Raw genomic sequence first — 144,179 nt, 5'->3', positions numbered from 1 at the left:
TGCCACTGTACGTAATTTTGATTAATATTCTTAAACTTCATAATCATTCTTAGTATTGACTAAGTATTATTGCTTTTTAGTTTGTGTATTTCTTTATGTAATTTTTATCTGTGAATGTTTAGCTGAAGCTTGTGCAGGGCTGTCATCAACAACAATTTAGTTGAATGTCATTTACTAGTTGTTCCGTTTTACAAATTGGACTGTGCCCTGTGAAATAACTGCTTTATTTTAATTGTGTATACAGCTCCTATTCACCCTTGCATGTTTATATTTGTCATGTTCTTGCATTCTGGTTGCCTGACCATTGACGATAGCACTTGTACAGACTATATGTAAGCATAGTGTCTGGGATAGGAACTGAAACTCACAGTTAAAACCTATGGTGACCAGCTCTAAACTTTACCTTGCAATAATATCTAAAAGCCAAGTCCAGATCAGGGTCAGACTACTGACTATCAATTTTACGAATGAGTAATTGCTTTTGAAATACCACTTCAACATTTGAAGTCCATTTTTTTAATAGGATATGAATAAGTTTTTACATTGCTTAACTCGCGTTCTTCTACTGCCTACAAATCACAATGATGACAAATATCAGAGCTGGGATTGAGAGTCATAAGCTAAAATATCAGATGCACTTCTGCTTGCTCAGTTTTTTCCTTTTTTTGCAGCAATCAATGGAGCTTGCAATTGATTAGCTATGAACAGAGTTTAATTTAAATCGGAAAATCATCTATTCAAAAAATGTGATATTTCTATTTTGTTATTACTAATTGCAGGGTGTTGCTATAACATGTTCCGCACCCACTCTGGTGCTAGACAAGTTATCTAAAGAATTGGCGATTCAAGGTTACAAAAGCTTACATATTTGGGGAGGTTTCTGGTCAGAGGAAAGCGGACAAAGGAACTTAGTGAAGGTAAATTATGGTGTCAAAACACCAAAATATTGAGTGACATAGAATGAACCTTGGTGAAAAACAATATTTTTTTAGATGTATTTTACAAATATTGAGATGAAAAATTTTGTGCTAGTCCGAAAATTTCAATAATATGTATTTGGACGATGTATCTAATAGTCTGCAACAAGCTATAGCTTTTTTTAAAAACTCTGAATGACACTCGTATTGCTTAACTTGCATTTTTGTACCATTTACAATCTCTGTTTGTGAGAAATGTACCTTTTGTTCCAAATCCAGTTCGGCCTGTCATAGCTGTTTTCTGAAGTCATCATTCAATTTTCGGGATTAACGGGGACCAGGGTCTTTTGTGGACAGTGAAAACCCACAAAAATAAAAAGTAATGTTTTTAAGTATATACATAAATGAGCCAAACTTTAAGGCCAAAACACTTGCATTGTTTCATTAGCATAATGTATTTGTTTCCTATGTGAAAAGTAAATTAATGTTCCTTTCATTGACTTTTGGGTCATATTCTAACTTAAATCCAAGTATTTTAACTCAAATTATGAATTTTTTGTACTATGGGCATAGGTCAGATTTTTATCTGGTTGGAATAGCTGTACAGCAAATTTTGCTATAATGTACATGTATACCTATTATAACGCAAATTCCTCTCAATGTAAAGAATTTATGTAAAGCTTTTGTTTGACCAACATAAGTAATGCCATATAGGGTAAAGTGTCAAGTTGGTGAAATATCCCAAATTTATTAACAAAATTTTCAGAGTTGTCCTTAAAAATATCGCTTACATTCTTACCAAACTTGAGCAATGATAAGATGCATAGGGTTCGCTATTATAGATACCAATACATTGTTAAACTAGTTTGTCATTAGAGATTGTCATTTTTGTCAAAAATATGTAAAATGATTCGCCTCGCAAGAAATCAGAAATATTTGAAGGGGGTCTATCAGTGAAAGCTTTGGAGTGTTAATACAGACAGACTCCTACTTACGAACATTCGAGTTACGAACAACGGTACATACGAACAGGTCTGCGCGTATATTCATCGATAATACCGACGGTATTACCGACGTATTAGCGGCAGAAAGAGGCGCTATGTAGAAGCATCACCCAGCATCCACCTTCCTCTGCCCAGTTCGTTGCAGTGCATAAGTGTGTGAACGTATCTCCGATGCGCAAATAACTTTTTTATTTTTCCTGTATGTATTGTAAAGGAGTTTGCCGACCTTTACTTGGCACGATCTAGACTAATAAATAAAAAGAAGAGTGTGTGTAGTTTCATTCAGCTTTTTATTAGCGAAGGAAATTTCACTATTCAAGGAGCGTACATCTATCTGCTCTGCTCAAATAAATGAGAGCGCTCCGTTATATTCAGTAATATCAACCGTTCCGTTCTAACGGCAAACGGTGAGAACACCGGCTAACAAGGTGAATAAATAGGACCGCTAGCGAGTTGGTATGACAACAATAAAAGTGACGATAAATGATAGTGTTATGATGGGATATCAGATATAACAATAGCATAACGAGTGAAACAACGATATAATAAAAGGACAACACATTAAAAGGACAACAACGATAAGTTCCAGCAAACGATTAAAACAATGATATAATAAAAAAGGACAACACATACAATCAATAAGAAATGCAGTGTCATGGCCCGGCGTCCACCACAGTATTCTCTCTATTTTATTAAAAAGTTTTTTCAGTACAAACCAATTTACAGGTTACTTATACAAGCCTTAAACATACTTATATAAACCTTCAATATACTTATGTACATGTAGGCATAAATAATAAATAAATACATTTTGAGCATAAATTATAATACAAAATATAGCACTGAAGCAACTTACGAACAAATTCACTGCACAAACAAATGTTCGGAACGTAACTCGTTCATAGGTTGGGGACCGTCTGTATACCAAGCTGAATGTCATGATATCTAGTCTCATCAAAATCTATCTTGCTCCCAAGCTCTTCCCGACGATGGATAAATGATAAGTCATACAGACACTGATTTTACTTTGTTAGCTAGCCGCAACAAGTAGCAGTCTGTCTCTTGTGGCTTTTATTCACCTCACCTTCTTTTTGATCTCCAAATTCATGTTTACTACCTTCAAAACTGAATGTTTTTTTAATTGCCAAATCAGTTGATATCAGCATCATAATTAAATTTTTAGCTGAGCTAGAATTTATTTTGGTCATCTCAAATAGTCTACGAAGATGAACTGTTATAAACGAGCGCATTTGCACAGACATGCTAATGGCAAAGAGTAGCTTTATTATATAAGCAGAGACTAAATAGTGTAAACAAAAGCTAAAAATATGTTTTAATAGAAACTTCTAAAATATTTAAAGAATTTCAATAGTGTCTATATAATTAATGATTAATGTATAATCCTAAATATTTAGGATTTGTTTGGAGTGCGCGAGAGGACAACTCTGCTTTGCAGAGTAACCTGGCAGTAACCCTATGCTTAATTTGTACATGTATGCATTGCAGTGAAAGGCATATTCATACACACCAACCTTACAGTGTTAAAGGCCAACTGAATGAAAAGGGACTTTTATACAATTTATAGTCAATTTGTGCATGAAAAAAATTGACTGTGTAGACAGTTAGGAATTTTACTCAGCTCAAGATTTTGAATCAACTTGGCTTGTACTAAAAAATACCATGGCAGTGTAGAGTGCTGTAAAAGATTATCAGTTGCAATAATTATGCAGTCAAATATTGCAAATTATTACAAGGTCAATTAGCATAGTTGTAGTGTCAGTCTAGCAAGGTAAATGTTGCAAGTTCAAATCCTGTGGGATGCAAAATTTTTCCATTATCCAACGGTGGCTTTATATGGACAGACACGGTTCTCATCACAGTACAGGCTGAATGTGTAAAATTTTGTAGATTTTGGTGCATTTTGCTTAGAAATAAGAGGAATGGTAACGCTGTAATTATTAGTTTGTAAAGCAAAGCTTTTCTTAACCCAACTATTCATTACATTTTATATTTAAAAGATACCATTCTTACCTAATAGTTTGACAAAAAAGCTTTAGCTTAAAAGAAAGCATTAATGATAATGTTTGTTGTTTTTTACTTTTATTGAGTTAACTTGTGTTAACAACATCGAAACAAGAATGTTTAAGGCTTACTAGGTTAATTTTTTTTTAGGCAAAACATCAACATAGTGAGAACTGCAATCTCTTTAGGGAAAACATAATTATGCAGAGTTTTAGTGGGAAAGCATCTTCTGTGCGACCTAAATTTAGTACAGCCACCGATATAGATTGCTGGAAAAGCCTACTCTTCAAGTTTCTGGCCAATCTCCTAAGCGTTCTAAAACAACATGATGGAGCACACTTTTTAGTCAGTATTGTTTTAAAGCTGGTTTGATATCTTGGGAAAGTCTGTAAAATGAGTAATGTTCAACATTCTCCTAATTTTTAACTATACTAACAGGTTAATAACTGGTTTCTTTGCAGGTAGAGCAGCATATTTACCAGTGGAGGCAAAGTGGTCAAGATTGCCTAACCTTCAAACAACAAGTTGATGTTCAATTTCCAAAAAGGCATCCAGTGACTGAAATGACATCCAACCTTAAAGTTCTTTCTGTAGCTGGGCGTGTCTACAGTCAGCAAAGTTCCCTTGCGAATTGCTTCAAAGATCTCGAGCTAAAATCATATTTTAAACGTTGTGCAGAGCCCTTAGTTACAGCTACCACCACTCCACACATTATACTCGAGGTGCCAGGAAATGGTCACACAATTTGCAAGACAATTATGGAGCTCAGTGTTTTGAAGCTCTAAAGCTTTATTTGACAGAAATAAAATAGTCCACTTTTGTTGATGTTTTATGGTATTCTTGTGAATGCTTTGATTTTTAATCTTTTGGTAATGTAACAGCTGTTTGGCCTGCTTTTGATAGGTTGCTCCATTTGCACTAAAGACTTTTAGATTTATACAAACTCATTGTGTTTTAAGAATATTTTATTTGTCACCGTTGCACTCACTTAAGCAATTTGTTTGACGTACTTATATTGAGCATTCCTTTTCTGTAAACTCAACTCCTTGACGGGGTTGCTTAAAAAGTCAATTTTTTTCCTTATGAGTAAGTTTGGGCTTTTTTTAAAGAAATATGCTGACCAATGTTAATAAATGTGAGTTAGATATACATGCATGCAATCTGCACAGTGTGTTCAATGTTACTGCATGGTTTCATCGAACGCTCTTATCTGAAACCTGTTATAATCCAAAGGGCCCCACATATGCTATATTTCCCAGTTTTGTCTCAGTAGCAATGAATTGACTTAATCAAATTGTATAAGTAATAAATGTGGCCACAGGTATGCAAATATCCCATGATTGACATTTATGTTTTAAAAAATTGGGTGTCTCTGACTCTACCAGGCATATTTGGCAGCATGAATATATGCACTGTTTTAATTAGTATATGTTTTAAAAGTTTTCTATTTGACAACCAGGATGGTTTCAATACTAATTACTTGATGTCAATACCATCATAGTTTTTATTGCAACTTATTACAACTTTTTTAAAATGGACAAAATGCTTGTTTTTGCCATGCATGCCCACTAACAAGCAATTAAGGGAAAGCATAAGTTTTCAATTTTATGAATAATACATATGATAAACTTTAGATCAAAGCACACACAGATGTGCCTGCAAATCAGTTTTCTTAAGATCTGTTGGCAAAATCCCTGAAACCCAAATTAGTTTGCTTTTTTAACCAATTGATAGAAAATTAAATGATGCAATAAAGGTTCATTACAACTAAAAAGAACCGAACTAAATATCATAATTAGCTAAATTTATATAAAAAGAAAAGAATTAGAGCTTGGAACTAGGACTATCTAATTCAAGATATAAAAACATAATAGGAGGCCCTGAAATTAATGAGAAGGTAACTTCTCTTGCAAAAGAGAAGACAACTCAGAATTTTGTATAAAGATTTTCAAATTTTACGCTAATGGGAGGTCCTCCATTTCAAACTACAGAGCCTCCTAACCTGCAAAATTTTCCAAAATGTTGAACTCTCCGGCAAAATTTATGCAAAATACAAAATAGATACGTATGCGATCAGCATGACGAGTAGAGTTGTTTAAGCATGTTTCTAGCGAAGCCTCCTATCAGAAGCCTCCTATTATCAGAAAGCCCTATATCGTGGATATATTTTCCAAAGTGGCCTCCTATTCAATCTAATTTGACTATATATATATCTATATATATATATATATATATATACTGCAAAACATTATTGCAAAACATGGATGGAATCATGTTTTGCAATATAAAACATTATGGTAATTCAATTATGCGATATACGCAGCAGCTATGTGTGACCCCCAGCCTAGGCTTGACTTTACATAATGGCCCCCACTCTAAAAAAAGAATAGACGCCTCTGATCTAAACTATAAGATGATCCCCTACCTATGATTGCTGATATGCATACCGTTTAGGTCATAATATAACCATATAACCTATACTATACTATATATATATATATATATATATAGTATAGGTTATATGGTTATATTATGACCTAAACGGTATGCATATCAGCAATCATAGGTAGGGGATCATCTTATAGTTTAGATCAGAGGCGTCTATTCTTTTTTTAGAGTGGGGGCCATTATGTAAAGTCAAGCCTAGGCTGGGGGTCACACATAGCTGCTGCGTATATCGCATAATTGAATTACCATAATGTTTTATATTGCAAAACATGATTCCATCCATCACGTGTAATGGATGGAATTCTCTGCAGTCAATATACTTATTTTAACTACATGTAATTACAAAATAAACTTAAAGCTTAAAACTCTGATAAGTTATATTATGACCAGTTGACTCCTCCAATCCTATTGTAATAATAGCAGCTTCATGGTTTTAAAAGCTATCTCGTTGCGCTTTCTGAAAGCTTTCTGCTTTTTGTTACAGTAGTCTTTTCATTATACCTTCTCTTTGTTCACAACTGTCAAGATGAACACAGCTTATAAAGTTTCTGTCAATAAACTGAACGTTCAAAGTAACTAAAAACAACAGGTTATGGGCCCAGTCAACCCATTAAATATTATCAAAGAACTATGGATGAGAAAGGCTGGACTATAGATAAGCTGAACACGGATAACTATGCCACATGGAAGTTCAAACTCAAACACCTACTCATAGCTAAGGACTTATTTGGATATGTGGATGGAACCATTACTCTGGAGGATGATGCTAACGCTGCCGCTAAAGCCGAGTACAAAAAGAAGTCAAGCAAAGCTTTTTCCCACATGGTGCTTTCTATGAGTGATAGTCTTATTTATCTCATCAGTGAATGTGAAGACCCAGGAGTTGCGTGGAACAAGCTGAGAGCTCACTTTGAACGTGATACACTGGCGAATAAAATATTTCTCAAGAAACGGTACTTCAGGACTGTTATGAGCGAAGGTTCATCAATTGAAGACCACCTACGTCACATGAAAGCTATCACTGATAAACTTGCAGCTATTAAGGCTAATATTAGCGAGGAAGACCAGGTGGTGACTCTACTTGGAAGCCTCCCGGAAAGCTATTCAACGGTAGTGACTGCACTCGAGGCTTGCGGTGACGATATAACTTTACAGTTCGCCACACAAACACTGCTTAATGAAAAACAAAAAAGGGAACAAAGAGCACTGACTCCAGCCAGCGATTCTGGTGGTGTCAGGTCTAAACCGAACTCTGACACTGCTCTACTGTCAGCAAGTAACCGCTTTAAAAATAGTCAGCAACAATCCAAAGGCTGCTATATCTGTGGGTCTTTACAACATTATCAAAACGGTTGTCCTAAAAACAACTATAATCAGAGCCGTGAATCGTGTCGCGGCCAAGAACGAGGTCATGGATATTACAACAGTAACTCAAATCCACACCAGGCCAAAATATCTACATACGATGATAATAGCAAAGATGATGAATCGGCATTTACTGTATTGGAGACAGATGTTGACTCTAAAAAATGGCTGATCGACAGCGGTGCTACTAGTCACATGGCAAAAAATAAAGCTGTATTTTGTGATTATTTTAAGCTAGATTCACCTGAGTACGTTGTTGTTGCTGATGGGTCTCAAGTTCAAGTAGTCGGAAAAGGTATTGTTCAGCTGCAAATAAAAATTCATGGAAATAAAACTAGACGTGCTACACTTTACAATGTACTACACATACCTGACCTACACGGAAATCTATTTTCTGTAAAAGCGGCTACACAAAAAGGATATATAGTACAGTTTGGACATCCGAGATGCTGGATTAAGAATCAAAGAAAGATGTTGATAGCATCAGGATCTGTAGTAAACAGGCTATATTATCTTGATGTCGAGTTTGCTATTCATACTGCTAATGCTGCCGCGTCCTCCTCCCTACTGTGGCATCAACGTCTCGCTCATGTAAATGTAAGTAGTCTCAAAAACATGAATCATTGGTGTGAAAATGGTTGTAATGTTACCGGCGAAATAGGTGTCTGTGAAGCTTGCGTGAAAGGTAAAATGTCTCGACGTCCATTTCAAACTGACCGTGGCATTAAATCAAGTAGGGTTCTTGAATTGGTACATACGGATGTGTGTGGCCCTATGCAGAATGAATCTTTAGGTGGTAGCAAGTATTTTGTTTCATTTATTGATGATTTTAGTACGCATGTGCAGATATATTTTTTACGTGACAAATCTAGCGTGTTCCAGGCGTTTAGAACTTACGAATCATTAGTGACAAATCAAACTGGTCAGACTATAGGTACACTTAGAAGCAATGGTGGCGGAGAATATATATCTAATGAGTTTGAGAGTTACCTTTCAGCCCAAGGTATACATCACCAAGTCACCACTCGCTATTCTCCACAACAAAACGGCTGTGCTGAGAGATTTAATCGTACTGTTTGTGAGGCCGCTCGCTCGTTAATTTCTTAATCTCACCTTCCAAAGTCATTCTGGGCAGAGGCAATATCGACCACTGTATACATTCGTAATTGCCTCCCCACACGAGCACTTGAATGGAATACAACTCCTTATGAAAAATGGAACAACAGAAAACCTGATCTTGGACACGTGAAAATTTTTGGATGTTTAGCCTATGCTCACATACCCGATCAGCTGAGACGTAAACTCGATGAGAAAGCAGAATCAATGGTGTTTGTGGGGTATAGCCTTAGGTCTAAAGCCTACAGACTATATGATCCGATCACTAGAAAAATAGAGGTAAGACGTGATGTCACCTTTGATGAAACCAAGCTCGGTTTACCAAATCAGTCGTCAAAGCCAAGTGTAGACAACTCTGAAGCGGTGAATATTGACCTATCAGAAAATGAAAAGGCTCCTCCAACACCGACGGTTACACATAGGCGATCACCACGTTCCACTCAACCCATTGTTCGGTTTGGTATTGATGATTTCACAAACCTTGGTCACTCTGCTCACTCAGCAGTCAACATTGTGGAGCCTCTTAGTTTGTCACAAGCACAGGCTAGCACAAATCGTGATGCCTGGATCAAAGCCAGCAATGATGAGTATCAATCACTGATCAACAATGGTACATGGGAACTAGTTGATCTTCCGCCCGAGCGCAAAGCGATTGGCTCTAAGTGGGTTTTCAAGGCTAAACAATCGTCTGATGGGTCTATAAGTAGATTCAAAGCTTGACTTGTGGCATAGGGATATGCACAAAAGACTGGGGTGGATTACGATGAAACATACGCCCCCGTGATTCACAGAACATCTCTGCGAGCACTCTTATCGGATGCTGTTGAGAGAGATATGATGATACACCAAATGGATATACAAATGGCTTTTTTGAATGGAAAACTGTCAGAAGATGTACAGGTGTATATGGAACAGCCAGAGGGTTTTGTTGTGCCAGGTAAAGACAATTTAGTCTGCAAACTTAATCGCTCGCTGTATGGACTTAAACAGTCGCCTAAATGTTGGAACATGGTATTAGATGAATTTCTTAAATCATTAGGTTTCATGCAGTCCTCCGCTGACAACTGTGTGTATATTCGCTGAAAAAATGACCAGAAAGTGATGATTGGTGTCTACGTAGATGACATGTGTATAATGTCAGACACTGGTGCTCAGATGACCGAATTAAAATCGGCTCTCTCGTCTCGTTTCAAAATGACGGATCTCGGACCGCTTCATCATTGTCTGGGATTACTTATTGAGAGAGAAGAAAATTCTTTGCGTCTAAGTCAGAAGCCTTACATTCAACAAATAATTCAAAAGTTCAACATGGAAAACTGTAAGCCTGTCGCAACTTCGGCAGCATATGATGTAAAGCTGAGTCACAAGGATGGAAGCAAATTAGCAGATCCCAATCTCTATCAATCGATGGTAGGAAGTCTACTATATGCTGCTGTATCTACTCGTCCAAATATTGCTGAAGCAGTGGGAGCTTTAGCCAAGTTCAACGCTTGCCCCACCCAGACTCACTTGACTGCAGCCAAATGAGTAATACGCTACCTGAAGGGCACCAAGGATTTATGCCTGAATTTTAGAAAGCAAGGTACACCAATGGTTGGATACACAAGTAGTATGTAGAGAGCAGATCTACACATAAAAGTGACGGATCCAGCGGGGGGATAGAAAAAGGGGGTTGCGAATTAAATTGGCTAGGGGTGTAGATTGAATTGCGTGGAGTTGAATGAGATGTTGGGGTTTGGGGGGAAATTGTGGTGTAGAGTAGGGGGTTGAATTCGAGGGGATATGGATCCGCTCCTGGCGTAATCGGCGGATTATCTGTGGATGAGTCATCCGATTAGTGGGGGGATGAGTCATCCGATTAAACGCGGATTATCGCGGGATTAGTCGGGGGAATCGTCGCGGATTAGTCGGGCGAATCGTCGCCGATTATCGGTGGAATAGTGGGGGTGAATATCTGGGACATCGAGGGCTGGATGGTTTTCCGGAGTGGATCTCGCGGTTTATCGAGGAGAGCGAGAGATTACCTACCGGATGAGTGAGGGGGTTAATATCTGGGACACCGAGGGGTTGATTTTCCGGAGATTGTTATATATTTGGTTGAATGAGAGATAAGTTTTTATTATAAAATATAAACTATAAATGTTACAAAAAATTCAAAATCATTCTGTCATTCGTTTTAAAAAGGAAAGTTTTGAAATACATCTTTCATCAATTTCTGTGTCACATCGAAGAACTAAAATAAGAGTTGATTTTCCCAAAGAATTGAGAAACTGAACAGGAAGTAACAAATCTAATCCTTCATTATTTCCAATATTATCATATATGAAGGTATCTTTAGGTGTAGTAGAATTTGAAATAGGTTGAAGATTACAGATAAAGTCAATATCTTGAAAATTCGATCCTTGAGGACATTGCAACATTGAAAGAGTAGAGTTATATCCACATAATTCTCCTCTGTAGAATAATTTGAAATCAATTAGAATATCGATTGTGGAATTTTGAACTGAATATTCACATTCAGAATATGTTAGAACTTGCTTCGATGAAGCTGACACTATAGGATTAAGGTATAGGTTTTTTCCATCTGTTTCATCTTCATTTAGTAGTTCTTTACACGCAAATCTGTGATTGCCTGGTAATGGATAACCACAATGAAAGTAGTCCAATGGAAATATTCTTCCGCATGTTTCATTATTCTTGTGATATAAAGTAGTTTCTTCGAATGGAAGTAGTAATGAAACTTCAAATTCATTGAGTGTTCTGCTTAAGCAGTTATTCGCATCGGTAACATATTGAATTCTTTGATTTCCATTTATTATTCCCGTAAAGCGTAAAATGAGAAATATTATAATGTGCAAATTCATTATAGTCATAGTGTCTTTTTAAAATACTACTCTCTTGACTGAAGTAGGCAAAGAAAATGCATAAAAAAGTATGTCAATATAATATATATAGTTCATTCTTCAAAATTATCTTGAAATACTATACAAAAAAAGTTATTCAATTCTATTTGATGAGTCAATCCTTCTTGGATATAAAGTGATTAAATATAAAGAATTATGCAAAGTCTAACTGTGATGATTATCAATTCTTCCCATTGATATGTAGGAGTTCACTGAAGTAACGATTTGTAGCATGTTGATCATTGGCTTCTCCTCTCAAATATGGATAAAGTCTTGTTTCGGTTAATATTATGTTTGAAGGTGTGTTCCAATCAAGTGAGGATAATAATGATAGTTGGACTTTGTCACTCCTTGGTCCGATTTGAGCAGATTCCAAACACGTTCCAATATCGAGTTCGGCAAAAGTCTCATGAAGTTCTTGTCGAGTCAATCCTTCATTTCCATATCGTATTTGCATTATTCTAATACAATATTGACATCCTCGAGCTCCCTCGAAGCATCCACACCGACTTTCTAAATATGTTACGAAACGTTTATAGATATAGAATCCGATAACATAGTAAAAAGTTTCTTCAGTAACTCTTCTGATGAATTTTTTGTGTTTTTCTTTACAACCACTCTTGATAATTGTCCATCCTTAAGATGAGCTGGAATAAACTCCTCTAGAAATATAACCGACATTGTTTCTGTTTTCTTCGTTTTTTTTTTTGGTTCCTTCACCAACAGAGCTAAATTGAAGAATGGTGGAGAAATCTAGAGGAGTAGACTTAATATCATTCCGAATCTTTTTTTTTTATTTTCATCCAACAGATTTTTCATCTATAATTACATCATCAATTTCATGCTCGATTTCCTCTTCCACTCTTTCTCCGATTAATGGAAATTGTGCTATATGAATGAGTCTTCTGAAGAGCAGTTGTTTCGTTTCATCACGTTGAGTAGGATGAGTCATGTAGTGCCGAATTCTATTCCAAAACACGGTTTCAAAAATCGTTTCTTCCATCGTTTTAAAATCGGTCGCGATAAATCTGTTAATCCATTCTAAATCAACCTCTTTTCCAATTTTACCTTCTCGAATGGTAGCTTCAAGATCAACCCATTCAAAGGTCATCTTCAAATCTGAGGGTGTTATCGATATTTCTTTTACACATAATGTTGATTCCAAACATTCCCTGCATTCCAACGCACTGCAGACACAGTTGGACTTTAATCTTTTCAATGACACAACTTTTCTAAAAGCAGCTGTTCCTAGAATGTAGTATAAACATTCCTCGGTAAGATGTGTACGAATTTGTTCATTTTTGTCAAGATGAACCAAGATGTTATCCGGGATTATTTCTGCAACCTCGAATGGAACAAAATCTTTAATCAGAATGTTTTGAGTCATGTTACTATGAGAAAGTCTACATTCGAAATGATTTTACATTGGATAGTATATTGAATTTATATGAGCTTAGTTATATATTATTGATATTGTATATACGAAAAGAAGAGCCAATGAAGAAAATAAAATTTTATAGTAATAATACATCGAGGAGCAAAACTCTACTATCATATATACTTAACAACAAATTCACTTCTAAAAATTATGCTAAAATATATTCTGTGCTCACTCCATCGTTACATACTCTTCTTTTTGAATAAAAATATGTTAATCCAGTTCTAAGTTGAGTGTATGAGAACACTCTATTGTCTTTTTTTACAAAACCTTTGTTTACCCCTTCCTTAGGAGATCTTGAATGTAATACTTTTAAAAAAGTGTCTTTTGTAAAACTATTCGTAGTTTTACTTAATCCTTTACTGCTATGCTTTGTAGAATGAGTTTCATCATTCCAGCAAAAGTAAGTCTTAGAATTTAAGGCTACTATTCCATGACCTGAAAATTCTACTTTGAATAAACCAGGAGTCCTTATATCATATTGATATACTTCTTTGCAACAATTTTGTAATTCCCACAACTTTGTAGGAACAGATTTACAGAGTTGGAAATCATCCGCGTGTCGATCGCAATACATCCTAGGAAACCATTTTCCATATTCTTTGTAGTATATATCAGCGATCTCTTTTCTAACGATATTATCCATAGGTGCTGAAAGAGCCATGTAGGCACTATCTGTATCCATCGCCACATACTGGAAGTCCTTTCTGTCGAAGTATCTAAAATAAAAAATTTCAATCCTTAATTCTTGTTATCTTAGTATTATAATACTCCCATTTCAAAAATTATCATTCAAATGTTTACCATTATACATATTTTTTCTAAAAGATACAAATGAGATTACTTACCTATCCATGAAGTCATAGTAGAACTCCAACATCCGAAGTTTAGCCAGTTGTAATATGGAGAATCCGATATGTACAGGTATATCCATTTTCATCTGAATAAATATATATACAGTCCTATTAGATTCCTTTATATATATTAGCTCAAGTAAATTTTTCATTATGATTCAATTATATCAATAAGATAATAAATATATACTACTAACCGAAGACTTGTGTTGAGTCAACTCATAGAAGCTATCATCGATTTCCTCCAAAGATTCAAATCTGTGTGATCGTATTCTCAAGGATGCTTCATAATCTCCTTGAATATACTTGACATTTCGATGTTTTAATTTCTCAGTGATTGTTTTCCCGTACGATGAATTTCCAATGAGTTTATTGGTTGTGGCTATCAACTCTTGGTCAGGATCTTTGTCACCAGCTCTTCTAGCATTTGAGACAGATTCTCCAAATGACTGGAAAACTCTTCTAGGGGTGTATTCTATGACTTGATATATTTTGGTTATAATCAATCCATGATTAAGATACCATTTTGCTAAAGTGGTGAGTAGTAAAATTTTTTCTCCAAACATACTCCCCACCAAAGTTCGTTGTTCTTGAGGTAGCATTCCTTCCTTTTCAGCAAATTCTTTCATACTTTCACTAAGATGATTTCTATTCAAAGATGTATTCTTGAAAATGGGGCTCATTTCTGAAAACTTTTCGTATAAGTTTTCAGGAACAGATATATCGCATTCAATGAATCCATATATCTCCCCTTTTATAATCTGCTGAATAATCTCATCCTCGGTGGCAAAGGAATTGGAAGGATAAAACTCTTCGTTGAAGATGCTAATAAAGTTCTTAATCTCGGTGTTATCCTCAATCATCTTGTCCCATTCACACTCCCAGATTCTTACTAAACGATATCCAAGTTCTTTAACATATTCTTCCTTCTTTATCGTTTCCTCCAGAACTTCACTCATGGGTCGATTCTTATATGGATGTATACTTATTCCTTTGGTCTTGTTACAGTTATGTCCATGCCAGAAACATCCATGAAATTGAAACACTGTATTCGATTCTTCACAATATCCATCAACAGGAAGATTATGTTGTCCAATTCTAAATTCTTTATCGTTGTTTTCATGTAAGATTTGAATATTGTCCTTCCAAGTCAAAAATTGTAACCATCCATGAGCAGCCTTGCTATTTTTTCGAGGATGAGTGTATGCAAATCCATTTTCGAATCGCCTTATTCTAGGGTTTCCAGTAGGCATTTCTTGCATCATACTCCACAAATATAATGCATTTGCATCAACTCCTAGAATAAGTTCACAAAGTTTGGATTCCTTTCCAAACTTTCTTTCTCGAATCAGTGTTTTCTTCGACTCATGAAGTCTGTGAAAAACAATGCTAGGTCCACCTACGATATTGCCCTTGATGGTAAAGTAAATATCTTTATCGTTTTCCTTGATCAGACAGACAGGTTGACAAGCTTTGAAATGATGTGATGAGATTGTCTGATGATGAGAACTCATAGGATGAGGAGGCGAATCTGAAAGTTTCAACATCCATTTTACTGCCAATCCAGGAAGTGAAATGGCGTCTTTCAACATATCGATTCCCATGGTTCTGTAAACTTCTTTTTGTTTTTCTACAGCTTCAACAAATGGTACTACATCGAGATTGTTGTACCATACTAGAAAATCTTTTAACGTTTTCATCTTCTCTTGTTTCCAAATGTTTAAACAGATTTCATAATCAGCATCCGAAATATGTTCATCTCTCAAAGAACTGTAAAAGCATTCTTTAGGTGGTAGAAACGGTTGTTTCAACTTCTCAAGATCATCCATATATTCATAAGGATAGAATCCTTTTTGTTGAGAGCATTTGAAAGCTTTGAGATACTTTGCATAGGAAAATCCTGGAGCAATGAAGTTGGAAATATCCAAGAATTTGAATCTTCTTGATTGAATACAGCTCATCTTGTTTGTTCTTTTCACTACAAAATCAAAATCTTCGTCTTCTGTGTCTTGAAGACATCGAAGTAGAGGTCCTTTCATCACATTCAGGTCGTAGTTTTGTAAATTAAATCCTAGAATCGGAATACATGAGATGAATTTGTCGAAACGTTCAAATAAATGACGAAATCCCTCTCTTGAATGGTATACTCGAGGATTGGAAAATTTGCAGGATTTAAATCTTTCTTCAACTTTTCCTTGCTTTTCAGCTTTTGCCTTCATCAACTGTCTAATGTAGTAAAGTTTTTCTTCAAGGATATCCTGGGCTTCATCAGCAATTTGGGAAATATACTGAACAAAAGAAGATATACAAGAATCAGTATCTCCCTCACTTACAAAACACTTTGGATCCTTAAATCCGGGTACATTTGAACAAACTGATATACTCATCAATTCGTGTCTTGATGTGAATGTAACCGAATTGGAATTTGGTGGAAGGTCGGATTTTGGAAGATAACACTCGATATCATAGGTGATTAAAAAAGGATAATAAGTATCTTCCTCAGCCACGGATATTCCTATCTCTCGTTTCAGTTGTTCGAAAATTGAAGGTGTTGCCTTAAACTTTCCTCCTTTGAAGATGAAGTTTGTTACTGTTTCTTGACTACATTTATGTCTCTTGAAATTTCCTCTTTTTGTAAAGCTCACTTCACAGGAAGGACAACTAAACCCTTTAGTATAAGCATTAACATCCTTGATGAAACTGAAATGAGAGTTCTGCAAATCGAGGAAGAGTTCCTTTCCCTCTTTTTGGGTCGATGTCCAGATGACTGTTGAGGTTTCATCAGCATTCAGAGATAATACGGTTATACGGATGTCAAAACATTTCTCAAGAGAAATTAAGTCTCCTAACTCAATTCCAGGAAAATTCTTCATCAGATCTTTGGAGGATGAGGAAGAAGAAATGTGTTTCGAGTACTTTTGAAATAGCATCTTCACAAGTTGCTGTTTTGGTCTTTGTCTGGTGCAACTACATCGCTTTGAACACTCACACATCTCCTTCAATGCTAAACAACTGAAGAAACAGAGATTGTCTGTGTAAGGAGTGCAGCTATGAGGAATGTTATGCATAGTGATTACATGTCGATTGTTAAGAATGTGAGTCGGAAGATCTGAAGCCACTCCTATTTGCCCCATTCCAATCAATTTATAGAAATAGAATGAAATATTGGTAATTACATTCAATTTCCAAGCTGTATTCGGGCGTTCTCGAATCGCTATAGCAGCAAGATCTTGTCTTGTCAATTCTTCAAAGAAATTCTGTAGTTCCTGTCTTGTTGTAATCAGTTTTGCTTTTTTGAAAATTGTAGCATTATTCGATGAAGCATGAAAATATCTTAATTCTCCTGAAGTTTTATGTTCAAGAATGCATCCCACACTACAATTTAACTTAGCTCTTGTTTGTAACCCATTCCAAGTTGTCAACATCTCGTTCCATATTCTTTCCGAATGGTTTGGAGTTGGAAGTTCTGCTTGAGGAATATTTCCATTCCATAAATTTACGTTTAACGTTTCAACAACTCTTCCTCGTCGTCTTTTTGTTTTCATAGCATTCCAATATCTTCTTATTAACTCATCCCATTCCTCATCATCATTAACAGGAATGATATCCTGATTATCTTGTTCTCTTTCATTTTCGATAGGAACGATGGGCTCGACTCTATCATTAATACCAACTAAATTGTCATCATCAGCGTCCACTTCATTTTCATTTCTTTCGATTTGATTTGTAGGTTGATCAGATAAATAACTATTTTCTTCGATTTCATTTGTATTTTCTTCTTCTGATACATCTGATTCATCGGTTTCATCATCAGCAAGATTACGAGTAATAGGAGTTACTGTTATCTTAGATCGAGTAGGATCTCCTCTTCCAATTTGAGTTGAAGCAGAACGAAATGAAGAATGATGAGAATCATTCTTTACTTTTTTGAAAATGAAAGGGTGATCGGAAACTTGTATAATAATTGAGCTATCATCATCATCATCATATTTGCGATATTGTTCCGAAGAATCATTAGTTGATGATGTAAACGATTCTGAACTTTCATTCGATTGGAGATGAATGTGCTTGACATGTCTTTTGAGGATTGATTTTTTGTTAAATGAAGTCGAACATTCTAAGCAGATATATTTATTAGCTGAAACGGATGATGCACTTCTTTCCCTACTTCTGCTTCTTTCTCTATTATCAATTGAAGTGGAAGGAGTAGAATCTTCCGAAGAAATTAAATTATGCTCTCGTGAAAGCTTGAACATCTTTGAGGAAGAATTCCAACTGTCAAGATTTAAAAAACTCATTTTACTATTCTCTCTACATTTATTCATTCATTAAAAATTTTTTCCACCAATTATTGTAAATCAACTTACCTCATCAGATTTGCTCCAGTCTCGTTCTGAATGGGAAGTTGCCGGATACATTTCCTCGTTTTATTCAAATTTCGGAGTTATATAATCCAGTGAAACAGAGATAATCCAAAGTTCTGAGAGAAGATTATACGTAGATATCCAAAATTGTAGAATTAATCCAAACTTTTGTGAGATATATAATCCAGTTAGTTCGGAGAAATATAATCCAGTGAAACAGAGATAATCCAAAGTTCTGAGAGAAGATTATACATAGATATCCAAATTGTAGAAATAATCCAAACTTTTGTGAGAAATATAATCCAGTTAGTTCGGAGAAATATAATCCAGTGAAACAGAGATAATCCAAAATTCTGAGAGAAGATTATACGTAGATATCCAAATTGTAGAATTAATCCAAACTTTTGTGAGATATATAATCCAGTTAAGTATAGAAATAGTTCGAAAAAAACTCTCGATAATGGTGAGTCCATCAAACTTGGCTGTATTTATACTAGTCAAGTTCAAGGAGGTGGAACCTGCACAAAAGCTATAAATCACTTCTAATCCAACTTGTCTCACTCAACTTTCGCGAAATTGGATTTCGCGAAAGTGAATTTCGCGAAATTGGATTTCGCGAAATTACACATTATATATATTATATAGTCAACTTTCGCGAAATTGAATTTCGTGAAAGTGAATTTCGCGAAATTCCATTTCGCGAAATTACACATTATATATATTATATAGTCAACTTTCGCGAAATTGAATTTCGCGAAAGTGAATTTCGCGAAATTCCATTTCGCGAAATTACACATTATATATATTATATAGTCAACTTTCGCGAAATTGAATTTCGCAAAAGTGAATTTCGCGAAATTCCATTTCGCGAAATTACACATTATATATATTATATAGTCAACTTTCGCGAAATTCCATTTCGCGAAATTACACATTATATATATTATATAGTCAACTTTCGCGAAATTCCATTTCGCGAAATTACACATTATATATATTATATAGTCAACTTTCGCGAAATTGAATTTCGCGAAATTGAATTTCGCGAAATTACACATTATATATATTATATAGTCATCTTTCGCGAAATTGAATTTCGCGAAATTGGATTTCGCGAAATTACACATTATATATATTATATAGTCAACTTTCGCGAAATTGAATCTCGCGATTTTCAATTTCGCGAAAAGTCTTCTGATATTATGGATGATGCAACTAAATTTATCAAAACTCATTAATCATTTGATGAGGAGAATTGTATATAACCAGCAGATTTTTACTAAAACGATATCAGTTGTTCATTCAAACTCGGAGAATTAACACACTACACAACTATGGAGGATAATACTCAATCTGGAGTGATAAAACCTGGATCGAATAGTTCAGTGAAGATGTCGAAAAAGAAAATGTCACCTGTAACTCTTTCTAACACGACTCCTCCTACGAAGAAGAAGAAATCCAACCAAATCGAAACGAATTTGGAGCAAAGGGTAAAAGATGTGGCAGACAAGTTAAGAACATTAAGTAAGGCTACTTTAATGGAAGCAAAATCACTGCAGAGAATGTCAGATCTTTCAATAGGATTGATTATGGAGGTGACAAAAACGGAAGAAGCTCATTCGATCCATTCACTTCAACTATGTGGAAAATGGGATTAGTAAATCTACTGCTGTATTTGCTCCACAACGATTTCTGGATGGATCGCTGTCTTATCCAAGTATTATGGTATATCTTGGATTAAAACCTAAGAGTAATGGACAGGGAAGTTACCATGACTTAAGAAGAGTAACAGAAGGAACCTCAACTCCCTCGGACATGAAACGTACTCTAGCCAATCTGAGATCGAAGAGACTTGAAAAACTTATACAACATTTCGAGATTCGTCATCTCAAGGAGTTCAAAGCACCATCTATTTTCCACTATCACAATGTTGGAGCAAGTGAATACAAAGATGGTGAAGGCAATGTGGATGTGGTACCAACTGTAGCATTTTCAACCAAAGTTGATGGAGAGGAAGTTCAAGGAACTTTAACGATGCCTTCGAGATGTGCCCTTTCGTTGAAAGAAAATTATCCGGGTATCATTATATACAAGGGGCTAGTAACATCTCACAATACTCGCGAATACTACGATGTAGTAGTCATGGGACATGAAGAAGCAAGCAGATTTTACGAGAGTTCGGTACAATGCAAAAAGGATCCTGCTATCTCACTTATTTCCGATGACGATGAGTGATTGATGAACAACTCGATACAAACTTCGTTTTAAAGAATGTACATGAACATTTTCTTATATATATTCAATGTTTCATTTATACTATATTATCTTTATTCTGACTTATCTACTTGTACACTTCGTTTTAAAGAATGTACATGAACATTTTCTTATATATATTCAATGTTTCATTTATACTATATTATCTTTATTGTGACTTATCTACTTGTACATTTCATATATTTCAAGTTAAACATAAACTATTTTATTTTTATTGAAACGAAATGATGATGGAAATAATGAATAATACATATAAATATATCTTTTAAAGTGAATAATTTTGTAATAAAACTGATCTTTCATTCAACATATATAAAAAAAAACCGAAAATAAAAATCCTTAAAATTCTTAACCATTCAAGAGCTTCAACATTACAAAAACATCAAATCTTCAAAAAAATAACTTTGTACATAAACACTTTCTCATATATATTCAACGTTCTCAAATATATATCATTCTCCACTTTGCACATAAACACTTTCTCATATATATTCCATGTTTCAAATATATAACAATCTCCGGAAAATCAACCCCTCGGTGTCCCAGATATTAACCCCCTCACTCATCCGGTAGGTAATCTCTCGCTCTCCTCGATAATCCGCGAGATCCACTCCGGAAAACCATCCAGCCCTCGATGTCCCAGATATTCACCCCCACTATTCCACCGATAATCGGCGACGATTCGCCCGACTAATCCGCGACGATTCCCCCGACTAATCCCGCGATAATCCGCGTTTAATCGGATGACTCATCCCCCCACTAATCGGATGACTCATCCACAGATAATCCGCCGATTACGCCAGGAGCGGATCCATACCCCCTCGAATTCAACCCCCTACTCTACACCACAATTTCCCCCCAAACCCCAACATCTCATTCAACTCCACGCAATTCAATCTACACCCCTAGCCAATTTAATTCGCAACCCCCTTTTTCTATCCCCCCGCTGGATCCATCACTTTTATGTGTAGATCTGCTCTCTACATACTACTTACACAGATGCAGATTATGCGAGCGACGCTGACCGGCACTCGAAATCGGGTGCAGTCTTCATTAATGCTGGTTGTCCAATCAGCTGGTCCAGCAAGCGTCAGTCAGTCGTTGCTCTCTCTACTACGGAATCAGAATATATTGCGTTGTTTGATGGTGTTGTTGAGTGCATGTGGTTACGTCAGCTATTCTCAGATATTGGAACCACGCAACTTAATTCTACAATCATCTTTGTAGATAATCAATCAGCTGCAGCGATCGCAAACAGCCAGAAAACTAGCAAGCGTACAAAACACATAGATGTAAAATACCACTACGTTCAGGAGGCGATTGAAGCTGGTGATGTCTGTACCGAGTTTTGTTCGACAAATGATAATATCGCTGACATTTTCACGAAGCCGCTGCCACGTGATCGATTTGTCAAATTTAGAGACATGTTGGGTTTGAGTTAATTAATTGTCTGACCACTGAACATAAGACTGTTATATTTTTGCTTTTTCGTTGATTACGATCATTGTATTTTTTTTTTGTGTCATGAACTGGCTGTTGGTGCAACCATGTAACTGAGTGGGAGTATTGTAATAATAGAGGCTTCGTGGTTTTAAAAGCTATATCGTTGTGCTTTCTGAAAGCTTTCTGCTTTTTGTTACAATAGCCTTTTCATTATACCTTCTCTTTGTTCACAACTGTCAAGATGAACACAGCTAATAAAGTTTCTGTCAATAAACTAAACGTTCAAAGTAACTAAAAGCAACAAATCCTTCTATTCGGTAGATCTCAGTGAGTCATGTGACCTCAAAACTATCCTGCTGTTTATAGAGTGGCTGTCATCAATGAACTCATTGCATTTCAAAACTAAAGTTCTCAACCTTCTATTTAAACTCTCATGTGAGTTTCTGATTATCTGCTTTTATTTATCAATATAAATGTTCTTATAAAACTGCCTTGTAACTCTGATTAAGCTGTCGCTCTGAAGATATACAGCAAGTGTTTATAAAAGCAGGTTTTTATAAAACATCGCTTTTTGCAGGACTCGAACTCATAACCATCACTTTATTACCTGAGCTAGACAATCACCTTCCAGCAGTCCAGAATAACTTTTACTTTCATTTTCCGTATAAACGCACGAGGATCTAATCGATTAGATAATCAATAACATACCTTTGAATGCATGAAGAAAAACTGCCCTCCATGAATCTGTTCATATAGATTGTTGTCGCAAGATCAATATAGCAATATTCTCTAAAATCCACCCGTATGCTACGTGACATTTGCTTAATAATAAAAGGAATCTCTGGCAACACCAGGTTTAATGCTAGTCATTATCATAAAGTCTACATTGCTACTGAATCCTGGCTCTGGTCTGACTCCTTCTATGAATTTGAGGTTGATTGCAAATGTGTTACAGTAAAAATATTTGGTTTTAAATTACGTGTATCTGGTTCATGAGAACCAACCTCTCAAACACTTATCCTGATTAAAAACTCTCAAAAGCTTTTTTACACGCATTCAGGACACCTGCCCTCAATGAATGCTTTCATGAATTGCTGTGAAATCAGTAAAGCGAGTCTAGACTAATGCTATCTGATTAAAAAATGAAAGAAATACTAAAAAATATCCGGTTTCACTGTTGATTTACTATAATAAGAGCCGTCTGTCTGTCCGTCTGTCTAATGCTTAGAGGTTAGAAAATAACTGCATTGCAGGGGAGTTTAACTCATGCATTCGACTTAACAGTCAGGCACACTACCAACCTCACCACTCCACCACCTTGTGGTACTGTAGAATAATTGCTCACATAGCTATTACATGCGATGATCTCTCACAGCTACAGGACTACCAGTTAAGTATAGACTGCTAGTTGTATATAAAAAGCCAATTAAAAAATTCATATATGTCATTCAATTCATACTAGTGTGAAAAGCTTAATGGCTTACATTACTGCGCGTGAATTTATGGGCAGGTAAAAGCTTTTTAAGGCTGCTTGCAGGCACCTTACGCATATCCTTAAGGGGTTCAGGTAACAGAATTTGGAAAAAAGGTCTATTGTAAAACGAAATACATGATAAGCATCTATTTAACCTTGGACTTAAATTTTTAAACTCGGAGTTATCTTCTACTTACCATTATCAGTGTCATGTGACTGGAAAAGTAATCACTCTCCTCAAAACTAAGAAATGAATCTATGTATAAGCTTATGCACAACTGAATGCATGTGTTATAAGGCAAGGGTACAGCTATCATAGCCTTAAATCATAATATGCTTGTAAAGATCTTAGGCTATGTCCTTTACTGCAGTGTCGTGCATACCTTATTTCATGTCAACTATAACCAAAAAAATATAGAAAAAGTATTGGAAGGACCCCAACAATCTGGAGTCATCTGCTCCACAAATAACGAAACCTGACAACTTCTGCTTTGAGTAGGCTATGCGTATCTGACTCTACATGATATCTATACTTACCGCTGTTCACACTTTCATGGCCATATGTCAAGATTGTCCTCTCAACAATTATTCGTTGGCTAAGTGCACAGTAAACCAATAGCATCATAGAAGCAACGCGGATGTCGGGAAACATTGCAGCTGTCAAACATTCGTGACATGCTGCTGAACACCCACAACAGTCTGTGCAACGTGCACCACTTCGGCGGTAGCGATTGGCTATTGTGGATTGCATGATTTATAGTTTCCCCTCATGATAGTTGCTGAAAAACTAGTGTTTCATTGTTTCAGTGAGTGCATTATATAGTGAGAATTCAATGTTACCGTCAATTCCTGATGCAAACAAAAGGGTTTGTGATAGTCTGAACAATGTTATCATAGATGATCACTGAAGTATTGGAGGGTTAATACCTATATTTCCTGCCCTCTAGTGTGAACCAGCCTTAAGTTGTTGATATAATATTATAACTTTTATACTAAAGAGCCATTCCTTGCGCAAGGATGTGCATATTTAGACTAGAATTGTTACACCATGAACAACTAAGGTTTCACACTTTAATTTTTGAGTAAAATTTGCTGTTTTCATAAATAAAAACATTTTTCTTCATTTCATTTAACAATTCAAGCAAATTTGGCTAAAAGTTTTGTTATAAACTTAACAAGTTTTTCAAATTGTTAAACTTGCAAGCTTTCAGGATAAATTTTTCAACCCATACTTTTATTAAAGACTTTTCTAAAACTTCACTTTCATCTTCTAAACTACACAAAGTGTTAAAATATTATGGTTAGCCAGTTTTTACTCGTAACTAAAATTCATGGTTTCAGTAATCAGTGTTGTTCAACCTTAGATAGGCTGAGAGCTAACTACTGCTTGCAGATAGCTGAAGAGATCAATGGAAAACTAGCTGTGGATTACATAGGTTGTATTTTACATAATAACAATATTAAAATGATATAAAGCACATATATTGTAGCTGCACATCACCGACCCTGTAGGCTTGTGAATTTTGTGTCGTGATGCTCTACAGACCTTTGTACATCATTTAGATCACTTTTTAGATATCATTACGAGCTTTCGATACAGAGAAATTAACTTTTGTAGTTTCATGCAGAATGTTGAGTGGGTGCGTCCTAGTGTTTTTTTAAAAATGTTTCAGTAGGCTACTGTTCTGGAACGAGCTTTAAGTTATTTGGGTAAAAGCAGCAAATTTTATATCTGAAGGTTTTAAGATCGAAGTGAGCTGGCATTCACAATTTTAATAATAGATTTATCTTAAGCCTGGTTTCCATATACGTCGCAAAGCACCGGCGACAGCACCGTAGTCTATTAGCGGTGAAATGGGAACCTACGCGCCGGGTACCGCCGAGGACCGCCGGTAATTGCCGGTGGCAACGCAATAGTTTAGCGCTGTTCAAATTTCACAAAAAGCCACAGGCAAAACCTTCCCGAAATGCACTGTACAGGTGAAGGTCACCATTATAGAAGTGGCATGGCAAGCGAACATTTTATTTGATTACACGATTATGTTTAGCGATGCAGCTTATATGTGAACAGATGCCGCCGAGCCTAACGTCACAAGCGTTTTGCTGCGCAAGTTGCCGCCGGAGTGTCGCAATCGATATGGGAACCAGGCTTTAGAGTGCTTCCACTTATTGCTAGTTATAATAGCATAAAATGTAAAACTACATTTAAGAAGTACATTCTAGGCATACAATTCAACAAATAATTTAGAGTATGCCGAGAAGCGCTTGTCCTCAATTGATAAAAATAGAACAACCCATCTGTTTATTAGCTGAAGGGCATTGTCTTAGAGAGAGAAATGAGGCTAGCTGCTTATAAAAGACAATGTATTACATAATCAGCAAAGCTCGCAATCATGTTGTTGTTTAAACGCAGCTTCACGAAGGTTGACCATCTATCACAGTCCAAACTATAATGTTTGTTCAGACTGATACAGACTGAGCCATATTCAGGAATTGAAAATTGAGGACTGTGCGTTAAACAGCCCAAATTATCTCTCACACATACTCCTAGGCTACAATATATTGCATATACAGTATACATGAGAGAGTAAAATATGATTATACACATAATAGTGAACACTATAATATTAATAACAGTTATAATAACAAACAAAAATAGCAGTACAACACTTTGGTCTGAAACTCCGTGCCACAGAACTCGTTGTCTGTCGCAGGAGCCACCTATCAGTCAGAGTTGTCATTTTGTAGACAGACCCAACTTGCATCAGATAATCGTAAGTTTGGAAAAGTGAAGTCCGAAGAAGCGAGTTCGACTGTAGTTCTTGCAGTGGGAGAAGCGGAGTTCAACTGTAGTTCTTGCAGTGGGAGAAGCGGAGTTCGACTGTAGTTCTTGTAGTGGGAGAAGCGAAGCTCGACTGTAGTTCTTGTATTAGGAGAAGCGGAGTTCAACTGTAGTTCTTGTAGTGGGAGAAGCGGAGTTCGACTGTAGTTCTTGTCGTGGGAGAAGCGAGTTCGACTGTAGTTCTTGTCGTGGAAGAAGCGAGTTCGACTGTAGTTCTTGCAGCGGGAAGCCAGACGAAACAATCAGAATTAAGCAAAGCTTTTTAAAATAAGTTTTAGTGAGTTATTTTAGCAAGCAATAGAGTAACACCTTTAGAATAGCAAAACAACTTATACTAACTAACACGAGGTGTCACAACTCCAAACTGTAGAATCTTTACTAGTCACCATAACTTCACATAAAAGTCTTGATTAAAGCAGAAGAGAAATCTCAGATTCTTCTCATCCTAAAGCAGTTGGTATATCAACAGCAGTTCCTAATAAGGGCATCAGACAGATTTTTACTAATGGTGTTTTTCTTACAATTAATCTCTTAGAATCGATATTGCTGAGCACGATTAATCTCTTAGAATCGATATCGCTGAGCACTTATCACTGCTTAATACTTTTTTTTTCATTAAGATCACAGGCTAGGAACTTCAGTCCATTGTGATTTTATCTAATGAACTCTTTCAATGTCTTACTACGTTGCATTCAGGCCGAGATACTTTAAAAAACTACTAAAACTAGGATGAGAGAAATCACAAAACTTTAGACAGGCAGAGATTATCTATAGCCGGGGGGGGGCACTTTATAAAACAGACAGATCCAAGCTGGAAATATTTTCAATGTTTATTCTAAAATACCCATAGACTAACATGTAGATTATGAATTGCAGACAAGATATCACACCACCTTGAGAGAATGTATGATGACCTCTGTCCTGAGAGCAACTAAACTCACACTAGAAAGAAAGAACACTCAAGCAGAGGTGCATAGATTGAGATTTAAAAAACCCATCAAAAAGAATGCGAAGAAAGTGGGACTGTTACAATTAGGAAGGATGTTAAGGAGCTGGTTTGCAGTCATTGTCACACCAACAGACTGTCAAACTGTCACACCAACAGACTTGTATGATATCAAGTGTGCTAACCACAGAGTGGGATACTCTTAAAGCCCAGACTGACGACTCCGAAACAGGATGAAAAAGTGCTACAAGTTCTTGCTCTGCGTTATCACCAACAGGTAGAGCTTTTGCCTATTCATTTGCAATAAATAGTATGATTTGAAGAATTAAGCAATAAAATTGCATGTTCTTTTTCCAATATATGCAACAGTCATTTACTAGTTGAGAGGATAGGCTGAGAGTCTTAGCTAAACTGTACTCTATGGATAGATTGTAATGCAATAACTATGATTTCCATATTATATGATCACATTATTTCACAGTAAATAAATTTCGAGTTTCTGTATCCAGGTTTTTAATCACTAGAAATAGATGGTGTGAACCACTGCTCAGTCTTGAAAATCACGACTTTCATCTGCACCTGTATCTCTAACAATCTGCTTTAGGCAATAACTACTTTTCAATATCCACTCAACTCACTGTTATTCCAAGATGAACTTGCACACAATTTTAGTAGATTTTATCGGAAAGTTTCCAAATTTTTCTATCATTTGCGTTTGTTTTTGGTGTTTGAGGTGATCTGATTGCCAGGATATTTCAAGATTAAAATCGACAAAACATGTTGAAAAAGGGTCATATCACTCAAATGAAAGTGTGATCATGATGTCTATAGTTGAGACCAACAGAATAGATACGTGTAACGCTGCAACTTGAACGCAATAGCTAATATCATCCATAGCAGCTAGTGACAGCTAGTGACAGCATTCTTCTTTTGAGTATTTCAACTGCAATCAAGTTTTGTAGATTTTCATCTTGAAACATCCTGACAGTCAGATCACCTCAAACACCAAAAAAATCGCAAATGATAGAGAAATACCGATAATTTTTGATAAAATCTACTTAAATTTTGAGCAAGTTTATCTTCACCTCGTTTTGTCAGCAGTTATCTTCTCTTGTCAGCAGCCACCAATTCCTACTGTACTAGAGACCAGATGTCACCAACACTGGTTCATCTTCACTTCGTCTTGTCAGCAGCCATCAATTCCTACTGTACTAGAGACCAGATGTCACCAACACTGGTTTGCAGTTTAGATGACAATGTTATCTAAGCTGCAAACATACATGCTCTATACAGCCTCTTTTCTTTGTTACATAATATACTCTGTTCGCACTTAGCTAACGTGTCATTATGCACAGAGCTTCCAGCAATTATGATAAACCACCTATTTATCCTCTTTGTTTACAGAATGATTGTAATAATTACATGTTTGTTTATCAAATACCCACTAAATCTTCATTCTCATTTAGTTCCATAAAGAGACTTGTCAACGGAGCTTTGCTGAGTTATGCAATTACATAATAGGATTCCAAAGATGATAAAGTCTTCTCTCAGCAACAGAAATCAATAGCTGTTAAAGAGTGCACAACTCCAGCTCTCTAAACAACAGCCTTATCAGGATGCACTCCTCTAGCTAGAGTTGTGTTTGCATCAAATTTTAGTAGATTTGTAACAAATTATGGATATTTTTCTAACATATGATATTTTGCTTGTTGTTTCAGGCGACCTGACTGCCAGGATTTTTGAAGATTCGACAAAACTTTATCGCAGTTAAAACGCTTAGATAAAAAGACGTGCCCAGACTTGCCCAAAATGATGTACAGTCAAACATGGATAACTCAAACTTCACGGGACCGAGCAAAAGTGTTTGAGTTACCAGAGTGTTCAAGTTCGCAGAGCACTGTCACAAGTGCATGCATTTAACAGAAGATACATGTACGCATACAAACTATGTATAAAGCAAAATCATAGATTGCTTGTTACAAGTTATAGGGCCCCTCATGTAAAGTTTCAAAAGTATTTATCAGGAAGTAAAGATGTTTTTCTATTACTTGAGATTTTTTTTTTGTTTTAGGTGATGTACTGCCATGAGGTTTTCAGATTAAAATTGGCAAAACTTGATCGTCGTCGAAACACTCAGAAAAAAAATCCATCTTTTTCTTCTGAGCGTTTTAACAGGAATCATTTTTGCCAATTTTAATCTTAAAACATCTTGGCGGTCACATTACTTAAAACTACAAACAAATCTTAGCTGACAGAAAAATATCTAAATTTTCGGATAATTTTTCAAACTTCACACGAGTAAACATTTACGACCAATCCAAAAATGCGTGCTTCACATCTGAATAGTTGTTTCATATAAAAAACCTATCGAGTGTAGTCAGTGAAAAGGTGTGTTATCCTTATATATCCACATATAATCACTCTTACAATATGCATTTTGCATGTTGTGTCAATCTTTATTAAATTTTTATCGCTAATACTTTTTAACGTTTTTAGTTTGGCCGTAACTTTGCCGACGTGTTAGCAACCCCATTAATCAGGTTTTATATGGTCTCCTTATCGGTTCCATTATACGGTACAGAGGAAATATACGTACACTATATACCTATAGGGAGCACTTTACTCGGTAGGAAGGCAGAGTAGTCGTAGCTCCGCGATTAATGTAAATTCCTTCGAATTAAAACAAACCAAAGTTTGTTTTAAGTTTGTTCCTTCGACAAAAAACTTTTTGAGTTAACCGTGTTAAGTTTGAGTTATCTAAAGCAATTTATCATTGCGTAGGAACGGACCAAAGGGTCCGTTCGAGTTAACAATGTGTTCGAAATATCCGTGGCCGAGTTATCCATGTGTGACTGACTGTATATGTAGATAATTGTGAGGCAGCCTGTCTCTCCGGCATACACATCAGTTATTGCGTTTGATTGTTGATTGTTGAAAATGGAATTGCAAAGTCATCTACAGATACATTGCTAGAGGAGTCTCCTATGTCTTAAGTAAAGCCCGGGTCTCACCTCACCATAATGAGCAGTAGTGCGACCCGTGATTGCCGGCGGTTGCTGAAAACCAGCATGCTGACACATTTTTCTGTCGACAGTGGCTGCCAGCAAAGCTCAGCGAGCTGAACTTTTCTAACGTACCCGGCGAAGGTTGCAGGATGTGGCTGGTAGTGAAAACCATGCACTGGCAGCCGGCGCACTCAGAATACATCATGCATACGGTTTCCATGAGAGGTTAGCCCATAGATATATAAACATAGGTTTATATATCTATAGATTAGCCCAAAAGTTTAGCAATGCATCGACTACCACTCACCTTCACAAAGGTACCTACAATTTTTTTTGGCTTTAATACAACCTTGACCCGGAGACATATGTTATATCTTAATTTCAAATGGAAAAGATATCATTGTTTAGGAGCAGACAATTCTTTCATATTGTGATCACCGCTGGTACCGTAGGCACTGGAAACATACAGCCTCTTCGGGTATCAAAGATGACTGCCGGAACACCGCCGGCTATTCGCAGTTTTATTGTTCTTACAAAGTTTAGTCTCCTCCTGCTGGTTTCAGTAGGGTGCATTTTAGGAAGCGTTGGGTTCAGTGCACTCCGTTGATTAATATCATTTAACGTTGATAGTGTCTCTGGGAGCTCAACTGTATGTGAAGAGAAACTGAGGAGCCAATAGGAGCTCAGCATCAGCTTCTACTCTAAGCAACTCCTTCCAATCGGTGACCAGAAAGGTAATTGTTTTAGTGCGAAGTGCTCAGCAGCCACTCGCTCCAAATGATCCTATTGGTTGACAACAAGGTCAAGTCTCTATATAAGAAAAGGAATTCAGCACCAGTCTCTATTCGAAATTGCCGGAGAGTTTATTAGAATGGAGAAGCAAGCCTACGAAGAAACTGAATCTCTAACGATCTGGCGATACAAGCTAGCATTGCATACAACCATCTTTACACTGCTAACCGTCTCTCTGGTCTCAGCCTGGTTGATACTAGGCATTGGAAGGTGCTCTTTTCATCAGGTATGTATGTTTATTATTACATTTATTTTCAAATCACCTTAAAATTTTCTGCAAAACACCCTCCACGGAGGTAAAAATTACATCGGAACTCATTTGATTCTAAATATCTATGGGATCTCGGTACACAGTTCTCATACAGTGTGAGGCCAGAAAGAGTATTTAACCTGGTCAGTTTTAATAAAGGTAATAGTAATAGCCAAAACTAAAGGGAAATGGCTTAGCCTGCTCTGGCAAACTACTATCTCTAACTCCTACAGCTATGTAGGAGTTATCATCCCCCAGAATTTTACTAAAACTTTTATGATGAACATTACTCTCTGTTCCGATCGAAATGCAGCTGTCTGCATCTTTCTCTGTTGTGTACGACAGCGTTTCTGAAGACACAGCATTTAGCTGTAATAAATTTGTTAATCTTGATTGGTGGATACCGCTATCTGACAACTACAATTCTAACTATGAACTTCTCTAACTGGTGGTTCCATGCATAATCTCAGACATCTGAATAAACTTTGTATGAACTGATTAATACACTTAAGTAAAAGAGCCTTATATACTATATGAAGGTGAACTTAATTGGCATAGAAGAGAATTTGAATTTGGCAAAAATAGAATCGCTGTTTGCTTTGCTCTTTCGATGTTTACTGTATCACTCTGTATAATCTCTGCAAGTTACCAGCCAGCTGACTTGCATGCCAAATTTTTCACAGTTTATTGCGCTGCCTAAGTAAGTCAGCATCAGACAGTAGAAATGTATAGTAGAGAAATGTATAACTAGAAATTAGTTATTTACCTGTAAATACCTCTCAGTGTCTGTAAATGCTTCAAGCATTGATTCAAAAACTTCTTCTCAAAGCTCACTTGAAAAAAGTAAAACAATTTTCTTTTTTGGTGAACGCATCAACTTTACGCATCCATTTTACCTCGCACACATGTGCACTTATAGTCTTTATAATAAAACACCTGCTGGCAGTCTATTTTTCAGCCTACCCTTTTTTTAGAAAACATCTTCTTATATTTCAGGGATGCAGACAAACAGAATTGCCAAAGAATCCTATTCCCAACTCTGATGAGAAAGCCAACTTTTCCGACGCTCTTGAAGTTTGTGAAATCTAATTTATAAAACTGTAAAAATGGTTAAAGCTTTGTTAACCTTTTAACTTCGAACATTTTAGAAACAGCTGGTTTTGAACTGTTGGTTATAGATTATTTTTTGGGCTCCTTTGCGTATAAGTCTATTTACTACAATTTTAGCTCGTATTCTACAACACAAGTAATACATCTTCGATAAGTTAGAATTTAGAAATTAGAAAAAATTTAAAAGTTGATCACTAGGAATGAGACTTAGTTGATATTTGCCGTCTTATTTGATGAGATAGAAATGTGATACCAACATTTTCCGATTATACACATTTATACACATGTATGTAACTGCAGTACATCTATGCTAACGGCATCCCCTTGTAGTAATGAAAGCATGAATGGAGCAATATAGAGAGTGAATGTGGAATGATTTAATAAGATCTAGGATTACAATAGAGACTTAATTGTATAAATTTATGTTCTTGGGAACTTGCGAAGTTGCATTAGATTAAACTTTCAAGTAGTTAAGAGAAAAATGTATATACCGTAAGTGTTCTTTTAAAGCATTTTACATATTTATGCAAACGGCGTAAAACTTTTCGGGAAAGTTGAATTTTATTGGTTACATTTCTTTGTTCAAAATTTTTTATCAAGTGACACCGCGAAACATACTTGTCATGAAGAGAAATTTGACTTTCTAAATAGTTAGTGTAAAGTTATTTTGTAGCTTTGGATTTTATTGTTCTGTTTTCGTTTAGTCATAGAATTACTTTTGAGCTTATAGGATAGACAACTAATTATACTTGTGTGTAGGCAGGTAGAGCAGACAACTCCCTTGTTAAATAGAGTATCTTGATTTTATAATGTTCTACTTCGGATTTCGCAGTTTCATGCGCTACTCTGGTCATAATATGTTGTATTTCTTTACAGCAATGGCAAGCTAGTTGCGTGCTGAAAGCGGACAACTCCGAACGACCCAGACGACACATTAGTGATAACTGTCGATTAATACGAAGCCTCATCTGTCCAGAAGAAACCAGACGACGTCGTCGTCGAGAGTTGCCTGCCTTTGAAGCACTGAGATGCACACCGACCACCCCAAACGTGGCTGCTTCTCCTCTCACAAATGCCTGTCGAACCGTTCCAGTGCTAATATGTGACGACCTACCATAGGAGCTACAGTCTCCGCTGCCTAAATATTAATTTAAGACGCAGAATCGGTTGACAGCAAACAAACTTGGCCTGTAATAAGCTGGATATTGTTCGCTGGTCGATAATTACTTTGTTAAAACCCAGACTGTTTTCCGATATTTATATGGTGACTATCTGGTGACTCCCTGGTAAATGTAGAATATAAAGCTTCTTGTACCTTTTGTTCTTGTTTGTCTCGAGATGCTATAAGTGCATCTCTTGTATTATTATGTGTAATAAATAATATTATATAATGTTGTTAGCTTTAAGTTAACAAAGGTTGCATCTATTTCTGCGTACCCTTATTATCACACGGGCAACTCTTGCAAGTAATCACTTGCCTAGAATGCATAACCAGTTACTATCCATTTAGTGCCAGTCCTTTGCACTGTGAGAGATCTATACATATTATGTTGATGCTAAAGCATACTAAACATATTATCACAAATACTAAAACACATCATTAATTAATTATACATAAATTAGTGAAACACAAAGCTTAACAAGAGCCATCAGTGAGCAAGCTTATAAAATGACAAAAGTTGTAAAAACTCTTCATTTCAGTGTTCATGTTTTCACTCAAAATGGTAGAACAAAACTCGTATGTGTCCATTAAAAAAGACAGCATCCTGCAAAATTGAACTTCAACTTTACACATTTAGTTAAAGTGAAAATGGAGTTAGCTGTTAATGAAAAGTGATTTAGAATTGTCTCCTCATAAATAGCTAAATAGTGGTAATAGGCCTGTACTTACAGTAGGTCTACTATAGAAAGTGTTACCTACAACATAGTACATACTATCTCTCTGAAGGTTGTCCATTCATGGCTGTTAGTTATGACTCAAATGATAAAAATGCTTTCACCACACTAACTAGCTTAGTAAAGAATATTTTATAGCAAAAGGGTGAGACAATGTTTTACTTAAATTTAACAAGTTTATAAGATCTTTAAAATTTAGTAATTAAAATACACGCCATGAAGCTTTTTGAAGCATATATGTGGGTGTGGAATAATGTAAGAATAATATGTAATGCTAACTAGAATCTTGTCCTTGTGATGCTCACATTATCTGTACAAAATGAGCTCTCAGATACACTCCATTGACATCAAAGAGTGAAATTGTTATGGCAATTTTGCAAACTTTCAGGAAAATTTTTAAATCATGCTTTTATCAAAGAACTTTTCCAAAACTTCACTTTCATCTTCTAAATTATACAAAGTCCTAAAATATTATGATTAGCCAGTTTTTACTCGTAACTAAAATTCATGGTTTCAGTAATCAGTGTTGTTCAACCTTTAGAAGGGCTGAGAGCTAACTAGTGTTTGCAGATAGCTGAAGAGATCAATGGAAAACTAGATGTGGATTACATAGTCTGTATTTTACATAATAACAATATTAAAACAATACAAAACATAAATTGTAGCTGCGTGTCACTGACCCTGCAAGCTTGTAAATTTTGTGTAGCGATGGTCTACACACTTTTGTAAATCGAGAAATTAGCTATTTTTAGCTTCATGCAGTATATTGAGTGAGTGCGTCTTAGTGTTTTTTAAATGTTTCAGAACTGTTCAGAAACATGCTTCAGGTTATTTGGTCAAAGGAGGCTTTGAGCCTTTTATTAGCCTTTTAATTTGCATGAGAACATCGCATAACAAAACAAAAACCAAATATAATGACTACGTCAGAAAAATAAACTGATTCCGATCTACGGCGGGTTCGTGATGGCGGCGATTAACTGTTCGTTTTTGAGCTTTTAAGAGCTTGTAATCACATTTCCACATATTTTGCACCTACAATACAGCAGAGTAAAACATGGTAAATCTTTTGATACCAAATAACTGTAATGTGAATTTTGTTGCAAATCAACCAGGATTGTCTTAGAGACAAAAATGAGGCTAGCTGTCAATAAGCCGCTTTTCTTTTTGAAGGGTTGAGACTGAAATGACCTTGCATTCATAATTTTAATAACAAATCTATCTTAGGGCAGTTCTATGTATTGCCAGTTATAATAACCTAAAATGTAAAACTACATTTTCGAGGTACTTTCTCGGCATATAATTCAACAAATAATTTGGAGTCTGCAGAGAAGCACTTGTACTCAAAGGCTAAAAATAGAACAACACATCTGTTTATTAGCTTAAGAGCATTGTCTTAAGCCTGGTTTCCATATGACAGCGCAAAGTGCGCAACAAGGCGCACGACGTCGTGCGTAGGCCAGCTGTGATATGGAAACGTCAACGCACGACGATCGCGCGACGTGCCTACGCTGATCTCAAGGATCCAACAGAATGGATCCTTGCGATGGGTGCGTGCGATAATGTATCCCACAATACACCGCTTGACCTTTTTAACCTATCCCACAATTCAAACGGAAGGCTGCTTTCTGAAGAAATCGGTCACCCGTACGAAAGAGTAAGCCTGGTTTCCATATGACAGCGCAAGGTTGCAACGGAGGGCTGTTTTTCGAAGAAATCTGTCTCCAGTACGAAAGAGTAAGGAAATTACCCACCCTGTCCAATGCAAGCATGGCGCCTACACGCGCTATGGAAACACTGCATCGCAGCCCAAGCAATGCATTGCGCACGATCACTGGGCCGCGCACAATCATTGCGCTGTCATATGGAAACCAGGCTTTAGAGAGAGAAATGAGGCTAGCTGTTTATAAAACACAACATATTACATAATCAGCAAAGCTCTCAATCATGTTGTTGTTTAAACGCAGTGCCATGAGGGCTGACCATCTATTACAGTACAGTGCACCCTCGGGATCCGATTTTGATCCATTTTAGGGTTGGCATCGTAAAGTAAAAAATCGTATGTAGGGATATAGAAACCATAGTAATTATATCATACAAACATCCCCCGGTAAAAATCATCAAAATTTTATATACATGTAAGTGCTGCACATATTAAACATATTAAAAATTAGTAACAAAATAGTTTGTTAAACTTATTAACTATAGTTACGTACAGTAATTCAATTATATTAGTAAATTTATTGATTATGATCAGCATTAAATTTGTAATATAACAATGCGCTATGAGGAGTATTCCGTACCGTAAAAAGTTCTTACCTTTCAGCAAACAGAATTCACTTCGAATAAGTTTAGCTTACTAAACATACACACTTGAAGTTTTATGTTTAAGTTTATGTTTTACTTTTAAGTTTTGAAGCTGTATATTTAACTATTTTACTTACGCCTGAGTTTAACTGTTTATCACTAAAATTTTATCACTTATCAGTTTGTCTTCGTTTGCGCTATAACTTTTAGCAGGCCCGTTTAAATTTTTTTTCAATCCAAGTCGGCAAGCAGACCTGAACAATGCTGTTTTTGTAATGAAGTAGAATTTTGTTAGCAGGTTAAAAAAGGTTGTCTGACCACTGAATCTTTTGTATGAAGAGATCGCAACTCTAACTTTGCTACTGGTTTTAAAGGGAAAATATTATCGTTTTACACACAAGAATTACTGAACTGAGAGTAATTGGTCATCGCGTCTCTTTCAGGGGTTGTGAAAATATTTTAGTGAACAGCACCTCGATGTCGTTGTTATTTTGACGAACGTAATAAGCACACCGACTACCAAATTTGAACTCGGTCGAAAATTTTGTTGAATTCATATGGTGGAATAAGATTTGTATGGTGAGGTGAAAAAATCATCATCTTCCACTCGTAAGGTGAAAAAATCGTATATTGGTGTAGTCGTTCGTATCTTGAGGCTGCACTGTTCATAGATCAAGTTTTGTAGATTTTAATCTTGAAACATCTTGGCAATCAGATCACCTCAAACATCAAAAACAATCGCAAATGATAGAAAAATACCAACATCGATACTTTCTGATAGAATATGCTACAACTTTGAGAAAGTTCATCTTCAAATCGTCTTGTCAGCTGCCATCCATTTCTACGGCACTAGAGACCAGATGTCACAAACACTGCAAACATACATGCTCTATACAGCCTCTTTCCTTTGTTACATAATATACTCTGTCCGCACTTAGCTAACATGTCATTATGTTCAGAGCTTCCAGCAATTATGATAAACCACCTATTCATCCTCTTTGTTTACAGAATGATTGTAATAACTACATGTTTGTTTATTAAATACCCACTAAATCTTCATTCCTATTTAGTTCCATACAGAGACTTGTCAACGGAGCTTTGCTGAGTTATGCAATTACATAATAAGATTCCAAAGATAATAAAGTTTGCTCTCTGCAACAGAAATCAATAGCAGAACTAGCGGAGTGCAGAACTCTAGCTCTCTAAGTAGTGAAAACCGTGCACCAGCGGCCGCACACCCAGAATGCATTGTGCGTACAGTTTCCACGATGAGTTTGACGCAAAAATTTAGCAATTCACCGACTACCACACACATTCACAATGTTGCTACATACCTGCTGTTTTTTGTTTGAGCTTTAATGTAACCTTGACTCAGAAGCATACATGATATTGTAACTCTATTCATAAAAGCTTAAGTTTTGCGGCCATACGGATTTATTTATGTATAATTATGTGTTTTAGTATTTGTAATAATATGTTTCGTATGCTTTAGCATCAAGATAATGTGTGTAAATCTCTCACAGTGCACGGAACTGGCACTAAATGAATAGTAACTGGTTATACATTCAAGGCAAGTGATTACTTGCAAGAGTTGCCCATGTGATAATAAGGGTACGCATAAATAGATGCAACCTTTGTTAACTTAAAGCTAACAACATTATATGATATTATTTATTACATATATTACATATGTTTATAAATGCACTCGAGGGAAACAAGTAACAAAATGAAATAAACCATTTCATATCCCGTTGAGTTGACCATTTCATACCTCCCACTCATGACTTGTTCTTATATCTTTTTAGTACACAGAGTAGAAAACGCGTACAGCACCTGCGTGAAAGAAGCTTATTTATTCAGACATATTTAATCTTTGAGAGATTGCTCACCAAGTCAGTAGCCATTGGACTTATAAAACTGATAAAAAAATCACCAAGTTTCATTCCATACAGTGACGATGGCGTAACGATGGCGTAACAACGGCGTAACGACAGCGTAGCGACGGCGTAACGACACACGTCTATATGTCGGGTGCTGCACCACCACCATGGAAACAGCTGTCTCGTTCTCACTCTGTCATGATTCAGCCTTGCTGTTTGGAAGCGACATACCCGCGCTATGCGTCATTTTTGCGCCATGGAAACAACCTTACCGACCAATGGCATCGCACTGGTGTGTGCCACTAGGGATTCCTGTTGCTTCATATGCCCGTCACACAACCACCACTTGTTGCACTGGTGTGTGCCACTAGGGATTCCTGTTGCTTCATATGCCCGTCACACAACCACCACTGGTTGCACAAGTTAGCGCTTCAGTACAGGTGCACCCAGGTAACACTACACTATCACTATATGGAACCTTGTATATGAAGAGAAACCTTCGCCGTATGGAACCTTTGCGCTTTAAGACAAATGGAATAGCCAATAGGAGCTCAGCATCAGCTTCTACTCCCTTCAAGATTAGAAGACAAGAAAAGTAATTGTTTTAGTGCGAAGTGCTCAGCAGCCACTCGCTCTAAATGATCCTATTGGTTGTCAACAAAGTCAAGTCTCTATATAAGAAAAGAGTTTAGCACCAGCTTCTATTCGAAGTTGTCGTAGAGTTTATGAGAATGGAGAAGCAAGTCTACGAAGAAACTGAATCTCTAGCGATCTGGCTATACAAGCTAGCATTGTATATATCCATCTTTACACTGCTGGCCGTCTCTCTGATCTCATCCTTGTGGATGCTGGGCATTGGGAGGTGCTCTTTTCATCAGGTATGTAAGTTTATTATTACATCTATTTTCAAATCACCTTAAATTTGCTGCAAAACACCCTCCACGGAGGTAAAAATTACATTGGAACTCATTTGATTCTAAATATCTACCGGATCTCGGTACACAGTTCTCATACAGTGTGAGGCCAGAAAGAGTATTTAACCTGGTCAGTTTTAATAAAGGTAATGGTAATAGCCAAAACTAAAGGGGAATGGCTTAGCCTGCTCTGGCAAACTACTATCTCTAACTCCTACAGCTACGTAGGAGTTGTCATCACCCAGAATTTTACTAAAACTTTTATGATGAACATTACTCTCTGTTTCGATCGAAATGCAGCTGTCTGCATCTTTCTCTGTTGTGTACGACAGTGTTTCTGAAGACACAGTATTTAGCTGTAATAAATTTGTTAATCTTGATTGGTAGATATTGCTATCTGACAACTGCAATTCTAACTATGAACTTCTCTCTAAGTGGTGGTTCCATGTATGTTCTCAGACATCTGAATAAACATTTTATGAACTGCTTAGAAACACTTAAGTATAAGAGTCTTATATACTATATGAAGGTGAACTTAATTGGCATAGAAAGTATCGCTGTTTGCCTTGCTCTTTCGATGTTTACTGTATCACTCTGTATAATCTCTGCAAATTACCAGCCAGCTGACTCGCAGGTCTACTTTTTCACTGTTTATTGTGCTGCCTAAGTAAGTCAGCATCAGGAGAAGAAGCATCAGTAAAGAGAAATGCATAACTATAAATTAGTTATTTACCTGTAAGTGCCTGTAAATCATTATTGAATCAAGTATTGATTCATAAACTTCAAATCTGTAAGTTTTCTTTTTTTTGATGAACTCATCAACTTTAAGCAGTCATTTTTTACTTCGCACACAAGTGCACTTATAGTATTTATAAAAAAGCACCTGTTGGCAGTCTATTTTCTCAGCCTACCCTCCTCTTAGTAAACATCTTCTTATATTTCAGGGAAGCAGACAAACAGAATTGACAAATAGTCTCATTCCTAACTCTGATGAGAAAGCCAATTTTTCCGACGCTCTTGAGGTTTGTGAAATCTAATTTATAAACTTGTAAAGATAGTTACAGTTTTGTAAGACAGACTTTGAAAATTCTTAAAATGTTTATTGCGTAAGTATTATTTTAAAGCATTTTACATGTTTATGTAAACGAAATGAAACATATTCCGAAAGTCGAATCTTTGTTCTCTACAAATCTGTTTCATTGTGTTTTTTGTTAAAATTACTGTCTTTGTTCGAAATTTCCAATCAAGTGACACAACGAACGTATTTGTCGGGAAGAAAAATTTGCCTTTCTAAATAGTTAGTGTTGAGTTCTTTTGTAGCTTTGAATTTTATTGTTTTATTTTCGTTTAGTCATAGAATAACTTTTGAGCTTGTAGGATATCCAACTATTTATACTTGTGTATGGGCAGGTAGAGCAGACAACTCCATTGTTATAAGCTAATCTTCCGAAATTTTTCTGGTTAAAAGATTTACAGAATACCATGATTTTATTACATTTATAATGTTCTATTTTTGATGTCATAGCCTCCGTGCTGCTTTGATTTCATAGCCTCTGTGCTGCTCTCTGGTCATAATATGTTGTATGTCTGTACAGCTAGGGCAAGCTCGCTGCGTGCTAAAAACAGACAACTCTGAGCGACTCAAACGACACGTGGGTAATAACTGTCGAATAGTACCAGGACTCATCTGTCCACCAGAAACCGGACCACGTCGCCGCCGAGAATTGCCTGCATTGGAAGGACAGAGTTGCACACCGATCAGCATAAACGAGACAGTTTCTCCGACCACACTTGGCTGCTACAGAGTTCGGCTGCTAATATGTGATGACTTAGAGTAGAAGCCACAGTTTCCACAGCTTAAATATCAGATTACGATGAAGAATTGTTTGACAGAGAGAAAAACTTGGCCTGCAATAAGCTGGATATTGTTCACTGATGGATAATTACTTTGTTAAAACCCAGACGGTTTTACAATATTTGTATGGTGACTATCTGGTGACTATCCGGTGACTATTTGGTCAATGTAGAATACCAAGTTTCTTATACCTTTCACTTGTTTATCTCAAGATGCTATAAGCGCATCTATAATTATTATATGTAATAAATAATATTTATGCAAACCCTTATTATCACACGGGCAACTCTTGCAAGTAATCACTTGCCTAGAATGTATAACCAGTTACTATCCATTTAGTGCCAGTCCTGTGCACTGTGAGAGATCTATACATATTATCTTGATGCTAAAGCATACTAAACATATTATTACAAATACTAAAACACATAATTATACAGAAACTAGAAATTCCCCTTTCATACAGCCCACGACCAAAGTGATATTGGAAAAAAGAAAGAGTACTGCTAGTTGAGAAATGTAATATTAGCAGTCAAATGGCACTGCAGTGCAATAGGATAACTGCAATGGTGGCTGTAATGTACTGGGTGTTATTATGTACAACAAACAGCATTAATGAAAGGAAAAGATTATATGTTTATATCTCTCCCCTGCAATAGAAGAAATGCAATATTAGAATTAAAATGGCAAGCTGCTGTGTAATATACACAGTTTGAAAGTTGGTTGTGTTGAATGCAGAATGGTTTCGATAGCGATCTGTAACCAAAGGGAAAAAATTGGTCCTGATCACTGAAACCATAGTTAAGTTGGGTATGTAAGATTTAGAGTTATCTACACTAGCAGAAGGAAAAAACTCAGTTATTTTGCAAGAAAAATTTGATTCCAGCTTAATTACAGCAGATTTTATGGTCCATAAACTGAATGCATTTTTACCATTAGTAGGAAAACATAGTTTTGAAAAAGCTGGTGTTAAAGTTTGAGAAACGAAAACCAATGCACAATTTTGTTTACATTTCAAAAGGTCATAGCAACCAATATCAAGAAGTTGTGATATTTATCTAGATTTTTGTATTTATATGCAAAAAATAATGCTGAATTTAAAAATCTAAACAGATTTTAGGTGGTTGTCATAGAAATAGCTGTATATCTATAAGAAAGTGTAGGCCTATAACTTAATTTTGCAGATATTAAAAACGGCTTGGCAGTACCGCGATATTGGGCACAGCCGTAGTATCATCAACAAAATCTTTAAAAAAAATAATAACAGTAACATATTGCCCAACACTGGTCACTATATACTTCGATCTTGTAAAATCTAATAACTATTCTTATAACTGAATATTGTAATAATCTTATAAAAATCGTTAGGAAAATATCATCGTCATTGCCATTACTTTCACTGCTTTGGACATCAGTTGAAATACCAAAGTACTCATTATAAGTGTCCAGAATGTCAGTTACTTTGAAATTGGCAAAAAAGAAACGATTACTTTTCAGTACTCCTACGTTAATTAAAGAAACCTTCGGCACTTAGACAATGCAAAAGACTGGTGAAATGTACACGTTTTTCTCGTGAAATGCGCACGACTTAATTGTTCTACTCTCTGTCGCACGGCTTTATTGGCGTTTCGTTGGCCAGTCTTAATTTTGATTAAAAAAGGCTTGTTAAGCTTTAGTAGCAATTTTAAGCCAAATTAATCTGTCTATTTATGTATAATTCAATCAGATGGGTTAGTTTTAGGATATTGTCAACAAATTTTAAAGACTTGGTAACATATTTAAATAGATTTATATGTGTTTTGTATCGTTGTTATACTTAAACGACTCCATAGAAAAATGGTTAAATTTGTGGATGAGATTTGGGCACAAGGGTTTGGGACGGCCGTTCATGAATAATTTTTGTGAGTTGTGTGCACATATGCATTTATCATAAAGTTCCCAAACAATCGGTTCGCTTGTGTTTGGTCGTGAGACTAGTGAAACACAAAGCTTAACAAGAGCCATCAGCTAGCAAGCTTATAAAATGACAAAAGTTGTAAAAACTCTTCATTTCAGTGTTCATGTTTTCGCTTAAAATGGTAGAATAAAACTTGTACAGTATGTGTCCATTAAAAAAGACAACCTGCAAAATTCAAAACTTAAAATAACGGTAGGCTTCCACTGTTAAAAGAAAAAACTGGAGTTAGCTACCCGTTATCTGAAATCATTAGGCTATCTACCTTTAGAGGTATTTGATACTGTTAATGATCAATATATCCAATTACAAACCTAGTTTATGTGTGAGATAAGCAGTAGACAAATGCAATATGATACTATCAAGAAATACATCTATTTTACATTCTTTGGAAGTATGAGGCACTTTAGATGATAAGTATGGGTTTTGTTTAACTGCTCTGCCTAAAGCAAAACAAGTATTGCTGCTAATTAAATAATTTTGTCGGTTTTTAAATACTTGAATTTTACACATTTAGTTAAAGTTGAAATGAGGTTAGCCGTTAATGCGAAGTGCTTTGGAATTTCCTCCTCATCAATAACTCTGTTGAAAGTATTGTCATTGAATTGGTTATTATCAGACTACATTGATTGCCAAAAAAAGGGAAGACAACTTTAGAAATAGCTGAATAGTAGTAATAGGCCTGTACTTAGGTTTACAGTTTTACCTCCAAAATAGTACGTACTATCTCTTTGAACATTCTTCATTCATGGCTGTTAGTTATGACTCAAATGATAAACATGCTTTCACCCCACTAACTAACTTAGTAAAGATTACTTTATAGCAAAACGGTTTTGCTTATATTAAACGAGTTTATAAGATCTTTAAAATTTAGTATATTTTAATTAAATAATAAAATACATGCCTTGAAGCTTTCTGAAGCATATATGTACGTGTACAATGTATTTTGGCTATAGCAGATAGCTTGCTGCATTATCGGTTGAAGCTGTGTCAGCAATAATAAAGGAGGTCAAGGCTATGCTCGTTCCTCTTGTTTACATAAAAGGTGGACCAGATGCACTGACTATGTTAGATTGGCCGTATGACAGATGATTAGAGTATGATAGATTAGCTTTTGTTTATATTTATCACTTCAACTCAGAAATTTTGTTGATTTACTCAAAAAGAATAATATTTATTGCTGCCTAAACTCTTGTCTTTTTGATGCTCACATTATCTGCCATCAAAACTACATGACCATCAAAAATACATCAAAACTATCAACTCTCTATGAACTCTCTATGAACTCTCCAGCAACTCTCTATCAACTCTCTATCAACTCTGTACCAACTTTCCACCAACTCTCTACCAACTCTCTACCAACTCTCTACCAACTCTGTACCAACTCTCAACCAACTCTCTACCAACTCTCTACCAACTCTCTACCAACTCTCTACCAACTCTCTATCAACTCTCTACCAACTCTCTACCAACTCTCTATCAACTCTCTACCAACTCTCTACCAACTCTCTACCAACTCTCTATCAACTCTGTACCAACTCTCTACCAACTCTCTATCAACCCTCTACCAACTCTCTACCAACTCTCTACCAACTCCCTATCAACTCTGTACCAACTCTCTATCAACTCCCTATCAACTCTCCAGCAACTCTCTACCAACTCTCAACCAACTCTCTACCAACTCTCTACCAACTCTCTACCAACTCCCTACCAACTCTCAACCAACTCTCAACCAACTCTCTACCAACTCTGTACCAACTCTCTATCAACTCCCTATCAACTCTCCAGCAACTCTCTACCAACTCTCTACCAACTCTGTACAAACTCTCTACCAACTCTGTACCAACTCTCTACCAACTCTGTACCAACTCTCAACCAACTCTCTACCAACTCTCTACCAACTTTCTACCAACTCTGTACCAACTCTCTACCAACTCTCTACCAACTCTCTATCAACTCTCTACCAACTTTCTACCAACTCTCTACCAACTCTCTACCAACTCTCTATCAACTCTGTACCAAGAAGTATAAATTGTTTTGTTGAGTTGTTAGCATAGCTTGAGGCGTCTACAATTAGCGAACAATTTGTGACCAGTCCATAACCTTACTGAGGTAGACCGCTAAAGAAATCACATTGTGAAAAAAGTGGCAGTGAGAGTGTTAAGTTGAAACTGAATGACCAGGAGAGTTATTTTAACTTTCATTTTTCTGAAGATTTTTTTAAAAAATTTAAAATTCTCTCAGACTTGAACTTTTACTATAGACCAACATTTTGCCAACTCTTTGCCAAATCTCTACAAACTGGTTGCCTAGTGTTTACCATCTAGAGAGACTGGTTGCCTAGTGTTTACTAAATCTCTACCAATTCTCTACCAATCTGGTTGCCTAGTGTTTACCATCTCTATACTAAATCTCTACCAATTCTCTACCAAACTGGTTGCCTAGTGTTTACCATCTCCATACTAAATCTCTACCAAGTCTCTACAAAACTGGTTGCCTAGTGTTTATACCATCTCTATACTAAATCTCTAACAATTCTCTACAAACTAGTTGCCTAGTGTTTACCATCTCTATACTAAATCTCTACCAATTCTCTACCAAACAGGTTGCCTAGTGTTTACCATCTCTATACTAAATCTCTACCAATTCTCTACAAACTGGTTGCCTAGTGTTTACCATCTCTATACTAAATCTCTACCAATTCTCTACCAAACTGGTTGCCTAGTGTTTACCATCTCCATACTAAATCTCTACCAAGTCTCTACAAAACTGGTTGCCTAGTGTTTACCATCTCTATACTAAATCTCTACCAATTCTCTACCAATCTGGTTGCCTAGTGTTTACTATATCTATACCAAATCTCTACCAATTCTCTACAAACTGGTTGCCTAGTGTTTACCATCTTTATACTAAATTTCCAACAATTCTCTACAAACTGGTTGCCTAGTGTTTACCATCTCTATACTAAATCTCCACCAATTCTCTATTAAATGTCTACCAACTCTACTAATTTGCTATCAACTCCCTAACAACTCATTATCAATCCTTTACCAATTATTTACCAACTAGCTACTATATATACAAGTATATATTAGCGCTAGAAACAGGGAAGGTTCTGAGAGGTACATATCAAGTTCTCACAAGTTCTACAAATTTAGAACATGTTGTTTTCAACTAACAAAGCTTAATTGAATTGCTTTATTTAGACATATTATCATATAATATGCAGTATATATTTCATATAGCACATGAACTCTAAGTGATATGCCAAGATAATATGGTTGTATATTTTTACGTATTTAAACCAGAACTAGTGCCCACAGCCCAATACAAATATACAGAACAGGATATGACAACAGAAAAAGACTAAACTCAAAACTGAATCTCAAAGCGTTACTAGTTTTAAAATGAAACCTGTTTTTGTTTTTGCTATTTGATTAAAGAACTTTGTGAACAACAAAAGATCTTAGCATATATTTAAAGATCTTAGCGTATATTTGAAGATCTTAGCCTATATTTAAAGATCTTAGTCTATATTCAAAGATCTTAGCTTATATTTATAGATCTTAGCCTATATTTAAAGATCTTAGCGTATATTTGAAGATCTTAGCCTATATTCAAAGATCTTAGCTTATATTTAAAGATCTTAGCCTATATTTAAAGATCTTAGCCTATATTTAAAGGTCTTAGCCTATATTTAAATATCTTAGCCTATATTTAAAGATCTTAGCTTATATTTAAAGATCTTAGCCTATATTTAAAAATCTTAGCCTATATTCAGAGATCTTAGCCTATATTCATAGATCTTAGCCTATATTCAAAGATCTTAGCCTATATTTATAGATCTTAGCCTACATTTAAAGATCTTAGCCTATATTTAAAGGTTTTAGTCTATATTTAAAGATCTTAGCCTATATTTAAAGATCTTAGCCTATATTTAAAAATCTTAGCCTATATTTAAAGGTCTTAGTCTATATTTAAATAACTTAGCTTATATTTAGAGATCTTAGCCTATATTTAAAGATCTTAGTCTATATTTAAAGATCTTAGCCTATATTAAAAGATCTTAGCCTATATTCAAAGATCTTAGCCTACATTCAAAGATCTTAGCCTATATTCAAAGATCTTAGCCTATATTTAAAGATCTTAGCCTATATTCAATAATAAAGTTAGACTCATTCAAATCTTTACCAGTTTGTTACATATAAACATTTTTATGCTATCTTTTTCATATATTTTAGAAATAGTAGCCTTTCTATCGGATACATACTAAACGATACTATGAAACAAGTATGTCAGTGCAGCCAATCACCCGTTGCTAACAAGTTTATCCAATCAGAACAAAGCCATAGAATTTTACGAGGAGTTGCTCAATAGCAATTCAGACTCTGGCTTTATTTCAGAGGGATTATAAACTTTACATCTCAAGAGTTCGTCCCAAATTACATCGAGGTTAGTAGCGCGAAGAGTAACATTGAACACTTGGATAATGATAAGTAGGAGCCCAACAAGGACTGTTGGAGCTTTAGTGGTGGTTCTTGTGTTTTGTCTTGCTGCGCTTTTATTAAAAAGTGACAAAGATAAAAAATACTCATCCAGATTGGAAGAACGTCGAGGATTTGATGCGCCTGATCCTGTGGAAAACGTAAAACAAGATGTGAAAATAAAGCGCACAACCTCGACACCAACTTCTCCTTCTTCAACAAAACCTAAAATCCAAGAACCAAAAAAGAACAAACTTATTTTGAGTATAGACGGAGGAGGACCTTGGTTGACTTCAAGACTTCACTTTGATGGATGTGAATATTCCAACTGTGATCTTATATACCGTCGAGATAACCTCGATTATGCACTTCAAGCTGACGCTCTCATATTTTTTCAGCGATCAGCGTACAGTTTATTGAACATTTCTCAAGAGGTACGGCAGCGACAGCTATGGTTTGCAGTGAGCATGGAATCACCAAGTTATGCTTGGAACAGGTATTACTCTATTGTTAACACATTTAATGGAAGCATGACCTATGAACGAAATTCAGTTCCTGCTCAGCTCGCTTACGGCCGTTCAGAAAAAACAGCTAGAAAACCTTCAACATACGTCAACTACGCTAAAAATAAAACTAAAGGGGCGTATGCATATGTCTCCAACTGTGTTTCAAAAGAATATGACCGACTGGAGGTGATGAAGCAACTAAAAAAGTACATCGATGTAGACATATTTGGACGATGCACCAATATAAAACCATGTCCAACGAAAGTCGATCTTAAATGTGAGGCTAAGGCGCACTCTCAATATCGATTTTATTTTTCATTTGAAAATACTTTATGCAGAGACTACATAACAGAAAAGTTTTGGAAAATCTTAAAAAATGAAGCACACATCATACCTGTAGCTGCTGGAGGTTTATCTGTACAAGAATACACTGATGTGGCTCCACCTGATTCATTTATTCATGTGTACAACTTCTCATCAGTAGAAACACTAGGGAAATACCTCAAGCACCTGATGACAGATGACAATGCCTATAACAGGTATCATGAGTGGCGCAGCAACTACAGTGTTGAGTTACTAGAGAAGAGACAGACCTGTGGCCTTTGTAAAGCAGTCAATGAACCTGAGTCAATTAAATCAGAACAAGGTAGAAAGTTCGCTGATGAGAGACTTTATGAAAGGAGTTGTAAAAATCTAAATAACCTGTTAGCTAAACCTCACTGAGCGAGTGGCATTTTATGGCTATTTTTAGCATCAGAGTAAGATGCTCCTTGACCTATTTACTATTTCTTTCGATATTCCTTTTGTAAATATTATAAATGAGCATATGTATGCTGCCTATATTAGCTAGAATAACTTACATGGTTCACCTTTTGAGTTTCTCTTTTAGATTTAGCTGAAGATCATGATATTATAATCTAACTTACAAATTGTACCCAAAAAGAACTTACTAAATCTTTCACCAGTTATTCAGTAGCTAATGAGTTGTAATCGCTGTGAAATAGTTTGATTTGAATGTCATGGAGTGAAGATCAAATAAAAGCTCCTTGACCTATTTACCATTTCCTTTACCGCTCCTCTTGTTAATATTATTAATGGTTACAGGTATGCTGCCTACATTAGCTAGGGTTACGTACATGCCCAAATAGATTATTTTGTAACAACCTAAAAATCATAGTATCATATCATAATATAATGTTGCGCTTTATTAGAATTTGAGACATAAAACTAATGATCTTAGTCTACAAAAAATTGTTTAAAATCCATTAGTTGTTCTATTTAAATGAATTATAACGGCTGAGCATTAGTTTGAACAAATGCTAATGTTGCAGACTGAAAATCCAGGCAATTTTTAATAAGATTATAAATGGATGAATATCATTTATAGCCTTTAACTTAGAGTTGTATGTGCTTGATAACTTTAGTTAAAAAATCCATAATTTACATGAGAACCTAGATTATTATGACTGAGTTTGATTTGTAGGCGGAAGTACGAGTTTGCGTAGATAATTAGCTATTGTCCCAAAGTCTCGCACTTTTTATGACATGAGATCCATAAAGCAGATGTCAGAATCCATAAAATGCTTCTCTTTCTAAAAACTATTAATGTTGTGTAACTTCCAGTCACTCTATGAAACCGTAACTCTTCTGGATTTAAAAAAAGTTTTGTGGACATTTGAAATGTGGGTAAGCTAACAATTAAAAATAACCAGTTTGCTTCAAGAAAATGTAAAGACAAACAAGATCAGCCCATCTGCCCAGCATTTTGCTCCTTTCTGACTTGTGAATTCAAAAACCTAGCTAACTGTATGACAAAGTAAACAAGTAAAGTAATTGCCATGGCATGTCAATTAGGCCTTGTTTAGACCATATTGAATTTACAGCAGGGTGCGTTTGACTCTTTATTTGCTCAAGGCTTTATTCAATCCATCGCATAAACACTTCAGGTAAAAGAAGTCTGATTGTTGTTCTGACGGTATTGTTCTGAGGGCTGGTTGAGATGAAAGTCAGCTGCTTAGAGCAACTAGAGACAAAGAAAACCTGTTTACATTCAAACTTCACATGAGTATATGACTAAACTTAAGTACACCATGATCAGAATATTTAATGTTTAAAATCTGCAATTTAGTTGCTCCATATTAGCCTACAATTATGTTCCAACTAACTTTCTATCCCTTGAAAATAATCACTTCACTCCTATAATGCTCTGGGTTTGTATATATCCTATAATGCTTTGGGTTTGTATATATCCTATAATGCTCTGGGTTTGTATATATCCTATAATGCTCTGGGTTTGTATATATCCTATAATGCTCTGGGTTTGTATATATCCTATAATTCTCTGGGTTTGTATATATCCTATAATGCTCTGGGTTTGTATATATCCTATAATGCTCTGGGTTTGTATATATCCTATAATGCTCTGGGTTTGTATATATCCTATAATGCTCTGGGTTTGTATATATCCTATAATGCTCTGGGTTTGTATATATCCTATAATGCTCTGGGTTTGTATATATCCTATAATCCTTGGGTTTGTATATATCCTATAATGCTCTGGGTTTGTATATATCCTATGATGCTCTGGGTTTGTATATATCCTATAATGCTCTGGGTTTGTATATATCCTATAATGCTTTGGGTTTGTGTATATCCTATAATGCTCTGGGTTTGTATATATCCTATAGTGCTCTAAGTTTGTATATATCCTATAATGCTCTAGGTTTGTATATATCCTATAGTGCTCTGGGTTTGTATATATCCTATAATGCGCTGGGTTTGTATATATCCTATAATGCTCTGGGTTTGTATATATCCTATAATGCTCTGGGTTTGTATATATCCTATAATGCTCTGGGTTTGTATATATCCTATAATCCTTGGGTTTGTATATATCCTATAATGCTCTGGGTTTGTATATATCCTATAATGCTCTGGGTTTGTATATATCCTATAATGCTCTGGGTTTGTATATATCCTATAATGCTTTGGGTTTGTGTATATCCTATAATGCTCTGGGTTTGTATATATCCTATAATGCTCTAGGTTTGTATATATCCTATAATGCTTTGGGTTTGTATATATCCTATAATGCTCTGGGTTTGTATATATCCTATAATGCTTTGGGTTTGTATATATCCTATAATGCTCTGGGTTTGTATATATCCTATAATGCTCTAGGTTTGTATATATCCTATAATGCTCTGGGTTTGTATATATCCTATAATGCTTTGGGTTTGTGTATATCCTATAATGCTCTGGGTTTGTATATATCCTATAATGCTCTGGGTTTGTATATATCCTATAATGCTTTGGGTTTGTATATATCCTATAATGCTCTGGGTTTGTATATATCCTATAATGCTTTGGGTTTGTATATATCCTATAATGCTCTGGGTTTGTATATATCCTATAATGCTCTAGGTTTGTATACATCCTATAATGCTTTGGGTTTGTATATATCAGTAGTATATAGAGAGCAGATCTACACATAAAAGTGACGGATCCAGCGGGGGGATAGAAAAAGGGGGTTGTGAATTAAATTGGCTAGGGGTGTAGATTGAATCGTGTGGAGTTGAATGAGATGTTGGGGTTTGGGGGGAAATTGTGGTGTAGAGTAGGGGGTTGAATTCGAGGGGTTACGGATCCGCTCCTGGCGTAATCGGTGGATTATCTGTGGATGAGTCATCCGATTAGCGGGGGATGAGTCATCCGATTAAACGCGGATTATCGCGGGATTAGTCGGGGGAATCGTCGCGGATTAGTCGGGCGAATCGTCGCCGATTATCGGTGAATAGTGGGGGTGAATATCTGGGACATCGAGGGCTGGATGGTTTTCCGGAGTGGATCTCGCGGATTATCGAGGAGAGCGAGAGATTACCTACCGGATGAGTGAGGGGGTTAATATCTGGGACACCGAGGGGTTGATTTTCCGGAGATTGTTATATATTTGAAACATTGAATATATATGAGAAAGTGTTTATGTACAAAGTTATTTTTTGAAGATTTGATGATTTTGTAATGTTGAAGCTCTTGAATGGTTAAGAATTTTAAGGAATTTATTTTCGGTTTTCTTTTTGTATTTTTTTGTATGTAAGATTGAAATTTGTTGGAGAAATTAATATGTTGAATGAAAGATCAGTTTTATTACAAAATTATTCACTTTAAAAGATATATTTATATGTATTATTCATTATTTCCATCATCATTTTGTTTCAATAAAAATAAAATAGTTTATGTTTAACTTGAAATATATGAAAATATTCAAGTAGATAGGACACAATAAAGATAATATAGTATAAATGAAACATTGAATATATACATAAGAAAATGTTCATGTACAATCTTTATCAGTACTTTATAATAATTGTACATATACTTATTCTCTGTACTTTATTAACACACCTGATGATCTCTTACAGCACTTTATAATAATTGTACAAATACTTATTCTCAGTACTTTATTAACACTCCTAATGATCTCTTACAGCACTTTATAATAATTATACATATACTTATTCTCTGTACTTTATTAACACACCTGATGATCTCTTACAGCACTTTATAATAATTGTACATATACTTATTCTCAGTACTTTATTAACACACCTGATGATCTCTTACTACACTTTATAATAATTGTACACATACTTATTATCTGTACTTTGTTAACACACCTGGTGATCTCTTACAGCACTTTATAATAATTGTACACATACTTATTCTCTGTACTTTATTAACACTCTTGATGATCTCTTACTACACTTTATAATAATTGTACACATACTTATTATCTGTACTTTGTTAACACACCTGGTGATCTCTTACAGCACTTTATAATAATTGTACATATACTTATTCTCTGTACTTTGTTAACACCCCTAATGATCTCTTACAGCACTTTATAATAACTGTACATATACTTATTCTCTGTACTTTATTGACACTCTTGATGATCTCTTACAGCACTTTATAATAATTGTACATATACTTAATATCTGTACTTTATTAACACTCTTGATGAACTCTTACAGCACTTTATAATAATTGTACATATACTTATTATCTGTACTTTAATAACACTCCTGATGATCTCTTACTACACTTTATAATAATTGTACATATACTTATTCTCTGTACTTTATTAACACTCCTGATGATCTCTGACAGCACTTTATAATAATTGTACATATACTTATTCTCTGTACTTTATTAACACTCTTGATGATCTTTTACAGCACTTTATAATAATTGTACATATACTTATTCTCTGTACTTTATTAATACTCCTGATGATCTCTTACAGCACTTTATAATAATTGTACACATACTTATTCTCAGTACTTTATTAACACTCCTGATGATCTTTTACAGCACTTTAGAATAATTGTACACATACTTATTCTCTGTACTTTATTAACACTCTTGATGATCTCTTACTACACTTTATAATAATTGTACACATACTTATTCTCTGTATTTTATTAACACTCTTGATGGACTTTTACTACACTTTATAATAATTGTACACATACTTATTCTCTGTACTTTTTTACCACACCTGATGATCTCTTACAGCACTTTATAATAATTGTACATATACTTATTCTCAATACTTTATTAACACTCTTGATGATCTCTTACAGCACTTTATAATAATTGTACATATACTTATTCTCAGTACTTTATTAACACTCTTGATGATCTCTTACAGCACTTTATAATAATTGTACACATACTTATTCTCAGTACTTTATTAACACTCCTAATGATCTCTTACAGTACTTTATAATAATTGTACATATACTTATTCTCTGTACTTTATTAACACTCTTGATGATCTCTTACAGCACTTTATAATAATTGTACACATACTTATTCTCAGTACTTTATTAACACTCCTGATGATCTCTTAATACACTTTATAATAATTGTACATATACTTATTCTCAGTACTTTATTAACACTCCTGATGATCTCTTACAGCACTTTATAATAATTGTACATATACTTATTCTCAGTACTTTATTAACACTCTTGATGATCTCTTACAGTACTTTATAATAATTGTACATATACTTATTCTCTGTACTTTATTAACACTCCTGATGATCTCTTACAGCACTTTATAATAATTGTACATATACTTATTCTCTGTACTTTATTAACACTCTTGATGATCTCTTAATACACTTTATAATAATTGTACACATACTTATTCTCTGTACTTTATTAACACTCTTGATGATCTCTTACTACACTTTATAATAATTGTACACATACTTATTCTCTGTATTTTATTAACACTCTTGATGGACTTTTACTACACTTTATAATAATTGTACACATACTTATTCTCTGTACTTTTTTACCACACCTGATGATCTCTTACAGCACTTTATAATAATTGTACATATACTTATTCTCAGTACTTTATTAACACTCTTGATGATCTCTTACAGCATTTTATAATAAATGTACATATACTTATTCTCAGTACTTTATTAACACTCTTGATGATCTCTTACAGCACTTTATAATAATTGTACACATACTTATTCTCAGTACTTTATTAACACTCCTAATGATCTCTTACAGTACTTTATAATAATTGTACATATACTTATTCTCTGTACTTTATTAACACTCTTGATGATCTCTTACAGCACTTTATAATAATTGTACACATACTTATTCTCAGTACTTTATTAACACTCCTGATGATCTCTTAATACACTTTATAATAATTGTACATATACTTATTCTCTGTACTTTATTAACACTCTTGATGATCTCTTACTACACTTTATAATAATTGTACATATACTTATTCTCAGTACTTTATTAACACTCCTGATGATCTCTTACAGCACTTTATAATAATTGTACATATACTTATTCTCAGTACTTTATTAACACTCTTGATGATCTCTTACAGTACTTTATAATAATTGTACATATACTTATTCTCTGTACTTTATTAACACTCCTGATGATCTCTTACAGTACTTTATAATAATTGTACATATACTTATTCTCTGTACTTTATTAACACTCTTGATGATCTCTTAATACACTTTATAATAATTGTACATATACTTATTCTCTGTACTTTATTAACACTCTTGATGATCTCTTACTACACTTTATAATAATTGTACATATACTTATTCTCAGTACTTTATTAACACTCCTGATGATCTCTTACAGCACTTTATAATAATTGTACATATACTTATTCTCAGTACTTTATTAACACTCTCGATGATCTCTTACAGCACTTTATAAAAATTGTACATATACTTAATATCTGTACTTTATTAACACTCTTGATGAACTCTTACAGCACTTTATAATAATTGTACATATACTTATTATCTGTACTTTGTTAACACACCTGATGATCTCTTACTACACTTTATAATAATTGTACACATACTTATTCTCTGTATTTTATTAACACTCTTGATGGTCTTTTACTACACTTTATAATAATTGTACACATACTTATTCTCTGTACTTTTTTTACCACACCTGATGATCTCTTACAGCACTTTATAATAATTGTACATATACTTATTCTCAGTACTTTATTAACACTCTTGATGATCTCTTACAGCACTTTATAATAATTGTACATATACTTATTCTCTGTACTTTATTAATACTCCTGATCTTTAATTAAATTAAACTAGTAGACTTGCTAGCATCACATTCTAACTGATATCTTCAAAATATGGAAAAGACTGTGAAGTGATATATAATACACAATCTTTCGATAAAATCATGACAAAATACTTTTGGTAAAGAGAACCCTGTTATCATTCATCAATCTTTGAGAGAATAAATGATACATACTACATTTATTCAAAACAATACATATATTCATTTTCTTTATATTCTCTTCAAAACGAATACTTACCTATACCTACCTTAGTACAATTCCTCCATCTGTCCATTGGGCCTTCTTTTTTTTTTTGCTCATCCCTCTATTTACTGGGCAAGAGACTGTTATGGAATGGTTAAGCCAAACCAAACAGGAGAATTCCATAGGCAAGCCTAGGAAAACACTCAGGTCGATTGCCAAGGCGCTTGTCCACACGACAGCCTGAACACAGCGACACTCAACGAACTTAATCGCGAGTAGCCGGCTAACAGAATTCTAGCTGAAGCATACAAGCCTTATGGTATCAACGCTCGATTGCCCCAAAATCTCAATCTGTATATAAGTAGGCATCAGGAGCAGGACTAAGTGATGAAAAGGAAAATTACACTGAGCAAGCTTCTTATACAGAGTATTGAAGAATAGTGGCGTATCCAACAGAATCAATGAAGCGAAAATAGTAAACAGATTTTCGCGAAATTGAATTTCGCGAAAGTGAATTTCGCGAAATTACACATTATATATATATATTATATAGTCATCTTTCGCGAAATTCACTTTCGCGAAATTCAATTTCGCGAAAGTTGACTATATAATATATATGTGTAATTTCGCGAAATCCAATTTCGCGAAATCCAATTTCGCGAAATTCACTTTCGCGAAATTCAATTTCGCGAAAGTTGACTATATAATATATATATAATGTGTAATTTCGCGAAATCCAATTTCGCGAAATTCACTTTCGCGAAATTCAATTTCGCGAAAGTTGACTATATAATATATATAATGTGTAATTTCGCGAAATTCACTTTCGCGAAATTCAATTTCGCGAAAATCTGTTTACTATTTTCGCTTCATTGATTCTGTTGGATACGCCACTATTCTTCAATACTCTGTATAAGAAGCTTGCTCAGTGTAATTTTCCTTTTCATCACTTAGTCCTGCTCCTGATGCCTACTTATATACAGATTGAGATTTTGGGGCAATCGAGCGTTGATACCATAAGGCTTGTATGCTTCAGCTAGAATTCTGTTAGCCGGCTACTCGCGATTAAGTTCGTTGAGTGTCGCTGTGTTCAGGCTGTCGTGTGGACAAGCGCCTTGGCAATCGACCTGAGTGTTTTCCTAGGCTTGCCTATGGAATTCTCCTGTTTGGTTTGGCTTAACCATTCCATAACAGTCTCTTGCCCAGTAAATAGAGGGATGAGCAAAAAAAAAAAAGAAGGCCCAATGGACAGATGGAGGAATTGTACTAAGGTAGGTATAGGTAAGTATTCGTTTTGAAGAGAATATAAAGAAAATGAATATATGTATTGTTTTGAATAAATGTAGTATGTATCATTTATTCTCTCAAAGATTGATGAATGATAACAGGGTTCTCTTTACCAAAAGTATTTTGTCATGATTTTATCGAAAGATTGTGTATTATATATCACTTCACAGTCTTTTCCATATTTTGAAGATATCAGTTAGAATGTGATGCTAGCAAGTCTACTAGTTTAATTTAATTAAAGATCAGGAGTGTTAATAAAGTACAGAGAATAAGTATATGTACAATTATTATAAAGTGCTGTAAGAGATCATCAAGAGTGTTAATAAAGTACTGAGAATAAGTATATCTACAATTATTATAAAGTGCTGTAAGAGATCATCAGGTGTGGTAAAAAAAGTACAGAGAATAAGTATGTGTGCAATTATTATAAAGTGTAGTAAAAGACCATCAAGAGTGTTAATAAAATACAGAGAATAAGTATGTGTACAATTATTATAAAGTGTAGTAAGAGATCATCAAGAGTGTTAATAAAGTACAGAGAATAAGTATGCGTACAATTATTCTAAAGTGCTGTAAAAGATCATCAGGAGTGTTAATAAAGTACTGAGAATAAGTATGTGTACAATTATTATAAAGTGCTGTAAGAGAACATCAGGAGTATTAATAAAGTACAGAGAATAAGTATATGTACAATTATTATAAAGTGCTGTAAGAGATCATCAAGAGTGTTAATAAAGTACAGAGAATAAGTATATGTACAATTATTATAAAGTGCTGTCAGAGATCATCAGGATTGTTAATAAAGTACAGAGAATAAGTATATGTACAATTATTATAAAGTGTAGTAAGAGATCATCAGGAGTGTTATTAAAGTACAGATAATAAGTATATGTACAATTATTATAAAGTGCTGTAAGAGTTCATCAAGAGTGTTAATAAAGTACAGATATTAAGTATATGTACAATTATTATAAAGTGCTGTAAGAGATCATCGAGAGTGTTAATAAAGTACTGAGAATAAGTATATGTACAATTATTATAAAGTGCTGTAAGAGATCATCAAGAGTGTTAATAAAGTACTGAGAATAAGTATATGTACAATTATTATAAAGTGTAGTAAGAGATCATCAAGAGTGTTAATAAAGTACAGAGAATAAGTATATGTACAATTATTATAAAGTGTATTAAGAGATCATCAAGAGTGTTAATAAAGTACAGAGAATAAGTATATGTACAATTATTATAAAGTGCTGTAAGAGATCATCAGGAGTGTTAATAAAGTACAGAGAATAAGTATATGTACAATTATTATAAAGTACTGTAAGAGATCATCAAGAGTGTTAATAAAGTACTGAGAATAAGTATATGTACAATTATTATAAAGTGCTGTAAGAGATCATCAGGAGTGTTAATAAAGTACTGAGAATAAGTATATGTACAATTATTATAAAGTGTAGTAAGAGATCATCAAGAGTGTTAATAAAGTACAGAGAATAAGTATATGTACAATTATTATAAAGTGTATTAAGAGATCATCAGGAGTGTTAATAAAGTACTGAGAATAAGTATGTGTACAATTATTATAAAGTGCTGTAAGAGATCATCAAGAGTGTTAATAAAGTACAGAGAATAAGTATATGTACAATTATTATAAAGTACTGTAAGAGATCATTAGGAGTGTTAATAAAGTACTGAGAATAAGTATGTGTACAATTATTATAAAGTGCTGTAAGAGATCATCAAGAGTGTTAATAAAGTACTGAGAATAAGTATATGTACAATTATTATAAAGTGCTGTAAGAGATCATCAAGAGTGTTAATAAAGTACTGAGAATAAGTATATGTACAATTATTATAAAGTGCTGTAAGAGATCATCAGGTGTGGTAAAAAAGTACAGAGAATAAGTATGTGTACAATTATTATAAAGTGTAGTAAAAGTCCATCAAGAGTGTTAATAAAATACAGAGAATAAGTATGTGTACAATTATTATAAAGTGTAGTAAAAGACCATCAAAAGTGTTAACAAAATACAGAGAATAAGTATGTGTACAATTATTATAAAGTGTAGTAAGAGATCATCAAGAGTGTTAATAAAGTACAGAGAATAAGTATGTGTACAATTATTCTAAAGTGCTGTAAAAGATCATCAGGAGTGTTAATAAAGTACTGATAATAAGTATATGTACAATTATTATAAAGTTCTGTAAGAGTTCATCAAGAGTGTTAATAAAGTACAGATATTAAGTATATGTACAATTATTATAAAGTGCTGTAAGAGATCATCAAGAGTGTTAATAAAGTACAGATAATAAGTATATGTACAATTATTATAAAGTGTTGTAAGAGATCATCAGGTGTGTTAACAAAGTACAGATAATAAGTATATGTACAATTATTATAAAGTGCTGTAAGAGTTCATCAAGAGTGTTAATAAAGTACAGATATTAAGTATATGTACAATTATTATAAAGTGCTGTAAGAGATCATCGAGAGTGTTAATAAAGTACTGAGAATAAGTATATGTACAATTATTATAAAGTGCTGTCAGAGATCATCAGGAGTGTTAATAAAGTACAGAGAATAAGTATATGTACAATTATTATAAAGTGTAGTAAGAGATCATCAGGAGTGTTATTAAAGTACAGATAATAAGTATATGTACAATTATTATAAAGTGCTGTAAGAGTTCATCAAGAGTGTTAATAAAGTACAGATATTAAGTATATGTACAATTATTATAAAGTGCTGTAAGAGATCATCAGGAGTGTTAATAAAGTACAGAGAATAAGTATATGTACAATTATTATAAAGTACTGTAAGAGATCATCAAGAGTGTTAATAAAGTACTGAGAATAAGTATATGTACAATTATTATAAAGTGCTGTAAGAGATCATCAGGAGTGTTAATAAAGTACTGAGAATAAGTATATGTACAATTATTATAAAGTGTAGTAAGAGATCATCAAGAGTGTTAATAAAGTACAGAGAATAAGTATATGTACAATTATTATAAAGTGTATTAAGAGATCATTAGGAGTGTTAATAAAGTACTGAGAATAAGTATGTGTACAATTATTATAAAGTGCTGTAAGAGATCATCAAGAGTGTTAATAAAGTACTGAGAATAAGTATATGTACAATTATTATAAAGTGCTGTAAGAGATCATCAAGAGTGTTAATAAAGTACTGAGAATAAGTATATGTACAATTATTATAAAGTGCTGTAAGAGATCATCAGGTGTGGTAAAAAAGTACAGAGAATAAGTATGTGTACAATTATTATAAAGTGTAGTAAAAGTCCATCAAGAGTGTTAATAAAATACAGAGAATAAGTATGTGTACAATTATTATAAAGTGTAGTAAAAGACCATCAAGAGTGTTAACAAAATACAGAGAATAAGTATGTGTACAATTATTATAAAGTGTAGTAAGAGATCATCAAGAGTGTTAATAAAGTACAGAGAATAAGTATGTGTACAATTATTCTAAAGTGCTGTAAAAGATCATCAGGAGTGTTAATAAAGTACTGATAATAAGTATATGTACAATTATTATAAAGTTCTGTAAGAGTTCATCAAGAGTGTTAATAAAGTACAGATATTAAGTATATGTACAATTATTATAAAGTGCTGTAAGAGATCATCAAGAGTGTTAATAAAGTACAGATAATAAGTATATGTACAATTATTATAAAGTGTTGTAAGAGATCATCAGGTGTGTTAACAAAGTACAGATAATAAGTATATGTACAATTATTATAAAGTGCTGTAAGAGTTCATCAAGAGTGTTAATAAAGTACAGATATTAAGTATATGTACAATTATTATAAAGTGCTGTAAGAGATCATCGAGAGTGTTAATAAAGTACTGAGAATAAGTATATGTACAATTATTATAAAGTGCTGTCAGAGATCATCAGGAGTGTTAATAAAGTACAGAGAATAAGTATATGTACAATTATTATAAAGTGTAGTAAGAGATCATCAGGAGTGTTATTAAAGTACAGATAATAAGTATATGTACAATTATTATAAAGTGCTGTAAGAGTTCATCAAGAGTGTTAATAAAGTACAGATATTAAGTATATGTACAATTATTATAAAGTGCTGTAAGAGATCATCGAGAGTGTTAATAAAGTACAGAGAATAAGTATATGTACAATTATTATAAAGTGCTGTAAGAGATCATTAGGGGTGTTAATAAAGTACAGAGAATAAGTATATGTACAATTATTATAAAGTGCTGTAAGAGATCACCAGGTGTGTTAACAAAGTACAGATAATAAGTATGTGTACAATTATTATAAAGTGTAGTAAGAGATCATCAAGAGTGTTAATAAAGTACAGAGAATAAGTATTTGTACAATTATTATAAAGTGCTGTAAGAGATCATCAGGTGTGTTAATAAAGTACAGAGAATAAGTATATGTACAATTATTATAAAGTACTGATAAAGATTGTACATGAACATTTTCTTATGTATATATTCAATGTTTCATTTATACTATATTATCTTTATTGTGTCCTATCTACTTGAATATTTTCATATATTTCAAGTTAAACATAAACTATTTTATTTTTATTGAAACAAAATGATGATGGAAATAATGAATAATACATATAAATATATCTTTTAAAGTGAATAATTTTGTAATAAAACTGATCTTTCATTCAACATATTAATTTCTCCAACAAATTTCAATCTTACATACAAAAAAATACAAAAAGAAAACCGAAAATAAATTCCTTAAAATTCTTAACCATTCAAGAGCTTCAACATTACAAAATCATCAAATCTTCAAAAAATAACTTTGTACATAAACACTTTCTCATATATATTCAATGTTTCAAATATATAACAATCTCCGGAAAATCAACCCCTCGGTGTCCCAGATATTAACCCCCTCACTCATCCGGTAGGTAATCTCTCGCTCTCCTCGATAATCCGCGAGATCCACTCCGGAAAACCATCCAGCCCTCGATGTCCCAGATATTCACCCCCACTATTCCACCGATAATCGGCGACGATTCGCCCGACTAATCCGCGACAATTCCCCCCGACTAATCCCGCGATAATCCGCGTTTAATCGGATGACTCATTCCCCGCTAATCGGATGACTCATCCACAGATAATCCGCCGATTACGCCAGGAGCGGATCCGTAACCCCTCGAATTCAACCCCCTACTCTACACCACAATTTCCCCCCAAACCCCAACATCTCATTCAACTCCACACGATTCAATCTACACCCCTAGCCAATTTAATTCACAACCCCCTTTTTCTATCCCCCCGCTGGATCCGTCACTTTTATGTGTAGATCTGCTCTCTATATACTACTTATATCCTATAATGCTTTGGGTTTGTACATATCCTATAATGCTCTGGGTTTGTATATATCCTATAATGCTCTAGGTTTGTATATATCCTATAATGCTTTGGGTTTGTATATATCCTATAATGCTCTGGGTTTGTATATAAGTGTGAAGTTAATATTTTGTTTAAATTTTTCTCCTACTCTTAATAGTGTAGCCTGTGGGAATAGAGCAAAGGTTCCCGATTAGGGGTGCGAGCTGTTGTTCACAGAGCTGCAAAAATCATTCATGAACACTGAGAAAACATATTTGTCATCGCAACAACTCGCCTATGTAAGTCTAGATTTTCATCTCTTCTATATATCAAAAATAGATATAATAACGCTATCAATCCTGCAAACGATCATACACATACTCGCAGACACATATAGACACACACCCTCAAGCAACCCCGTTTTGATGAGACCTACTGCGCAGAAAAGGCAGAAAAAGCAGAAAAAGTCAAAGATCCTCAGTGGGCTGTTTTTATATGCTGCTGGGAGGAAACGTTATACTCTTCTTAGAATGACCTTCCAATAACATATTGTTTTCATATATCCCATATACATGTCTTTTTTTTAAGATGCGAGTCTTTCTTGTTTCATTCATGTGAGTCTTTTTTCATGCCCTAATCAGTCGCAGGGTGTTCGCAGACACTAAATAGCGAAGCTCTGAAATAGAGTTTGGTTACACAATAGAAGTATTGTGAAGGGCAGGCCTTAAAGTATGCATAAATGCAATCAATTGTAAGCATCAAAATCTACATAAATATATTGTTTATGGTAGGCAAAAGTTTTCTTTATTCAACGAACGATATAAAACTCATGACACTACAGATTTCTGTAAGGGACATTTACAAAACAAAAGCTATTACTTCTTTATTGCAATAGCTCATGTTCTGTCAGTGTCTATTGCGGAACTCAATTGATTCTGTATCTATTTCAACATCTTTATATGTGTGTAATATTAAAAGATTATGTAGACAAGCCTGCCCCATAGCTAGAGGTGGAACGAGACACGAGACGTCTCGAGTATCGACCTGTCTCGTCTCGTATCGGTCTCGTCTCGACTTAACTATTGCCAAACTCGAGACAGGAAATAGAACTAAAGCGCCTGCGCACGGTTGTTAAAACATGGCTTCTTGCGGTAGCAACAACTCCATATATTGTAATGGATTGCGGGCAACTGCCTTTAAAGTTATACCCGGTCCGTTACTACCTGTTGCTACTGATTATGTTGGCCACTGAGTCTAATCATGTAGTCCAGACAACGGCCCTGTTATTTTTTAGTTCGGTTCTGTGTCCTTAAAACAGATACCGGGTCGTATCTAATTACTCTTCGGATAATCAAATTTAATAAATAAGTCTTTTGCGGGTCAAATGTCTGTATTTTATCGTATCGTGTCTAAACGCCAGCTGCCCTTCATAAAATTCGGGCCTCTTTTACGTATATACTAACAATCGCCGGTAAAACTTGCCCGGACACGGAGAAACGAACGAAAGGCCGTGTCGACCATAGTCCGTGTTCGGTTAACAATGACGTTTTGTTAGCTCAATATAAGAATATACACGCGCATGTATACAGTAATTAATATAATTTCATGAGTACAATTTAAATATAATTCACATACTACAGCTAATACACAAACAAAACTTAACATTAATGAAACGATAAGAATGAAAGTGTTATTGTGTGTTCTTTTAGTTGCGGTATTTCTTTGTAGAGCGACGGCTATCGGTTTCATTACACATTACATTAAAAAGTAAGAACTATTCAATAGATGGTAAAAATATACATGTACAAAGCAATATGTTTATAATAATTATGATCAATCAAGCTCGAAATTCTTAGAATATATAACTTCGGTATTTTAGAGCTGTTTGTGTCACTTTTGTTTACAAAAACTACATGCATATCACTATTAAAATGTTGTATTTAAATCGTTTACACCAGCTGAAAATTCAATTTAAAAAGAGTTTGATTAATTTTATATATACCAAGTAGCTAGTACTTGTGTAGTGAAATCATCACCAAATGCTCATTATTTTACTGTCTCGTGTCTCGAGTCTCGAATTTTTACAAGACAGTGTCTCGAGTCTCGTCTCGAGCTTAAAAAACCTGTCTCGTTCCACCTCTACCCATAGCGCTCCTCAGCGATGTTGTGATTCGGTTACGTTATGTTAAGTAAAATTCAAGTTTGTGGGTCTTCTTCACACCCCCACTATAAGCAATAAAGTTCAGTTTCCAAGTCTTTACAAAATCTCAAAAGATCCCTCATTTGGCGAGATCACAAAAGAGACAGTATAGAACGGTAGTTGCTAGGTCGCCAGAGATTTGCAGTATCGCAACTCCGAATGAAGGTGTCAGAGGTTGCAGTACAAAATCCTGCTGCAATCTATGACCATTTTATTCACCTGCTGAATGACAAAGAATTTAAATGAGAGACTTTGAAACCAGACAAGAGCTAATGTGCTGCAAGTCTCTGGAGCAAACATCCATTTCAATCAGAGTGGCATATACATGAGCTTACGCGATGGCACATTTCCTATATTGACTGCAACATGGCAGGCTGCGAGCATATGCGAAGCGTCATTTATGATCAATCAGGTAAATCTCATTGATGCACACATGCATACTTTAAAAGGTATCTCAATGCCTAGTCAAGCGGCTCCTTTTAGTGGTGTTATAAAATTCTATGTCCATTGATTTATTTTGGCCGAAAACATGTAATGTGAATAGGCTACACCTTCTAATCACATTATCAGTGTTAGTTTTTGTGTCAACGTTGGTTTTGTGTCAACGTTGGCTAAGCATCATTGAGCGATAGTTTACCACTTTTGAATATGCTCTGCTGTTAAATACAGTTTTACAGAGCCCATCTCTATTTTCTACATTCTTTATTAGATGAGAGATCCTTGCACTGTCAATGCTTATTGAAGGTACACGGACTAAGCACTCAAAGAGCTGTACAAAATTGTGAAAGAAATCAGCCCAAATCTAGTCTTACAAAAATTACTAGACTCACAAGCTAGATACGGCTTCACAGGCTACAAATGGCCATCGCAGAGTGTACATTTTCATTGCAAGTTATAGAATGTTCATAGCGACATGTACATGTGTCAATAGAGGATGGAGATGATCTGGTTTGCGGTGTTGCACTAAGAAATGGTTATGGTCCAGTCCAACGCCATGTTGACCTTAGGCTTCCTGACAACCGTGAGATGTTCAGCAAAAGTATACGAAAGATCTGAATCTTTACCTGCAAAAGTTGAGAGAAAATTGTCAGTGCTAATATAAAATCTACAAGCCAATAGAATGAGTTCTTTCTGACACACAGGACACAGGAAGGGAAGATAGGACACGCACCGTTGACAGTGAGAGTAACTGCCTCTGGTTTAGATTTCATTCCTATCACGTTGACTGCTTCTAACCAAGATGCCGTCTCAAAGTCAGTGATGTCAATGGCCCTACAGGATACATGGTAGGAACGTCGGAGTGGAAAAGATTTAGAACAGAGTGATTTACCAGTGACTTCAATTACTCTAGATATTTGCTAACTCTGTCAACATTCCCCGCTAGTAGCAGGCTGGTAGTGGCTATGATGAATAACATACACCCATAACCCCAACATTACATTTACACTCAGAGCTAAAAACAAACCCATGTGGAAATAACCACATACAAAACCATGTGGAAATAACCACATACAAAACCATGTGGATTAACCACATACAAAACCATGTGGATATTATCAAATATAAAAGCGTGAGTATATTAGATACAAAACCATGAAGAGAAAATCACATACATAAACATGTGGAGATATCACATACAAACCATGAGTATATTATCAAATATGAGTGTGAGTAGATAATCACATACAAAATCATATGGATATTTAGCAAATACAAAATTTTATGAGCACAAACCTGCTAGTAAGTTGACCGTTGTCAAATGTAAATCGTCTGTAAATATATTTTCCTTGTTCATATTCAAATGATTTATAGTCATCTATATAGAGGTCGCCTGTACTTTTACCCTGTAATGACAGCATCAAGGAGTGAACAGGGGGAGGGAGGCAGTTCTGGCTGCACATTTACAAAATTACAACCACCCGGCATAGAGCTAATCATAAAATTGGTCCAGGCTATAATAGCAACCACTCAATACAGCAAAATTTCAACATTACAATACAAACTCTGGTGGCATTGTTCTAATATTGGAATGGCCAATGAGCATCGTAGACTTCATGTCGATTGGCATAACAGCTGCTCTCTGTGTATGTTAGCATTTCTTAGATAGAATTCAAACATTCACACCTCAACTACTCTTTGATGTTTCGGATTTGTTCTTTCTTACACATCATGAAAAATCGGATTGAAAAGAATTTGTTCTCAAATTAATAAACTCGCATCACAAAGTGAATTCATGAAGACAAAAACTGCAAGACGCTCAAACCAAAAATGGCCACTACTGGAAAGGAAACTAGAAAAAGGCAACTGTACCTGAGTATCCAAAACTACGACAAACGTGTATGGATCGTCTTTCATCTGTACAGAAGACCTGCGCACTCTTTCCTTGCGAGGGATAATATGCCCACCCCGATAGAAGTATGGAATGCTGCTGAGGGTCACAGGGTAATTATCCTGCTGGCAAGTGAATAGATAACAATTAATTTAGCAGAAACATTTCACAACTGAGAAAGTTCGGGATATTTAGAAACATCTGAGAGTTTCATGGCAAGTTGAAGAACGAAATTCTTGAGATTAAATTTTGAATTAAATGCTTAGTGTCTTAAAGATGAGATCTTGAATGTATTGTTAAATAGATAGACTTGCAGTGCGTTATTTAATTTTGTATTACAATAAAATAAAGAAATCGTACGAGTTGTTGAAGGTGTGTTTGTAATGAAGCGAAGAGCACGGTTTTGTGAACAACGTGAAACATGTTGAATTTATAGCTGAATAAAAATAATTTTGGAATGATTTTGTCAGCTCTGGATTGATGTCACAGGTGTGTGTGACTGACAGGTGTTTTAACTTGACACTGAAAACTGGAAAAAAGAACCGTTTTTGGCTTTTCGTTAGTAATAGAGTTATTAGCACAAGAAAGTTGATAAAGGCTTTTTCATGAGTAGTTGACAGTGTCACATGGTTCTGACATAATCCATACTTGTCTCCTCCCTCCAGGTTAAACATTTGTAGTTTGTAAAAAACATCCTCAAGAGCATTTTTATAGACTTACTGGCCATTGCTCGCTTTAAAGGATTGTTGTTTTACTACCACCTTTTATAATCTCAGCCCAAAGGACCTCGCATCAAAAAGCAGTGTTTTGTTGTAGAGCATAAGGTAAGAACGCATAGCGACCGATATGCTGATATGGTCAATTATTCAAACATAATGGCCAACTCAGCCGTGCTCAGAAAGAATGTACCAGAGAGATTAGAATACAATAAATTACGCCTGTGACACTAGTCATATATAAAACATGTATGAACATCATTAATGACACAAGGCAGTCAATTGTACATGTAATATATTTATTATCTGTCAACCACTTGAATAGTTGCATCAAGAGATTTGAGTCCTAAATCACAACTTCCAATGGAGGCAGTTCGCATGTAGTACTGACTCAAGCGATTGAACAGGAAAATTGAAGGAACATGAATGATGTTTGCATCAGTGTTAAAATAAAATGCACACCTACAAAAACCAAAAAGGGAAACTTGTGGCAAAGCTTTTTTACGGTATTTTCACAAATACCGTCAAACCTCTACTTGATCCTTATGGCGCTCTTTTTCAACTCTTCCTCTACAGTGGCTGTGATTAATTAGAGGTGGTGTTTTTTTGACTTGCTCGTCAGAATTTGGGACAGATATATTCAACCCTTTCACAGGCGAAGAGATGGTATTGCCGCCTAGATTTGGCACTCTCTTTTGGGCGGATCTACAATGCTGTCCCCCAGCATTTTTACTAAACGTTTTTCATATATGTCTAAGTATTAGACCGAGTTAAACAAGCAACTACTTTGATTATAAAATATTAGCATGGTACTGTTATTAATAATATCGACGGTGTTTCAAAGTTTTAAAGAAAAAACCCTAAAGCTTTGAAGTTAAAAAACGAACATAACGTTTTTTTATTTTTAGAGATGTTTCTATCATTTCAAGGTTAGAATATGTTATAACAATGGCTGCTATTACGCCGTACGGTGTTCCTGAAGAATATTCTCACCATTCATCAAAACGCTTTAAAGTCTTCAGGTCAGATCGTAAACCCCATTATGAGTGAATATGAAAACAATGGATATTATTTAGACATTAGTAACTTCGAATCACAGTGTAGTTCCGATTATTGGAACAATCGATTTTCTCATGTACTTAATCACTAAAACCATGGCGACGACTACAGCAACAACGAAAGAATTAAATTTTATTGATGTAATAGAGTCGTTACTAGTACTATTTTGTGTACACTTTTCTACTGCTCACTTTCTATTATGGGTTTGTAAAGATAAAAAAAGTCAAAGTGGCAGTCAAATAAAGGTGGCGTTCAATTAAAGGGTGGTGCTGTATTTTTCAACTTTTCTTCTATAGTGGCGCTCTATTAGAGGTGGCGAGCGTTCAAATAAAAGTGGTGTTCAAAAAAGGTTTTACAGTATCTATACAATGGGCAATGTGTAGCTTTGCATTTGGCCATAACAACTGCATCCAACACCTATGCAATGTAAATATAAGCATTTGATGCAAACAACTACATTCTTGGTAAAACGAGTAGCTGCAAGAACTGTTGTCTCCACTACTGGGTACGCTATTGTTGATAAGCAGACAAATCTAGATTCTGAGGCCGAAAAATATTCTGCCCATCAGAAAGGCACAGACTGCGAGGTGACTTCGGGATTTTGAACAGTGTCAAAAGAGCATGCATGGCAATGTATCGTTAACAGATATGGCATGAGATCTTTATAATTTTTTTAATGCTTTTAGGCTATGATATCATGATGATCCAAACAAACGTATTCTTGTATGCAAAAGTCATTGATAGAGTAGGTAATTACAGTGTCGGTTACATTTGTTGATATTTTGTCACACGTACCTTATAGTGAATGAGTATGTAAACCATAAAAGTAAAAGCACCATTAGGGTAACAATTGTAGTATGCTGGATGTTTATCCAGATAGAATTACTCAAGTCACTGAAAGTGTGGTAAATAAGGCTAAGAATGAATAGCAAACAGTAGGTATGCTATTAAAATCCTTGTGTACCCACCTTTACAGCACTTGTTTACACTCACCTGTTTACACACACTTGTTTACACATCACGAGTTGACTGCCTCTTTGGCTGTCGATTTATTGAAACTCTTGCGAATATATTATTTGATAAAGACATGAATTAAGTTGAACAAGCGGTGACAGTCAGAAAGACCAATTATAATTTTAATAATAGCCGATTTGGATATCTAGCAGTAGTGATTTTGGAAGAGGCGATGGCTTGTGTTAGCCATATCAGGATTTCTTTAAAATTTGGTATTTTGACTAATAGGAGTTAGAGAGACACACATGTATGTAGTACATGACAGCCAGCAGCAGGTGTTTTTACTAAACTTGTTATGTATCCAATCAGTAAATTACATCTGGTCATCACAAGACATGAATGATATATAAACGGCTCAGAAATACTGTCAATACAAGTGTGTTCCACCTCCCAAAATGTAGCCCCTCCCATAATACACATGTAGCCCCACTCACAATACACCTGTAGCCCCTCCCATAATACACATGTAGCCCCTCCCATAATACACCTGTAGCCCCTCCCGTAAAGCACATGTTGCCCTCCCATAATACAATGAACAGTACGGAAAGAATGGTTACATATGATCGAAAGCAGTAATGAAGCTGATCTTGGGCATGAGCTACCTACCTTGCTTGCTCCAGGAAAAGGTTGGTAACTGTCACCAGCATACCAGATAGTCTGAGGACCACCAGGAAAGTTGATGGGCACGCTAGATGCGCCCTCATCCAGCACAGGCCTCACAAGTATGCCTGAACCTGAAGGAAACCGCAAGTCATGTATGGCAGGCTGTTATAACATGGGAATAATGCTTTGCGTCGAGCCATGCACTGCAGTCTGTTATAATGCATGAATCCTGCATAGCGTTATAGTTACAGCATTGAGTAATGTATTGCAGCTGATTATAATCAAGAAATATCGTACTGCATCGAACAAGGAATTGGAGACAAATACAACACAAGAACACAGTGCTCAATAGATAATGTCCACATGAATACACCACTAGATTATGTCAACATGAATACAGCGCTAGATTATGTCAACATGAATACAGAACTAGATTATGTCAACACAAATACAACACTAGATTATGTCAACATGAACACAGCACTAGATTATGTCAACATGAATACACCACTAGATTATGTCAACATGAATACAGCACTAGATTATGTCAACATGAATACAGAACTAGATTATGTCAACACAAATACAACACTAGATTATGTCAACATGAATACAGCGCTAGATTATGTCAACATGAATACAGAACTAGATTATGTCAACATGAATACAGCACTAGAATATGTCAACATGAATACAGTGCTAGATTATGTCAACATGAGTACAGCACTAGATTATGTCAACATGAATACAGCACTAGATTATGTAAACATGATTACAGCACTAGATTATGCCAACATGAATACAGCACTACATTATGTCAACATGAATACAGCGCTAGATTATGTCAACATGAATACAGAACTAGATTATGTCAACATGAATACAGAAGTAGATTATGTCAACATGAATACAGAACTAGATTATGTCAACATGAATACAGAACTAGATTATGTCAACATGAATACACCACTAGATTATGTCAACATGAATACACCACTAGATTATGTCAACATGAATACAGAACTAGTTTATGTCAACATGAGTACAGCACTAGATTATGTCAACATGAATGCAGCACTAGATTATGTCAACATGAATACAGAACTAGATTATGTCAACATGAATACAGCACTAGATTATGTCAACATGAATACAGCACTAGATTATGTCAACATGAATACAGCATTAGATTATGTCAACATGAATACAGCATTAGATTATGTCAACATGAGTACAGCACTAGATTATGTCAACATGAATACAGCACTAGATTATGTCAACATGAATACAGCACTAGATTATGTCAACATGAATACAGACTAGATTATGTCAACACAAATACAACACTAGATTATGTCAACACTAGCTGCATTACCCGTGTTCAGGAACAGATTTACGTAAAGCAATAGTTTTATTGGGAGTTGTCTTTCATACTGTAAAACAACTCCAAATATGCAATCTACTGAAATTTTTGTGCTGATCAGACTGCATACACATATGCAGTCGTGCATGTCAATAATGTTGGAGAGACCAATGGAAATATGCAATGTGTTCTACAGGTAGTCTACAATGCATCAGTCTCGAACCACTCAAATCGGAGTTGTCCTAATTTTGTACAGAACTGATAATGAAATTGACATTGCCAGGCAAACTGAAGTTCTTCAAACTGGCAGTATAGAAAAGTTTTATATATTTTAAGAAATTGTAGAAAATATTATGCTTTTGAGCTGCTAAGCTATTGCCAGCATTTATTGAATTGAGACTTCTACATGCTTAAAACATTAATCATGACTCACCAGTTCTTCGTCTATAGCCTGTGTTTTGACATGGCATATATAAACTGTGTAGCAGTAACGTGGTTGTGTTGATAAAATTTATTGTCAATAAAATTTACTATATAAACTACATATATAGCCTCTCGCCTTTCCATCATAAGGCATTACATCTGGAGCATTTTTGGACAACCGTCCTATAGAAAAATTCAGCTCTATACTGTGTAGCAGAACTGTAGTCAAGTGCGATGTTTTCTGCCCATACACGGCGCCTGGTAACAGCTGCTGTAGTTAGTGCATCTCGCTGTTGTCGCCGTTTCATTTGCTCTAAAAATTCAGCTCGCCGAGCAGCTGTTGTAGCTGCTGCATCATGTTCGTGCTGCATCATGTTTGTCGCCGCTGCATCATGTTTGTCGCCGCTGCACCTGCTCGGAGGTTTCTGCATGTCTGGCCGATGTAGCGGTTGCTCTGAGCCGTTTGAGTCGCTGCTGAGTCGGCTCAGCAGTCTGCACTTCTAGCAGTTGCAGCATCTATTCTGGCCTGCTTTCGATATACCTGTGTTTGTTCAGCGGTTTCTGCTCTTCTAGCAGCTGCTATTCTGTTTCGTTGTAGGCGTAGCTGTGTTTGCTCTGCAGTTTCTGCACTTCTAGCAGATGCAGTAGCTATTTTGTTTCGTTGTAGGCGTAGCTGTGTTCTCTCTGCAGTTTCTGCTCGTCTAGCTGCTGCTTTGCGAATTCGGTCTTTTTCTCTACGGGAACCAATCTGTTCTTGCGTTTGGGCAGTAGGCTTTTTGGGAGGGATTGTACTGCTTCAAGTGTTTCTAAAAGTGAATGAGATGGTGTACTTTTTTGTAATATACGCTGCTCGCTTTCTTCTCACCGTTGCCTATTGCAACGCTCGGAGTGCCAATGCAAGTTCTGTAGTAGCTGTAGTTCTGTAGTACTTGTAGCTGGAAAAAGGTAAAAGTAAGTCAGCTGCGGAAGGTAATGAACATGCTTACTATCATGAACAGTGGCAAATCAAATGTTTTCAAGTAGTGGATGTGTGGCAATTCATGAACAATAAAACATTGACTAAGACGTACTAACCTTTTCGCTGTAGAAATTTAGTAGGTAAGACGCAGTAGCAGTACCCATGCAAGTTCTGTAGTAGCTGTAGTTCTGTAGTACTCGTAGCTGGAAAATAAGTAAAAGTAACTTAGTTGCGGAAGGAAATGTACATGTTTACTATCACAAACAGTGGCAAATCCAACGTTTTTAACCCTTTCACTGAAGTAGACTCATTTATGCGTTTTCTATGGTCGACCGCCATAGACGCATATTTGCGACTTTTCCAGCAATTGCTAGTAACTGACTTTTATTATTCGTTGATAACATAATCAACGATCTTTAGGGCTTTTATAGTAGTGACAGTGTTATCCGAAGATTTCTCTATAAAATTAGCCTAAAATTTAATTTTAATATTTTGGTTGAGAATTTCCAACTTAAAAACAAACAGTTTAATTACAGTTTAAAACAAATAATTAATCACGTTAATGACATCATAGCCATTTCAGATTTTTGTGATTACGCAGAAATAGCAAATAGCAATAAAATAGCAATAGCAGCACTGACTCTGATGGTGGTGGAAGTAATGGTTTTGTAAGAATAAGCAACATTGTAGGGGATCGCTTCGTAGCCTCACATCGCTTTATCAATGCACTGAGTATAGATACAATGAATTTTTTGAATAGCAGTGTTTTGTTAACATGTTGGCAAAATCTACGATATTGTTATAACTCCTTTTACTGCTTTTATAACTAAGGCAATGCTATAACAACACTATATCTAACCTAGTGTAGCTATCTCAATCAATCACGTTACTGATAAATGCAATCAATGTAATAATTCAAAGTACCTTGAGTTCAGGTTTCCTATAATTTAAATAGCGTTCTTGAGTTGATGTCGATCCCAATGCGTCCACCACGTTGGAAATCCGGACTTCAAAAGAATACCTTTTTGTCCTCCGAATCTCCCACCTCAGGTTAGTTAGAGACGCTCTGCCAGCGTGTAACAATCTTATTAGATCTTCTCTTAAACCTGGAAGTTCTAGCCTGAGACGCAAAGGTAGAAAAGATGTTGAGTTAGACTGACGATGTCGTTTGGTAGAATAACAATATTCTAGACTACCTCCGCTTTCTAACTTTAGCTTAGTTCTTGTTGACGTGGTGGCAGCCCATAAATCAATGTTATTGAAGGTTTCTCTTCGTATGAATGTTGTGAGTCAACCTCCGCAACCTTCTATTGTTCAGAATATATCACTGAAGAATCTGGAAAACTTTGCCAAAAGGTTAGCTTACCGTTATATAAGTTTGTCTTTAACAGCACAGAAGTTTTAGAAGGCATACCAGAACCGAAAAACTGACCAAAGCTATTGATTTGTATGAATGAACTCTCTTCAACCAAAGAAATTTTGGCTTGAAGTGGACGAAAAAGGACCTGTTAAAATGTACTGTCAATGAGTGTAGGTATGAACCGATGACACCAGGAGGAGGGAATATTCCGCAGAGAAATCGTGAAAGAATATCCTTCGAAAGGTAAACAAACCAAATCGTGACTGGAACAAAAAGATACCTCCTAATTTGATGCCGATGTAGAAACAGGTGGTAAAAGATAGTATATTCGGTGCCGTTGGTGATGTCACTATATCAACTATTTTGTTTTAGAAATTACATTCACTGCTGTTGATGATGTCACTGTAATAACTGTCTTGTATAAGATATTATATTCACTTTTGTTGATGATGTCACTATATTAACTGTCTTGTATTAGATATTATATTCACTTTTGTTGATGATGTCACTATATCAACTGTCTTGTATTAGATATTATATTCATTTTTGTTGATGATGTCACTATATTAACTGTCTTGTATTAGATATTATATTCATTTTTGTTGATGATTTCACTATATTAACTGTCTTGTATTAGATATTATATTCATTTTTATTGATGATGTCACTATATTAACTGTCTTGTATAAGATATTATATTCACTTTTGTTGATGATGTCACTATATCGACTGTCTTGTATAAGATACTATATTCATTTTTGTTGATGATGTCACTATATCAACTGTCTTGTATAAGATATTATATTCACTTTTGTTGATGATGTCACTATATCAACTGTCTTGTATAAGATATTATATTCACTTTTGTTGATGATGTCACTATATTAACTGTCTTGTATTAGATATTATATTCACTTTTGTTGATGATGTCACTATATCAACTGTCTTGTATAAGATATTATATTCACTTTTGTTGATGATGTCACTATATCAACTGTCTTGTATTAGATATTATATTCACTTTTGTTGATGATGTCACTATATCAACTGTCTTGTATAAGATATTATATTCACTTTTGTTGATGATGTCACTATATCAACTGTCGTGTATAAGATATTATATTCACTTTTGTTGATGATGTCACTATATTAACTGTCTTGTATTAGATATTATATTCACTTTTGTTGATGATGTCACTATAATAACTGTCTTGTATTAGATATTATATTCACTTTTGTTGATGATGTCACTATATTAACTGTCTTGTATTAGATATTATATTCACTTTTGTTGATGATGTCACTGTAATAACTGTCTTGTATTAGATATTATATTCACTTTTGTTGATGATGTCACTGTAATAACTGTCTTGTATAAGATACTACATTCACTGCTGTCGCTGATGTCACTATATTAACTGTTTTGTATAAAATATTATATTCACTGCTATTGATGAAGGCGCTGTGTAAACCTCGTTGTATGAGATATCATATTCCTTTTTTCATTGGAACAATAGATTCAGCAGATTTTGCGACAAGCTAATCAATAACAATTCAGGTTTTTGTGTTTGCAGTCATACAAACGAGCTCATTGCATACTAACTGTCTGCTCATGATCAGTGAAGGTTAGTAGAACGAAAAGTCATATTCAAAACTTTAATAATGTTTAAGAGTAAATCAGCAAAGGCTGTTGTGACTTTGGTGGTGGGTCTTCTATTTTGGCTTACTGCAATTTTAATGAAAAGTCATGAAGGTAAGGATCACCTACGCGCATTGGTAGAATATCGACTATTTGATGGGTCCAAATTTGTAGAAAACGCAAAACAAGATGCGAAGATAACGCCCTCGACCATGTTTCTAACATCCAATTCTAGTAGAACATCTCAGACTGGGAAATCAAAGAAGAACAAACTTATTTTGTGTATAGACGGTGGAGTACATTGGTTGACTTCAAGACTTCACTTTGATGGATGTGAATATTCCAACTGTGATCTTATATACCGACAAGATAACCTCGATTATGCACTTCAAGCAGACGCTCTCATATTTTTTCAGCGATCAGCGTACAGTCTATTGAACATTTCTCGAGAGGTCCGGCAACGACAGCTATGGTTTGCAATGACCATGGAGTCACCAAGTTATCAATGGAACAGGTATCCTTCCATTGTTAACACATTTAATGGAAGCATGACCTATGAACGGAATTCAGTTCCTGATCAGCTCGCTTACGGCCGTTCCGAAGAAACAGCTAAAGAACTTCCAACATTCATCAACTACGCTAAAAATAAAACTAAAGGGGCATATGCATACGTCTCCAACTGTTATTCAAAAGAATATAACCGACTAAAGCTGATGAAAGAACTGAGACAGTACATCAATGTTGACATATTTGGAGAATGTACCAATATAAAACCATGTCCAACGAAATTTGATCTTAAATGTGAGGCTAAGGTGCACTCTCAATACCGATTTTATCTGGCATTTGAAAACTCTTTATGTAGAGACTATATAACAGAAAAATTTTGGAAAACTTACAAAAATGAAGCACACATCATACCTGTAGCTGTTGGAGGCTTATCAGTACAAGAATACATTGATGTAGCTCCACCTGATTCATTTATTCATGTGTACAACTTCTCATCCGTAGAAACACTTGGGAATTACCTCAAGCGCTTGATGACAGATGATGCTGCCTTCAACAGGTATCACGAGTGGCGGAACAACTACAGTGTTACATTACCAGACAAGAGACAGATGTGTGGCCTTTGTAAAGCAGTCAATGAACCTGAGTCAATTAAATCAGAACAAGGAAGAAAGTTCGCTGATGAGAGACTTTATGAAAGGAGTTGTAAAAACATAGATCATCTATTAGCTAAATCTAACTGAGCGAGTGCCATTTGTTGGATATTTTTAGCATCAGAGTAAGATGCTCCATGACCTATTTACCATTTTCTATCAATGTTCCTTTTGTAAATATTATAAATGAGCATATGTATGCTGCATATATTAGCTAGAATAACCAACATGGTCAACCCTTTGAGTTTCTCTTTCAGAATTAGCTAAATATCATGGTATTATAATCTAACTTTAAAACTTACAAATTGTACCAAACAAAACTTACTTATCTTCCACCAGTTATCCAGTAGCTAACGAGTTGTAATCGCTGCGCAGTAGTTTGATTTGAATGTCATGGAGAGAAGATGAAATGAAACATTGATTTAACGATAGGGTAAACATTACAGTGGTTTCAGTAAGCTTCGACATGGGGCCTAAATAGTTTGTAAAGAAGTATAAATTGTTTTGTTGAGTTGTTAGCATAGCTTGAGGAGTCTACAATTAGCGAACAATTTGTGACCAGTCCTATAACCTTACTGAGGTAGACCGCTAAAGAAATCACATTGTGAAAAAAGTGGCAGTGAGAGTGTTAAGTTGAAACTGAATGACCAGGAGAGTTATTTTAAATTTCATTTTTCTGAAGATTTTTTTAAAAAATTTAAAATTCTCTCAGACTTGAACTTATACTATAGACCAACTTTTTGCCAACTCTTTGCCAAATCTCTACAAACTGGTTGCCTAGTGTTTACCATCTCTATACTAAATCTCTACCAAGTCTCTACCAAACTGGTTGCCTAGTGTTTACCATCTCTATACTAAATCTCTACCAAGTCTCTACCAAACTGGTTGCCTAGTGTTTACCATCTCTATACTAAATCTCTACCAAGTCTCTACCAAACTGGTTGCCTAGTGTTTACCATCTCTATACTAAATCTCTACCAATTCTCTACAAACTAGTTGCCTAGCGTTTACCATCTCTTTACTAAATCTCTACCAAGTCTCTGTAAACTGGTTGCCTAGTGTTTACCATCTCTATACCAAATCTCTACCAATTCTCTAAAAACTGGTTGCCTAGTGTTTACCATCTCTATACTAAATCTCTACAAATTCTCTACCAAACTGGTTGCCTAATGTTTACCATTTCTATACTAAATCTCTACCAATTCTCTACAAACTGGTTGCCTAGTGTTTACCATCTCTATACTAAATCTCTACCAAGTCTCTACCAAACTGGTTGCCTAGTGTTTACCATCTCTATACTAAATCTCTACCAAGTCTCTACCAAACTGGTTGCCTAGTGTTTACCATCTCTATACTAAATCTCTACCAAGTCTCTACCAAACTGGTTGCCTAGTGTTTACCATCTCTATACTAAATCTCTACCAATTCTCTACAAACTAGTTGCCTAGCGTTTACCATCTCTTTACTAAATCTCTACCAAGTCTCTGTAAACTGGTTGCCTAGTGTTTACCATCTCTATACCAAATCTCTACCAATTCTCTAAAAACTGGTTGCCTAGTGTTTACCATCTCTATACTAAATCTCTACAAATTCTCTACCAAACTGGTTGCCTAATGTTTACCATTTCTATACTAAATCTCTACCAATTCTCTACAAACTGGTTGCCTAGTGTTTACCATTTCTATACTAAATCTCTACCAATTCTCTACCAAACTGGTTGCCTAGTGTTTACCATCTCTATACTAAATCTCTACCAATTCTCTACCAAACTGGTTGTCTAGTATTTACCATCTCTATACTAAATCTCTACCAATTCTCTAAAAACTGGTTGCCTAATGTTTACCATCTCTATACTAAATCTCTAACAATTCTCTACCAAACTGGTTGCCTAGTGTTTACCATCTCTATACTAAATCTCTACCAATTCTTTACCAAACTGGTTGCCTAGTGTTTACCATCTCTATACTAAATCTCTACCAATTCTCTACCAAACTGGTTGCCTAGTGTTTACCATCTCTATATTAAATCTCTACCAAGTCTCTACCAAACTGGTTGCCTAGTGTTTACCATCTCTATACTAAATCTCTACCAAGTCTCTACCAAACTGGTTGCCTAGTGTTTACCATCTCTATACTAAATCTCTACCAATTCTCTACAAACTAGTTGCCTAGTGTTTACCATCTCTATACTAAATCTCTACCAAGTCTTTACAAACTGGTTGCCTAGTGTCTACCATCTCTATACTAAATCTTTACCAATTCTCTACCAAACTGGTTGCCTAGTGTTTACCATCTCTATACTAAATCTCTAACATTTCTCTACAAACTAGTTGCCTAGTGTTTACCATCTCTATACTAAATCTCTAACAATTCTCTACCAAACTGGTTGCCTAGTGTTTACCATCTCTATACTAAATCTACCAAGTCTCTACAAACTGGTTGCCTAGTGTTTGTACTGGATTCGCTCCCAGGAAAGCACTTGTTAACGGACCACTTGATGAGTAGTATACATAGTTTGCTTTGCTGTATTGTTACTCAAAAGCAGTCTTACTATAAAGTACAAGAAATAAACATTGAATATACCTAATACAATATTGCATGACTAACAGTACATAATTGCATATTAGTGGTTTAAAAATTACCATGCAAATATGATTTGACAAAGAATGCAGAAATAATAATATGACAGTAATACTTGTTACAAACTCACACAAGATTTTGCTTCCTTAGAGCCAAGAAACACCTAGATAAACAGGTGCTACATTGCACACATATAATATAGATTCTGTAGCAGAAGCTAAAAAGAACAAAAGCAAACTTTAAAATACAGATACTAATTTAAAATACTACATGCATGATAGAATGCATTCTTCACAAAACAATTAAAACACAAGAATAAAACAAGCATTATTTTATGTACTTACATAAATTGTATAGAAATATCAGTCCAGATGATAGGCTACTGCTGTAGTAAGCAATTGCTACATATTAAAATGAATAATATGTATAGATAAAATAGTTTAAAGTGTGTAAGCAGTAATTATGGATGCTTACACAAAGGTGTCTGACTGAGCACTGACTCAGTGACCTAATTTAACTGAGCAAGGCAGCCAAGAATGTTTTGTGGTAAAAAATGCTTCCTACCTAATGACAAAAACATATGTCATGATTCATTTCAATGTTTGACTAACAAGCGCTGTAAACTATCCCAACACATCGGGGAGACAGGGGTTGGTCAAACATGGAAAGGAAAAAAAAATAAAGTATGGATAATACTAGCCTACTGATAATACATAATAGCCGCTAAATGTAATATTACAAACAATTGTCACATGTACCACGATAAAGATTGAGAGTAGGTCAATCAGTTCACCTATAACAAGTTTTAAAAGTAACTACAAACTACAAGAATTTATGCGACTATAATGCAGATAGATATGATGAGCAGATGATCTCAGATGCCACCTACTGTTCCTCTACTGGTATAATGAGAGCTAACTTATGCACACTACGGGTTATAACTGTGTCAGGGCTACCGCTATATGTTTTAGTCATTTTACCTGACCTAAAGTTCTTGTAACGTATTGAAACACGCCTTACAGTATCATTACTGTCTGGATGTGTTTGACATACTTCCGCAAGATGGTATTGGGAACGCAGCGCATTTGAGTCCTTAACCATCACTATGTCACCTATCATGAGATTGCGGGTTTTCTTATACCACTTAGACTGATAAGCCATAGTGGGAGCATACAGCTCTACCCAACGCTTCCAAAACTTATTGCAAGTGCTGTTTACTATTTCTGCACGCGTTTTGATAGAGTCCACCGTCATGGCAGCATCACCTACACTGTTTGAGTGTGCTCTACCTAATAGCAGGGAGTTTGGTGTAAGTAGGTTGATTGTGGAATCCTCACTTGGAATCCTCCCAAGTGGTCTCTCATTCATGATATTAGCTGCTTCCGTACAAAGAGTTAGAAATTCAGCAGGGGACAACCTTTGACCACCTGTACTGAAAGCAAAACATCTCTTTGCTGACCTGATTAAGCTTTCCGCTGCGCCTTGGTACCATGGACTGTCAGCAGCACCAAACACCCATTGTAGTCCATGGTCAGCACTTGCCTTGTAGATCATTTTTTGGTCCAAACTGTTCCATAGCATTCTGAGCTCTTTCTCAGCATGTGTAAGTTGTGATCCAGGATCGGAGTAGATGACCGATGGCCACCCACGTATATTTGTGAACCTTCTCAATGCTAAAATAAAGGAACTTGTATCGTAGCCGAACACAGCTTCCATGTGCACCGCTCTTGAAGCGAGATCAGTAAAGATGACACCCCATGCCTTTCCGGTGGTACGTTTCTGTACTTCGCCCCTTTCAGGAAATGGGCCGAACAAATCGAGGACTATTTGGCTGAACGGTAGTGCCGGTGTCAATCTTCCTTTGGGGAGCTTACCCATTTCTTCGGTTAATAATTGAGGGTCTCGGATCTTGCATAGCCTACAATTGGTCTTTACTGACTTGGCTAACTTTGTGCCTTGTGGGGTCCAGTAAGCATGACGGAAGCGTGCCAATGTCGCATCACGTCCTCTATGACCACCTTCAGTGTGAGCTTCATCCATGAGCAGTCTTGTGTAAGGGTGGTTGGTTGGTGGCAACTTGAGAGGTGGATCATCTGAGCCCTGTTGCAGAGGGTTGTTATCTCCCATCCGCTCACCTATCACCCAGATTCCATCCTTATTTATAACTGGTTTCAACCTTGCATACCTACCACGTACAACCTGTTCAAGATCAGCCTTCATTGTAGCTTGTACATCCTTGATAATGAGTTTTTTGCTCTCTTCAAGGTGTTTGACTGTAATATTGCAGATTCTGCCAGCTTTGAAAGATCTGCCATCTTTGGTAGCTAGGAGTCGAGCGAAGACCCAAACAAGTCTCTTGTTGGTCTTGCACCTGCTGTAATCTATACTCAGTTGATGGTTCTGAGTAGCTTTAGTCTGGTGGGTGTGAACAACCTTCTTTTCAGCAGGTAGTGGCTCCTGTGGTTGACCAACTTTATGAATTGTCCTAGTACCCCATTCTACTTCATCTTTGTATAAAAAGTCTGGGCCTCTCCACCATGAAGTAACTGGCCCTAGCTCTTGAGGTCGACGACCTCTAGTTACCCAGTCTGCAGGGTTGTCTTCACCTTTGATCCATCTCCACTCACTCATGTCTTTACTTGCTGCTTGGATCTCTCCAATTCGAACACCTTCGTAAAGCTTGAAATGAGTAGATTTCTTTTTTAGCATACAGAGAACAGTCTCCGAGTCAGTGAGATGCACCACTTTGTCAAACTTGATTCTCATTTCTTTCCCAATGATCTCTCTTCCTCTCTTTGCCAGTACTGCTCCATTGAGCTCCAACTGGGGAGTTGACAGTTTTCTGATGGGTGCTATACGAGATTTGGCAAGAACAAATCGACAAAAATAAGACTCATCTCTCAGCCTCCAACGTATATATGCCACAAAGCCATATGCTTTGTCACTTGCATCGCTAAAGATTACAAGTGTTGGGGAACCTTGAGCTCCCTCTGGGGTGAGGCAACGACCATACTCCAATGTGTTGAGTTCGCACATATGAGTAAAGAATGCTCTCCATTTACTTCTGAGTTGATCAGGGAGGGGCTCATCCCAACCTATGCCTAAGTCCCAGGTGTCTCTAAGATACATTTTGCCGGTTACTATGAAAGGACTTAGTATGCCTAGTGGGTCGTACAACCGCATCACCTGTTCAAGTACAAGACGCTTAGTAAGGATATGAGGAATAGCCTGAGAGACTTCATTTATATCCAAGTCAGATGCTGTGTGCTGGCCTCTGACCTTCTTTGAAAAGTTTAATTTTGGCTTGAAACTTATGGTGTCTGAGCACCCATTCCACAGCACACCTAATACTTGCATGCTTTTGTCCTCCCCTTTACCATTGAAAGTCCAGCCTTTAATCTGAAATCCTCCTTTTTTTAACACTGTAGTTGCATCATCAGCTAACTGATGAGCCTCAGAGTCATCACTAACTGACTCAACAATGTCATCCACATACATGGACTCATTGAGCAGAGTAGCTACCCTGGGAAACTTCTCTTTCATCATTTCAGCAGTCTTGAGGATTGCCTCAGTACTAATTGCTGGTGCTGGGCGGTCACCCATGTTGACCCTCGTTATTGCATACGTGTCTGGTTTTTTAGTAGCATCCATATTGCGCCACAAGAATCGATGGCAATGTTGTTCAGTGATACCAATGTGTATAGAGTTGAACATTTTCCTTACGTCACCAATGAGGACTGATTTGCCCTCCCGCCATCTTATCAATATGCCCAGAAGAGAAGAAATGTAATTGTCTGGGCCCTTTGCGAGGGCCTCATTGAGTGACTGTCCTTCAAAAGTCTGACTAGAATTGAAGACAATTCTGACTGGTGTAGACATGGACTTAGGGTTTTCTACAGCCAAGTGGCTGATGTAAAAGACTGGTCCATTCCACTCCTCAAGCTCTTTGTCGGATAACTTTCTGGCGACACATCTGTCTAACATGTCCTGTATCTGTTCACAGTAGATCTGCTTCCACTGCTCACCCCGCTTGAGCAGGGACTTTTCTGTACTTCTGAGAGTTGCAAATACAGCACTGTAATTATCTGGCAGAAGTTTTGGATCTATAAGCCACGGGTATTTAGTTACCCATGCTTCAAGCTTTGGGTCATAGCTGAGATTACTACGAATTATTTCTACCTCTTGTTGTTCTCTAAATGAGTAGGTGTGCCCCCTTATTGGGCATTTCCCACATTTGCAAGAACCACATCGAGGTTGGATTTCAGTTACCATCTCCTCACAGTGTATGAACTTCTCTACAGTGTTCATTTCTGCCCGTGTCAGACAAGTCTGTGCTGACTGCTGAATTGGCAAATCTCCTTCCACACAGGAAGAGCCAATAAGATTACTAACCACTGGCAGCTGTTGCAACAGTGGATGTGATCCTTGGAGGCAGTTTCCAAAAGTGCCCTCCATAAGGCTCAGATGTGACCCTGCTTTGTCTATTTCAACTTTTGGATGGTGACCAAAGTAGTCGTTCCCTAACAGGATATCCACAATACCACCCTCCCGAACTAAAGCAGACAGATCTTTCCGATGAGGAAAGAGGGACTTGAGGGTTTCAAAGTTCAAGCTAGAGACAGGGCTAGTAATTTCATCCATGCAATAAGCAACTATCGAAACTACTTCTCCTTTACTGTTTAGCAAGTTGAGCCTGTAGCAATTTGTGTGATGTTCTGTTACAACATTACCTACACGTGTGATCTCTAAATGGGTGGTGCCCACCTTTTTAGCTTTCAACCTTTTGACAGCATCTTTGGAAACATAAGTGGCGTTTGAACCGCCATCAAAGAAAATCATGGCTTGCTGTGACGATCCAGCAACATGCACTTCCTGTATTGGAAATATAGAATATGAAGAGCCTTGTCTAGCATGGCTCATCGACCTTTCATCCTTAAGCGGTTGAACTGGTTGACTGCTAGACTTTCCTTCAGATTTAGGGTTTTGTGCTGCTCCTCTACATAATAGAGAGTGGTGGTCAGTTCTCCCACACCGGTCACAGGGAGTCTGGTCAGGACAGTCCTGACGCCTATGGCCTTTCCCGCACTTGAAGCATGATTTGTGCTTAGACAACAAAGCTATCATATCTTTTCTCAACATCTTCTTGAACTTGTTGCACTCCTTGGTGGTGTGCTTTGTTTGTGCATGAGTGTGGATCAGACAAGGAGAATAGTTGCTATTAGGAGCCTTTTCTGCACTAGCAGCATGAGTCTTTGTAGCAACCCTTCGTTCTGTCTTCTTCTGCCATTGTCGATTAGAGTTTAGTTCAGAGACTTCTCTAACGCACATGTCCCTTTCTTCCTCCAAGAACTGCATAAAACTAGTGAAAGGGTGGATTCTCTGTTGCACAGTCATAGACCGGTAAATGCGTAACCAGTCACGCCTGATAACTGAAGGCAGCTTCCCTTTAAGTGTGTCAATTTGGGCTCCAGTAACAGCAGACAGCTGTTGTACCTCTCCCAAATGACTATAGCACAGTTCCACAGTGTTTACAAACTCAATTAAGCCTCTGGTATCTCCATCAGAGAGAGGCTTTAGTTTGTCAAGATCAGCAAATGCGAACTTAACTGCTGCACTTGCATCTGAATACAGGTCCTCCAACCTTTTCCACATGCGCTCATGCGCCATTGGCTGATTTGCTAAAATAGCCTTAACGTGTGTGAGAGCCTCGCCTTTCAGGCATTGCTTCAAGTTCCAGGCCCGCTCTTCCTCAGATATACACTCCGAGTGAGCATATGAGAGCCATACAGCCCGGAATTCGGGCCAGGTTCTCCGGTCTCCATTGAATGTAGGAAGGGCGGCCCTTTTGAATCTAGAGTCTCTATTACTGCCTACAGGTGTATTTCCATTATTGTTACTATAGCCCCTATGCATAGGAAGGGTAGATGTGCTGATATATTGACCAGGAAGTCTGGTGCCTTGATTATATGCAGCTGTTACACTAAGGTTTAATGTACGCTCTGTACTACTAGGTGAAATGTTACCTGTTCCTATTAGTGGAGTGCTGCTAAGAAATGAACTCTGTGGTCTAACAATGCTAGGAGTCATGATACTCATTGACCTATTGACATCATTTGATGCTTGACTAAGCTCTGCATTACTCATCTGTTGTGGCAGCGTTGTCACCTGCTGTGACATTGTGGACCCTAATGACCTTTCAGGTATAACTTGCAACTGAGTGCTTACCATCTGCCTACCTACAGACCTCATAGTCTGCAGTGGTGCTGGACCACTGTCTATACCTAGTGTCATAGAGCTCTCACTTGAGGCTACTTGTACATTGACATGATTTGAACTACTCGAGTTATTAGGCATAGAGCTGGTTGTGGCTGATAGGTTTGGGTGACTAGAAGTGAGTGATGAGCTAGCAGCAGAAAGAGGTAGAGCAGGTGTGAATGAAGTTAAGCCAGTAGCGATAATAGAGGATTGAGTGCTGATATTGTCATTAGTGGCAAGTGAATCACTTTCTGTGGTGCTAGAATTTTCATGAATACTCTCAGCAGACACTGTCTGATGCAACTTAGGTACATGTGACCCCTGTTTGACTAGCATAACCTTATGCTGAAGAGAGGTAATGTATGTATCTACACTAGCATAAAAACTACTATAGTCTTTTACATCTAGTTTAAGCATAGTATTCACTTTAGATTTAACATCACGAATGATAGATTCAACTTCCCTAAAAACAACATCGCTTCCACTACAAAGTTGCTCCATCAAAAATTCCTTTTGGTCAAGCAAAACCTCAATATCTTTCTGTAAAACATTAGCTTCACAACACTTCATATCACGCTCATAATGTATAACTGCACTAATAGTGTCATCATAATGCTTTTGCACGTGTTCAAAATACTGCGGCAAGTCAAGCTAATTAATAACTTTATATGAAACACAACTGCTATCTAAATCTTTAGTTAATAGGTCACAATACAGTTCATGTAGACTCGTGAACTTGGAAAGTTCATCGTCCAAGAGATCTACCAGGCTGTTTATATCTTGCATAGGCTTCTTGCGAGATATAGCATTAGAAATCTTAGTACGTATGGATGTCACCTTTGATTTAGAGCGGCTTCGCTGATCTCTCAGTTGAACGAGCTCTGTTTCCATGATGATGGCTTGGCTTGCAGTCCCAAAATCTTGTTACTGTACTGGATTCGCTCCCAGGAAAGCGCTTGTTAACGGACCACTTGATGAGTAGTATACATAGTTTGCTTTGCTGTATTGTTACTCAAAAGCAGTCTTACTATAAAGTACAAGAAATAAACATTGAATAATACAATATTGTATGACTAACAGTACATAATTGCATATTAGTGGTTTAAAAATTACCATGCAAATATGATTTGACAAAGAATGCAGAAATAATAATATGACAGTAATACTTGTTACAAACTCACACAAGATTTTGCTTCCTTAGAGCCAAGAAACACCTAGATAAACAGGTGCTACATTGCACACATATAATATAGATTCTGTAGCAGAAGCTAAAAAGAACAAAAGCAAACTTTAAAATACAGATACTAATTTAAAATACTACATGCATGATAGAATGCATTCTTCACAAAACAATTAAAACACAAGAATAAAACAAGCATTATTTTATGTACTTACATAAACTGTATAGAAATATCAGTCCAGATGATAGGCTACTGCTGTAGTAAGCAATTGCTACATATTAAAATGAATAATATGTATAGATAAAATAGTTTAAAGTGTGTAAGCAGTAATTATGGATGCTTACACAAAGGTGTCTGACTGAGCACTGACTCAGTGACCTAATTTAACTGAGCAAGGCAGCCAAGAATGTTTTGTGGTAAAAAATGCTTCCTACCTAATGACAAAAACATATGTCATGATTCATTTCAATGTTTGACTAACAAGCGCTGTAAACTAACCCAACACAGTGTTTACCATCTCTATACTAAATCTCTACCAATTCTCTACCAAACTGGTTGCCTAGTGTTTACCATCTCTATACTAAATCTACCAATTCTCTACCAAACTGGTTGCCTAGTGTTTCCCATCTCTATACTAAACCTCTATCAATTCTCTACCAAACTGGTTGCCCAGTGTCTCCCATCTCTATACTAAATCTCAAGCAAGTCTCTACCAAACTGGTTGCTTAGTGTTTACCATCTCTATACTAAATCTCTACCAATTCTTTACCAAACTGGTTGCCTAGTGTTTATCATCTCTATACTAAATCTCTACCAAGTCTCTACCAAACTGGTTGCCTAGTTTTTACCATCTCTATACTAAATCTCTACCAATTCTTTACCAAACTGGTTGCCTAGTGTTTACCATCTCTATACTAAACCTCTATCAATTCTCTACCAAACTGGTTGCCTAGTGTTTCCCATCTCTATACTAAATCTCTACCAATTCTCTACCAAACTGGTTGCCTAGTGTTTCCCATCTCTATATTAACTCTCTACCAAGTCTCTACAAACTGGTTGCCTAGTGTTTCCCATCTCTATACTAAATCTCTACCAAGTCTCTACCAAACTGGTTGCCTAGTGTTTGCCATCTCTATACTAAATCTCTACCAATTCTCTACCAAACTGGTTGCCTAGTGTTTATACCATCTCTATACTAAATCTCTAACAATTCTCTACAAACTAGTTGCCTAGTGTTTACCATCTCTATACTAAATCTCTACCAATTCTCTACCAAACTGGTTGCCTAGTGTTTACCATCTCTATACTAAACCTCTACCAATTCTCTACCAAACTGGTTGTCTAGTATTTGCCATCTCTATACTAAATCTCTACCAAGTCTCTACCAAACTGGTTGCCTAGTGTTTACCATCTTTATACTAAACCTCTACCAGTTCTCTACCAAACTGGTTACCTAGTGTTTACCATTTCTATACTAAATCTCTACCAATTCTCTACCAAACTGGTTGTCTAGTATTTACCATCTCTATACTAAATCTCTAACAATTCTCTACAAACTAGTTGTCTAGTGTTTATCATCTCTATACTAAATCTCTACCAAGTCTCTACCAAACTGGTTGCCTAGTGTTTACCATTTCTATACTAAATCTCTAACAATTCTCTACAAACTAGTTGTCTAGTGTTTACCATCTCTATACTAATTCTCTACCAATTCTCTACCAAACTGGTTGCCTAGTGTTTACCATCTCTATACTAAATCTCTACCAATTCTCTACCAAACTAGTTGCCTAGTGTTTACCATCTCTATACTAAATCTCTACCAAGTCTCTACCAAACTGGTTGCTTAGTGTTTACCATCTCTATACTAAATCTCTACCAAGTCTCTACCAAACTGGTTGCCTAGTGTTTACCATTTCTATACTAAATCTCTACCAATTCTCTACAAACAGGTTGCCTAGTGTTTACCATCTCTATACTAAATCTCTACCAATTCTCTACAAACAGGTTGCCTAGTGTTTACCATCTCTATACTAAATCTCTACCAATTCTCTACAACCAGGTTGCCTAGTGTTTACCATCTCTATACTAAATCTCTACCAATTTTTTACCAAACTGGTTGCCTAGTGTTTCCCATCTCTACACTAAATCTCTACCAATTCTCTACCAAACTGGTTGCCTAGTGTTTATCATCTCTATACTAAATTTCTACCAATTCTCTACCAAACTGGTTGCCTAGTGTTTATACCATCTCTATACTAAATCTCTACCAATTCTCTACCAAACTGGTTGCCTAATGTTTACCATCTCTATACTAAATCTTTACCAATTCTCTACCAAACTGGTTGCCTAATGTTTACCATCTCTATACTAAATCTCTAACAATTCTCTACCAAACTGGTTGCCTAGTGTTTACCATCTCTATACTAAATCTCTACCAATTCTCTACCAAACTAGTTGCCTAGTGTTTACCATCTCTATACTAAATCTCTACCAATTCTCTACAAACTGGTTGCCTAGTGTTTACCATCTCTATACTAAATCTCTACCAAGTCTCTACCAAACTGGTTGCCTAGTGTTTACCATCTCTATACTAAATCTCTACCAATTCTCTACCAAACTGGTTGCCTAGTGTTTACCATCTCTATACTAAATCTCTACCAATTCTCTACCAAACTGGTTGCCTAGTGTTTACCATCTCTATAATAAATATCTACCAATTCTCTACCAAACTGGTTGCCTAGTGTTTCCCATCTCTATACTAAATCTCTACCAAGTCTCTACAAACTGGTGGCCTAGTATTTACCATCTCTATACTAAACTTCTACCAAGTCTCTCCCAAACATCTACCAACTCTACTAATTTGCTATCAATTCCCTATCAACTCCCTAGCAACTCATTATCAATTCTCTACCAATTATTTACCAACTAGCTACTATATATACAAGTATATATTAGCGCTAGAAACAGGGAATGTTCTGGGAGTTTCATATCAAATTCTCACAAGTTCTACAAATTTAGAAAGTGTTGTTTTCAACTAACAACGCTTAAATGAATTACTTTATTTAGAGATATAATATGCAGTATATATTTCATATAGCACATGAACTCTAAGTCATATGCCAAGATAATATGGTTGTATATTTTTATGTATCTAAAACAAAACTAGTGCTCAATACAAATATACAGAACAGAATATGACAACAGAAAAAGACTAAACTCAAAACCGAAGCTCAAAGCGTTACTAGTTTTAAAATGAAACCTGTTTTTGTTTTTGCTAGTTACTAAAAAACTTTTAAAACAACAAAATATCTTAGCCTATATTTAAAGATCTTAGCCTATATTTAAAGATCTTAGCCTATATTTGAAGATCTTAGCTTATATTTGAAGATCTTAGCCTATATTTGAAGATATTAGCTTATATTTAAAGATCCTAGCCTATATTTCAAGATCTGAGCTTATATTTAAAGGTCTTAGCCTATATTTAAATATTTTAGCCTATATTTAAATATCAGCCTATATTCAAAGATCTTAGCCTATATTTAAAAATCTTAGCCTATATTTAAAAAACTTAGCCTATATTTAAAGATCTTAGCCTATATTTAAATAACTTAGTCTATACTTAGAGATCTTAGCCTATATTTAAAGATCTTTGTCTATATTTAAAGATCTTAGCCTATATTCAAAGATGTTAGCCTATATTCAAAGATCTTAGCCTATATTCAAAGATCTTAGCCTATATTTAAAGATCTTAGCCTATATTTAAAGATCTTAGCCTATATTTAAAGATCTTAGCCTATATTTAAAGATCTTAGCCTATATTTAAAGATCTTAGCCTGTATTCAAAATAAAGTTAGACTCATTCAAATAAAGTTACTCATTCAAATCTTTACCAGTTTGTTACATATAAACAGTTTTATGCCATCTTTTTCATATATTTTAGGATTAATAGCCCTTCTATCGGGTACATACTAAACGATACTACGAAACAAGCATGTCAGTGCAGCCAATCACCAGTTGCTAACAAGTATATCCAATCAGAACAAGCGTCATAGGATTTTACGAGGAGCTGTTCAATAGCAATTCAGACTCTGGCTTTATCTCAGTGGGATTATGAACTTTACATCTCGAGGTTAGTAGCGTGAAGAGTAACATTGAATACTTGGATAATGATAAGTAGGAACCCAACAAGGACCGTTGGAGCTTTAGTCGTGGTTCTTGTGTTTTGTCTTGCTGCGCTTTTATTAAAAAGGGATGAAAGTAAACAACACTCATCCGAATTGGAAGAATTTCGCGTATTTGATGAGTCCGATTCTGTCAAAACCGTAAAAGAAGATGTGAAAATAAAGCGCACAACCACGACACCAATTTCTCCTCCTTCTACAAAATCTAAAATTCAAAAACCAAAAAAGAACAAACTTATTTTAAGTATAGACGGAGGAGGACCTTGGTTGACTTCAAGACTTCACTTTGATGGATGTGAATATTCCAACTGTGATCTTATATACCGACGAGATAACCTCGATTATGCACTTCAAGCCGACGCTCTCATATTTTTTCAGCGATCAGCGTATAGTCTATTGAACATTTCTCGAGAGGTTCGGCAGAGACAGCTATGGTTTGCAGTGAGCATGGAATCACCAAGTTATGCTTGGAACAGGTATTACTCTATCGTTAACACATTTAATGGAAGCATGACCTATGAACGGAATTCAGTTCCTGCTCAGCTCGCTTACGGCCGTTCAGAAAAAACAGCTAGAAAACCTTACACATACATCAACTACGCTAAAAATAAAACTAAAGGGGCGTATGCATACGTCTCCAACTGCGTTTCCAAAGAATATGATCGGCTAGTGGTGATGAAGCAACTTAAAAAGTACATTGATGTGGACATATTTGGAAAATGCACCAATAAAAAACCATGTCCAACGAAAGTCGATCTTAAATGTGAGGCTAAGGAGCACTCTCAATACCGATTTTATCTGGCATTTGAGAATACTCTATGCAGGGACTACATAACAGAAAAGTTTTGGAAAACTTTGAAAAATGAGGCACACATCATACCTGTAGCCGCTGGAGGTTTATCTGTACAAGAATACACTGATGTAGCTCCGCCTGATTCATTTATTCATGTGTACAACTTCTCATCAGTAGAAACGCTAGGAAAATACCTCAAGCACCTGATGACAGATGACAATGCCTATAACAGGTATCACGAGTGGCGCAACAACTACAGTGTTGAGCTACTAAGGAAACGACAAACCTGTGGCCTTTGTAAAGCAGTCAATGAACCTGAGTCAATTAAATCAGAACAAGGTAGAAAGTTCGCTGATGAGAGACTTTATGAAAGGAGTTGTAAAAATCTAAATAATCTGTTAGCTAAACCTCACTGAGTGAGTGGCATTTTGTGGCTATTTTTAATTTCAGAGTAAGATGCTCCTTGACCTATTTACTATTTCTTTCGATATTCCTTTTGTAAATATTATAAATGAGCATATGTATGCTGCCTATATTAGCTAGAATAACTTACATGGTTCACCTTTTGATTTTATCTTTTAGAATTAGCTGAAGATCATGATATTATAATCTAACTTATAAATTGTACCAAAATAAACTTACTAAATCTTTCACCAGCTATTCAGTAGCTAATTGATTGTAATCGCTGCGCAATAGTTTGATTTGAATGTCAGGGAGTGAAAACCAAATGAAAGCTCCTTGAGCTATTTACCATTTCCTTTACCACTCCTCTTGTTATTATTATTGATGATTACAGTTATGCTGCCTACATTAGCTAGGATTACGTACATGCTCAAATAGATTATTTTGTAACAACCTAAAAATCATAGTATCATATCATAATATAATGTTGCGCTTTATTAGAATTTGAGACACAAAACTGATGATCTTAGTCTAGAAAAAATTGTATAAAATCCGTTAGTTGTTCTGTTTAAATGAATTATAACGGCTGTGCATTAGTTTGAACAAATGCTAATGTTGCAGACTGAAAATCCAGGCGATTTTTAATAAGATTATAAATGGATGAAGATCATTTATAGCCTTTAACCTTAAGTTGTATTTGCTTTATAACTTTAGTTAAAAAATCTATAATTTACATGAGAACCTAGATTATTATGACCGAGTTTGATTTGTAGGCGGAAGTACGAGTTTGCGTAGATAATTAGCTATTGTCCCAAAGTCTCGCACTTTTTATGACATGAGATCCATAAAGCAGATGTCAGAATCCATAAAATGCTTCTCTTTCTAAAAACTATTAATGTTGTGTAACTTCCAGTCACTCTATGAAACCGTAACTCTTCTGGATTTAAAAAAAGTTTTGTGGACATTTGAAATGTGGGTAAGCTAACAATTAAAAATAACCAGTTTGCTTCAAGAAAATGTAAAGACAGACAAGATCAGCCCGTCTGCCCAGCATTTTGCTCCTTTCTGACTCGTGAATTCAAAAACCTAGCTAACTGTATGACAAAGCAAACAAGTAAAGTAATTGCCATGGCGTATTAATTAGGCCTTGTTTAGACCATATCGAATTTACAGCGGGTGCGTTTGATTCTTTATTTGCTCAAGGCTTTATTCAATCCGCATAAACACTTCAGGTAAAAGAGGCCAAAAGAAGTCTGATTGTCGTTCTGACGGTATTGTTCTGAGGGCTGGTTGAGATGAAAGTCAGCTGCTTAGAGCAACTTGAGACAAAGAAAACCTGTTTACATTCAAACTTCACATGAGTATATGACTAAACTTAAGAATAGAGAAAGCATAATATTATTACGCTTTATTAGTTATCTTGAGGTGTTGACTGATGTTCTAAAAAAAGAATCAAGGAGATTGACCCCCTAGAAGCTGAGATATAGACAGCCAAACACAGGTCTACCTAATAATGAATCAGAGGAAAACCCTTCGAAAATCCCGAAAACTGTGACGTATAAAATCGACTTAATGGTCATGTGCCGGAGTTGCGCACCCTTACCGCCGTTATGTATAATGATTGTTTTGGCTACGAGATGTGAAACACTTCTCGCGATAGTAAATAATTTACATACTAGCTCTGGTTTCTCAGGAAAATCATCCAAACATTGTGTGGTAAAGGCATTTGCCCACAACCCCTCGCCATGATTTTTTAAAGCAGAAGAGCAGATTTGGACTATTGTGCTTCAAATTTTAACTCGATCTCCACGGATATGCTCCGAAAATCATCTGTTCAACGAACGGAGCGTGTATAGTCTATATGCGATATCCGCGATTGCAGTTTGTTTAGAATAAGAAATAGGAATGGGACTTTTTGTTCCTTCATCATTTTTCTACTGTGTATCTACTGCAGCATTCAGTTGATTTTCATGATTATCATCACTATTAACAGACTGGAAGTTCACTACAGCCATAATCTTAAAAAGACTAACTTGACCGTGCTGCTCTTGCTATAAGAAAAGAAAACGATAACTTTTGCTTTGATTTTTCTATTGATCTATTATCTTATCTATGATTATTTTTTATGATTTATATAATATTCATAATGCATATTATACAAAATAATAATATAACTGCGTATAGAATAAATGATGTAACTAATATAATTTGTAGAAAATTCCAAATGATAACCGAGATTGATGATTGATTCTATTTATTAGCTATAGCTATAGTTAAAAAATCTGAACAACGCTAAAGATGAGTCTGAATAGGGAAGCTAAGTAGGAGAACAACAAAACTGAGCTGAACTAGCAAGATAGAGAAATGTTGCGAAATAATAGATGCGTGTAATTATTTTATGCTAAAACTAATCTACACGTCAGAGGGACTGGTTCGGAATTCTAGGAGCGATGATTGTTAGGCCCAATTTGATTGTTCTATACTTCCAGGGATTAAACCAATTAAAACGCCGTGATTGTTATAGGAGAGCGCATTAGTTGGCTTAATTGACCAATGGCACACAAGTCGATTTCATACGTCATATATTGATGATTACCAAAACACTTTTGTTTTTTGGTAGACCTGTGTTTGGCTGGCTATATCTCAGCTTCTGGTTGGTCAATCTCCTTGATTCTTTTTTTAGAACATCAGTCAACACCTCAAGATGAATAATAAAGCATAATAATATTATGCTTTCTCTATTCTCTAAGTACACCATGATCAGAATATTTAATGTTTAAAATCTGCAATTTAGTTGCTCCATATTAGCCTACAATTATGTTCCAACTAACTTTCTATCCCTTGAAAATAATCACTTCACTCCTATAATGCTCTGGGTTTGAATATATCCTATAATGCTTTGGGTTTGTATATATCCTATAATGCTCTGGGTTTGTATATATCCTATAATGCTCTGGGTTTGTATATATCCTATAATGCTCTGGGTTTGTATATATCCTATAATGCTCTAGGTTTGTATATATCCTATAATGCTCTGGGTTTGTATATATCCTATAATGCTCTAGGTTTGTATATATCCTATAATGCTCTGGGTTTGTATATATCCTATAATGCTCTGGGTTTGTATATATCCTATAATGCTCTAGGTTTGTATATATCCTATAATGCTCTAGGTTTGTATATATCCTATAATGCTCTGGGTTTGTATATATCCTATAATGCTCTGGGTTTGTATATATCCTATAATGCTCTGGGTTTGTATATATCCTATAATGCTCTGGGTTTGTATATATCCTATAATGCTCTGGGTTTGTATATATCCTATAATGCTCTGGGTTTGTATATATCCTATAATGCTTTGGATTTATATATATATCCTATAATGCTCTGGGTTTGTATATATCCTATAATGCTTTGGGTTTGTATATATCCTATAATCCTTGGGTTTGTATATATCCTATAATCCTTGGGTTTGTATATATCCTATAATGCTCTGGGTTTGTATATAAGTGTGAAGTGCTAATAGTGTAGCCTGTGGGAATAGAGCAAAGCTTCCCGATTAGGGGTGCGAGCTGTTGTTCACAGAGCTGCAAAAATCATTCATGAACACTGAGAAAACATATTTGTCATCGCAACAACTCGCCTATGTAAGTCTAGATTTTCATCTCTTCTATATATCAAAAATAGATATAATAACGCTATCAATCCTGCAAACGATCATACACATACTCGCAGACACATATAGACACACACCCTCAAGCAACCCCGTTTTGATGAGACCTACTGCGCAGAAAAGGCAGAAAAAGTCAAAGATCCTCAGTGGGCTGTTTTTATATGCTGCTGGGAGGAAACGTTATACTCTTCTTAGAATGACCTTCCAATAATATATTGTTTTCATATATCCCATATACATGTCTTTTTTTTAAGATGCGAGTCTTTCTTGTTTCATTCATGTGAGTCTTTTTTGTTTCATGCCCTAATCAGTCGCAGGGTGTTCGCAGACACTAAATAGCGAAGCTCTGAAATAGAGTTTGGTTACACAATAGAAGTATTGTGAAGGGCAGGCCTGTAGTGCCTGGTTGCAAGTTGGGGCGGCTGCAAATGTTAGGCGACTAGTTATGAACACCTGGGGGTTGGGGGGCGGTGTAAGCCCAAATGGGGTTCAGGGCAGCGCCCCAAAGCTCTGGACCATTGAAGCATCAACAACCCTTAAAGTATGCATAAATGCAATCAATTGTAAGCATCAAAATCTACATAAATATATTGTTTATGGTAGGCAAAAGTTTTCTTTATTCAACGAACGATATAAAACTCATGACACTACAGATTTCTGTAAGGGACATTTACAAAACAAAAGCTATTACTTCTTTATTGCAATAGCTCATGTTCTGTCAGTGTCTATTGCGGAACTCTTTTACAATTGATTCTGTATCTATTTCAACATCTTTATATGTGTGTAATATTAAAAGATTATGTAGACAAGCCTGCCCCATAGCGCTCCTCAGCGATGTTGTGATTCGGTTACGTTATGTTAAGTAAAATGCAAGTTTGTGGGTCTTCTTCACACCCCCACTATAAGCAATAAAGTTCAGTTTCCAAGTCTTTACAAAATCTCAAAAGATCCCTCATTTGGCGAGATCACAAAAGAGACAGTATAGAACGGTAGTTGCTAGGTCGCCAGAGATTTGCAGTATCGCAACTCCGAATGAAGGAGTCAGAGGTTGCAGTACAAAATCCTGCTGCAATCTATGACCATTTTATTCACCTGCTGAATGACAAAGAATTTAAATGAGAGACTTTGAAACCAGACAAGAGCTAATGTGCTGCAAGTCTCTGGAGCAAACATCCATTTCAATCAGAGTGGCAGATACATGAGCTTACGCGATGGCACATTTCCTATATTGACTGCAACATGGCAGGCTGCGAGCATATGCGAAGCGTCATTTATGATCAATCAGGTAAATCTCATTGATGCACACATGCATACTTTAAAAGGTATCTCAATGCCTAGTCAAGCGGCTCCTTTTAGTGGTGTTATAAAATTCTATGTCCATTGATATATTTTGGCCGAAAACATGTAATGTGAATAGGCTACACCTTCTAACCACATTATCAGTGTTAATTTTTGTGTTAACGTTGGTTTTGTGTCACCGTTGGACGTTGGCTAAGCATCATTGAGCGATAGTTTACCACTTTTGAATATGCTCTGCTGTTAAATACAGTTTTACAGAGCCCATCTCTATTTTCTACATCCTTTATTAGATGAGAGATCCTTGCACTGTCAATGCTTATTGAAGGTACACGGACTAAGCACTCAAAGAGCTGTACAAAATTGTGAAAGAAATCAGCCCAAATCTAGTTTTACAAAAATTACTAAACTCACAAGCTAGATACGGCTTCACAGGCTACAAATGGCCATCGAAGTGTGTACATTTCCATTGCAAGTTATAGAATGTTCATAGCGACATGTACATGTGTCAATAGAGGATGGAGATGATCTGGTTTGCAATGTTGCACTAAGAAATGGTTATGGTCCAGTCCAACGCCATGTTGACCTTAGGCTTCCTGACAACCGTGAGATGTTCAGTAAAAGTATACGAAAGATCTGAATCTTTACCTGCAAAAGTTGAGAGAAAATTGTCAGTGCTAATATAAAATCCACAAGCCAATAGAATGAGTTCTTTCTGACACACAGGACACAGGAAGGGAAGATAGGACACGCACCGTTGACAGTGAGAGTAACTGCCTCTGGTTTAGATTTCATTCCTATCACGTTGACTGCTTCTAACCAAGATGCCGTCTCAAAGTCAGTGACGTCAATGGCCCTACAACAGGATACATGGTAGGAACGTCAGAGTGGAAAAGATTTAGAACAGAGAAATCTGCCAGTGACTTCAGTTACTCTAGATATTTGCTAACTCTATCAACATTCCTTGCTAGTAGCAGGCTGGTAGTGGCTATGATGAATAACATACACCCATAACCCCAACATTACATTTACACTCAGAGCTAGAAACAAACCCATGTGGAAATAATCACATACAAAACCATGTGGAAATAACCACATACAAAACCATGTGGAAATAACCACATACAAAACCATGTGGATTAACCACATACAAAACCATGTGGATATTATCAAATATAAAAGTGTGAGTATATTAGATACAAAAACATGTGGAGATATCACATACAAACCATGGGTATATTATCAAATATGAGTGTGAGTAGATAATCACATACAAAATCATATGGATATTTAGCAAATACAAAATTATGAGCACAAACCTGCTAGTAAGTTGACCATTGTCAAATGTAAATCGCCTGTAAAGATATTTTCCTTGTTCATATTCAAATGATTTATAGTCATCTATATAGAGGTCACCTGTACTTTTACCCTGTAATGACAGCATCAATGAGTGACCAGCAGGGAGGGGGCAGTTCTGGCAGCAAATTTACGAAATTACAACCACACTGCATAGAGCTAATCATAAAATTGGTCTAGGCTATAATAGCAACCACTCGATACAGCCAAGTCTCAACATTACAATACAAACTCTGGTGGCATTGTTCTAATATTGGAATGGCCAATGAGCATCGTAGACTTCATGTCAATTGGCATAATAACTGATCTCCGCGTATGTTAGCATTTCTTAAAAAGAATTCAAACATTCACACCTCAACTACTTTTTGATGTTTTGTATTTGTTCCTTCTTACACATGAAAAATAGCATTGAAAAGAATTTGTTTTCAAATTAATAAACTCGCATCACAAAGTGAATTCATGAAGACAAAAACTGCAAGACGCTCAAACCAAAAATGGCCACTACTGGAAAGGAAACTAGAAAAAGGCAACTGTACCTGAGTATCCAAAACTACGACAAGCGTGTATGGATCGTCTTTCATCTGTACAGAAGACCTGCGCACTCTTTCCTTGCGAGGGATAATATGCCCACCCCGATAGAAGTATGGAATGCTGCTGAGGGTCACAGGGTAATTATCCTGCTGACAGGTGAATAGATAACAATTAATTTAGCAAAAACATTTTATAATTGTGAGAAAGTTCGGGATATCTAGAAACATCTGAGCGTTTCATTATAAGCTGAAGAGCAAAATTCTCAAGATTAAATTTTGAATTAAATGTTTAGTGTTTTAAAGATGAAATATTGAATGTTTTATTAAATAGACTTGCAGTGAGTTGTTTGATTTTTTATTGCGATAAAATAAAGAAATCGTACGAGTTGTTGAAGGTGCATTTGTAATGAAGCGAAGAACACGGTTTTGTGAACAACGTGAAACATGTTGCATTTATAGCTGAATAAAAAGCATTTCAGAATGAGTTTTTCAGCTGTGAATCGATGTCACAGGTGTGCATGACTATCAGGTGTTCTAATTTGACACTAGAAATTGAGAAACAACGATTTTTGGCTTTTCGTAAGTAAAAGTGTTACCAGTACAAAGAAGTTGGTAAAGTATTTTTCATGAGTAGTTGACGGTGTCACATGGTTCTGACATAATCCATACAAGTCTCCTCCCTCCAGGCTAAACATATGTAGTTTGTAAAAAATATCCTCAAGAGCATATTTATAGACCAACTGGCTATTGCTCGCTTTAGAAGATTGTTGTTTTACAACCACCTTTTATAATCTAAGCCCAAAGGACCTCGCATCAAAAAGCAGTGTTTTGTTGTAGAGCATAAAGTAAGTACGGATAGCGACCAATATGCTGATATGGTCAATTATTCAAACATAATGGACAACTCAGCCGTGCTCAGAAGGAATGTGCCAGAGGGAGGAGAATACAATAGATTAAACCTGTAACACTAGTCATATATAAAACATGTATGAACATCATTAATGACACAAGGCAGTCAATTGTACATGTAATATATAAATTTACTATCTGCTAACCACTTGAATAGTTGCATCAAGAGATTTGAGTCCTAAATCGCGACTTCCAATGGAGGTAGTTCGCATGTAGTGCCGACCCATGCGGGTTGAACAGGAAAATTGAAGGAATGTGGATGTTTGCATTAGTGTTAAAATAAAATGCACAGCTACAAAAACTTAAAAGGGAAAGTTTTGGCAAATCTTCTTTTACTGATTTTCCCAAATACTGTAAAACCTCTATTTGATCCCTATGGCGCTCTTTTTCAACCCTTCCTCTATAGTGGCTGTGATTAATCAGAGGTGGTGTTTAAACAAAAGGTGGGGCTGTATTTTTGAGTTGCTCGTCAGAATTTGGGACAGATATATTCAACCCTTTCACAGGCGAACAGATGGTATTGCCGCCTAGATTTGGCACTCTCTTTTGGGCGGATCTACAATAATGCTGTCCCCCAGCATTTTTACTAAACGTTTTTCATATATGTCTAAGTATTAGACCGAGTTAAACAAGCAACTACTTTGATTATAAAATATTAGCATGGTACTGTTATTAATAATATCGATGGTGTTTCAAAGTTTTAAAGAAAAAACCCTAAAGCTTTGAAGTTAAAAAACGGACATAACTATTTTAATTTTTAGAGATGTTTCTATCATTTCAAGGTTAGAATATGTTATAACAATGGCTGCTATTACGCCGTACGGTGTTCCTGAAGAATATTCTCACCATTCATCAAAACGCTTTAAAGTCTTCAGGTCAGATTGTAAACCCCATCATGAATTAATATGAAAACAGTTGATATGATTTAGACATTAGTAACTTCGAATCAGAGAGTAATTTCGATTATTCGAACAATCGATTTTCTCAAGTACACCCTCACAAAAATCATGGTAACCACTACAGCAACAACGTAACAATTAGTTGTGATTTATGTAATTGAGTCATGATTAATATGGTTTTGTGGATACTTTTCTACTGATCACTTTCTATTATGGATTTGTGAAAATCAAAAATGTCAAAGTGGCGGGTAAATAAAGGTGGTGTTCAATTAAAGGGTAGCACTGTATTTTTCAACATTTCTTCTATAGTGGCGCTCTATTAGAGGTGGCGAGCGTTCAAATAAAAGTGGTGCTCAAATAGAGGTTTTACAGTATCTATACAATGGGCAATGTGTAGCTTTGCATTTGGCCATAACAGCTGCATCCACCACCTATGCAATGTGAATATAAGCTTTTGATGCAAACAACTATATTCTTGGTAAAACGAGTAGCTGCAAGAACTGTTGTCTCCACTATTGGGTACGCTATTGTTGATAAGCAGACAAATATAGATTCTAAGGCCGAAAAATATTCTGCCCATCAGAAAGGCACAGACTGCGAGGTGACTTCGGGATTTTGAACAGTGTCAAAAGAGCATGCATGGCAATGTATCGTTAACAGCTATGGCATGAGATCTTTATAATTGTTTTAATGTTTTTAGGCAATTATATCCTGATAATCCAAACAAACGTATTCTTGTATGCAAAAGTGTTTCAGTTGATTCATTTGAAGGCCATTGGTAGAGTAGGTCATTACTGTATCGGTTACATTTGTTAATATTTTGTCACACTACCCCATAGGGAATGAGTATGTAATCCATAAAACTAAAAGCACCATTAGGGTAACAATTGTAGTATGCTGGATGTTTATCCAGATAGAATTACTCAAGTCACTGAAAGTGTGGTAAATGAGGCTTAGAATGAATAGCAAACAACAGGTATGCTATTACAATCCTTGTGTACCCACCTTTACACGCACCTGTTTACACGCACCTGTTTACACATCCCAAGTTGACTGCCTCTTTAGCTGTCAATTTATTGCACAATTAAAATGTTCGCAAATACATTATTTGGAAGATGTTATTAAGTTGAAAATTTAAGTTCCTTGAAAAATGATAACGCATCTAACCAAGAAAGAACAGTTTGCGTTGAAATATGAAGCAGGTGTAGAGGCAGAGACATGAGATGACAGAACAAATAGCAAGAATTGAGTTGAACAAACAGTGACAGTCAAAAAGGTATATTATAATTATAATAATGGCCAATTTGGATATCTAGCAGTAGTGATTTTGAGAGAGGCGATGGCTTGTGTTAGCCATTTCAAGATACCCTTAAAATGTACTAACTTGACTGATAAGAGTTAGAGTGACACACATGACAGCCAGCAGCAAGTGTCTTTGTATGTCTATGTATCCTATCAGTAAATTACATCTGGTCATTCATTACAAGTCATGAATGATATAAAAACTGCTCAGAAATACTGTCAATGCAAGTGTGTCCATCCTCCCATACTACACCTGTAGCCACTCCCATAATACACCTGTAACCACTCCCATAATACACCTGTAGCCACTCCCATAATGCACATATAGCCCCTCCCATAATACACATGTAGCCACTCCCATAATACACCAGTAGCCACTCCCATAATACACCTGTAGCCACTCCCATACTACACCTGTAGCCACTCCCATAATACACCTGTAGCCACTCCCATAATACACCTGTAGCCACTCCCATAATACACCTGTAGCCACTCCAATAATACACCTGTAGCCACTCCTATAATACACATGTAGCCACTCCCATAATACACCTGTAGCCACTCCCATAATACACCTGTAGCCACTCCCATAATACACATGTAGCCACTCCCATAATACACATGTAGCCACTCCCATAATACACATGTAGCCACTCCCATAATACACCTGTAGCCACTCCCATAATACACATGTAGCCACTCCCATAATACACATGTAGCCACTCCCATAATACACCTGTAGCCACTCCCATACTACACCTGTAGCCACTCCCATACTACACCTGTAGCCACTCCCATAATACACCTGTAGCCACTCCCATAATACACCTGTAGCCACTCCAATAATACCCCTGTAGCCACTCCCATAATACACATGTAGCCACTCCCATAATACACCTGTAGCCACTCCCATACTACACCTGTAGCCACTCCCATAATACACATGTAGCCACTCCCATAATACACCTGTAGCCACTCCCATAATACACCTGTAGCCACTCCCATAATACACATGTAGCCACACCCATAATACACATGTAGCCACTCCCATAATACACCTGTAGCCACTCCCATAATACACCTGTAGCCACTCCCATAATACACATGTAGCTACTCCCATAATACACATGTAGCCACTCCCATAATACACCTGCAGCCCCTCCCATAATACACCTGTAGCCACTCCCATAATACACCTGTAGCCACTCCCATAATACACCTGTAGCCACTCCCATAATACGCCTATAGCCACTCCCATAATACACATATAGCCCCTCCCATAATACACATGTAGCCACTCCCATAATACACCTGTAGCCACTCCCATAATACACATGTAGCCACTCCCATAATACACATATAGCCACTCCCATAATACACCTGTAGCCACTCCCATAATACACATGTAGCCACTCCCATAATACACATGTAGCCACTCCCATAATACACCTGTAGCCACTCCCATAATACACATGTAGCCACTCCCATAATACACCTGTAGCCACTCCCATAATACACCTGCAGCCACTCCCATAATACACATGTAGCCACTCCCATAATACACATGTAGCCACTCCCATAATACACATATAGCCCCTCCCATAATACACATATAGCCCCTCCCATAATACACCTGTAGCCACTCCCATAATACACATGTAGCCACTCCCATAATACACATGTAGCCACTCCCATAATACACATGTAGCCACTCCCATAATACACCTGTAGCCACTCCCATACTACACCTGTAGCCACTCCCATAATACACCTGTAGCCACTCCCATAATACACCTGTAGCCACTCCCATAATACGCCTATAGCCACTCCCATAATACACATATAGCCCCTCCCATAATACACATGTAGCCACTCCCATAATACACCTGTAGCCACTCCCATAATACACATGTAGCCACTCCCATAATACACATATAGCCACTCCCATAATACACCTGTAGCCACTCCTATAATACACATGTAGCCACTCCCAAAATGCACATGTAGCTCCTCGCATAATACAATGAATAGTACGGAAGGAATGATTGATTGCATATGACCATACGCAGTGGTGAAGCTGATCTTGGGCATGAGCTACCTACCTTGCTGGCTCCAGAGAAAGGTTGGTAACTGTCACCAGCATACCAGATAGTCTGAGGACCACCAGGAAAGTTTATGGTCACGCTAGATGCGCCCTCATCCAGCACAGGCCTCACAAGTATGCCTGAACCTGAAAGAAACCGCAAGTCACATATGGCAGACTGTTATAACATGGGAATAATGCATTGCGTCGAGTCATGCAATGCAGTCTGTTATAATGCATGAATCCTGCATAGCCTTATAGTTACAGCATTGAGTAATGTATTGTAGTTAATTATAATGCATGAGTACTGTATGGCATTGAGTAATGTATTGTAGTTAATTATAATGCATGAGTACTGTATGGCATTGAGTAATGTATTGCAGTTAATTATGATGCATGAGTACTGTATGGCATTGAGTAATGTATTGCAGTTAATTATAATGCATGAGTACTGTATGGCATTGAGTAATGTATTGCAGTTAATTATAATGCATGATTGCTGTTTGGCATTGAGTAATGTATTGTAGTTAATTATAATGCATGAGTACTGTATGGCATTGAGTAATGTATTGCAGTTAATTATAATGCATGAGTACTGCATGACATTGAGTAATGTATTGTAGTTAATTATAACGCATGAGTACTGTATGGCATTGAGTAATGTATTGGAGTTGAGTATAATGCATGAGTACTGTATGGCATTGAATAATGTATTGTAGTTAATTATAACGCATGAGTACTGTATGGCATTGAGTAATGTATTGTAGTTAAGTATAATGCATGAGTACTGTATGGCATTGAGTAATGTATTGTAGTTAATTATAATGCATGAGTACTGTATGGCATTGAATAATGTATTGTAGTTAATTATAACGCATGAGTACTGTATGGCATTGAGTAATGTATTGTAGTTAAGTATAATGCATGAGTACTGTATGGCATTGAGTAATGTATTGCAGTTAATTATGATGCATGAGTACTGTATGGCATTGAGTAATGTATTGCAGTTAATTATAATGCATGAGTACTGTATGGCATTGAGTAATGTATTGTAGTTAATTATAATGCATGATTACTGTTTGGCATTGAGTAATGTATTGTAGTTAATTATAATGCATGAGTACTGTATGGCATTGAGTAATGTATTGTAGTTGAGTATAATGCATGAGTACTGTATGGCATTGAGTAATGTATTGCAGTTAATTATGATGCATGAGTACTGTATGGCATTGAGTAATGTATTGCAGTTAATTATAATGCATGAGTACTGTATGGCATTGAGTAATGTATTGTAGTTGAGTATAATGCATGAGTACTGTATGGCATTGAGTAATGTATTGCAGTTAATTATAATGCATGAGTACTGTATGGCATTGAGTAATGTATTGCAGTTAAGTATAATGCATGATTACTGTTTGGCATTGAGTAATGTATTGTAGTTAATTATAATGCATGAGTACTGTATGGCATTGAGTAATGTATTGTAGTTGAGTATAATGCATGAGTACTGTATGGCATTGAGTAATGTATTGTAGTTAATTATAATGCATGAGTACTGCATGACATTGAGTAATGTATTGTAGTTAATTATAATGAATGATTACTGTGTGGCATTGAGTAATATATTACAGATAATTATAATGTATGAATCTTGCTTTCTCTGAGTAATGCATTGCAGCTGATTATAATGAAGAAATATCATACTGCCTGAATAAGGAATTGGAGACAGTTACAATACAAGAACACAGCAATAGATTATGTCCACATGAACACAGCACTGATTATGTCAACATGAATACAGCACTAGATTATGTCAACATGAGTACAGCACTAGATTATGTCAACATGAATACACCACTAGATTATGTCAACATGAATACAGCACTAGATTATGTCAACATGAATACAACACTAGATTATGTCAACATGAATACAGCACTAGATTATGTCAACATGAGTACAGCACTAGATTATGTCAACATGAGTACAGCACTAGATTATGTCAACATGAATACAGCACTAGATTATGTTAACATGAAAACAGCACTAAATTATGTCAACATGAATACAGCACTAGATTATGTCAACATGAATACAGAACTAGGTTATGTCAACATAAATACAGCACTAGATTATGTTAACATGAATACAGCACTAAACTATGTCAACATGAATACAGCACTAGATTATGTCAACATGAATACAGCAATAGATTATAGCAACATGAATACAGCACTAGATTATGTCAATATGAATACAACACGAGATTATGTCAACATGAATACTGCAGTATCTCTATAAATATTGATACTTTCGTCAAAATGTTATCCAAGTCCATCATTAACAAACGGAGTGCTATTGAGACGAACTTTCTATGTATAACTTACCTATCATGAACTGCTCATCCTCAGAAAAGCCGTTAGTATCTGTAGGGAACTCTGACCACATAGGTCGGGCAGGTGGCAGGCCCTCTTTCTCATTTACATAGAAGAGCGTGTACCAGTAAGGGAGGAGCTGGTACCTGCGAATAAAAGGTTATATATATTGGGTCTTCATACGCAGTACCTGCAGTAGAATCACATTCAACTGAAGAGAAAAGAAATATTTATTACTCAATCGCAACCTAGCAACCAGCTCGCAACCTAGAAACAAGCTCGCAACCTATCAACAAGCTCGCAATTATAAAGGTCATAAGGTCACACATAAACCTTGCAAACAAAATAGTTGCTAATAATTTATAGATGCAGTAGATACTCCTATAACATCTATAATTCGCTCCAAAAACTTTTACATTGTGAAGACCTTTTATAATACGAACAGTAAAATACATTTACATTGTCTAATCTGTTCCAAGATCATCTCAAACTCACCCCTTTGGCACTTCAACTTGGAAAAAACTAAACTTGACTTTTTTATTTAATAACTCCAATTTAGACTTTCGCATGATGCATTTGTTTTAGTGATGCATTTATTTATCAGCAGTATTTATTATCAATATAATCGATATTCAGTATTTATTATCAATGTAATCAATATTCAGTAATTATTATCAATATTCAGTATTTATTATCAATATAATCAATATTCAGTAATTATTATCAATATAATCAATATTCAGTAATTATTATCAATATAATCAATATTCAGTCATTATTATCAATATAATGAATATTCAGTATTTATTATCATTATAATTAATATTCAGTAATTATTATCAGTATAATGAATATTCAGTAATTATTATCAATATAACCAATATTTAATATTTATTATTAATATAATCAATATAATCAATATTCAGTAATCACTATCAATATAATCAATATTCAGTAATCATTATCAATATAATCAATATTCAGTATTTATTATTAAAATAAATATTCAGTATTTATTATCAATACAATCAATATTCAGTATTTATTATCAATATAATCAGTATTCAGTAATTATTATCAATATTCAGTATTTATTATTAATATAATCAATATTCAGTAATTATTATCAATATAATCAATATTCAGTATTTATTATCAATATTCAGTAATTATTATCAATATAATCAATATTCAGTATTTATTATCATTATAATCAATATTCAGTAATTATTATCAATATAATCAATATTCAGTATTTATTATCAATATAATCAATATTCAGTAGTTATTATCAATATAATCAATATTCAGTAATTATTATCAATATAATCAATAGGTTTATAGAATGAATTAAATGAATTGTAGTGTACGCTGATGAGAATATTTGTCATGTTGATGAAAATATTTGTCACGCTGATGAGAATATTTGTGCCAAGATATAAGAGAGATCTCAGGAGTAACTACCACAGCATCTAAAGGAGTGTTACAAAACGCTGCAATAAGCCTATTTACAGCAAATGAACTTGTTACAACTGAAGACTACGAACATAACCACCTCGTGATGATGGCATCTCTAATAATGTTGCGATTTTCCTCATCAAGAAGCCAAGGCTCCCGACGTCGAGTATCCAGATGTGAGTGGGCTCTGTAGAAGGGCAGGAATGCTCCCGTCTATAATGAACAGTACACGGGAATGACACAACAAAAATATTTCTTGCACCCGCCTTTGTTACAATTCGGTAGCCAATCCAAGTACACAGCATCACTAACTCTCAGCTAGAAGCCTTGGGTCCCTGAATCCTGAACACTCTCGATCTAACATAAGCAGAGAATGTTAGGGGCGTCACACTTTGTAGGTGAATAACAGTGAATTTACTGCTGATATGAGACTAGAGTCATGTTGCAAGAATCTAACATGTTTATACACAAAGTAAATTTCTTCACTGGCAGGCAGGCAACAAAAACTTCTCATGCTAAACATTCAAATTTTTGTATTTTAATCTAAAGACCCAGCAAATGGCAACTCACCGGACACAAGCTCATCAGAAACTCCAAATAACAATCTAGAATTACTCATAGAGACATCTTAGTAATCGATAACTGATCAGTAATTGAGATTGATGTTTAACAAAAGAAAAATTTCCAGCAAATGAACCTCCGTAGCCTATCTTGTCATTTACAATCGATTCGAAGGTAAAGAAGTGAGAAAAAATATTTACATCTATAATAATACTTATAATAATAATACTTATAAAGATCAGAATCTGACAATGCTAATTCTAGCTCAAGTTTTAGCTTTTTAATAGATCTTAACACAATTGACACATTAGCAGGACTAAGGCTGATGAATTTTACATTAGTAGGAGCTGATTGGTCTATTCCTAGTATGACAAGATGAAAGGGAAGACAATACCTGGTACCATCTAGTCACCAGCTCAGCGCTTGGGTTCTTGAAAAAGCCTCCGATATCTGCACCGGTGAAAGTTATTCCTGCAATAAAAATTGTGATAAGTCCATTCAAGAAACAACATGGTAGCAAGTATGACCTCAAGTTGGTGACTGCGAAGATCCTGATGGAAATAGAGGAATAATATTTTAGTAAAGATACTGAGAGACTTACCAGTGATCGACTGAGAAAGAACCATGGCAACAGATATTTTGAGGAAGCTCCACTCTCCCATATTGTCTCCAGTCCACACAGCGCCAAATCGCTGGGAACCGGCATAAAAAGCTCTGGACAGTACAAAAGGCCGATGTTTACCGCCTGACCTCAGAATCTGACCCTCAGCTGTAGCCCTCTGCACATACATTCCATACAAGTTGTGTATGTCCCGATGCTCCCACCCACCGGCGTGTGTTGCATCTTTGTGCATGGTAATCTCAGGGCCATTAAAGACACTTGGCTCGTTCATGTCATTCCATGTGAAGACATGCTCATTGGTGCCCGTGTACTGGTCATAATGGAACTTGTTTGCCCACCACTCGCGCATGTCAGGCCTCGTGAAATCCGGGTAAGATGAAGAGCCTAGAAGAAGAGTTGTCACTGAGGCAGCACATCACAAGCTGACAGAGGAATTTATTGTCTGCTGAACCAAAGCGCTGCTCCAGAGAAGTTCAACTCATCTTATCAAACATCGTATAATGGGTTGTATTTTTGTGATATAAATGCAGCGATAAGTACGACAATTTTGCCTCATAAGTTAGTAATTTATCTCTCCCTTTTATAATGTTAGCCTAGGTTCTTATGTAGGACTGATAAATAGTCAAATGATATCTGGTTAGACTTTTTACGTGACAATTCATATGCATTATTCACCTTGGTGAGATTGCAATACCCCTACTCCCTAGCAACATTGGGCATACTGTCCTGGAACTTAAGCTATGAAGTTCCAAAATCTGTGCGCCCGTCCCCATCCAGAAAAGTATGCAAGAAGTTTCTATGGAAGTACAATTAATCAATCAAAGAGGACAGTAAATACTCATTTATGCTTCAAAAATCAGCAACTAAAAAGGAAGAGTAAGAAGTCTCATGTAAACTAACACTGACTTGCACAGGAGACAACAACTCAACTCTTTTGTTACCAAATTAATTCTTTTACTGAGACATAATTACATATTCGGTACAACCTAATATTTGACAGGGGTATAAATGATCACGACTTTTGAATCAAACAATCTTTAAAGGTTAACTCGAAACAAAATTAACATCACAGTTAATTAGTATCAAAAGATTCACCATGTTTTACTCTGCTGTGTTGGAATATGTGTGCAAAATATGTGGAAATGTGATTACAAGCTCTTGAAAGCTAAAAAACGAACAGTTAATCGCAGCCATCACAAAGACGCCGTATTTCGGAATCCCTTTATTTCGCCAACGTACTCAACTCCACCTGGTTAGTTTTTTGATGTGTGATGTTATCACATGAAATGAAAGGCCAATAAAAAGCTCAATATAAAATGTTTCGTAGCACTAGTTTATGACAAAAACACTTCGGGTTTTACCGGAAAGCTCTTATCAAATATAGATGCTAAATACTTTAGTTTCGTTTCAGCCTGGTCTGATCGTCTAGTCATAATCTGGTCATGTGACCCATACTTCCTGCCAAATAGCGCGAACAATTTCCGCAAAGTTTTTCGATTATCTCAAGTGACCAACAGGCTCCTCATGTTTATCAGAGGATGATATGCACTCCTTCGAGCTACGGTTAAAACATTACACTTATTTTTAGGCTAAGTTTTGAGATATCAGTGCTCAAAGTGACAGCATTACAATGATAATGAAATAGACGCGTAAGAACAATAGACATGGTTTTATTGAATGTGTGAAATATATTTGTGAAAGCATTTTGACGAATAAGGTTGCATGAAAGTGGAAACAAAAACCATTTATCACAGATACGTCACATTTGAGCCGTTTTGGAAAGAGAATCCAAACTACGGCGGTCTCGTGTGGCTGCGATTAACTGTTCGTTTTTTAGCTTTTAAGAGCTTGTAATCAGATTTCCACATATTTTGCACCTACAACACAGCAGAGTAAGACATGGTGAATATTTTCATATCAAATAACTATAATGTGAATTTTGTTGCAAGTCAACCTTTAAGCATGTTTTTTATCATCTCAACACATGCAGATAATTGTTTGCTTTCTATCAAGTACAAATACGATAGGCCAATTAATTAATTACTCACTAATTAGAAGTGTTTTGTACAAAGCCGGCTAAAGCTGCACCACATGGCTCTTGGTCATACGCAGAAGTAAGAGCCAAGATGTGCTACACGGGTCTTGGTAGCAATGAGAAAAAGGTAAGGGTAACAGCAGTAACGTCAAGTGGTGCTGCTCACCTGGCCAACACCAGCCGTCAAACTCGCTGCCACTTCTTTGTACAAAAAAGTCCTTTTCCTTGAGCTCCTTATAAATATGGTAGTTGTCATCTCTTTTTATATGTGGATCAACTATCGTAACCAGCTTTCTGCCCTTGGCTGAGAGCTTGTCTACCATGTCAAGCGAGTTGGGGAACTTTCCACCGTCCCACGTAAAGTATCTAAAAAGAAAGTGGGCTACTTGTGACACGCAGACTATTTGATACGTAAGAGATGACGGAAGGTGAAAGCAGTAAATGAGCCACCAATCACAGCAATGACTGGCATGAGAAAATATAATAGATGGACATGTAGAAAGCAATACTTCATGAAACAAACCAAAAGCTAACAGCGTCAGAATCATGAGCAAGAAAAACTCAAAATCTAACTAACAAAAATCAAATGTTTGTAAACATTGTGCACACAATAAGCAACTGCGGGGTGTAACAGATTCACAGTATCAACACTTCATGTGTCATAAAGGTGCCCGACAACACAGAGATATAGCGGGGATGCAAGACAATCACCTCACCTCTTGCCATCTGTGTGTTCGATATCAAGCCAGACAACATCCAGGGGAATGTCATATTTGTCAAAATTGTCATGGATCTGCTTCACATCGGCCTCATCATTGTAGTTCCAGCGACTTTGATGATAAGCAAGAGAGAATATCTACAGCAGTTGAAGTCTATGAAAGCCGAAATGATAGGTATGAGAGAATAACTACAGCGGAAAATTTCCATGAAAGCCATAATGATAAGCAAGAGAAAAGAACTACAGCATAAGAATTCTACGAAAGCTTTGATGATAGTCGAGAGAAAATATACACATCAGAAGAACTCTATGAAAGCTTCCATGATAAGCAAGAGAGCATAACTACCACCAAATAACTCTATGAAAGCTTTGATTAAGGCAAAAGAGAATGTCTACTGTTGTAAAACTGTGTGAACATGAACTGCCTCCAGTCATCCAAACACATTTTGAATAGAAATAGGTTTACAATTGAGTAAAACCAAAGTCAATAAGGATTATTCTGTAGTCACTTTACACTTCGCAATAAACTTGATGAGTATTAAATATCAATTTCCAGCAGCTCGCATCTAAATGGATACCTGCTACATGTACGACATTTGTGAAGCTATGAATTGTCCTATTTTAATTTTAAATCACAATGAAGTTTAGTAAAAAAATAGCCTTAGAGTTTTATTACAGTCTCAAGTAGTAACATGTCTAAGGATTAACATGTCTAAGGATTAACATGTCTAAGGATTAACATGTCTAAGAATTAACATGTCTAAGGATTAACCTCTCTAAGAATTAACATGTCTAAAGATTAACATTACAAACCCTGAACGTTATTATTTTTGATCAACATCAAGTTAGTAAATATTTGTAAATAGTTATTATGTGTAATCAAGCAGTTGTAAAAACATTGATGAACGATGAGAGATGGTAGACAACTTTTATTTTTTGTTTGTTAAACTCAACTAAACCTATATACTCGTTATAACTTTCTTAACAATAAAACCTCAACATATGAAGTTTTATAACTTTCTTAACAATAAAACCTCAACATATGAAGTTTTATAACTTTCTTTACAATAAAACTTCAACATATGAAGTTTTATAACTTTCTTTACAATAAAACCTCAACATATGAAGTTTTATAACTTTCTTAACAATAAAACCTCAACATATGAAGTTTTATAACTTTCTTAACAATAAAACCTCAACATATGAAGTTGGCCCTTTCTGTTATTTCCTACGTACATCGAAACCATCCTATGCTGAAGTGAACTTACATGAATTATTTTTATAGATACTTTTTTATTTAATTTTTATATATCAGATCCACCTTCGCCACTTTCACTCATTTCAGATTTTCTTTTCTTCACACCTTCACTCTCTTTCTCATGATGATTATTAGACAGTTTTGGAAATTCCATAAATAATGGTCAAAAAATGTTTGACTAGGCTTTTCAATTCATGATATTTTTACTTTAGTATTGCCTTCTTCGCTTTTCACAACTAATACTGGTACTATTACTACTACTATTACTACTATCACTACTACTACAATCACTACTACTATCACTACCACTACAATTACTACTACTATCACTACTACTACAATCACTACTACTATTACTACTACTACAATTACTACTACTACTATCACTACTACTATTACTACTACTACAATTACTACTACTATTACTACTATCACTACTACTACAATTACTACTACTATTACTACTACTATTATTACTACTAATACAATCACTACTACTACTATTACTACTACTGTTACTACAGTACACGATTTTGTAACATATACCTCCTAGAATGTAAATTCCACATAACGTGAAGAAGCTATGTAAAGTTTTTGCTTCATACAACAAAGAATTCCATGTAATGTAAAATGTCAAGTCGATGCAAATTCTCAAAATCAATTTAAACAACAAGAATCTCGTAATTAAATTTAAAATATTAGGATTTCTTGCAGCACTTGAGATAAAATGACATTCAAAAAAGGCTCTCTATTATATATCCTAGTGCCTTGGCAATCAAAAAGCACAGAGAATAAGTAGCCACGTAATAATTCTGAACACTTAGAGGAAATCAACTGGTGCAGGCGTTGGAGTGTCGATATAACAAGCTGAATGTCACGAGTTTTAGTCTTGTCGAAAGCGATTTTTATCCTAACCTCAAACCCTGGCGACGTATAGACGGTCAGATAGACACCGCTGCTAATACGTGTAGTAAAGTTATATTTTTTCCTTTTCTTAATTTTAAACATAAAATATTTTTGTAATATTTTTCCTTTGCAGAATAGGCAATGCTGTCTGAACCAATGTGAACTGACATTGAAAGTGTGCATGCTCCCCTAACTTGCTGTAAAACCGCCGTAATCATAAACCATAAACTGAGTGAAATTAGTAAAAAAAATTAAACACCTTTTTGATATAAACCATTAATATTACAATTACTGTACAGTCTTTAAACTAAAAACGTTAAGTCTAGTTTTTTTCCTTTTCGAAAGACCGAAGAAGTGAGTTTGGGAAAGTCTTTAGAACAGATAAGACAATCATTCAGTATAAACATGTATTCAGTATAAACATGTATTCAGTATAAACATGTATTCAATATAAACATGTATTTTGCTGTTCCACTTGTTTGTATAACATAAAATCTCTATACCGTAGATGTTTCCGAAAAGCATTATATATGTTGTAGGAGCGTCTACTGTATTTACTACTCGAACAAATTTTCTAGGAAACCACAATTTTTAAACTATAAAAGGAAGAAATGCAGCACTACTTAATCTAATTTGAGCTATGCAACTATGGATTCATTCGACTATGTCAAGGAGAATTGCATTCATATTGCGTACATGTGTATCAATGTTCAAATCTACGTCTTGGGAAATTTTGGACATATGTTGAAAATTATTCTGTATGTCCAAACAAATACTTACTCAAATTTTATATTTATGTTAAAAATTGCATGTGGAGGCCAAATGTTTGTTACATGTGGCAATTATGCCAACATCAGCAAACGGAGACAACTTTGCTTTATCAGCTAATGATGAGAAAGTAGTAAACTTCATGAGACAAAAAGGCCGTAATTAGTGAAATTAGCCTACAATGTTTGTCAGATCACCTCATTCTGACTTACCCTAGGACACTTATGTATTCGCGGCATCTAACTTTCGCGTTTTCGCGAAAATTTCATGAGCGAAACTAAACTATCATAACGAACGAGCGAAAACGCGAAATTAAATGGCTTTCTTCATTGATATTCACAATAAAATCGTCATATTAGAAATGCAGGCAATTTTCGTGTGTGGTTGGCTCATTGGGCAAGTTTTGCTAAACTCATTATAGCTAATACACCGACTGAGCAGCTTGGCAAAACAAATTAAGATAATAAGTTTTTTTGGAAAAGCCTAGACAAATGAAGAAGATGATGATATTAGTTTAGTCATTGAATTTGTAACTGATGAGGATGACAGTCTGGTAGGGAAAGTCATAAAATTGAATAATAATTATTGTGGTGATGAATTTTATTACCAACCAAAAGCAATAACAACACGGGGCCATGGCCACCGCGGCACCACGTGCTATAAATACTTGAATTCTAATATTGGTACAACATCAGTCACTCCGGCAGGGAACTTGACGTCATTGATAGTCCAGGAGACAAACTGCAGCAAGCGATCAAATTGCATTATGGATCTCGCCTACACATTTTTACCTGCGGTTCACAAATACAAACTACCGTACTTTTCGGACGATTAGCCGCTACTTTTTTCTGATGATTTGAGCCATGCGGCTTATAGGTAGGCCTACAAGGGTGCGGCTAATCACTGTGGCTTATTCTGAGGCTTTTTCTTTCACCGCTAGGGCGCACTAACGGGAATCTCCAATTAGTGCACTTCTAGCTGTGAAAGAAAATACGAAACAATGCCTCACGGTACTGTCCCGTTAGGCACTAAGTTAAAAAGCGTCGGATAATACGAAACTGTGCCGTTCTGCACTGTTCCTTTTTAAATGGCAAAGTTGCTACCGCGTTAAAAAGCACAGTCCTTAGTTCTGCGGCCTATAGTAAGGTGCGGCTTATGTATTGTTCTATTATTGTTTTTTTTTTAAAATAAAGCACATGCAGCTTATATAGAGGTGCGGTTTATAGTCCAAACAGTACGGTAGTCCCAAATTGAAAAATATTTCGTACCAGTGAACTGGACCTGAGGAATCTCATGTTTGATCCACTGCATTTATTTTTACATCACTATATTTTCGCACTCATCAGAGCTGCGAAATTAAGTTCCAGCGAAATTTTACTCTGTCTGCTACTCACGAAACTAAATACTAGCGAAATATAAGTGTCCTAGGGTATCTCAGCGCTGGACTGAAAATAGTAGACTGCGCGCACGCACACACGCACGCACGCACGCACACACACACTTCTTCTCTCAAGTACCATGCATATAATTATTGACTTGGTGAATTTTGTTCAAGTAACTCATAGCAAAAGTAAAATCTTACTGGAGGCAAACGGGTGGTGCCGGTGAGACCAGCATATTGTTTAAAGACATCGTTTGGTGCAGGGCCCATCATAACAAAGAGATCGAGGACACCAGATTCTGCCATCCACCTTGTTTCCATCTACAACATGAACTCCACGAAATGAGAGCAGCCAGCTTCACGGATATCTCTTAACAATATTCTAACTACATGAAAATAAAAATTTCATATTCTATTAATTCCAGAAATTGTCCTCCCATGACGAACACTGAAGTATGAATTTCTTTTATGATAGTTGTGTTTGGGAGAATTACGCAGAACACCTGTAAAGATACACGAATAATTAATAAGCTAGACTATTTACATCAGCATTCATGTGTGGCTCGGCAATAGCGAACAATAGGCTGCCTTATGTTATGCTCTTAAGGAAAATAACACCTGCTGTGTGTTTCAATGTAAAATAACTGAAAATGGAGAGAAGCGTATGTGACATATGATATGTTTACCCCAAAACGGGCAGCAACATAGATGATGTACGATGCATGTAGTTGAAAATTACTAGTAGAACATATCAACCATAGCATACAAAATATACAAGACTCACTTGTGATACTGTGTCATCCTGCCTAACAAAGTTACAAGAATAACCTGTGGCAATGTGTCATTCTGTTTGAAAAGTTACAAAAATCACCTGAGGCAATGCGTCATCCTGTCTAACAAAATTACAAGCATCACCTGTGACAACTTGTCATCTTGTTTAACAAAGTTTCAAAGCCCACCTGTGGTACTGTGTCATCCTGCGTAACAAAGTCAACTATTTTGCCGAGTGTTGACCTGTCTGCCTTGCTGGATCGTATATCTATCCACATCTCACTAGGATTGTTCCAGAACACACCTGAATAGAACAATACAGAGCACACATTGGGACAACGTTTCATAACATACTTTGACAGATGGTTCTAAAAAACAAAGAGAAAGTCAACCTAAATTGAACGCAACTCACCTATGAAATGAGTAAAAGAAGAAAGTAACTCTCAACTAGCAAAACCGCTAATTCCAGTACTTGCCAAAAAGGAATTAACAGCAGTACACTAATAGGAAAACACAGGCAACTGACAATCGATTAAACAGGGACAGACAACACAATTAATAGTAGAAACCATTTTGGACAACGAGAAGTTATTTTACAATGGTTGGCAGAGACTCGTTATCTTATCTAGATCAATAATAATTTATCATGATTGCATATTCCAAAAAAGGAAAGAAGATAAGACAACTCACCGATAGTCCTGTACGCGCTATGGGCGAGCATGACAGGCACGGAACCATAGAGAGCCATGCCATTGTGGAGATCATGCTCGAAGACATCGAGGTTGTAGAGCCTGTAGGGATCTGAATCGACGGTCGACTTGAGTGCTAAATTGTCACCATGCTCAGGAATGCCATAGACATGTTCAAATCCGACAAAGGTCATGTCCACTCCGATTGAGGTAGGACCTTGCAGCGGAGAGACAATAAATTACAGTGATAGCAGTAATCAGCAGCAGCTGGTAAGAAAAGAGGAGTGATAAGACAGAGTGACAGGAAGTAAGAACATGCGGGTTACCAAGGCATGGTGAAAAAAGTGTATATGGTATAATGTATATAATGAGTACATAGCTGTCAGGTAATCACTACAAATCTGTTTCTGATAATCTCAGAAAGAAGTTATCACCCGATAAGAGCGACCTATGCCTGCGTGAAACAGATTTGTAGTGATTAACTAACAGCTAGGTATCCTTTATATTATATATTATACTATAGTTTACTCTACACATAGTGTACTGAGTGGTTTTTCTTCTTTATTCGTTACAAAACTAGCGTTTTAGCGATAAATATAATACAAATATATAATACATATAATATAAATAAATAGATATATAGGAGATGTCGAGATTCAGTATGGTGGCCAACCATATAGAAAAAACCGCTAATATAGCGGAAAAATATTCTAAATGCATCAAATTCAGAATAATGCAAAGTTTTCCCCTCCTGTTATTCCCTAGGTTCATTCAGCTAGTTCACATTGGCTGAATGAACTGAGAATATAACCTTGCATAGAACAACAAATGAATGCTGTATCTAATATAATCAAAGAGAAGATGTACCAGTAATAGCTGGCTATAGAGTAACGTAAGAGCAAGCCTCTATGAGATAAGAAGTGACTCTCACCATTAGGTTTGGCATCTGTGTGGGTCTTGTATCTCTCATCCCACATCGAGTGCTCTTCCTGAGTAACAGAACAGCGGATGACATAAGGACATGACGATACTAGGAAAAAGTAGTAACAAGTACAAACTGCCGACTTCAGACATGAAGATGATCTACATATAACTCTGTTGGCGGATGGATGCTTCAGAACAACTACTCTTGAACATCTCTGCGCTAAGAAATTACTGGCTACCATACTACAGCAACACCACTGGGTTGTGAAAGTAAACTGACCGAGCCTCTAACAGCGATGTCATAGAATGACTAGGGAAACAGGTGCAGACAGGTGTTTAGAAAAGAGGGAAACAATCATATCAATTGAAAAGTAAAACACACTGCTAACCTCTTGTTTAGGTTCCTCCTTGCTTTCTGTCTCTTCCTCGGCTGGCGCCTCTGCCCCCTCGTCATCTTCATTCTCTTCCTTCGCCTCCTCAACGGGGGGAGATTCTCTGAAAGGTGAAGTAAGCCAATGTATAAGTCGACTAGCTAAGCCGGAGGTCGTCTCTACTGCCGAGGACAACAACCCTCTACAAACAAGCACCCCACGCGCTAGATGCGTCAAAACTGGCGCCTTTCGCCTACACACTGACCAGGCAGTAGATACACCACACCCACTAGCAACCCCAAAGCAAGCCACAGCTTGATTGAGGATTACCAAAGAGAGTCGCTTTCACTATTCTAAAGCGAAAAACTGGGCGACTGAGAACTCAAAGAGGAACTTGCACAAACTATAAGTAAGCCTTATCAGAAAATATCTGTATTTTCTATCATTTGCCATAGTTTTTGATGTTTGAGGTGATCTGACTGCCAGGATGTTTCAATATTAAAAACAACAAAACTTGATCCTGGTTAAAATGCTCAGAAGAGTGACACGTCGCCAAAAATGACATCAGTAGTTGTGTTTCCTGTTTGACGCTCTCGTTATGACATCGGCTATTGCGTAGGCCTACAAGTTGCATTGTTAAGTGTCTCTATTGATATTTTATTTTGTATTTGTTTTTGATTATTGGAATAAAACATCAAAAATAGCCTCAGGTACATTTCTATAGATGTTTCAAATAATTTAGAGATAAGTTGGTTAGAAATTGTCTGACATTTCTCTCTAAATGCTGTGTAAACAGGTAAGTACCCTATACTGATGAGACCATATATGTATCACTTATAAACAATATGCGCAACTACTGGCGTCATTTTTGGATAAGTCTAGGCATGTATTTTTCTTCCAAGCTTTTTAACCGCTATCAAGCTTTGTTGATTTTAATCTTGAAACATCCTGGCAGTCAGATCACCTCAGACATCAATAACAGTCGCAAATGATAGAAAAATGCCGATACTTCCTGATAAAATAAACAAAAAATTTTGAGCAAGTTAATCTTTAATGGTCAACTAATTGCCTACTATTGTCAGAAAAATGGATGCTTCCAGTCTTGATGCCTAATGAACAGAATAGATGCTACTAAAACAATCTCCAACTTAAAATCACACTGGGAGATAAATGGGAGTAAATAAGGCGAAAGGCAAGAAGGAAAAGAGTCAACTTACGGCTTGGTTCTGAGATGTTCAAACTTGAGCAGACCTCGAGAGTTGATCTGCAAAACAGGTGTTTCGATTGTCATGACCTCAAGGAGAAAGGGAGAAGTCACCTTGACCTTAGTGTCAGTCTCCAAGAGAGACAACTGGAAGGATGCGCTATCTCTTTTGTCTATGACAAACCTAACAAGAAAACAACAGTTTATAGGAGGACAGTTTATAGGGTGCTGGGCTAAGAAATCAATGGAAACATTGATCGGTGAATTTCGTTTGAAAACTTTGTAACAGAAGGGTGAACGGGATCATAAGCCATGTAATGCTCTACGTGGGTGTGCTCATGTGCCTCTCTTGTCGACGGATTTCAGCGAGTCAAATAATTACTTGTTAAGGATGTCCTTAAAAGTCAAAATCAGCCTTTCTCTCGATTTGCAAACACGTAAAGCTCTGTCAGGCATGATTGATAGATCAGTGTTTCTGAAGCCTTCACACAAAGAAGAACAAAAATTTTTTTGGCACAGCTCATATCAATTCATTCCTAGAGTTCAGAATTCCTATACAAGTCCCTATTGATGGTTAGAATAAAACAAGATGAGTTGATATTGAAGACAATTCCACATGTCTATTCCCATCAACAATTCCACATGTCTATTCCCATCAACAATTCCACATGTCTATTCCCATCAACAATTTCACATGTCTATTCCCATCAACAATTCCGCATGTCTATTCCCATCAACAATTCCGCATGTCTATTCCCATCAACAATTCCGCATGTCTATTCCCATCAACAATTCCACATGTCTATTCCCATCAACAATTATTACTGCAAGTGTGGTAATCTGACTTGGCGTAATCGACCAGAGATACAATGTAGCTATGAAGGGTAAGAGTGATGCAATACAAAGCAAATATATTGCAGATAGAAGACCTAACGCTATGATTGAAACTATATGAGGAAGATTGGGTCTCTGGGTACATAGTGAATACAAACTATATGAGGAAGATTGGGTTTCTGGGTACATAGTGAATAAAAACTATATGAGGAAGATTGGGTCTCTGGGTACATAGTGAATAAAACTATATGAGTAAGATTGGGTCTCTGGGTACATAGTGAATACAAACTATATGAGGAAGATTGGGTCTCTGGGTGCATAGTGAATACAAATTTTTTAAAGTGGAATAAAACAATCTCGAAAAAGCTAAAGGAGGGAGTTCGTTGAAATACCTTTTGTCGGAGCACTAAAGTTTTAAATTCATTCTAAATTTGAAGGCATATTTTCATTTTATAACTCGTTGCATAAAAGCTTATTGCACTCATTGACATGTTTGCTACAGTTTTCAGCTAAAACTAGCTTTTTATGTGCAATAGAAGAGGAGTCATAAGTAGAAGAGGAGTCATAAGTAGAAGAGGAGTCATAAGTAGAAGAGGAGTCATAAGTAGAAGAGAAGTCATAAGTAGAAGAGGAGTCATAAGTAGAAGAGGAGCCATAAGAAGAGGAGTCATAAGTAGAAGAGGAGTCATAAGTAGAAGAGGAGTCATAAGTAGAAGAGGAGCCATAAGTAGAAGAGGAGTCATAAGTAGAAGAGGAGTCATAAGTAGAAGAGGAGTCATAAGTAGAAGAGAGTCATAAGTAGAAGAGAAGTCATAAGTAGAAGAGGAGTCATAAGTAGAAGAGGAGTCATAAGTAGAAGAGGAGTCATAAGTAGAAGAGAAGTCATAAGTAGAAGAGGAGTCATAAGTAGAAGAGGAGTCATAAGTAGAAGAGGAGTCAAAAGTAGAAGAAAAGTCATAAGTAGAAGAGGAGTCATAAGTAGAAGATAAGTCATAAGTAGAAGAGGAGTCATAAGCGTCTATCTAATGTAAGCCGAGTTTAGGTAACAGGAATGATGCTATTAAAAATATGCTATAAATCTGCAAAATTATTAGTTATATAATAATAATCTATCAAATCTTACTAAAATATACGCAAAAACAAGCGACATAAACAAACCATACTTAAATAACATGCAGAAACAAAAATTAACAATTTTGAAACGCAAAAAATATTTGCATCATTTGCTCAGTTAGTTGCATTCTGATTGCTGCATTCTATGGAAAGAACATCTTCTGGCTGTTCAATACCTTCCACAACATTTTCTGACCTCAACTCTTCTTCTGCACAGCTGAGCTAATCGATATTAGTGTCCAAAAATTTGTTTAGCACAGCAACTTTTACGTGTTGCATTTCGCACAATTGATGATAAAAATTATGCCAGCTGGGTGCTAAGCGCAACTTTTAGCCTAAAAATAGTCGTTCGTATACCATCATAAATGGACGCTGAAGTATCAAGACCACATTAAACAAAAAGCTACTATTAGTCTGATACAGTTATCAATTATTTTTATGGTGTTACTTTTAAAGTTTTAACAAAAAAATAAAAGCTTTAATGTTGGAAGACAAGCTTCGATACAAACAGTAACAACGAAATAATTAATTGTTATTGATGTAACCGAGTCGTTATTAGTATGATTCTATAGACACTTTTCTACCGATCACTTGTGATTATGGGTTCGTTAAGATCAAAGAGCGTCAAAGTGGTGGTCATTTGGAGGTGGCGTTCAATTAAAGGGTGGCACTTTATTTTTGAACTCTTCTCCTACAGTGGCAGTCAAATAGAGGTTGTGGTCAAATAGAGGTGGTGGTCAAATAGAGGTGGTGGTCAAATAGAAGTGGCGTTCAATTAGAGGTTTTACAGTAAGTTGCATCTTTTGCAACACTTCAGAGCTTCAGAACTTGTGACTTAACAAGGTTGACAACCAACTCAAAACTTTTAAAGTTACTTTCATATTTTCAAATATCTAATTCACCGTAGTAGAAGTTAAACAGTAGGTCAGCAATGAACTTAAAAACATTATTTTAACATAGTGGGAAATATGTGCTAACATTTTAGTATACCGAGTAGTTTGAGTTTTAAAACAGAAGCTTTTGGTAAATGCTAACCTTTCAAAACTATAATAGTTGCTAACTTAGTAATGAAATGAACTTAAGGATTATATCTTCCCTAACAAGAATAATTTGAGCCAAAACCAAAAGATCTGCTTGACATAAGAAACCAAAGTTTGTTGTCCTAATGTCCAAATAAAAAAGCTCAAACATAATGGAACTCAAATTACCAAGTTTTTGCTCATAAGCAGAGCCTTTTTTGAATTTAAAACTGAAAACTGCATCTAGTTAAAATTAAAAATGCTTTTTCATTTTTATTTGACTGAATACTATTAAAATAGTGGTCTATAGGCTTATAACTATTTCAAATCACAGTTGTCCTTTTCAAATAATTTTTGCAGGTGCATAGGTAATTTCAGCGTACAATGTACAAAATCCAAAGTTGGAAACAAAGTAATATTTGATTGAAAGCTGAAGCCAGCTAGAGCTGATAGCAGAAAAGCGATCGAGCATATGGCACCAGTCTGCACACCCAGTAAGAGGTCAACATCAGAACAAAAAATCATTTATAGTAAGGGAGACAGACAGTACCTCTGGACAGTGAGCTGGTCCTCAAGGACCACATCTCCAGGGGGCACTTCATATCGAGGCTTTAGTGGCAATTTCTCATTCATATAAACTCTCACAACTCCATTGCTGTAGCCTGTGAGCCTGAGAACGAATGCTGAAACAAAACCATAGAGTGCATCATTGCATTGATATAGGCATCACATAAGCAAATGGAGCTGCACACCAGCTGAAATAATACTTTGTGTACTTTTAAAAGGTTTATACAATGTTATCTTTTTATATTTAAAACGCAAGGTTGGTCCCTTTATGCAAAGACTAGCTGTGCTACCCGGTGTTGCCCGGGTAATAAAAAAGTCTGGACAGAAAATTGATTTGTATTTAACATATAACAACATGTACTATTCTAACTTTCAAACTGCATATTATGAGAGAAGTGTTTTGTGTAGTTTAAATAAATTAAAAGAAAAATGAAAACAACTGTAAAGGTTATAAAATTTCGTCAAACAGCTGTAACTTTCAAGCTGTGAGCCTGGCACATTGCCAATGGAAAATTGCAGTAAGCTGCTAGGCTTCTAATGACGGTACTCCATGATATTGCGTCAGCATTGTTGTCCAGCTGCAGTTATTCTAATAATAGCTATAGCCGGAATGCAGACAGACATACGACATACATACGGACATACTTTGAGAAATATATATATAGATAAGTTACAATGCTACATGCCAACAGCACACTTTCACTATTGCCTGGGCAATACTTCACATAAACATCAAGATAGCTATTTTAAAAGGGCTGCTTGTATATTTCAAGTGTAGTTAAAAATGGATTTTTGAATGTGAGTTTTTAATTTCAATTTTTAATTTTAAAAAGATTTTATTTTTGTTTTTTAAATTGAAATTTTTTTTAAAATTTATAAAATAGATTTTTGAATGCGATTTTTTTTAATTTTAAAGTTTGACTAAACAATATACAAAATTCCACTAACAATAAACGTTGCTGACTTATAGTATGGTTGATATAGACAGGCAACAGCACATAATAGGCCTTAGTCTGTTCACCATGTAGTACAACACATACAATTATAATGGCCATAAAATTTGTTCTTGAGACAAATATCATACAATCTTAACATTTTACAGAAGCTTCTGAACAACATAATGATGAGGTAATAATAGATTGCCAGTAACATTAAACCTTTTAGCTAGTCAAATAAAGAGCTAGCCAGATAACTATAGTGACAATACGTCACGTTTGCCCCTGACCAGCCCTACTTCTGCCATGCTTATCATTACCTAAAAGTTTAACAATGTCTTGTACCCTACTAAGGAAGTAATTGCAATGCTAGTAAACAAATCATTTGAACTTTAGAACGATAAACAGCTCTTAAGTGGATGTCATCGTCCTCCAAAAACTATAACAGATTTAAAGAAAAGAGAGTTCAGTGCACCTTTTTCACTTTCAATGTTGACAACCTCGAAATGGGCATCATCTACCCCAACGACGAGACTGTCTGGTACAAGATGATATGGGGTAGATGAGGGTGAGTACTGCCTCTGACGTCTAAAATAGAGCAATGAAAGCACACATGAGCAATGACAGACGAGATAAATGCTCTCGCTCAACTACACGCTGCAGTCTTTGAGATGATATTTGATGAGAAAATCAATAACAAGTGTTAGTGATGAATGTTCTGCAAGACAACTGAGCAGGTGCTTGTCCTGACACACGGCATATTTAATTATAACAAGTCTAACCTGTGACAATAAATTTGTCAAAGAGATTTCTGGTTAGATAGCGCTGCTTTACGCCAGGATATCGTACTCAAAGAATAATTTTTTCAGCAGGGTATTTTTCAGAGGCGATATATTCATAGAGCATTCCTACCATTATTAAAATATATTAAACTATTTTTTATACAAATTGAGATACAGGACACTCATGCCAAACCTAACATATTTTGCACAGTAATGCTGAATATTTCAGACGTATGTTTCTTAGCATGATAGAGGTCTCTCATCATATGTCACCATTTCTACCATCAGAACATATGGGTCGCGGTCACAGAAACCATGGTTAAGTCGCAAATCACGAAGTTGAGTTATTCGACTTTAAAGTTGCACTAACTGAATTTATAATTTTGGTAAGGATTTTTGTAACACGTGCTTCTGGACCAATCAAAGAGTGATCTTTCTGAATCTGAAGTCAGTTTAGATAATAAATGTCTTAAAACCTCAGAAAAAACCCTTAAAACCGTTGCTATGCTAAACAGGAAGTACTAAAAAATGGCGTCCGAAAAACGTAATCGTTTCTTTTTTGCCGATTTGAAGGATAATTCTGACATTTTGGACACTTATAATGAGTACTTTGGCATTCCAACTGATGCCAAAAGCAGTGTAAGTAAAGGGAATGACCATGATATATTCCTAACCATTCTTATAAGATTTTTACAATATTTAATTATAAGAATAATTATTCGATTTTATAAGATTTGATTATAAGAAAAATTATTCGAATTTGCAAGATCAAAGTATAGAGTGACCGATGATGTGCAATATGTTACTGTTATTATTTTTTTAAACATTTTGTTGATCATACTACGGTGGTGCTCAATATCGCGGCACTGCCAAGCCGTTTTTAATATCTGCAAAATTAGGTAATACATTGTCTTATAGATATACAGCCATTTCTATGACAACCAGCCAAAATGTGTTTAGATTTTTAAATTCAGCATAATGTTTTTTATATAAAGACAGAAATCTAGATAAATATCACAACCTCTTAATATTGGTTGCTATGATGTTTTGAAATGTAAACAAAACTGTGCATCGGTTTTCGTTTCTCAGACTTTAACACCAGTTTTCTCGGAACTATGTTTTCGCACTGATGGTAAACATGCATTCAGTTTATTGACCATAAAATCTGCTGTATTTAAGCTAGAATCAAAATTTTTTTTGCAAAATAACTGTGAGAATTTTCTCCTTCTGTTAATGCAGATAACTCTAAATCTTATAATAACGACTTGACCATGGTTTCTGTGATCATGACACATATAATTGTGATGGTAGAAACTAAAAATGTTTGAGCAATACAAAAGGTTTATTTCTGTACTTTTTATGTGATCTAAAAATGTAAAAATATATCAATTTTGTTGTTATGTAATCAAATATTGACATATTAAATCGAACTGCTCCATGAACGTCTTTGTATGTCAAAATTGAGACATGCTGATGAAAGATTTGCAGCATTACGTTGCATTCATGCTACGATTGCAAACAGTCACAATCACTATTTCATGTAATTAGACAGATTAATGAAAATTCCTTATAAAAAAAACTAGATAAAAACTCAACGTATTGAACTTGATTACATATAATAATAATAATGTGAAAATCAATAAATGTAAGTCTTTATTGCTACTTTCACTTTGAATTAAAAATTAATGGTGGTGTAAGCTTGGCCATACAGGACATGAACAGGACAGAGATAGAGGTGATGACAGGGAATAAGCATGTGTTATAATGGTAGGTAATCCATTGCTAAATAACACAACATCAGATATTGACCATATATATTGATATATAACCAAGACATTGCCAAGGCGATGATATCAAGCAGAGATTAAGAATGACACACCCCGATGTCAAGCATGGCATATAGGGGGGCGTGAATTAACGTTTGGCCTTAATATATCGCGCTAATGGCGAGTGTTATACAATTGGAATAACTCAATTAAAACTTTTGGTTTTCATAGGTCATATTTTTACACTATATCTCTAGTTATAATATCCTTCTGTTGTGCTTTAACTAATTTGAGACATGTTTCGGTGCACCACCTTCACTTTCTTCCTCACGGGAACTACCCTAGGACACTTATATTTCGCTAGTATTTAGTTTCGTGAGTAGCACACAGAATAAAATTTCGCTGCAACTTTATTTCGCGGCTCTGATGAGTGCGAAAATATAGTGATGTGAAAATAAATGCAGTGGAAAAAACAGATTACATTTCTCAGGTCCAGTTTGCTAATAAGAAAAAAATTCAATTTGGGACTAGTTCGTATTTGTAAACCACAGGTTGAAATGTGTGGGTGAGATCGGCAATTCAATTTGATCACTTGCTGCCATTTGTTTTTTAGACTATCAATGACGTCTAGGTTCCTCCCGCTTTGACTTTCACACTCGAAGGAAAAAGAAAATAGATAGGTAGCAACCAACTTCACAACCAAAACTGTATAACCCTTACGCTGCCATAAACGCATTTATGCGTTTGCTAGGGGCCACTGCCATAAACGCATTTTTGGACTTTCTCAGCAATTGTCTGGTAACCTGATTTGATTATTTGTTGACCACATAACCCACGGTCTTCAAGTGTTTTATGAAATTGACTGTGTTGTCCGAAGATTTATCTATAAAATCAGCCTAAAACAACGAAGCAATTTTAAACTTTTGTTTGAGAATTGCTAATCTAAAAACTAACATTTTTCTGTGAGTTCATTAACTACCCGCGCGAGTCATAAAACAGGTAATTAACTGTTGATGACATAATAGCCAATTTAGATTTTCGTGATTATACAGATAATTAAAGTAGAACTTGAAAAAATACTGTATACATATCATGAAGCAATAACGGCAATTTCAATAAAATGGCTGGCACTAGGCCGGTAGCTAATTTGTACATGGTTGGCAGTGGAAGAGATAATGTGGTTAGACCTGATGAGGGTTGATATTGTTTTTGGTTGGTAATAAAATTCATCACTACAATAATTATTCTTCAATTTTATGACTTCACCTACCAGACTTTCATCCTCATCAGTTACAAATTCGGTGACTAAACTGATATAATCTTAATTTGCTTTGCCATGCTGCTCAGTCGGTGTATTAGCTATAATGAGTTTACCAGAAATTTCCCATTGATCCCAACCACAGACGAAAATTGCCTGCATTTCTAATATTACGATTTTATTGTGGATATCAATGAACAAAGCTATTTAACTTCGCGTTTTCGCTCGTTCGTTATGATAGTTTAGTTTCGCTCATTAAATTTTCGCGAGAGGATGACACCGCGAAAACGCGAAAGTTAGATGCCGCGAATACATAAGTGTCCTAGGGTATTAGACAGCTTCATAGATTTTTTAAAGAGTTTGCTCATGTTTTTTTTACAATCTATTGATTTCATATATTAAAACCATTGTCTTCTTTTCTTATCACTACTAGCACTCACACTGGTCTGTAAAAATAAAAGTACGAAACAGCTAAAAAGGCTTGAAGCACTGTTTGATAATATTATTATTTAATATCGATTCATAATTAAATTTATAACTTAATTATGTTAATAATAATTTAATTTAATTATTGTTATTAATTAATTTAATATTAGTATTATTTGAAGTGTAACTTAAATTACAGGAAGGTACTGAAGAACACAACTGTAATGTTTTAAGAAACTTTGGATGTTGCATGGGATGTTGCATGTCAGAAATTTACTTACGACATTTAAGCCAAATAATCACTCGAATTCTAGGTCATATGGCAAACAGTTCCCATTTTTTGGTGATCATAAATAAATGTTTGATTGCTTTTGCACATATAAATTATCATACAAACGGCTGTAAAAATGCATAGCGAATTTATGACTGAAGCTAATATCACAACGTAATTTAGCCTTACCATAAACCAAAAGATAACAACAGCATAAATTCTATATAGATTTTATGAAGCTAGAGAACCAACACATAACTCAAACAAAATCAGTTAACTTCGGGAAGTTAACAGAATAGAATGTGTCTGAGAGACTAAATCTTTCTAAAGCCATTGTAAACGAAAGTTACAGATTTCCAATCTGAGCCATCGTACACTTACTTGCAGAACCCACTTTCATCACAAGTCTTGAAGTTGTTCCTGTCCACAGCTGACGTATCATGTATGATCAAGAGAAAAAATCCCAAGACGATAACTATATGCATTCTGTATCCTATTTGATCTGTCAAAAAACCAAGTGTCATCTAATTGCTTGTGTTACTACTGCGGTCATATTCTTCATTTACTATTTTTCAAGGCATGTTACATGAGACGGAGAGATCCTACTCACAACGGTAATTGGTGATAAAACAGTTTAACAACTTTACAGAACAAATGCCAGGTTTACAAGAAAACAGTCATTTGATGTAGCAAAACAATGATTAATAGTATGAACTGATAATAGACTGAACAAAAGGGAGAATTGAGATATTTTATATATTGAGCCTTCAGTCTTATCGCAACAGTCCTAGGATAAATAATCTAGACAAACTATATCTAAGATCTTAGTTCTGCTCACCAATCACAAAACAGTATTTTCGAAGAACTACCTAATTTCTATGACATTTAAGGCCATTAACGCTTACCCAAAATCTATGTGAAAAATTTGTTTAAAAAACGTAACTAGCTTAGACGAAACTACTTACTATTACTGCCTGCTACTGTGTACCTGCACGCTGTTTAGTCCCGACCAAAACATACAAACGCTCTGAGTAATAACTTCCGTTTACATAAAATTAAACATTAAAACCTTGGCTTTAGTTCACATTGGCTTTTATCTCAATGTGAACTAAACATATCATAGAAAAGTTGGGCTCGAGTCAAATAAGACACTCTAAAAAAATCTGTTGGAAAAAAATTGACACAGGATTACAACGTATAGTCTGTGTCTAATATCTTTAGTGCAATGGGTGGCCAAACAACAATAAAAAAAGGCTCATGCTCAAATTTCGGGTTGTCTACAGGACAACAGCCTAAATGCTAAAAAGTGAGATCGCATTCAAGATTGAGAGACCTCACAGTGACGAAAATTTTTTTATGTAGATTGTAGCAATGGACCTTAAGATGACAAGAATGATGCCAAGAGCACAGCCATGAGGCTTTGTAAACAACTTGTGGGGATCTGTTTAAGACCAGTTTGCAAGTAAAACGGTAACTTATCCCCTTGGCATTGTCTGCAACTGAATGCCAGTCATTTTATGCTTCATGCATGTGCTCATGCTTCTTTAGGTCACAAAAACTACTCAACATGTATGAACGCTCAACAGAGTAGAGAGCCATCACTGCAACTGAAAAACATGAAGAAGTTTTGCATTATTTTTCCAACAAGAGCATAGACATTAATGGTATGAGTTTTTTTTCAAAGAGGCAGAGTAGAAAAGAACTATTTCACAGTGAAGTCGCTTGTGATAAGTAATTATACTTGATTTGCAGTTTGAAATACCTACTAAAACTTTTTTTATGTAATTTGTTTGTTGTTCATGTTTTTGAAAATTGATCCATATTTTTACTAACCACTTATTCATGTTTCTCTACCAATCTTGTGTGTGCAGAGGTAGATAATTGACTGATAAATAACAGAATACTTAGTATAAAACTCTGATACTTGCTCTGTTTTTATTGGATTGGAAAAAGTTGTAAAACCTCTGAAACGCTGAAGATTTAACAAATGGTGTATGGCAGAAGATGTGTATCCATGATTCTGCACAAAACCGATGTGAACAAATATTCCGGATTAGTGAGAATGACATTAATTTTAATAGCGTCATAACATTAGAACATATTGGGCTAACAATAAAAAAATGTAATATAATAGTGTAAGCTCATACATCTGGTTGCTAAAAAGAATCTGAATCCACTAAATTACCAATTTATTTGAAAAAGCTTTAAATAATCACTTGGCTCAAGATAAGACTGGCTAGCAGAAGGCCAAAGGCGACAAGCAAGCATACAGTTATAGACAACTGAAAAGCATGCAGTCTACAACATTTTGAACTCGCTCCAGTTTGAGAAGCTTACGAGTGATGCAAGAATGGTGAATAGGATACATGCATGGCTTGCCCTAAAATTGTGTTTTTGGTAAATAAATTACTGGTCTTTTTGATACGTAAACAACCCAAGGCTTCATTCATATCACATTTCAGCAAGAATACTATCTGTCAGTAAAGTTAGTCGCAATTAACTTCATTTTAATAAACGTCGCGGTTAAGGGATGCAACTAAAAGGTTGATAATGGACAAATTAAACAATGGATGAGCACATTGTGGCGATGCCTAGTTTGCAGCATCGTTTTTACCGTTTGAAGTGCAAAAACAAGTTTATATAAAACGTGATCAACAAAAATGATTCTATGTAGCAAAACAGAAAGAGTCTCGAGTTAATTTAATCACGAAATCTTAGCAATGGCAGTTGCAACCGAGGAGAAAGAAAAACGAAACACCGGATGTGGGATTGACAAGTGTAAAACATCTTTTGATAAAAACAAATGTTGTTATTGTTTCTTCATTATTTTTTAAAATTTGTTTATGTTTTTGAATTATATAAAAATTATAATTGTAAGTTCTAATAAGATTTGGCGTGAACATGCACATACTTGCTAACAGAGATGTTTACTTATTTATATGCTATTTATTTAAGAGTAAAAGAATTTCAAACTTTCTATGCTCGCTACAAATCTAACGTTAAAACCACGTTTACTTTCGGACGATCTGGCCCATCGGTCTCTTAACGTCTTTTAGCGCATTGGTCTTTTTCTCTATCAGCTTTTCAGCGCGTGGTATGTAGTTTCATTTTGCTCTAGAAAATTAGAAGCCTGAACGATTATAGGCCTAATTTTGTGAACGATAGTTTTATGGATTGTGATAGAATTTTTAGTGTAACGTTTATCATCTAAGCGTTTACCCTTTAGTGCCAATTAGGGCTAACTTATATTGTGGAATTGTGTACAGGTATAACCTTGATGTATCACCTATTTGGCTCTTTCATTTGGTGCTAATGTCTGTTATACCGGTATTACCAGCATCAATAACCATTCTGTCCAAGTATAGGGAGCAAAACTTCAACATTGATACTACAGTGAAATTTCAGAAAGACTTTTGAAGTATTTCCTTATGTGATCTACATTTGGTCAGATTGATGCCTCTTTTCAGCTTAACTTGCAAGTATTCTGTGTGACAAAGTTAGATGAGAAGTTATGGGTTATCACTGTCTGTAACTGGGTTATTACTTCAATGATATACAGCCATACCTGCCAACTCTCACGCATTGAGCGTGAGACTCACGCAATCACACCAAAGAAAAAAATGAAAATGCGTGAGATTGTTGCTCCAATTTCCACAATTTTATATATACTACCATTGATACATCAAGTGCCCCAAAACCAAATCTCAAGCATTGCCCCACTCTTGGGTTGGCAGGCCTGTATACAGCCCCCATGTGTGGGATTTAATTACATAATCTATGTAATATGTTTTACAGAAAGACTGATAAACACTACAGATGAAATATCTGTAAAGTAGTGCAATTTGTTTCTTGAGCATAAGATTGTAGGTTTGAGAAATTTTTATTACTAGTAGTAATTGTGATGAAAATTTGGGATGTCCAGGTTTGGGGTGTCTGTCTACATGGCAGCCATTTTACATTCGTCTTTAACATTTTTAAGGGCTTTTGTCGCCATACTACTGGATCAACTGCCCTGGTTACTTGAATGCCTTGGAGAACTTTGAAGCACCTTAAAATCATTTTCATCCATCTTGCTTTTTCAGATGTGTATTCATATATTTTTATTCCCTTTACTTATTTAAATAAGAACACCTCATTTGCATATTAGTTAATTTTCTAAATTTTGTTTTGAATTTTTTACTGATTGATTTTGGTCTAATTTATACTAAATCACATTAGATGTGACTGGAAATCTAAGCGAACACTGTTGGCTTTTAGAGAACGTTCTAAGAAGAACCGAGTAAAAGACACCAGATACTTCAACCATAGCCATCTGCCAGTGTAAATGACAGACAATGACAGACAAGTGTTCTTTCGGTTACCAGCATTTACGGAAAAAGGGATGGATAGATGGTGGGTGACTTGGTGCTGGTAAAAGACATACTAACTCTACTAATCATCTACTAACTCATGGTTCTGTATGATAATTCTTAGGGCTACTCAGGGATTAATTTGCTCAGATTCCTTTTGTTAGCCCTGTTGTTGTCATGTATTTAGTGGATTAGCTGCAATACGTAGTTATATCCAACACGCATTTGGCAAGATTACGCGTCAAAACTTTATACTCAAAGTGATTGACTTGCATCAGGGCCTGATTTTTTGTCTAATCATATTTGGAATTATACAATCATATAATAATATGTATAGCTAGCACAGTTTTGTGTCATTACAGGTAACGGGCTGGGAAGAACTAATTCTGGAGATGCAAATCCAATAAAAGTTAATGTAAGTTTTCATAGTCCATCTTCTAGTGTTTCTCATCTCATTGGAGTTGTATCAATTCATGAGTTAAACTTCAAACTTAAAATCACCAAGTGTTGCAGTTTTGGAACGGAACTGAAAAAAAGACTAATTTTTGGGCTGTGATAATTTTGGGTAGGATTACTATGACATGCACTTTTTATCCACCATCCCTTCTACCTTGTACTCGGCTATTTAAGACAGGGTTGGTTTGATATATGTATCGCTTGATATATATCATTGATATATATCATTGATATACTGTATATCGCCGATAGATATGATATCTTTTGGTCAAAAAAAATCGATATTTTTGAAAAATATCTATTTAATCAATCCGTTTTCACCTTACAAGTTACTATTGCGTACAGTCTAAAAATGCTAAGTAACACCTAAAATCATCAAATACTTGCATAGGGGTCGATTAGGCTTACCCAACACAGACAAACAAAGACAGCCAGACCAAGGTGACATTGGCTAAACCAATTAATTAGTGTTTGAGTTGAGAAGAGTTTTTCAGATCTAAATTGTATTCCCTCATCCCAGTGCTATCTCCCTAACGTGATTATCTCATGTTAAACTGTTATATTTTATTGTCTTATTTGAAGACCAGCCTGCTGAAAACCCTTTGAACTTCATGATTTTGAATTGAACAATCTGACACCCAGAGACAGAATTGTAAGCACATTACACTGACTCACGGAGATGACAGAGTATCTCATCATTTTCTGTAAAAATCTTTCAATGAATAACTTCAAAGGATTCTGGCTCAGTATAAAATCTATAAATATTATGATATAACTCTGACTGCTAGTGTTGAGTGTGTATTTTCATCATGTGGACTGGTTCACAAAAAGTTGAGAAATTGTCACGATGTGGTGAAGGCTGGCAAGCTGGTGGTTGTTTACAAATACCTAAACTAGACAAGAGTAGGACATTAAAACATGCTTGGACTATCATAATGTGTATTTACTATTTGCACTATTTTGTTTGCACTTTGCATCCAAGTCATGATTTCCAATCCAATGTTTGACGAACATTTTCATATTTATAAATATTATTATTATACTAGGTCTAAAATAAATCAAGTGTTTGGTATTAAACATTGCTGACTAGTCCCATACAAACTATAAAATACATCAATCACAATGTAAACACCATGCAAGTTCAACCTAGCTTCAAATTTTTTTCAACAGTGTCATTTGTTTCAAAAATATCAATAAATTCCGGGATATATATCAGTGATATGATATTTTTAAAAATGTCGATATTTTTACCAACCCTGAATTAAGATGGTGGAACGATTTTGATTATTTCTACTGAAGTTTGTTGAAGTACTATGCAAACAAAAATGTGAACTTTCTCAATTTTAGTTGACCTAGAAATATGAGTATAACTCAATATTTCAATTTAGACTTACCTTCTTTTTCAACTTTTCTCATTAAGGTTTGTCACCACAAATAGTCTTCTTATTCTTAGTATAGGATTTACCGGGACAATTTGCTCATGAGATTTGGCACAGGAGCAATTGTGATTGCATGTCCTTTATAACTCCACTAATAGTCCTTGTGTGACTAAAACCACCAACTTACTGATCATCAGCCTGCATACCAACTACCTGCGTACCAACTACTGAACGAGTTATATTTGTAAACCTTTGAGTAAGCAGCTGCATGTGGTCAGCTGTCTGATGACATCAAACCAGACAAGCTGATCAGTTCTGCTGACAGAAGTTTACTTTTAGCCTCAAATCTAATAATAAGAAGTTGTCGCATCTGCGCAGTGAAATGTTTTCTGATCGTTATTTTTTATTTCCCTTGTTCAGCATCAAGAGTAGCCTTTTAACTGTCTTCGCTACAAGGTACATAGATTGGCTATTTTTAGTTTACATGTATATACTATGGACTTCCTTTTATAGTCTCACAGACATAATGTATTTTGTAGTCAGCAGTTTCCATTCTTGCAGCTAAAGCATGACACTGCCGGTCTTGGCCATGATATGAGTAAAGACTTCACCAATCAATGGTGGGATCATGTCTTTAACAAGGCAGCCGCTAAAGTTTCAGTTTCTACTGATGGGAATGAGGTGAAGGTCAAATCAGCTGATCTCACCGATGAGAATAAAGTAAAGCTGAAGCAGAAAGCATTGTATGGAAAGTTTGTAAAGGTTAGTATTAGCTAGAGATGCCCCGATTCTAATTTCACCAGCCGATTCAGATACCGATTCGATATACCGATTCTTATTGAAAAATAATCCGATTCAGATACCGATTCAGATCTTTTGCATTGCATAGATAATTGGCCATAATTGTTAATTTTATTATGCAAATATAAATATAATGCAAAGAAAATAAAAATATTGATGTATTATTTGTTTGTATATATTGAAAAAAGACATACATGTATATACATTCATGTACTGCCATACCATGCATCTAGTATCAAAACAGTCCATGGTTCTTGTAATCTGCTATTAATAATGGTAATTACTGTTAGTGGTACAGCTTCACCTGTGATAATTAAGTCTTTCTTCTACTGCTGAACGAACTGCTGCGCCTGTACATGTTTAAAGCAAATAAATGCTTTGTTTAATTACCGTTAGTGACTCAATTATCTCAGTGAGACGTCTTTATCTTCTATCGCTATCGATGTAGCCAGCCATGCTGAAGAAGGACTCAATTGCCACAGAAGACGGAGGAAAGGCTAAATACCGATAAGCCACTGAGGTTATTTTATGCGATACTAACGATACATCATATCGTCAGGATCACGAGAGAGCCAGATAACTTTATGCATCGACTGCTCAAATTACTTTCGTAATGCTAGTAAATAGAAGCATTACACCCGCATACTTGTTCTCGTCATTGTTCTTTTGTTCGTGATTGGCTGCAATAAATCATATCGCTGTAATTGGGAAATACCGCACTTTGTGATTACGTCCTTACTAAAGCCAAAAGATTCCTCAGCTGTGTGGATGTTTATTAGGCTATAGACATGAAATAGATTGTGTGTCAGGCCTGGAATTCATCAGGTAAAAGTAAGCAACTTGCAGCTGACAATTTTTTATTAGTTTAGCAGGCTAAAATACGGTTTTCTGCTAAATAGCTGATCTGTAAAAAGTATCGGAAAGTATAGGCCGATCTTTTTTTTTAAAAAAAAAAGATCGACCGATACCGATTCAGATGCTTAACACCCATATCGGCACCAATACCGATTCCGATATTAAAATCGGGGCAACTCTAGTATTAGCGACATCCATTCTATATGTCAAGGATATAATTTATTACTTTTCATTAAACTCTTTCGTGTCGTTTTTTTTTGTTCTGACGAACTTTATTTCTAACGAACAGTAAGTTCGGGACTGCTTTCATTTTCTGTCATATGGCGCAGGTGGGTTTTGAAGAGGCTGGTTTTATTAACCAGACTGAGTGTTGATACAAAATATTTTAGCGACCTGTTGGAAAATTCAGAGCGTATGTTTGTGAAGTTAATGTGAGGGTGAAATTGGGCAAAAAAGGTGGAAATGCAGTCTTTACACAGACTAACAGACACACACATCACAGACTAGCAGACACACGTAACGGCAAAGTTGATTTATTAACATAGGTTGATGTAGGCTTCTTTTCTTCATTGCTAACGCTACAGTCCTTGTCCTAGAGCTTCAAACCAAAGTTTTTTTTTATAATTAACACAAAATTCTGCGTATTCATAGAATTTTTGGTGTATAATCCATGCTCAATTTTTTTTAACTTGTAGTAAACCAACTTTTAAAAAGGTAAATTCCATAGATATATATACCTATATATATACCATTGGTATATATATCTATGGTAAATTCCCATTCATAATCTATTGTGCTTGTTGAAGTGAAGCTTGGATGGTGGTAGAAGCTTGATGTGATGTAGAAGTCTTTATTGTAGAGCAGCCAGTGTACACTGACACCCATTCATTTGGTCTCTCTATTTATATGGGACTGTATCCAGTCCTTCTAGAGCTTCAAACCAAAGTTTTTCTATAATTAACAGCAAATTCCGCGTAGTCATTTTTGGTATATTTATTATCCGTGCTCAATTTTTTCAAGTTTTATGAAACCAACTTTTAGTGTAGAAGGACAGCTGTTAGACTCATTACAAAAACTAGTTTGTCTTTAGTAGAGCCTTCAGTTAGTAGTTCAATACTCATCAATGCTTGTGCTTCAGACATAAATACTTGATGAATATCTAGAGTCAGTTTGCTGTGAAGCCCGTGTACTAGGAAATTCCGAATCAGACATTTATAAGTAGCATTTTGCTGACTTTTTGTGGCAGCATTTATAAGAAGCAAAAGTGAGTCGCTATTAAAGTAGTGCTAATATTAAGGTGTTGCAAGAATCGTGGGATTTTCCTGTGTATATTTAAAATGAATAGTCTGAAGAGTGTTTGCCTACACAGAATCAGCATCACTATCAGCCGTGTCTGAGGTTCAACATTATAGAATTTCGCTGACCTATGCAACGGAAATACATTTTGGATGCAGCGAAACATTTTTCATCATCCTTGCTGAAAATGAGAAATTGACAACCAGGATGTTACACCATGAATTCTAAGTCAGACGAAAACCTAACTACATTGGATTTTTCGCGAAATAATAACCTTGGTTTTATCTTGTTAAAACTTTAAGCGAATACATTCGCTATATCACCCATAATGAATGGTTTCCTGAGGCTATTAGCGTCAACTTTTATAACTCCTTGTATGAATGAACAATATAAATAAGCCGCTAGAAAGACGTTCTGTGCTTATGGATTTGTCATAGAATGTTTCTTCAACACATGATTAGAACTCTGACAGTGCTTCAGTGGTCAATGTCTAAAAGTTAGTCTCCCGTTCTCATTCTTTACAGGGTACAAGGCTGGAACACGGGGTCGAGACTCACGAGGAAAGGGATAGTGACTCCTCCGAGGATAACAGTATGCCAGCTATCTCTATGTAAGCACCATTTCTATGTGCTGAATTCTGATGTCCGTCTCACCTTGACTAGAGCAGTTTATATGAGAGCAAGAGTTTGTTACACAATTGTGGAAGATTATTCTGAGATTATTCTGAGGTCCTTGTTCAGTGTTAGTAATAATAATATCTTTGTAAATGATTTTCTGTTTGTGGTTCCTCACTAATTGGGATCAGCGTCTCGCGTTTCTCGGGAAAATCCGTGAAATAGAAAGTAATGCAATCGCTTAATTTAATAAAGTCACTTTTTTATTAATCGTACCTTTTTTCTTCGTAGATTCGCGAGAAATTTTTGAAGATCGAGTGCATTTAAGAGGCTTGATGATGTCACAAGTACTTTGCACTTTTAGACTTCACAAAACGTAGCAAAAATAGTGAATCACAGTGGCTGCTATCACAGTGACACTCGGGAAGAGATATCATTGGGTCAGCGTACAGGAGAGAGATTTATTGATTTTAGTGTTTGTGTTTTATTTCTATTTTATGAATATTTTTTCATCCGCAAAGTATTGAAGCCGCCAAATCTGAACGAGGAAATAGCGAGGGACTACTGACACATAAATTCAGCTTGTGACTATTTGTACAAAGACCCTCGGTCTTTAATCTGTCAATATCTCATGTCCGATAACAAAAAATATATAGTATTTCCTAGTGTCTCACTCTTTGCTTTATAAATTATCTTATTTTATTTCCTTAACTAACATATGCTAGTTAATCTATGACATTTAAAATCAGCTTTGACATTCTATTTTATATATTAGCTTATATTACATTTCCTGTTTTAGATGTTCAATTTTATGGTGTTACGTGTACATATTCGAGTAAATATTGTAATGTTACCCATTCTCATACATAATATTTCACTTTAAGCTTTCCAGTATATATGTTATGTTGCAGACTAACTGATGAGGAGCTTTTGAATGCCTGCGGGGGTCGGACAGCCCACAAGTTAGTTATTTCTCATCATCTATCATTATCTTTAGTCTGTTATATGGTGTCAGCAAAAAGCTCAAGTAAAATACAAACAAATAATATAAAGCTTGAGCAAATACACTGAGAGCAAGTTTATATGAGCAAAGATACTTTATTTTAGGCGGTTATTACCATCTTTGCTGTTTTAAGATTTTTTAAAGTTCTTTTTCTTGTGCGCTCGCATCTGGTGCTAAATCTACATCACAAACTTCAAGAACTTTTGTTCCTACATTCCAGTTATTTCATTCGAGGTTAGTCCACTACTGCCCACAATACATGTTGTAACCATTCAGGTCTTCTGCTAGCCTACATTTGCTGCTACTCATGCAGGGGTGCCAGACATGGTTTCACAATGAACGGAAAGCTCGCAAGGGTGGAACAGCAGGACTCAAACCCAATCGATCGTCTCAGCTCCACAGATTCACCCGATCGCGAGTCATGGTATGTATGTTTATGTTCTTGACTTTCCTAATATGCGCCGTCTCTAGTTCTCCAATAGGAACTTTATATATACTGCGAGTTTTGATCTATCTATCAGCAAAAGCATTGTTAGAAGATAAAATACCAAGGATGATATATCATCTATTGGTTATCCCTGCTCTGCACTGCTTGTTCGATTCTTTAGGTGAGAACTAAAGAATTTTGGAGTTTTTCAAGGTGTGTTCACACCAAGACAATTTATCTGGAAGAGTTGTTTCAACCCCGAGAGAGTTCAAGTTGGAATATCTTCTAGTCTATATACGATTTGTAATACGTTTCTGCAAAGGATTTACACTGAACTAACTCAAACTCCGTCTATAAAAAATGGGTCACTTCTTTTAGCCAATGAAATACAATCGATATCCATTCCATTTTGACAGCTTATCATAAACGCAAAACGAAGTCATGTTTTTGCTATATATTATATACATGCTAATTCTTATTGTAATAATCGTAATAATCTAGTCTACCTAACGTAAAATTTTGCAATTATTGAACAAGATAAATTATCCAGATATGTGTGATTCCAGATAAAAGATTGTGGCTGTAACTCAGTATTTATTTATTTTAATGCCATTTTTAACTGATCATTTGGGAGAACATGATACATCGCTATTTTTTTGCTTGTATTTTTGGTGCTATTACGAGATATGCTTGGTCATTTTCTTGTACTCCATAAATGTCGGCAAAGCGGCAAAAACAGACAAACATTGTATGCAACATTTTACCGATCTTGCGTCAGTGACTGAGACAAAGCAGGTTTTACGACAAAGCAGATTTCCGTTTTATACCAAACCGACTTAAACAGCATTGAAGTAACTCTAACAAATCGTCCTGGCGTTACCTTTCTGGTACAAATCATGTTTGTTAACATTTGTAGGCCTTGTAAGACAGAAAAGAAAAAGCAAAAAAAATCTCGAATGCCGAGTAAGAAGGCAGAGAAAGAAGCGGAGGAAGTAAGTACTTTTACAGTGTTGATGGAAGATGAGTAAGTACAAGCGTAGTTTTTTTGGTGTAGAGGTAAGTCAAAGCATGATGTTTGTGGCCAAGGTAAGTACAACTGTGGTATTTGCGTGTGTGGCAATGTAGGTATAAATGTAGTATTGATGTCATAGATGTTGGTACACGTACTGTGTTTGGCTGAGGTAAGTATAAGTATATTGATGATGATGTCTAACATAGGTTTATAATCTTTGATAGTAGCAGATCTAATGAGCTATGTAATGCACTAAACGCTGCCATGATTTTGTGGATGGATTACTTTTGAGATGTTTTTCATGTTTAGCATGTTTATCATGTGACACACGCGATAGTTGGCAGCAAGAGAAATACTGAACAATCAATATTTCTGCATTTAGAGCAGTATTTTGTAACAAACAGCAAATATTTTGTAACCAACAGCAAATCATTTCGTAACCAACAGCAAATCATTTCATAACCAACAGCAAACGGTTTCATGAGTTACACTAAATTCACTTGTATACAGTGGTGTACAATTGATTCTACTACTGGCTCACTAACACGGATGGCTATATCAACTTCAAGGCTGATGCACACAAGAGAAATACTAGACAAACTTGTCAGTGATTTCATTACTGACAGCAAATGGTTTCATGAGGTTTCTTGACAATTCTTGTTGCTGCTTTGGTGTGATCGGATCAATGATTGTCAGCGATTATACTTGAAAGTAAAAGTAAACTACCAGAAAAAAATAATTTCTACTAAAATCTATGATGATATGATTGGTGAATGACTCATTGATGTGCTAACACAGCAATGAGTCATTCACCTATCATCATATTATCATAGATGAGGTCTTGTTCTCTTGTGGCAGCCATGCTAGTACTGAATAAGTTCCATAAGGTAGCTCCTGACCTCCACTCTTTCAACAAAAATATACCTTTTATTTGTCGGGAAGTAGCTTGCGTTGGAATAATCTATAAACTTCAGGTTCATAGAGGCCTCACAGTACATTAGCTGTTGTTAAAGTAGTCATTGATACCTAAATATAGTATAGGATGTGTAGTATATAGGGTGTGTTCACTGCTGATTATTTTTCAAGTATATGAAGAATTTGGTTAACTTACTTTAGCTGAGACCGGTAAAGAAAAGGAAACATGGCAAGACATCTAGCAAGCATTTTTTATGCTCAGACGGGGAAGAAGGAAGTGCAAATAATTTGGACGATGGTTCCGAGGCTACTTCAAAAACTGAGTCAAAGAAACAGAAGAAAAAGAAACGGAAAGATAAACATAGTCGAAAGGAGGATGAAAGCTGAGGCGGCTGGAAGCTTCTGCATATATTATGTATATCTAATCCTCTGCCTCTATTTTTTTGACACGGAGTCGCTTTCTTTTTGCTAGACATTAGATCTATCCATACTCTATAAATTTGTTTTGGTTGGTTACCTAGCTACTGATGACTAGGTCGCATTGTACTTAGCTTAGAAACATTAACTAACTCGTTTCTATGGAAAGTATGGAGTTATACTAGTCCAGTCTTCTGTGTATTTTCCTTTTTTGTGAATTTATCTCCTTAAAGTTTGATTAATATTTAAAAATGTATATTTGTACAGATCTATTCTTGTAATGGTAAATAACGCAAACGTGTAACTAACTACAGCACTAATTTTATTACAACACTCATGAATATGGTAAAACATGTGCAATCAGATGTAGGCTCAAAGATTACAATATATTACATTAACACTTATGATGCGGTTAAAAAATTTTACTACCCACTAGATAAAATGTTCATTCTTACTGTACTTAATCCACAGTTATGACAAAGCCTTGGTTCATATCCTAAATGCATTTTTTACATTGTTAGGACAT

The 144,179-nt window shown here is 35.6% G+C and overlaps 6 protein-coding genes and 1 long non-coding RNA gene across 12 annotated transcripts in view; 6 read left to right on the top strand and 1 right to left on the bottom strand.

Moving 5' to 3' along the window:
- The window catches only part of LOC137396810 (uncharacterized), a 21,468-nt gene extending 16,376 nt beyond the window's left edge, over positions 1–5,092 (top strand). The window contains exons 6-7 of the long non-coding RNA XR_010978619.1: positions 780–917; positions 4,405–5,092. This is a non-coding gene — a long non-coding RNA (uncharacterized lncRNA). The remainder of the gene's footprint in view (positions 1–779; positions 918–4,404) is intronic.
- Positions 5,093–44,599: 39,507 nt separating this feature from the next.
- LOC137397588 (MICAL-like protein 2) lies at positions 44,600–45,424 on the top strand. The gene has a single exon (XM_068083882.1). It carries the CDS (start codon positions 44,600–44,602, stop codon positions 45,422–45,424), a length of 825 nt encoding a protein of 274 aa, XP_067939983.1.
- A 2,432-nt stretch (positions 45,425–47,856) lies between these two features.
- On the top strand, positions 47,857–49,080 carry LOC137397587 (glycoprotein 3-alpha-L-fucosyltransferase A-like). The gene has a single exon (XM_068083881.1). The coding sequence runs from the start codon at positions 47,857–47,859 to the stop codon at positions 49,078–49,080; it is 1,224 nt and encodes a 407-aa protein (XP_067939982.1).
- Positions 49,081–65,744: 16,664 nt separating this feature from the next.
- On the bottom strand, positions 65,745–130,626 carry LOC137396199 (neutral alpha-glucosidase AB-like). 6 transcript variants are annotated; one of them, XM_068082361.1, is made up of 20 exons: positions 130,511–130,626; positions 126,102–126,214; positions 124,675–124,807; positions 121,172–121,342; positions 119,973–120,156; positions 119,591–119,648; positions 118,661–118,876; positions 118,159–118,274; positions 117,401–117,520; positions 112,885–113,024; positions 112,335–112,534; positions 110,113–110,517; positions 109,906–109,982; positions 109,048–109,163; positions 107,505–107,638; positions 105,137–105,264; positions 99,931–100,074; positions 66,792–66,901; positions 66,229–66,329; positions 65,745–66,121 (listed from the first exon to the last, which is right to left on the bottom strand). In XM_068082361.1, the coding sequence occupies exons 1-20, from the start codon at positions 130,612–130,614 to the stop codon at positions 66,021–66,023; spliced, it is 2,871 nt and encodes a 956-aa protein (XP_067938462.1). In that variant the 5' UTR covers positions 130,615–130,626; the 3' UTR covers positions 65,745–66,020. The 6 variants fall into 6 exon arrangements, with proteins under 6 accessions (XP_067938462.1, XP_067938463.1, XP_067938465.1 ...); XM_068082362.1 differs by lacking the exons at positions 99,931–100,074; positions 105,137–105,264 and adding exons at positions 67,368–67,511; positions 70,782–70,909; XM_068082364.1 differs by lacking the exons at positions 99,931–100,074; positions 105,137–105,264 and adding exons at positions 67,368–67,508; positions 70,782–70,909.
- Positions 76,502–77,946, top strand: LOC137396736 (glycoprotein 3-alpha-L-fucosyltransferase A-like). The gene has a single exon (XM_068083046.1). It carries the CDS (start codon positions 76,545–76,547, stop codon positions 77,766–77,768), a length of 1,224 nt encoding a protein of 407 aa, XP_067939147.1. The 5' UTR covers positions 76,502–76,544; the 3' UTR covers positions 77,769–77,946.
- LOC137396776 (glycoprotein 3-alpha-L-fucosyltransferase A-like) lies at positions 91,824–93,263 on the top strand. Its single transcript, XM_068083086.1, has one exon. It carries the CDS (start codon positions 91,860–91,862, stop codon positions 93,081–93,083), a length of 1,224 nt encoding a protein of 407 aa, XP_067939187.1. The 5' UTR covers positions 91,824–91,859; the 3' UTR covers positions 93,084–93,263.
- A 2,513-nt stretch (positions 130,627–133,139) lies between the features above and the next one.
- LOC137396589 (G patch domain-containing protein 4-like) lies at positions 133,140–143,923 on the top strand. The gene is made up of 9 exons (XM_068082902.1): positions 133,140–133,223; positions 134,387–134,521; positions 134,841–134,893; positions 136,875–137,075; positions 139,790–139,875; positions 140,791–140,841; positions 141,196–141,306; positions 142,226–142,301; positions 143,438–143,923. The coding sequence occupies exons 2-9, from the start codon at positions 134,464–134,466 to the stop codon at positions 143,621–143,623; spliced, it is 822 nt and encodes a 273-aa protein (XP_067939003.1). The 5' UTR covers positions 133,140–133,223; positions 134,387–134,463; the 3' UTR covers positions 143,624–143,923.
- Positions 143,924–144,179: the final 256 nt, after the last annotated feature.

The sequence above is a fragment of the Watersipora subatra genome, chromosome 5 (genome assembly GCF_963576615.1).
Source record: "Watersipora subatra chromosome 5, tzWatSuba1.1, whole genome shotgun sequence".
NCBI lineage: Eukaryota > Metazoa > Bryozoa > Gymnolaemata > Cheilostomatida > Watersiporidae > Watersipora > Watersipora subatra.
Note: the sequence above shows the minus strand (reverse complement) of the source record. Positions and strands in the feature narration are given on the sequence as shown.

What these genes read in the sequence shown, in the direction of transcription:
- LOC137397588 (XM_068083882.1), top strand. Translation starts at nt 44,600, where the DNA reads ATGACCATCAAAAATACATCAAAACTATCAACTCTCTATGAACTCTCT.
- LOC137397587 (XM_068083881.1), top strand. Translation starts at nt 47,857, where the DNA reads ATGATAAGTAGGAGCCCAACAAGGACTGTTGGAGCTTTAGTGGTGGTT.
- LOC137396736 (XM_068083046.1), top strand. Translation starts at nt 76,545, where the DNA reads ATGTTTAAGAGTAAATCAGCAAAGGCTGTTGTGACTTTGGTGGTGGGT.
- LOC137396776 (XM_068083086.1), top strand. Translation starts at nt 91,860, where the DNA reads ATGATAAGTAGGAACCCAACAAGGACCGTTGGAGCTTTAGTCGTGGTT.
- LOC137396199 (XM_068082361.1), bottom strand. Translation starts at nt 130,614, where the DNA reads ATGCATATAGTTATCGTCTTGGGATTTTTTCTCTTGATCATACATGAT. An exon ending in GCACCACCCGTTTGCCTCCA is followed by an intron (nt 113,025 to 117,400) that starts GTAAGATTTTAC and finishes CAACTGCTGTAG; the next exon opens with ATATTCTCTCTTGCTTATCA. An exon ending in GGATGAGCAGTTCATGATAG is followed by an intron (nt 105,265 to 107,504) that starts GTAAGTTATACA and finishes GGTTTCTTTCAG; the next exon opens with GTTCAGGCATACTTGTGAGG.
- LOC137396589 (XM_068082902.1), top strand. Translation starts at nt 134,464, where the DNA reads ATGACAGACAAGTGTTCTTTCGGTTACCAGCATTTACGGAAAAAGGGA. An exon ending in CAAATCCAATAAAAGTTAAT is followed by an intron (nt 134,894 to 136,874) that starts GTAAGTTTTCAT and finishes CCATTCTTGCAG; the next exon opens with CTAAAGCATGACACTGCCGG. An exon ending in CAGAGAAAGAAGCGGAGGAA is followed by an intron (nt 142,302 to 143,437) that starts GTAAGTACTTTT and finishes AACTTACTTTAG; the next exon opens with CTGAGACCGGTAAAGAAAAG.